The sequence below is a fragment of the Acanthochromis polyacanthus genome, chromosome 5 (assembly GCF_021347895.1).
Source record: "Acanthochromis polyacanthus isolate Apoly-LR-REF ecotype Palm Island chromosome 5, KAUST_Apoly_ChrSc, whole genome shotgun sequence".
NCBI lineage: Eukaryota > Metazoa > Chordata > Actinopteri > Pomacentridae > Acanthochromis > Acanthochromis polyacanthus.
In genome coordinates, this window is record NC_067117.1 from 23,244,655 (window position 1) to 23,387,662 (window position 143,008).

Consider the following 143,008-nt stretch of genomic DNA (forward strand, 5'->3'; position numbering starts at 1 on the left):
TTCTCCTCTTGTCTAAACCCATTATTTGGTACTGTGATACTATAGTTTTTCCTGCTTGTGATAAATAAAGTTAATCATATTTCTTCTCATTTTCATTCCCGTGGTTGCACTGTTGTTTTTTCATTGCTGCCGTTCCTTTGAAAACTGTAAATTCATCTTGGACTGTCATGTAATGTATTTCAGGGTAGAATGTTTTGACTTTCTTTGATGTCAAACATGCCATCGTAAAATGTCAGTCAGTCTTGAAACCACGTCTCAAAATGTGCTCTCTGAGATCCCTAAAAATTTTGCCAGAACAATTTTTTGCAAAAAAGCAGCAAATTCAATTATAAGAAGGAGCAGTTTGACGTTCACAAACATGGATAAGTTGATGTCATCATAGCTTGGTGCAGCTGGTGCGACCTACAGTATCTTTGTGTCCTCCTGCATGTCCTTTACCTCCAATCCCAGTTCTTCCCTGATGAACGATAAAGCAAAAAACCATATGTTCTGCATTTGTTATCGGAGGTTATCAGGGCCTTACAACAGTATCTACTAGAACCTCATCAAGGTCAGACTGCGGTTCATCCAAAAACCCTTCAGCCTCACAACTGCATTTCAGATGGGACTCTGTTGTCTTGGAGTCAGCACGGGACACACAGTCATAACATTTGGGTTGGAGTCTTCCAACAGACATAATTCAGCACAGCTTTAAAAGCAAAAGCTGATAATATTCAAAATTACTGCTGTCATCATACTTGAGAGAGTGAGTACTCTGGCTCGAGGCCAGCCGGCTCGCTGCTCTATATTTGGTCATTTCTCTTGGCTTTCAATGACTTCACCGTTGCAGTTTCAGTCCAGGCACATGTGTTGTTTCAGTCTCATTTTCAGTAAACTCTGTGATCACCTTGCCTTTGCGTTCCACAGGCCTTTCACTGGGAACACAAAGAGAGAGAGGGGCATTAGTCCACGAGAAAAGCCCAGCTTTGGCTTCTTAAAGAAAGCAGAGGTTTAGCTCTTTCACTTCCACTGCATTGTTATGCTAAGGCCCAGCTTGGGAATAAGAGTGAACCATTAGCATCTGAAGAAGAGCCAACATCTGAGGGAAACATGTCTTTAAGGCCCCAAAGAAAAGAATCCATGCTGTCTCTCCTTCTCATTTTCTCATTCTCCAACTCACTCACTTGTTCCTCAACTCAACTCTCATTCCTCGCCTTTCGAAGGCCCATTCTCCTTTCTTTCAGTTTCTCCTGCTGGCTCTTTTGGCGCGAAGAGGGATAAGAGATGTGCATGTGTGTATGTGGGTGGGTGGAAAGGGGGATTAAGAACTGAAATGCTTCATTAAACAATGGCTATAGCTCTTCATAGATAATATATATCTATATCAGTCAGGTACATCAATTAAAGGCCAGAATCCATGACTTCAGAAGAGGAAGATATCCGCATATCCACTGAAGTATTGCAAATGTGGTATATTCCGTTTTATATGAATATCAAAGGTTTTGATTGAATATCCCAGCACAATACTGAATGATGATACAAAACTTAAGTACTGGGTAAAAATGTACAATAACTTAGACTACATAAAATAAACCTTTTTTTAACTTAATGGGGAAACATCTGATAAAGTAGCAACAACAAATCTGTCAGTCCTCCAGTTGTTACCAAAAAATTCTGATAGGCGAGCCTTCAAAATGACTTTTTCATTTTATTAAATGTGTAAGTACGTCTGTTTTTCCTAAAACATTGGTAAACATTTTAGTATCTGTCACGTAAATGCGTGGCAGTTGCCATTTGTTCTAATTATTATTCACTATGAATGGTCACAGAGAATGAGGAAGGACAGAGTATAGTTGACAATAGTTCCAGTTAATTAACCCAAACCCCAGAAAGTGTAAATGTAAAATGTAAAGAAGGTCACTGATTTAGTTTTCACCCCCCGTTAAAGTCAGGGTTTAGTAGATGGATGCAAGTACAGCATTGATCCTGTGTGGATTGGTGTCAAATCAACCTTTCACATCTGGATGCTGCAGTTTTCACTCCAGAACATTCAACTTCTCCTCCTCCCCATACTTTTCTGCTGAGAAGCATCCCATATAATGATGCTGCCACCACCATGCTTCACAGTTGGGCTACTGTGTGATATGTGTAGTGTTTTACATCTAACAAACAGTGCACTTTTCAGAGGGAATGTATCTTTCAGGCCGTGAATTTTGGAAAAACATAACCAACAATGCTTTTTTTAAAGCTCTGAAAATGTTACGAGTTCTTTGATGTATTGCCTCTCATGAGAAAGTAGTTCTGAGTAAATTTTGGGAGGAACGTTTAATTCCAGAGTTATCTGACCAGCTGAGGTTGAATCTGTCTGTCCATCTATCCATCCATCCATCCATCAAAGATTTTGTTTATTTTATATCATAGTTGATACGAGATCAGCAGGTTCACTGTTGCAGATGATACGGCGTATCAGATCAGTCTTTCCCTATAATGCTAATTTATCGGCATCTTTGGACTAATTGTAACTCTTTTACATCAGTATTAACAGTTCTAATCTGCTATACATTTTGCTCAATTCAGTGAATGTCGTTTTACACTCTGCTAGCTGTTTTGTGTGCATTATGAAAAAAAAATACAGTGATCGTAAGCTGTCCTGGCTCAATATACGTTAAGCAGATGCCCTTTTCAGACATTTGATACATGACATTGCTGCCCCATCAGTCTGTTTTAGTGACGACATTCTGTCATTCAGTCGTGGGTCACTTTTACCTTCATGTTTCTCAAAGCTTTACATAGACAAAACCTGCCAAAGTGATGGAGAGAGCTATGATATACAAGTGATATTTGTCTTTCATGTGAGATTTTACAGGACATCAATGAGGGTCTGTATATATCAGACTGTATATAAAGATGGACGTAGCATCTGGCTCCAAAAATGAAGCCCACCCGGAAGTGTCAAAAACTTGCAATATCACGCCGTCTGCTAGGGTTGGCTCCAAAAAGCTTTTTCTCCATAGACCCCAATTCATCACCGGAAAAAATAAAATTTGATAGACTGATTTTCTACAGCTCAGGATTTTTTTCCCGTTAGTTTTCATGGTCAAAATGAGAGATCAGGTGGCCGATATTAAAATAAATCAATACTGAATTTTAAATAAATCGTTAAAGTTGGTGGAGCCAGGGGGCGTGGCTATACTTGATTGACAGTCCCATTGACTGGTCCTGCCCCTCGTTGCTCTCCAGTCCAGCGTGTTTGATGACACTTTTTACGTCACTGGCTCCAAAAAATCCAAAATGGCGACCAGGAAGTAGCAAAATCTGGGCTTCATTTTCTCAGCGTTGAAACCAACGGGTGACGTCACGGTTAGTTCACGCCTGGTATATATACACTGCTCAAAAAAATTAAAGGAACACTTTGAAAACACACCATATTTTAATGCGGGGAAAAAAACAAACTGGATATTTACATTGATATGGACTGGTTAATGTGTTAGGAATGAAAAGATGCCACATCGTTTGATGGAAATGAAAATTATCAACCCCCAGGAGGGCTAAATTCAAGACATTCCAATATCAAAGTGAAAAACTGATGTGGCAGACTGGTCCATTTTCGGAAATTCGTTGGCAGCAACTCAAAACGGTACTCAGTAGTTTGTATGACCTCCATATGCTTGTATGCAGCCTGACAATATCGAGACAAGCTCCGAATGAGACGATGGATGGTGTCCTGGGGTATCTCCTCCCAGATCTGAACCAGGGCATCGCTAAGCTCCTGGACAGTCTGAGGAGCAACCTGGTGGTGTCGGACGGAACAAAACATAATGTTCCAAAGGTGTTCTGTTGGATTTAGGTCAGGTGAGTATTGGGGCCAGTCAATGCTGTCAATTCCTTCATCCTCCAGGAAGTGCCTGCATCCTCTTGCCACATGAGGCCAGGCATTGTCGTGCACAACAAGGACTCCACAACCATTGCACCAGTGTAGGGTCTGACAATGGATCCAAGGATTTTATCCTGATACCTAATGGCAGTCAGAGTGCCGTTTTCTAGCCTGTAGAGGTCTGTACGTCCCTCCATGGATATGCCTCCTCAGACCATCACTGACTCACCACCAAACCAGTCATGCTAAACCATGTTACAGGCAGCATAACGTTCTCCATGGCTTCTCCAGACCTTTCCATGTCTGTGACATGCGCTCACGCTGAACCTGCTCTCATCTGTGAAAACTAAAGGGCACCATTGGCAGACCTACCAATTCCTGTGTTCTATGGCAAATGCTAATCAAGCTCCACGGTGTCAGGCAGTGAGCACAGGACCCACTAGAGGACATTGGACCCTCAGACCCAAGTCTGTTTCTGATTGTTTGATCAGAGACATTCACACCAGTGGCCTGCTAGAGGCCATTTTGTAGGGCTCTGGCAGTGCTCATCCTGGTCCTCCATGCACAAAGGAGCAGATAGCTGTCCTGCTGATGGGTTGAGGACCTTCTGCAGCCCTGTCCAGCTCTCCTCGAGTAACTGCTTGACTCCTGGAACCTCCTCCATGCGCTTGAGAATGTGCTGGGCAACACAGCAAACCTTCTGGTAATGGCACACATTGATGTGCCATCCTAGAGGAGCTTGACTGCCTCTTCAGCTTCTGTAGGGTCCAGGTATCGCCTCATGCTACCAGAAGTGACAGTGACCCTAGCCAAATGCAAAACTATTGAAAAACAGTCAGAAAACACAAGAAGGGAATAAAATGTCAGTGGCCTTCATGTGTAAAACCAATCCTTTTTTGAGGGGTGTCTCATTGTTACCCCTCTAGTGCACCCGTTGTTAATTTCATGAACACCAAAGCAGCTGAAGCTGACTAAAAACCCCCTCTTTTACTTACTTGACCAGATCAGTATCACACATGTTTCACTGATTTGATGCAATACTTAGATTAAAAAGTGTTCCTTTAATTTTTTGAGCAGTGTATATTGCATAATATTCACCTAGAAAAAAACACTAAACCTAAACTAATAGCAGCTGTTTAAATATCTGACAGTCTATTTTTTGTTATTTCCTAAACTGTTAATGTGGGAGGATAATCTAACTACTACTTTACAATCAATAAAATAAAAATACGCTGTGATAAAGCTCAGGACTCAGCCTGAGGACAGCTGCTATGTAATGACTAACCTGCAGCTGATAACTGAGTCTGTGTGACATCTCACATATCTGATGTGAAGAAAAGTTCACAGTGTGACTGACTGTTAGAGTCTGACTGATCCTGTCTGCATACCAGGAACTCTTTAACTAAATGTAGCCTGATTAATGTTACTGCTGCTGTTTCACAGGTTTAAATGCACAATACTTTCTCTTTGAAGAACCATATAGATTCTGGTATTTACAAAAAAACTCTGAGGAAGAATGCCTATAAACAGCTGAAAGCAACAAACTAAACTTAAGCTCTTTTTATCATTTTGTTATAACCCAGATTATATTCATTGTTGCTCAGTCTCATTAACTGGACCTGTTAGTTTCTGTATAATTGTAGTTACATTTTCTTTTTAAAGACATTTCCGTTTGCATTAGATATGAAATTGTAGAGCCAAGTGAATGAGAAATGTGCTTTGTGGTTTTATTTTAACAGACGAAGTTTGTCTTTTGTGCTCTCTGTGATGTTTTTGGATAAATATTGATGCTAAAATGTGGGAAAGGTCCTTCCAAAGTCCCAACTCAAAGTTAATCGCTTGGCAGAAATCAATAAATCTTTACACATGCTAACTATCTAAATGTGCCAAGTAGCTACATATGAACAACTATTCTCCAGAATCTTAAACTTAATCTTCTTCTCTGTTAATTAATAAGTACTTTGTCTGTTCAGTAAATTAATAAATGAAATCAAAGGGGAATTTCACGGCACAATAATGTAGTTTTATCAGCCTCTTTATTGAAAAATCCAGTGAGATCTACTTCACTGATGCCTCAGCGGGAGAGTTGTTTATCCCGTCTATATGAGGCCCAGCACTGGAGTGTATTACCATCCAACGACATCAAAGCTTTGACAAAATCAAGCCTTGCAGAAGCCCAAGTCTCACGTGAGCGCAGCCTAATCTGTGCGGAACAATCATGTTACCTGGATAATTGAACATGGTATCATTATGGCTCCCAAGTGTGAAAGCGGCTTTGCTTCCCCCACCGCTACGAGCTCTGGTTTGTTGTAAACAGCAGTCCCAGCTTTGGCGGTGTTGCTCCTGCAGAGCTGGAGCCGGTCAGGGGGGCAGCTGTGGGATGAATCACAGCCCCAACGCACACACGTCATCCTGGGTGGGATCCCACAGACGCTCCCCTGGGTCACAACTGGACATTGAATTCAAGACACAGAGAGAGAAAGATATTGTTAAAAAAAAAAAAAAAAAAAAAAAACATACACTGCAGGCAAAAAGGCAGGAACTGAAACCTAGAAATGCTGAGTCACTCAAGTTTCGCAGGCTGACAGTTGTGCTCCCAGCAGGCTGTTGACACCAGCAGTGGTAAGCTGAGTGATAACAACAACACCATCAGGAGCAGCAGCAGCACTGTGCAGCCTACTGTATCATAAACATATGACTCTGACAGGGCTGTCTGGTCAAGCCCTTCGAGCTGACTGACGCCTCGGTGAAATGTGGAGAAGAATGAGTAAGTCATGCACCTGCCTCTCTGTCAGGACAACACTGACAGAAGGGAAGGGGGGTGAGAGGGCTGCGTGGAAAAAAAGGAATTTCCAAGTACAGGGAAGATGTTGTGAAATCATATTGCGCATGTGGTCGGCACAGCTGCAGAGGGAGTGAATCGCTCCATGTGTAACAGCATGAATCACCAGTAGAGTTCCTCAGAAGTCAGATCACACTTTCGGCTCTCTCTCTCTCTCTCTCACTCACACACACACATCTCCCTCCCTGAATGTTTTTCTCCCCTCTGTTTTCCATACCTCGCCTTCTATATCACAGGTGCAGGCGGTGAAGTAAGCTGACTAGATTGGCCACATGTACTATATAAGATCAGTGTCCAGCCCCACACATGTGCACACGTACAGACCTACACAAACACACACACACCTCGGTGATCACAATGAACAATGCCAGAGCCATCCAAAGCCTCTTCATCAGCATGAGATCATGTGACACATATAACACACATTGCTCACACACTTCCTCCTGCTGCACCATAACGCAGGTGGCCGACTGCAGCAGCCGGAGCAGCATTCCTGCTCTGTCGTTAAGTGACATCTCCTCTGTAGAAGAGTCCTCATCCTCATCCAGGAAAATCAGATGACTCACAAGGTTATTTACTTCAGATGGTTCTGACTGGGGTTTTTTTTTTGGTCCCTGCTAACTTAGCTGGAATGCTGTACACCTACACCATGTTACTGGAAGGAAATATCAGTATAAGCATTTTGGCTGCTACAGCTCACTAAAGCTAAAAGCAACACTGTCGACCACTTCCAAACCGTCTTGACATTGCTGACTAGTGAAGATTCAAAAAATGGAGCTGTGCTGAGCTTGCACCATCAACTTTTATATAATTCTCATCTGTCAGAGTAAAGACTGCTTCACAAAAATCTAATAATTTGTTTTGAGACATGAGTCAGTGGCAGAACTATTTCTGTAGTTCAATATCACAAAAACACCAATTTGTGTCATTAGGGTTTACAATCTTCACAGCAGACACTGCCCATAAACTCTCTGTTCAGATGAGTATAAAACCTCCAAAGAATCCTTTTACACAAGAGCAAAAAATGACAGTAGCCTCACCAACAGGAACAGAGGGAAAACCTGCAATCCAGGGCAACTAGACATGCAACAGATGATAGCTAGTCAAACAGAACACGCCAACATGGTAATTTTTCAGTATGGGAGATTAAAAATGATAAAATTATGGACAGATTGTAAGCATAAGTGAAGAATACAGTCTGAATATACCCTCCCAGACTTAAACAAGCTCAAAGGTTCACATTTCCATTCGCTTTTTGATGCTTTTAATGATAGTAAAATTTCTGCATTTTCCATTTATTTTTTAAATCTAACTTATAACTTGTGATCCTGCCTTGCTGTGTTTGAGTATCTAATATTTTTTTTGTGATTTTACGAACTGATTTTTCAAGTCTTTACACACACATTGGTTAGTCCGGGTTATTTTAAACGTACTATATGACTAAACTGGATTTGATTTCATTTGATTTTGAAAGCTCCTTATGAATAAAATAATGTGCAGTCCCGATTGAAACACATCAGGGGTGAATATCGTGCACAGTGCAGGAAAATTGTTAGAGCAAATGGATGTCAAATACCTACTGGGAGTGGCTTGAGCCATGCAACCAGCAACTTACCAACCATAGCAATACCCAGTTTCCCTGTCAGTAATCCCTTCTTCACTCAGCCTGTAGAACCACATTTCACAAAGATGCATGGATGAATTTCATTGTGCCAGTTTCTGCTGTGATCGGCCCTTAACCCCTTGACGCCTTTTGTCGCGAATTTGCATCGTACCACTTTCATTCAGACTGCAGCCGAGATAGCGTATCCATTCCCCCAATGCTGGTTTGTTCATATTCAATACGGAGCTCGGAACCTTTCACAAGCACCGGTTTCTCGTAGGACGGGTCGGAGTGGGATGTAATTATTCTCTGTTATTATGATATATCTGCTCTGTGTATTAGACAAATTAACAATCTCAACTTATTTTAGCATCAGCTAGAAAACAAACACATTTTTTTGTATTTAATCGTAAATTAAATTCAGGCATCAAGGGGTTTATAGTAATCGTTCAGAGGGGAATTCACTGTTTAGACTTCTCAGCAAGGAATGGGATGATGGGAGGAGAGTAGCTGATTATCAGCATCCTCAAGCCGCTAACATCTTTATCTGTCAAAGATCTGGCCGATGATGCTAAATTGACAGGTTTAGAATGTGTTTTTAATGCTAATTCAGAGGCTAAATCCGCCCAGAGTCGGGCTAGTGTAGTGCCCCACGCGGCAGTAGTGTCCCTAAAGACTGCCCAGTGCTACTCTGTGTGGTCCACCCCCACCCCCTAGAAGATTGCTGAGGGCTCTGGGCCTCTGCCTCCCTCTTCTCCTTGTCTTCCCTTGATATCAGGAGTGCTGGAATGGAGGAGCAGCACTGGAAGGGAGAGGGGGGCTGCTGGGTCTCCCTAGTTGCCAAGCGAACACCATATGGGCAGCTCACTGGTGTTACTGGGGGCCCGGGGCAGTTCCCAGAATTCACATGATAATGAAGCCCGGGGCCATTCAGAGTGCTGGCCTAAAGCTGGGGCTAAGAGCTTTTGATAGCCCCCAGCAGCCTGTAGGCCTGCCCACCCCAGGCCCAGCCAGCTTTCCTGCCAGGCACAAACCACCTGTTTGATTTTCCCAGGGCCCTGCCACAGCAGAGGGAGAGAAGAGAAAGAGGGAGCCGGGAGGAGGAGGGGAGGGCCAGCAAAGGAATGTCTCCCTCTTATTTTGTCACTGAGTGTGTACTTCCCATTCACTTCCTCTTTATAATCCCTCCAGCCCTCCCCTCACGTGCACACACACACACACACATACAGAGAGAAGTGTGCACGCTAACACATGCACATGAGTATAACCTAGATGCACATATGCACACACCCCTGCTGACCCGCACACAGGCTCTTTCCCCTTTTGTTGAACGCCCCGAAACAATCCCAGGGAGAAGAATGAAGTTAAAAAGTAGGGCACCTTCTGCTGCATCAAAGTTTCACACAGGCAGATTCCTGGAAGAGGGCCCTGGGTGAGAAGCAGGGCGCTTGTCTTAGCGGTACGTGGGAACCAGAGGAGGGTCTTCAGTGGGCAGCTGAGGGGAGACTGGCAGTAGATGGACCCGACAGAACCAGGGGAGGGGGGGTGGATATGACGGCGATGCACACTGGGGTGCATGAAAGGACACCCGAGCATGAGAGGAGGGAGCAGGGAAAGGGAACGTAGCTTGTGGCACTTGCGGGGGGTCGATATATGTTTACAAGAAGGGCGCATTCCTTTATCGTGAGAATGGCTGGTCGATGCACAGCAATAACGCCGGGACAGACAGGGCAGATGGTCTCTGGCCGTCTTCAGGAAAACAATGGTTCAGTCCAACAGTCAGAAGCTGAATAAATAATTTTTGGTCAGTTTAATTTGGCTACGGGGCTTCGAAATGGCATTTGCATACAAAATTCAGACCGAATGCATGCTCTCTTGCCTGACGAGATTCTGTGGTGGAATATTTCCCGTTGTGTAATCAGGTGATGTGATCACAGTAGCAAAACACAGGTGTGCAGGTGTGACGCTGTGTACTCTGCGGCCACTTCTAGTTCCCGGTGTGAAGGTGGGGCAGCGTTCCTACAGTTTAACCTGAAATGCTGCCTTGCTGGGGGCTAAACACCTGCGCTGCACTCACTGAGAAAAAGGAGGGCGGGTGGGACCGGGGTGGTGGAGGAGGTGGTGGGGTCTCTGGTTACTGTAGTCCCCTGGCTGAGCTGTTTCTTTATGCACATTATTCAGGTCAGGTGTACGAGGGACATCTGCATAGAAAACATTACAATAACCCCACACCGAGGCTCCGCTGTGACAAGAACACACACACCTACACCTGTTGCACCTGCGCTGCCGTCTGTGGAGCGCATGAAAAGACGGCCAGATTCCCACACCCAAGGAAATTAACTTCCTCTTGCTGTTGCGCCCTCTATACAGCGTGGATAAATAGAAACAACAAACAAGAGGGGAAACTTGAGCGGGCTCAGATCACAGCTGAGCCAGCAGAGAGTGTTAAGGTGGGACTTTAGTGTCAAGAGCATCAGGAGAAAGAAACAAAAACTCCCCGAGGCCCAAATAACTTGATTATACCCGCTCCACAATCAAAACAAAAGTGGCAGGCCCAATCTGTTCACTGTCAATGGCGGCTCTCATTTGTCAAGCCCATCCAAGAGGTTGGTTCTCAGGCGACTCGCACAATGCCCAGTGACAAACAGGAGGGCTCTCCTTTTAGCCCTGCCTGCCACCGGGAAGCCCATCTGAAGTATTAATCTTTTGGTGGAAGAGTGGAGGAGAGGGCTCAGCCTGGCCCAGCCATTGTCCCCAGCCCTGGGCCCTCTGAATGGGGCTTTGTCAGCTCCCCAGCTGCCACTGTCCATGCTCCATCTTTGGGCTTTGGCTCCCATGTCCCCTGGCCGTGCTGACTGGACGCCTCTGTGCAGCTGTGGGGATGTGCGGGTTTGTGTGTGTGTGAATGTGTGTGTGTGGGATGCAGAGGGAGGTCAGGTGACAGGCCATTTGTCTCACAACACACAGAGACACACACAAATATGTGGCTTAACTTAGGGTCTTACTTGTCATTTCAAAGTGCCGCATTTAGTTGCCATGGATTCTCGGACACAACAGAACGAGTTCCCGTCTCTGGAGCAGCTTCTTAATAAATCACCACCAAGGAAATAACATCTTGGTCATATTTAGAAATCCACAATAAACTACCACCTTTTTTGGCTCTCTTACATTATAGAAGGAATACTTCCGGGCAAATTTGCTGGTGATACTTCATCATGTTTGTTGATTAGTTGTTGACAATTTAATTACTCTGCTAAATACATAAATTAAAAAATATACACACAGCATGCATTTATCCATAATTCCCCCTTCCAGTTTGAAGTGTAAATTAGGAAACAGTGGACAGAGCGAGGACAGAAGCAGCTATTTATTGTTCTTCATCTCTCCCCTGCAGCAGGGGGCAGCTGGCCAGCAGCAATCAGGCCTGTCCCCCATAGCCATCCTCTGGCTACCAGCTGGGAACAGCTGGTCTCCCCTTCTGCTACCAGTGGACCTGAGCCCTGCTGGAAGTCCTGGAAAGGAGAGGACCTTATAGGATCTGACAAACAGGCAATATTCCCCCATAGACAGGTTCCGCTAATGAAGAGGCCCCATTAGGCCACATTTACAGTTTCTATAGAGGTGCATCTATTGTTTGGTCCAAGAAGGGAGCTATAGCCTTGGGGCTCTTTAGGACAATGGAGCACCTCGACAGGTTGAGCTGCCAGTTTTACCACAGCCCTATCACCTAGTCGGTGTTAACTGACCACTTGTGTGATGTCAGTGGCAAACTGTTGCTATACCTAAAGAAGCAGAGGGAGGGGTGAGGTGGGAAAACGGTGAAATAGTTGCTGGTGGTGCTGGGGGTGATGACCACCGGATGGAAAGGGGCTCTGGCGTTATTAGATTTGCAACAAGCCGTAACACTGTCTCCTATTGTGTATCCCTCCACCCCTGCCCTCCCCCAAGCCCCTAACCGTAGAGAAGACTGCCAGTCCCTCCTGAACACCCCGAACACACACACACGCACACACATGCGCACACACACGCACAGACACTCCCAGCTAAAGCTCTCTCTCCAGGCAATTGCCACTGGAGTGGAAAGTATTCCAGAGCACAATGCCTATGCTCTCAATGGGTGCTTTAGCATGCCACCAGTGCGCTGTCACCAGCAGATGGGGAGCTAATTAGAAGCTATTAAAGGGCTTTGATAGTGTGTGTGGGAACCAGGCGGAGGGAGATGGCCACAGGGGTGTAAAGGAGGGGTGAGCTTTGGGTCCGGTGAATGCACACACACATACACATGAACACAAGACAGCGAGATACAGAGAGACCAAGCTGTCCCCGCGGCTCCTCCAGGGCCAAGGACGCAGAGCCGTGGACACCTGTGGGGCTTCAAGGATGTCTGTGAGGTTCCGCTGCACACCAACTTTCAGATGGAGATAGTGTTCCTGTAACCTGCCCCTGGCTCCCAGGGAAGGGCACCGTCTGCCCACCAGTCTAGGAAAAACACCCCAGCAGGCGGCGAGGCTCCAGCCGGTCTGCACTGCTGATGACACATCTCTGAACCAGAACTCCCACAGGAAGCGAGGCCTAACCGCCGCTCCTCAGTCATTACCGAGGCTGGGCTGCCCAGGGAGGTGGCAGGGCCACGCCGGGGCAGCACAGGCGGAAACATGTACAACACACACCCACAGAAGGTGTGACACAAACTCTTGCACTCAGCGCAAGCTTCCTCCTCCTGTTCCTGATGCAACCAGTCAATCATCAGTCTACCAAGGACAGATGTGACATTGTGGTTGTGGTAACAGTTTTTGTATCTGACACCACACTCACCCCTCCCAGTCCCATATGAGCCTCTCCACACACCTGCACACAGGTGTGATCATTATCAAGCAAACAGGAAGAGCCTGACTGGGAACTGGAAACTAATCCCACAGCTGTGAGGAGATGGTCTGTGTGTGTGTGTGTGTGTGTGTGTGTGTGTGTGTGTGTGTGTGTGTGTGTGTGTGTGTGTGTGTGTGTGTGTGTGTGTGTGTGTGTGTGTGTGTGTGTGTGTGTGTGTGTGTGTAAGTAAAAATTGTTGAAAACTTGCATGTGGTGCTCTCCGCTCATAATCAAATTCCTCTGTTTTTTTTCAACAGTGTATCTCAATAATCACACTGAAGTAAAATCCTCTGTCTAAGAAACCGTTTATTCTCATCCGCCATGATTGTACTTTGGTCACTTTCATGTTTCGGGAAGTAGTATGGGCTTGACTTATTGTCCTCGCTGCAATAATAACAGCAGCAAAAGTGTCAAAGCACTAGTGGAATGTTCTGTTTCCTCTGAGTGAATTCCTGCACCAGCTTTTCCCCTGTGTGACTTCCTGTAGTGTGCTTTTGTAGATCCATTTGCTGTTGCGATAAAGAGGGCGTATTAACTAATACGCTTCCCCCTCCACCAAATGGAAGAATTTATGCTGAAAAGCGCTACTGGGAAACTGTTTGTGTGCTGGAGTAAATATAGCCAGGAGACACAATGTCCCAGAAAAAAAAGGAAAAGGATAAGTGTTGCTTTTCTGTCGTTTGATAGATGCATGATGTTGCGACAGCGCTGACACAAATAGTCACAGATTTAAAAGTGATAATCAGCTCACATATAAAGAGTCCGCTGGGAAATGAATTGTGTCAGCGACGAAGGAGGGAAGGGGAGCTGAGAGAGGGCACTGCCATTCTGTCAGTTAAAATCAGGAGCTAATATGTTTCACTTTTCTTTCCCCTCCTCTGCCTCTTCCCTCTGTCTTCTCTCTCCCCTTGCCTTGATGTGCTGTAAACAGGCTAAAAAGGGCCCAGCTGTGTGGAGTTATTGTTGGTGTCAGTAGGAAGTGCTGATAGCTTTTGCAGCTGAACAAAAGCTGGATGAGGGGAGTGGAGGGGCGCTCCAGACACTGTGGCTCCAGCCTAGATTCTCTCCCACAATCCCTGCACCGCACTCCCATTGTTCTGCCCACCCGGCCTTCCCTCCGCCCTGTCAGCTGCGACCTAGGACAGAGGGGGAAAATAAAGAAAAGGGGAAAAAAAGAAAGTTAAAAAAAAAAGTTTTTACAAGCTACTGCAACAGCTAGAAGAAACAGCCGGTGGTAGTTAATTTTGTTACAGCAATACTGACGTTATCTCTGGTACGGTACAACATCTGTGCAGATATAAGCAGCAACTCTTTAAATAGCACTAAAATGTGAAGAGAACAAACTGTTTAGCATAGTAACTTTAAAACTATGCAAAAAAGTTGATGTAGAAGTGTGGATAAGTGGGTGCAATGATGTAAATATTACTGCAAAGAAAATGTTGCTATGGCAGAAATATGCATTTACATACAATAATATAGTGTAAAAATAAAATTATTACAAACATCATAGGTGGTAATATACAGGAATTATACACTCAACAAAAATATAAACGCAGCTTTTGTTTTTGCTCCCATTTTTTATGAGATGGACTCAAAGATCTAAAACTTTTTCCACATGTACACAATATCACCATTTCTCTCAAATATTGTTCACAAATCTGTCTAAATCTGTGATAGTGAGCACTTCTCCTTTGCTGAGATAATCCATCCCACCTCACAGGTGTGCCATATCAAGATGCTGATTAGACACCGTGATTAGTGCACAGGTGTGCCTTAGACTGCCCACAATAAAAGGTCACTCTGAAAGGTGCAGTTTTGTTTTATTGGGGGGTCCACTCCTCTTCAATGGCTGTGCGAAGTTGCTGGATATTGGTGGGAACTGGTGCACGCTGTCGTATACACCGATCCAGAGCATCTCAAACATGCTCAATGGGTGACATGTCCGGTGAGTATGCTGGCCATGCAAGAACTGGGACGTTTTCAGCTTCCAAGAATTGTGTACAGATCCTTGCAACATGGGGCCGTGCTTTATCCTGCTACAACATGAGGTGATGTTCTTGGATGTATGGCACAACAATGGGCCTCAGGATCTCGTCACGGTATCTTTGTGCATTCCCTCAAATCTTGCCACATCTGTGGCATTGTGCTGTGTGATAAAACTGCACCTTTCAGAGTGGCCTTTTATTGTGGGCAGTCTAAGGCACACCTGTGCACTAATCATGGTGTCTAATCAGCATCTTGATATTGTACACCTGTGACATTGGATGGATTATCTCAGCAAAGGAGAAGTGCTCACTGTCACAGATTTAGATTTGTGAACAATATTTGAGAGAAATGGTGATATTGTGCATGTGGAAAAAGTTTTAGATCTTTGAGTCCATCTCATAAAAAATGAGAGCAAAAACAAAAGTGTTGCGTTTATGTTTTTGTTGAGTGTGTATAGAATTGGACACTAACTTTGCATTTAAATATATCATGAGTTCAATTATTTATCCAGCTTTACTCCTATTTATTTTTTTCCCCTGTACAACACTGGAGCTGCATTTAAAATGTTTTCTTATAGATTAAAAAAATCAGCAGTCAGCTGCAAAATACTGCTTACACATTAATAATGATAATCCTGTACGCTTGTTGATCACCTTATTAGTTACACCTGTGGGCTCCAATACAATCCAACACAGCAGCTCGGCCACACCTTAATCTTTCTAGTGTTTTATCCACTCCATCAACATACCTAAATGTAATATAATGCACTCCAGTACACCACCATCCCCTACTATGAAGTCAGTAATAAAGAAAGTAAAATCACTTCTTTGATGACTAAAATACAGAAGGTTCATGAATGTAGATTTTATAGCAGAGCTGTTGTATTGGATTACATTAGAGATCTCAGGTGTACCTAATAAAGTGGCCTGTCAGTGTGTATATAGCAATACAATACTGACAGGGCCTTTGTTTTGCTTAATAAATGAAATTATTTCATTAGCACTACTGTTTTTACTTTAACCTGGGATCTGATGTGTTGCAAAATTCTGAACTGTAGTTCTAAAATATGAGTTTCCAAAAATGTTTAATCTTTTTGGTTCTTCTTGTAAATGTATATCTTTGTAGGGTTTAACTTACTTGACTTGATATTATGATTTATGATTAATTAAGCAATCAGAATATAAAAGTTTCCTAGCTTTTTTTTATTTTTTTGGGATTCACAACTGTAAATGAAATTAACCTACAACCTCTGCAATTAAAGTTATTTCTAACATCCAAGTTCATTATTTCAATTGTTCCAGTAGCTTCCTCACTTTTTACAATGTTTTTTTTTTTATATATGGCATGTACTTAATTACCATCAAAAAAGTTTTTTTTTTTTTGAAATAGTTTTTGCTGATGTAGTGGCTTTTTAAAGAAACTGATTCAAGTTGTTGGCAGTTAACTTGATTTATTCTGAAATACAGCTGATCTTTAAATCTCAAACAACAAATGTGGGTTTAAATTACAACCAATATTTAGTTTGATGCAATCACCAGTATTCTATTATATTATGTCAGTCCATCAAAATGTTTGCAACTTCAAAGATTGGTCTTAAACCAATAAGCTGGAGTTATCTGCAGCCATGCATTTAATGAAGTGGTGGGAATAGGTCCTCTGAATAACTTTTTTTTTCTTCAGTAGAAACTCAATTCCTGCAAAAATGGAATGAAATGAATGTTTTCAGAAGAGCTTTTATAGCAACCACAGGGACGGAGAGCAGTGAAAGTGGGCCGTTTGAAGGAATGCAACAGTGATTTTTGCCTTAAAATGCGGTAACAACATAATGAGGCGCCTCCCCTCCTTTGTTGCTCCGCTGTTAACCGGCTGACAGCGTTTGCTCTGCAGGTGCGCTGGGCGGTAATCTCATCCCGCTGCTTTAAGGTGATAAATGAACGACAAAGCTCCGGAGCCGGTTTGTTCTCAGGGCTCCGCGCGCCACGCAGGTGAATGGAGCGGCGCGCAGTGCGAAGCTCTCTTGTTTGACGTCTCCATGGAGACCGCCCGAGCGGCGCCAGGCTGACAGGCGTCAAGGCTCCGATGAATGGGTGACGTCACCGCGCTGGCGCCTGCCAGTCTGCTCGGGCTTGTTTGGACAATCTGGGGGGAAGATTCAGAACAGAGCGATGCGATCTGAGTGTGCACACAAGGCTGAGCACACACTGCAGAAACATGTGAAGGAATCCGTGAAGCTGCTGCTACTCACACTGGGCTCCCTTCAGCACATACAGCCAGCAAAAAGAAACTCTGTGCCTCGAGAAAAAAGTGCAATTTTGTGCGCATAAAGAGAGCTTTGATTGTAGAAAAGGTTTCAGATTGTGTCCAAGGAGCAGCGGTTTGGGGAAGGACTGCAGCAGTAGTCATGTTCTTCAACTAATGATCGAATAAACTCTTTAGCATTCCTCACAGTTCACATATACTAAACAAACTTCATCACATTTAACTAATTACAGCTTAAAAAAAAAGTGTTTTCCCAGAATTGTTTGGCCCTTCGGTGTAATTCATTCTCTAACTTTACTGTACCATTGTCATCAACATCTGCAGTGCCATCAACAATTGTGAAAGGCAAATCTAGGACACTGTGGTAGCCTAATTATCATTAACCATTCATCCTATTCATCCTCTCCCATCCCACACACATTCTCACAGTACATACCCAAGCATTCACCACCCCTTGACTGTCCCCAGGCAATCTACACCTGCAGAGTCCCCAAGCCATGGACAGCTGGATTCCCACATATTACCCATAAAAGACACACATTTGTTTCCATTTGTAACGCCATCCCTCAAACAGATTGTAAATCCCGATAAGCAGCCGTACGCGCTCATTGGCTAAGAGGAAGGTTTTGAACCGCCTCATCAATACAAACGACTCATTCCCATTGGTCCAACGCCTTCAAACGGGACAACTCCGACACGCCCCCGCCTTCTTCTGCATTATAAAGCCGAGGAGGTTTGCCCATGTGGATGTTGCAAACTGTCAACATTGCATTGCCAACATCTCTAAGAGGAGGAGAAGCCTCATTCCTGAACTACTCATCTTTTTTTTTTGGAAGCTACACCTACTACACGAAACAACATGAAGGTTGTCGGATCTACCTGCGCCCTGAAGAGCAAGGTCGGCGGCGAGGACGTGGTGCGGTGCCTGTCTGACCAGAGCCTGACCATCTCGAAGTGCAAGATCCCGCTGCTGGACGAGCAGATGAGCGTCTTTCTACAGGACATGAACAGCTGCTACAGCAAGCTGAAGGAGCTGGTTCCCACTCTGCCCACCAACAAGAAGGCCAGCAAAGTGGAGATCTTGCAGCACGTCATCGACTACATCTGGGACCTGCAGGTCGAGCTGGACGAGCCGGAGAAAAGCCGCCAGCACTCCGTCGGCAGCGTCCCCCGCACACCGCTGACCACATTGAACGCAGAGATCGCCAGCATCACAGTGGAGGTAAATATCTTGTCACACATACTGCAGAACGAATTTGATAATATTTCAGTCTCATACAGAGGTAATTGCACCCCTGTAAGAGCTGATTTTGAACGCCCGTAGTTTTACGCACGAGTTGGAATGTATCAGCTTCGTGCCCATGGAACGCAAATGTACTAATCAATCCATTTTTCTCTCTCCCTGCAGAATGGATGCTCAGATGACAGGATTATGTGCCGTTAAGAGCTCCTGGAGCATCGCCCCATCACCCCACAGCGAGCACCGCGAAGAACGAACAAGGCTACTTGATGTGATCACATCAATAAATACAACCTTGAACTGTGTAGGGACGTTTCAAACTCCCAAAGCTAGAAAAATACCGTTGTGTGGACATCCTCCAGCAGCGAGGGTCTCTGTCACTCAGGCCTCTCGATTCATCAGAGGGCCCTGAGCTGAGAAGATGACTGGTGGTGTCCAGATTAAAGACTGGGTTAGCCGGGGGACCAAGACAAGTTCAGTGCAACCAGCATCGCTTGTTGCTTGTAGAGTTTCTAAAGAAAGCTTACGTTTCTGTTACGCTCTTTGTATCTTGTGTAAACCATATAGAGAATTCAACATTTTGTAAAAAAAAAAAGAAGCTAATTTCTCAGATTCCTGAGCGACAAACTGTATTGTATATTACAATGCCACAGTATGTGAAGATATTGTTTTCTTACAATGTGCATTATTGGTGTTTTTATTAAAACAAGACAATTATTTTTGAACAAGAATCCTTCTGTGTCACTGTGTCTATGTGTGTGTGTGTGGGGGGGGGGGGCAAAGATATAAAGTAGTGTCACATCATGAACCTGGGGGGCTTCAGGATAGATCTCTGCTGGAACTGTGAGAGAACATTATGGGCTGTTAGAGCCTTATTAGCACTGTGATTAATATGGATCTGAAAAGCTTATCTTGTAGCTTAGTGCCAGGGGAGTGTAAACTGGTTGTCACTAAAACGTGCTACTCTTACAAGAAGCTGTTAAGTCATTCAGCTAACATAAAACCAAAGCTGGTGGTAAACATAATGGCGCATAGCCAGTTAAATCTGTAATTTGCCTCTCTATGGCTCATTAACGTATCACATTACAGGAGGAAGTCTCACTTTAAAGATCTTGACAAATTCAGAGTTGGAAATAAAGTTTAAAATAAAATCAGTGTTTACAAATGTATTTTATTCTAGAAGATCGAATATTCTACGTTTATCTGACAAACCCACGGGCAAACATGAGGTTATTTGTGTTCTATGAGGAAATAAAGTTTTTTTTCACTTCATAAAACATTTAAAAATGACGTTTCAATATGTTCTCGTGTAAATCAGCGACTTTTTTCCTCTGTCTTTTGCCGGCACTACAGGGGTTAAAATGGCTTTGGCGAGGCGATTCGTTATAAGATTTATTCTGTCTCCCTGGTGCAATGTTTTTCCCATTTCCCTGCGGTGCGATGCGCACAGCTGCAGCCCCGGCGTGGCCAGTGTGTGATTGTGTTTGTGTGATAGCTTTGTGCCAAGGGCAGGGGAGGGCGGCGGGGCCCAGACTGAGCGGCGCCTCGGCACACCTGGGGAAGTTCAGGTTAAATAGCTTCACATTCCTCAACACACAGCTGATTGAAACATTAACAAACAGTAATCCACGGGCCAGGCCGCAGATGGGCCGGGAACCACGCCAGCTCTGAGAGAGTTGCTCTCGGGTAGAGATTCCCACAGTACGGTCGTATGCCATAAGTTTGCTATTAATATATACACTTAAAAAAACAACAGAGTATATATTTATATATAAAGAGATTTAAACTCCTGGAGCTGTTGGAGAAGTGTCCATAAAACAGAAATAATACATATAAAATTCCTTTGCGTTTTATTTTTTATACTGTTGAATCATGTTTGTAATTTTCTCTTTACATAGCCAATTATCTATATATCAGATAAAGAATGCCTCTTATATAATATTGTAGAGGCACAGAGAGAATAAAGAGCAGTGAGTTGTGGTCTCCATAGCGAGTCTGTCCTCAATAATTTATTACCATTAAATCCAATCAGGGGCGAATCGTGGATCTTATAATTACTTCAATCTTAATTATTAATATTATTTTAATCCCCGAGTCTATAAATCAAACCTCATGTCACCTCCTTTAACTCCCTGTGGTGCCTGGCGCCCCCTTGTGAGTACAAAATGAAATTACAGTCAGTATTTTTTCTCTGTGCGGTGAAAGAGTGAGCCTGTGGAGCTATTAGGGACTGTAGCGCCCCCTTCTGGTAGAAATATGTATATTCATTCATACAGAGAAGTGACTTTTTAGGTACTTGTACTTTACTTGAGCATGTATTTTTTTTTACTTCTGACTGGCTCAAGACAGTTTTCAAAGCTACAAAACACATGATCATTCATTTAAAATGTGCATCAATATTCAGAATTAAAATAATCAGCGGCGCTTATAAAGGTCAGAAAATGTCAAAACATGCTTAAAAACAAATGCTTCACACATGCAAAACCATCAGTAATAATCATGTGTTGCTTATTTTAAATTTGGCTTTTATGTTTTGTATCTTTTTTTAACTTTTGGTGTTGGCATAGCTTTTATTCTATTCACATTTTACAGCTTTGATATAATCAATTTGCGTAGTATTTCATACTCATGTTTTTGTTTTATTTTATTGCCATTTATTTAATCTTTCAACAGCTTAACTAGTCATCGAAATGTTTTGTCTTGTTCCATTTCTACCATCTAATGTTTTGTCAGTTGCTTGTAAAACACTTTGCACTGCATTGATTTTGTTTGAAAAGTCACATACGAATAAAGTTTGATTGAACGATTCCACTACAATTACTAGTTGCTTTCCACATTTTGAAGGCCGCACTTTCTTTTATTCCATCCAACCATAAAAGTCGGTAACCCCGAAAATGAGCTAAAATTAGCCACTTTAGCTTAAGTTGAAACCCTTTTGTCACTCATACTGCACAAAGAAAACACATAATTTCTCATTTCAAACAACACACTCATGGTTCATTTAGCGTTTGTTGAAGTACTTTAGTTCTACGTTTAGTTAACTTTTAAACTGTGTCAATCTTTTCTTTGTTTTACCGGTTCTGAGGCATCCAGGTTTCTTCTGCTGTGTCCTCTGGCAGGATTTGGGCAAAAGATGAAAACAGGTGAGCAGCAGGCTTTTATACCAGAACTGTCAATCAGGTTATACCAAGTGGCTGTCATTTCAAGGGGGGCAGGGTTTGTTTGATTTAAGTAATTTATTATTCATTGAGTGTGCCAGGTATTTGGACATATTTTAGCTTTGTGTAATGTTGATCTTTTTGAATAAGTTGGCAAATTGTGCTGCTTTGGGGTCTTTGTAGTTCGTTTAGGTGCTGGTGTTGTATGTCTCCCCTATTATATTCATTTGGTCCGATCAGGAAGTATATAGGGCCCATTTGTTTTTTTTGTTGGTTTTTTAGCATTTAAAAAAAAAAAAATGAAACAAAGCATAGGGCCCATTTGTTGATCGAGTGAGTGCTGATTTGTTGTAATTTTTTTTAAAATGTTTTTGTTATAGTCTTAGTAAACTTCTGTTCATTTGGACCCAAAATATAATATTTGCTTTTGTAATTTTGACATTTTTGGGTGAAATAAAAGCCTCCTCACACATTTTTCAGTTTAAGACCTAAGCAAGTTTATATTCTGTGTACATATATAGAAATATACCTGTTTATATCAGTAAAAACATTTTTTTTCATACAGAACTAAATTGAAAGCCTGACAAACTGTGTATGAAAACTGACCACAATCTCATAATAGAAACAAAAATAGATACATTATATTTTCTTGTTGTTTAGTATATATACTGTAATAGATGTACTAAATAATGTAAATATGTCCCTATAATTAGATTCAAGTATTGAAACTAACAGAAGTCGTAATTGTTCTGTAATTTCACATCAGTTTGTTGAAGGAGGCATATCTTGTATAAAAACAGAACGTTTCAGAGCAAGATGTTGAATAATTGTGTTTTCATCAGTGCATAATCTCTATAAGCATTGATAATCAGTCAAAATGCAGTTTTTAATCATCTCTATCTGTTTTTTGTATAAATGTATAAAATACACATGATCTAGTGTAAAATTGGATCTAGAAGCTGTATTTTATATCTGGCAAATTTACAATAGTTTAGGTGGTTATGTTCATTATTTTACTTTTTTTTATAACTGAGAACCAGAATTTAGATTTTTTGATAGTTTTGTTTAAAGTTTACCATGATCTGCATGGTCATGGAATAAAGTTTCTGTGATTCAAAGGAATATTTTCATGCAGAAGTGCTTTATTTATTATACCTAAAGTACATTTTGCTCAATCAGGATTTAGAATGGAGGACAGTTACTAGCAATGGAGTGTTTCTACTATTTTTTTTTTTTTTTTGCCCTTTTAGTACTTCCTCCACCACTGTGCCTCAGTTTATTACGTCTCTTCTCAGGTATTTATGAGTTCAGGTCATAATGTCCTTTAAACAGGCAGGAGCAGCAGATTAGATATTGTCCATTCTGACGTGACTAAGCAGACTAGTTGTCTCCATAATGGTCTGCAATCTAAATCTGACCTTCTCCCAATTACAAGATATTCCCAAAGATCAGAGAGAATCCTCAGAACTGCTGCCCTGTTGGTGTCACTTCTCCTGACGTCAGTAAACCTCACTCACAACTTTAGTCCTCTGAGTCTCCAGTGCATCTCTCTATGTCCACTTACTGAATGTCTCGATCTTGCTGAACTTTATCTACTTCCTGTGAGAGGCAGTTTAACCTGCAGTAGAGGGATGTATTCTAAAACATCATAACTTTATAGCATCACTGTATGAAAACTGTCATCTGACAAGTAACACATAACTAAACATTTTACAATATATCGTGAAACAGAGGTTGAAAACGTGGAAAAACTCCAAGTTTAGGCTGATTTTAGGTTTGTAGTTACATACTGTATTTAGTTACATCCAACAACTGCTAAGTTTGCATAGTTTTAATAAATAAAATAGCCTGGATGCATCTTCCATCTGCCTGTCTGTGAATTCAGTGGATCACACTGTATGAGCTAAATAATGACCTCAAATTTTAAACTCTTTCCAAGTATTCTACCTTATAACACAGTGTAATATTGAAAATCAAAGACAGGCAGATTTTCTTCTGTTAGAATATTAGAAAAGTGATTCATTCCTCCATTAGTTTCAGTCAATAACCTGACAGCAGAAGCCTTCATCTGTGTCGTTTGATCAAACTAATTACTTTGTCGCTGCAGTATATCAGCTGATATTTACTGTTGCCAAACTGGAAACTCCACAAATTTCAAAGAGGCATCACTGCTCATAATGAGAGTCAGAAGATAATCAGAGGCCCAGAGTCAAGACTGTTTAAATAGAAATTTGTATTTACATAAATTTTAACATCAACAGAAAAAATCTGTAATATACATCCTGTAAAATGACAGCTTATCTTACCTCCAAACAAAAAACAGAAACAAACCAAATGATCTCTTGCCTCTTTTGCACTTCATTCAAACTCTACAAAGTTCCTTTTTCCTGAAGTAACAAAATCTGGACATAAAATTAAGTTGTTTTCCTGAAAAATAGATGAGATATTGATATGTCTTAAAGTGGATTTCATTCCATTGGTATTTCTCCATCACAGCGAGACATGCTTTCTTTTCCGAGTGTAAAAAACGTTCTGCTGTGGGGTTGAGAGTTTCCAGTCCTTTTCACACTGCGCCGATAGCTTCCCACTGTTCAACAAACCATCCCATGTCGATAACCATCCTACGCTTTTACAGATGTGCACGTGTACCCATTTACCATCAGAATAATATAACACATATCATAAAAAATGTTCACCAGAAACCTCAGAAACTATACACAGATGTGGAAAAATATCTTTGGATTGCGCATGTTGAAAAGGTAGATTCAGCGAGTTGATAACAGTCAAAAGAACATGATGAGAATGGAGATACACTTGACAGACAGAGCCGGCGGGAGAACACTGCGAGAACCAGGCTTCTTGGTGAACTGAGGAATCTGTGGTTCCGCCTTCACCGCACTGCAGACAAACCCCACACAGCTCGCCTCACGCCGAACCCGACAAAATCATTTCATTTATGTGGTCGGCGTCTCGACGTCCTGAAAGAACAAACGTTCCCCGGCGTCCAATAAAACGTCCGATGGCGTCACATTGAACACACCAGATGCTCATCACAAGTAAAAAGTGCCTTGCTAAAACATGAAATACATAACTTTTTGGAAAATTAAAACGCATTCAGAAAAAGACAAACAAGGGGAACGGACACCCAGACGCGCCTGCAATATTTGCGAAAAGCATAAAAAACAGTTAATCAACCAAATCAGTATTGACCTATGGGACACAAAAATACAACCAGGTCTCATACTTTGTGCAAGAATGGGCCTTTAAAAAGCATGTTTGATATATTTTGTAGAATATTTACAATTCATATTCACAAAGGACATGAGACATCTAATACTGCAGTACCATTAGCTTGCTTTTAACAGGGATTATGATGCTCAGTTATAGTCTAAAGCATAGAGGCGAGAGTTATTGCTCCGATCTGCATAACATAGTAAACTGTGTGCTTATAGCTTCCACTGACTTTTAAGAATGAGGCGCATCCAAGGGATAAAAATAGGAAAAAAAAGAAGAAGAAGAAGAAGAAACCCATTGTTGTGAAGGCATTGAATCTCTAGTAAGGCTGTAATGATGAAGAAATATTGCATCAATCTTTTTTTCCGCACAGAAGCCTCCAGGTAAAGTGCAGCCACAGCCAGTTGTACCATAGTCCTGTTCTGCATCCTGGCTGTGACGCTGAATACTGCCCGACAGCTTCAGGTCAGTCACCTGAACACATAGAAAAACACACACACACACACAGCTATTTTATGTATGTGTGTGTGTTTGTGCAAGGCTTAAGCAAGGTGTGAAACCTCGCACAAATTAGTCCTCCACTTTCTCCAGGGTGAACAGTGTGTTGTGCTGAGTCTTCTGTGTCACATTTTATGCTGGGCAACTCCTACAGTGTGTGTGTGTGTGTGTGTGTGTGTGTGTGTGTGTGTGTGTGTGTGTGTGTGTGTGTGTGTGTGTGTGTGTGTGTGTGTGTGTATCCAGCTTGATCTGCCACAGCTGAAAGGGTCCAGATTCAGCCACAGATCCTCAGCAATATTTCTGCAGAGATGGAAGAAAAAACAGAAGTTTTCAAAACAGAATCTGCCATAAAATGTGAAATATTGTTCCTCAGTTGTTCAAAACACCGGGTAAACCTCATTAAAGTCGACTGAATTCCTTCGGACTGGCTACCTGATCAGGTCCCATTGGTATTCTGCCCATTCCCATAGGGTTCATGCCCATTTGGCCCTGCATCTGTCCTTGCATTTGGGCCATCTGTCCTGCTCCAGCCCCACTGACCGGCCCTGGTCCACCCATGGAGTTGTTCATCATCATAGGTCCAAACTGGCCCTGGTTGCCCTGCTGGGAGAACTGTTGCTGGGGGTATGAGCTGGAAAAGCACAGGGATAAGCCTCTATGAGTGTGGTGCTAACATGTATTTAAACTGCAACCTACACTTGAATAACTCAATAATGCTTTTCTCCACAAAGCGTGATGCTACGTACTTGTTTCGAGCCATGCCACCCTGCGGCCAGCCCTTCATCTCTCCAGACGGGTACATGTGCCCTCCCTGTGGGTTTCCTTGCATCCCTGGCATCATGGTGTTCTGTGGAGGACCTCCCATTCGTCCTGGAATCATATTTCCTGGTGGACTGCTACCTGGAGCCATGAACGATGGGTCCCCCTGCTGGTTCATCCCTGCAAGCACAACAACAGCAACGAGAGAACAGTCACGAGAGTGAAACTTGAACATCCATGAGGAGATGATACAGTTGGCTCCGTGTCCTGCAACTCACCATAGTTACCTCCATAGTTGAAGCCCTGCTGTCCAGGCTGGTTCATGGGGGGGCCTCCCATGGGGCTGTCCATACCTCCTGGTGCTGTGACGTTAGGAGGAGGACTGAAGCCTCCTGCTGCCCCCTGACTCTGACCGCCCTGTTGCTGCATCAGCATCATCATGCGCTGCCTCCTCATCTGCATGGTCATCATCTCCCTGTTGCGCTGAGCCATCATCTGAACATTTGGGAAACCAGGCTGCAGATAAACATAACACTTCATGTTAATTAGGGACATGAAGATTGGGGTGCCTTTTTATAGAAGTGGCAAGTAAATGCACCTTAAATCATGTGTTAAGTGCTGACTACATACCTGACCGCTCATGCCTGCAGGCTGCATGCCCGGCTGCATGCCTGGACGCATGGCAGGGTTTCCCCCAGGGGCATTTTCCATCTTAATGCCTTGTCGTGTCTGGTTCATAAACTGTCAGATGAGAAAAGATAATGACAGGCCTTTGTCATATTCATAACTAAAACACCCAAGAAGACGCACACATAAGAAACAAGTTGGCCTACTGTATTTTACTATTGCAACATGGAGGTACACCTTCAGGGTGAATACTATCTGTGCGTGTCTGTGTGATCACCTGCTGTCCCTGTAGTCTCTGCTGTAGTTGCAGTCGAAGAGGTTTGGTTGCAGTCATCATGCGAGGTCTCGTCATGTTTGGCCGGGGGTTCCCTATACCCCCCATACCTGCCATCCCTGGGAAGCCCCCTGTCTGGCCCATCTGATTCATCATGGGGTTGAAACCTCCAGGAGACTGGCCTTGCATTGTGTTGCCGCCATAACCGGGCTGCATGCCCATAGAAGGGGGTCCTGGGGGGCCCGGGTAGCCCTGGCCATACATGGGTTTTTGGTCCATGCCTATAGAGGAGTCCGGCCCTGGGAAAGGCTCTGATGGAGGGCCCTGGCCCTGATCCTGGCTCTGCTGGTGGCCTTCAGGTCCCTGCGGCTGGTGCACAAAGACGTTGGGTGTTTAATTAAGCTACAAACTGTGTACAACAGCACATCAAACACCAAAATCAACAGCATGAGAAGCACAAGCATCAAATCAGGCAGAAGAAGCAGCTACAAAACTTTGAAAACTAATATTTTTACCTCATCCAGTCTAAAATTTGTAAGGTAGCCTTACTATGTTTAAGCACTGTAAAAAGACATATAGTGTGAATTTGTGCTATATAAAGAAAATTGAAATGAACTGAATCAATAACATTGACTATGAGCACATGAACAGTCTAATGGCTACAACACTGGTAATTGCAGATATAAGAGTGTCTAACATAACACATCTTATACCTGGCGTACTATTTCAGGGATGCCGAGAGCTCGATCTATTTCCTGCAGAGCTATGACATCAGCAGTGTTGAGCAGAGAGTCCAGCTGGTCCAGAAGTGCCCGTTCATCACTTGGGCCCTCGCTGTTGGTTAGAGGCCCCAGTAGCTCATCCAGGGGGTGTGCAAACTGCTCTCTAAAACAATAAATGACACACGACTTGTTAAGTCACCTCAAAAAAGGACGGCTGCAATCACAGACTGTTCAAATCAGATTATGAACTTAGCTTGAGATCTATCAAGTCAGAAGTGATCTGCAAAGACACGGCTAAAACTGGTGCCATGGGTTTACCTGTTTGTGTTACTCTGCTGTCGGTCCATTCCCATGGCAGAGTCTGGCCAGGAGGGGGACTGAGGCGGGGGTCCATGTCCACCAAATGGACTCATTCCTAGATTGGCTTCATTGGGACCTACAGAGGTGAGAGCGGGTGATGTATGTTGAAATACAAAGGATTTCTTATTTCAATTTAGATATTTACATCACAGAGTAAGTTGAATAATGGAACACGCATTCATACTATACAGCAGAGACAGTGACATACCTATATCCATGAGTTGCTGCTGCAGCATTGACCTGGTGTTTCCAGGTGCACTGTTGGAGCGATTGATCATGGGTCCTCCCACTGGCCCAGAGCGAATCATGCCGGGGTTTCCTGGTCCAGCTACAGGGCTGCTGCCAGACCTCGGCATCCCCCACTCCCCTGGCCCTGCCATGGGAGGGCGCTGATGAATACCCATACCTCTGACCATACCTCCTGAAACACACAAAAACCATAGACAGCCTCATCAATAAGCTTAGTAATACAGTGAGATCAGTGCCCTAAAATCCTGTAAAATGTTTTTTTAAAGTAGTATTGAAAAACAAACATTTCCATGCTGCCTATTCTGTGGAACTTCTGAAAACGTGGCAAACTTGAGAATAAGAAGCAAGTGTTTAAGTTACTTGTTGGATTGGCCCGGGGTGGACACACACCCATGCCTCCATGAAAGCCATTGGGCATAGGTCCAGGTCGAAGAGGAGCATCAATCATCTCTTGTTTGACCAGTGTGGGACAGGGGACATTTCTTCTTGTAGCCAGCCCACCTCCTACTGCTCCCTCTCCGCCCATGGGCTTAGCATCCATGGACAAAGCTCTCTGATAGGCACCACGCTGAGCTGGAAGCACCGGACCTCTCTCCCCATCTGAAGCACACATAACAGCTGGTTTAAGCTACCTTTACACACTCAGAATTGATGACTGCCAGTGACTGAAGAGGACACACAGTGTTAGAAGACGTTCTAAATATACTTTACAATTGACCTGACTGACTCACCATGTAAACTGTCAGAAATAGCTCCCTGTTTGTTTCCCACTTCCTTTCCAGCTCTGGAGTCTGGTTCAGGGTAGAAGCCAGAGTTGTTCCTTGGGACACCCAGAATGGTCTCCAGGGTTTCCGTCTGAACCATCAAAAAACAAGAACGATCAAAAACAATGTCTGACCGGCCATTTTAACCACCACCTATGACTAAATGCATGTAAAAAAGATGTTGAGGATAAGTTCTACCTCATCAGATGGCTCCAGCTTGACCTTGCTGTCCATGCAGTGGGGGTTTGAGCTGGTGACTCCTGGACCCTGAGCTCCTCTCCCATCCAAATCCTCCAGCTTTGGCTTCATGTCACCAACGTCTTTAGAGTCGTCTTTATTGAGGAGGTACTGAAGGAGGGCGCGTGCTTTCTCCTTCTTGGTACTGTTCTGCTCCTGCTTTGATTCTGATCCCCTAACCCCTCCAGCGGCTGCAGGCCCTGGCTCTGGTGCCCCTGAGTCCAAGCTGCTCTTCCCTGTGGCCTCAGCTGTGATGCGAGCCACTTCATCAGGAGTGTTCCCATTCTGCAAGAGCTTGTGGAGGATTTTGTGCTTCTCCTGCAGAGACTGACTTTGTAAATGTCCTGTGCCACCAGAGGAGGAGACAGAGCCATGGTTCCCGCTTGTGGAGGAGGAGACCCCAGTTGAGGAGGAGGGACTGGTGACCCCAGCTGTTCCATCCTTAGCCTCAGGCGTGGAGCTCGGCCCAGAGCTCGGCGGGTGATTGGCCGGCACCAGCTCATCTGTAGGGGAGGTGAGTAGCTGCAGAAGCTTCTTGTGGTACTTACTGTCAGGAACCCGTCGGCTGGATTCTCCTCCACCCAGACCTGCCTCTCTGCTGGCCTGGCTGTCTGGTTTGTCAGGAGGACCCTCACTGGTAGGGGTGTGTGGAGGCTGCTGAGACGGCTGCTCTCCACCAGCCCCCAGTGAGCTGCCGGGGCTCTTGGAGTCACAGTAGGCTGGGGGGCCTGGTTTACAGGGTCCTCCTGCAGCTTGATTGGTAGAGTTGATGCTTGGGGAGCTGTCAGGCTTGTGAGGAGGAGGAGGAGAGGTGAGCGGGGAGGGCATTGGGTTGCCCACTCCCTCACTGATGGCTTGGAGGGCATTCAACGAGCTGCTGGAGAAGCTGGTTCCTCCTCCTCCAGAGCTGCCAGCATTCGTGGAGCTCAGGGGGGAGTTCATACCTGCAGAGGACACAAACAGAGGCCATCCATGAATATCAGAAAACATTTGGTTTAATTATTACCATGTTGAATCTTGCTAATGGTTCTCAAGAGTTAAAAAATAAACATTTGGCTCGTACCTCCGGGAGAGAAGGGGCTGGCACTCGTCTTGGGACTTCCTCGGACTCTGGGTGAACCCATGACATTGTGTGGAGGACCGTTGATCCCTGGACTGGCCTGAGGAGGGCTGGTCATTCCCATACCGTATCCTCCACCTCCAGGTCCACCTCCGCTTCCGTGGAACTGACCCATCTGCTGATGCTGGTGCTGCTGCTGATGCATGCTGTGATGTCCCACCTGATTCATCTGGTTCATGGATCCCATTTGGTTCATTGAGTTCATCTGGTGCATGGAATTCATTTGATTCATCTGATTCATTTGACCCATGTTGTTCATCTGGTGCATGGAATTCATCTGATTCATCTGATGCATGGGATTCATTTGATTAATCTGGTTCATGGGATTTATGCGGTTTCCCCCGGTGTACGGAGGCCCTCCTCTTTGTTGCATGTTGCCCTGTTCAGCCATGCCGTAGCCCCTGTTCATGCCCATGCCACCTCCTGGGCCCATGTTCATTTGCTGGTTGGGGTTGTTCACACCCATATTTTGAGGCCTCATGCCACCACCCTGATTCCCACGATAACCATTGTGCTCCCTACACAAACATACAGAGAGCAATTATTGAAAACAGAACAGAAGTTAACCTCTAAAATGTAGTTTCTTCGAGTTTGGTGAAATCATATTCTTCGGTACATGTAATTGTTGGAGCATTTGTACCTTTGCAGCAAGTGTGTGGACAGGAAAGAGTGTGGTTCATTTGTGTTAGGATTCCTGCAGAGGTCACTCCTCGTCTGTGCTGTGACTGGGGTTCCATCAGCGAGCGAGAAGCGGTAGAGTGGCGTCTCTGCGTGACCGTTATGGAAAGCTGAAGCAGAAAACAGGAGAATTTAAGCATACCAAAAATACCTAACAATAAATAACTTAAACACACGATCAATAATAAAAAAAACACCTAATAAATCATCTGCCATAGGTTAAGGCAGAAACACAAGGTTTTTTTTCCACCAAACACAAAGTCACAATACCATGCTAAATGAAAACTGCAATACGAATGTGTTTAGTTTCTTATTTTACTATTTCCCCTTTTTGCAAGCTGATATAAATGCGTTATGTTTTAAGATACTAGTTTGTTACTAACACAGAAAGTTTTGACTGTTAGATCCCCTAGATGGTATGAAGGCGCTGAGCTACATACCATCTTGATAGTGACGTTTGAAGGACCAGGGTTGACCTTCACTGCGATTGAGGAACATCTGCATGCAGCGCCTCACCAGGTCCTCATAGCCTGGACGCATCGTGGTGTGAAGAGAGCTCTGCTGTTCAATTTCAATCAGTTTGCCTAAAACAGAAGATGCATAATTAGTATTGCACAAAGGATGAAGACTTGTGGTGGCAAAAGAAAAACCATAACCTTTAGGTGCTGTGTATGTTCCTGCATTAGTGTATTAAAACATCTCTTGAAAGGACACATTGCTATTTTAGTACAAGTGACCAGGTTATAAGTGAGGAAATTAAATTATAGTGTATACTTTTAACAGGGACAAAGACACAGCATCAACAAATGCCACCTAACACAGACATTTGCCAAACAAAAACCTTTTCAAATGTCATGTCACATGTGTATATGCACATGCTTGATTGCCTTTGGCAAATTTCATATCTTGTGAAAAGATGACAAAAACAACCCTGCATTATGATTTCCTGCTGATGACTCGTCACTGTAGACCCTGTTTGTGCATCAATGCTGCACAGTGCAACCACCAGTCCTGTGTCAGCTAAGCTTTCTTGCAGCTCCTTCGCATTCATAAAGAGGTCTGCTGCCTTCCTTCCGATCAGACGTTCACTTTATCTGAAAGTTTTCACGGTCTTCCAGAGCTTCTACGGTTGTTTTTCATGACATTTCTTAGTGACAATTTGGACAGTACAAATTTCACTACCAAGCCCTTCGATATCCTTTCACAGACAATTAGCTGAATTCTCATATCTTGGGTTGCTCTGAGGATCCTACGGCTGCTGAATCTTACCACAAGGTTTTAAGTGTCAGAGAAGTTATCAAGTTCTGAAGAGTAAATGACTGCACTTAAATGTGCATCAGTTATGAGGCTCATTCCAGTTTTGGTTGTCTGATTATTCATATCCCAATATGCATGATAAACACTAGTCCAACTTACTGGCACTCTTGTAAATGTCAGTCTGTTAGCCAACATTGCATTGCACATTTAGCTTATAAACATCAATGTCAACAGTGGGAGACAGTAAATAGTAAACATGTCCTCCACTGTGACCAGTTTTAGGCTGCACTGTCACCACCTACAACAAGGGAATGAGGGATAAAGATACTCAGCCACGCCTAGTGGGACAGGGTTGTACCGATAGAATTCAGTGGAGGCAAAATTTCTGCAGGAGTTGAGCATCCTTTTACCAGCTGGAAGACACAGCTGAACCGTTTATAAGACCAAAGGAAACAACAATACAAGCACCAGTTCTGTTACGGATGAGAGTGGCCTCAGTGTTGCACAACCTGGGCTGATGTGGAGAATATTGCAGGGTTGCTAACCAGTTTGAGATTGATTCACAGAAGCAGTCAAAAAATCTGTGTGCATGTTCTGTTGCAGTATGCTGGATAAAACTATGACTTCATAAAAGTCAAAAGCCAGGAGGAAGCGATCCAGTCAGAAACTATGATAAGATGTATACATGCAACTGTACTGTGCTTTCCTTTGGAGTACACCGGCTGGCACAGGTGAGTTTCTCAAAACTGTGACAAGCGCTTTGGGATCTCTGATATCAGGATATATTGTTTCCATTTGCAAACACAAAAACAGCATACTTAAGTCTATGTAAATGCATCCCATTAAGTATAAAAGTATAAGTTGAAATCTGTCCATAATTTCGAACATGGCAAAACTGCTGTTTATTTTTTATGTACATGACAGAATAAAAGAAATCACAAATGAAGGATTAAGCTCATTTTTAATAGCGGTGTGCTGCAGGGGTTCTATGCACTTCTTTTCAATTTAAAAATGGACAAAATAGAAAATTTGCTACTGAAGATTTTATACAGCTGTACACAAAATGAATACACCTTGGAAACTGATCTTGCCTTCTAAATGCACCACAGTGGACACTTACCGGACAGCTCATGGCGGGTGCTGAACCTCTCTGTCCTCTCTACTGCAGTGATGCGTCGTGCCACACAGATCATACATGACTGCAAATCTGAGTAAAGAGACAGTGCAATGTTAAGCTCTTATTTGACTACAATGGAAGAGAAACTGGACAAGCGCTTTGCGAATACGACAATTTTTGCAAAATTTAAGCAAAAATATATTCAGCAATAAGCATAGAAGAAGGAATATCCGTACACTACATAGGGTTACATAAGTAATGAAATGAATCCAGTTTTGTGGCACAAATGCTCGTTAAATCATATCTTCCTGAATATGAATGGATATTTATGAAATGTTATTTTACATCAGTCCCTTAATCTGAGAGCTACAACAACAAAAAGCTATTCAAAGTTCTTTAAATGACTTTTACCATCTCCCTCCTCCATCATGGCCCGAGGCTGGGTGAGGGCAAAACACTGCATGGTCTCATAGCGCTGGCCTCCGGGCCGCTCTTCTGACAACCCGTGACTCTGACCATGAACAAAGTTCACCAGCATACGACAGTTGAAGGTGTGACTTTTCTGACCAGGTGCCTCTCCACTCCATGATGCTCCATTGGCCGCTGTGAAGAATAAATAAATTCAGGTGAACCAGTGACCATGATTAAGCTAGTAAGTAGTGACTTGAATGTGTTTGTACCAGCAAAGGCAAACGCTCTCGTCTCACCATTGGACTTGGGGAGATTTTTGTGGAACTCCTCTCTGTCCTCGTCGTGGATGATGTTGTAAACACTGGTGTTGATCAGCTCCTCCTGCTTGTACTGCAGGTACTGCGTCACATTGTCTGACACAAATACAATGCTGCCCTCGCGGTTAACCACAAAGAGAAAACCATCCAAGGCCTAGGAACAGCAGGGGCACAAAACCAGAGCGTTAAATGTGACTTACCAACGCAGATAATGTTATTATTTGGTTACACGGGCAATTTTGTCCTTCTAGACACCAGCTGAGATGTTTTCATCAACAACATGAGAGCAGTGACAATGAGGCACCACTCCAGCATATGGAAGGGCAGCTAATTGGTCTTTTGTCCACCCCAAGCATCCTGAAGCTGACCTGTAAGAGCAGCGGCCCCAGATGGTCCTTGTCAATGACCCCTTGACCAGTGGAGGACACATCCGCCTTTTGAACATCGTCATCGCTGCAAGAGCTCTTTCCTGAGGACAGATGAAACACATGGCACTGCTGATTAAAAGAAGCATACTTTTACAGTTTTGCACCTGAGTTTTTGTGCATAATCTGTGTGTTTGCAGGCACAGCATAATAGGTCAGTTTTATGTATTTCCCTGCTATAATTTCAAGTCAGTCATCTCTGATTTACACATTCTCTGAAAAAAAATGCATACCTTTACTGGCCACCTGATGGCAGCACAAGTCATGGATGCATGGTTAGCATGCCTTTCTATTTTTAAAATCAGCATGTGTCTGAGGCTTTGTTAGATACCACTCTATATAGCAGGGTCATTCGTGGCGCGACACACTAAGCGTGATGAGAAACAGTGTAACAGTGGATTTAATGGCATTTCAAAGAACAGAAGCCACACAACCAAACACAGATGAGAATGAAGTCACTGACATTAAAAAGTACACACCCAAGAGACTGACTGCAAACAGAAAAGATGTGTAAGCAGGGGGTGGGAAAAGGTGTGCTAAGTAGACAACAGACAGAAAAGAAAAGACAACAGAGAGGCCCTCCATCATTCTCATCCTGTAACTATGGTAACCTGCCTGCACAACGCCAGGACCCGCAGTAGCCAGCTGTGACCCTCTGGGTAGATTCCAATATGATTGCCCTCTTTCCTCCTTAGCCACTTATCCTCACAGATCTAATCTCAACTGAGCTAAAAACAGGTGGAGGAAAATATCCTTCTTTGCGTATTTAATCAAGTCAAATCTGCAAAATGATTGGAAAATGGCCGACGGATACAGCGACTCTCTATAAGGTCTGATTTCTGAGTCTCCGGTGTCATTAGTCTCCCAGGGAGAAGCAGGGTTTGGCACTAACAGATACACACTGTCACTGACAGCCTTGAGCCATGACCACCAAGGATTGGTCTCAATTACTGGTGTTCATTTACCCCCAGCAATACAAACAGCCAAACTGGCTGTTGGTCTGAAGCGGCCTGGCCATGAACCAAACACACCACTTCATCACTGGCATCATCTGTCCTACAGCAGGGTACTTGATGAGACTAACTTTATCCACTGTTTACTCCCCAAACACAAAAAGAAAGACAGGAGAAAAAAGGCATTCAACTTTGTCATGACTCTCTGCTTGTGACCAGGAGTGTGTATGGGTGCAAACTGTACAGAGGTGGTACCTTGCTCTTTGATTTGTCTGATCTGCCTCACGGTCTCCTTCAGGATGGCACATTTGTCAGGCTTGACGTTAAAGCTGTCAATGTTCGAAAGGTTGGCAGAGATCAGCTCAGCCAGCTCCTCAATGTACTTGCTCTCCTGTTCCCTCCGACGCTTGTCACACCTGCCGGGGCGCCAAGGGGATTAGACATGTTGCCATGACAACCTCACCTCCACATGCCCCATCCGTCTGCAGGCCATACGGCCGTATAGGGCTGAGATGCTTCAGATATTTTGTTAGCAGCAGACACACTTTTGAACTAGAGATGTATACATAAGCCAGCATACTGACCTCATGCACTTGCTGACACACAGTTTGATATTCACAGTAAAAACAACCACAGACACAGCAGACCGGTTTATGAAATACATGTAACAGAAGTTAAAGCACTCACCCTAAGCCTGGTGTGTCACAGGTGGACAGTTTACGTTTGCGGTCGGAGCACAGTGGCTCCAATGAGTTGTCTCCTACGCCACTCATCTTCAGCGCATATCAGCACCTAAAGGTAAACACCCACACAACATGTATGCACACAAAAACAGTTAGTGCGATTCAAACAGAGAGACTGAACTTAAAGGGTTGATCTACATGCCCATATATGTGTGTGGTGTAATCTAATCAGAAGATAAGAGTGGACTGGTAAATGCTATGAGCTGTGTTTTTTTGTTAAGCCCACTCAAATGAACGGCTCTAAATGAAGTGACTTCCAGGGGAACAGTAGATTGTACATTACTACAGATTTATAAGGGCAGACTGTCCAGTTAGTAAAGCAGCCTTGGTTTTTGCTCTGTGTTTGATGGGAGTGAAATCTCATCTGTTCCACTGCGAGGAGCGACTGATGATGATGTAGTGATTTGGAGCCTCAGGGGAGATGGGTCATTCTGCGTTCAGCCAGCCTGCCCGCTAGAACGATACCACTCTGCTAGCAGCAGCAGCACACATACACACTGCGTATACAAAGCGTTTGCTGTACGCTTGCACGCTTGGGCATGTCGCGGCACAGTCTGTAAGAGAGGATTGCTGGTAGCTACTGTCCCAGCAAGGCACATATGAACCAGTCTGCTTCTTTGTTAACTGCCTGCGACTGCACATGTAAAGAATCCACACTACTCAGGCGTGTGGAGCCTTGAAACAATCCAGGCGAGGCTCCAGTGTATTCCAGTGACTAGCAAGAATTATCGCTCTTCCGCATTCTCTTGACTGTGCAGTCTACTAGGCTACATCCGTTCTTTCTTCCAATAGGTTTTAACTTCTGTTTCCCCCTACCATCCTCAGACAACCCTTCCCTTCTCTCCCTCCCTCTCTGGGAGTAGCAGTAGTGAGCTGGGGACCCTGCCCTTGTTTTCTTGCTCTGCCATTGCCCTGTGTCTGACCCCTCAGAGTTCACATTAGAGGAAACCCCTATGGCCAGCTTCTAAGGTCATTGCTCTTTCCTATTCCCACCCAGAGATGCACACAGAGCTGTAGCATGTGGCTGTATAACCACATTGTTCTACTACAACTCTATCCTGGACTTTGCGTCTGCATTTGTGAATGTGTACACATAAGCGCAGAGTGAGCTCATTCCAGAGAGGAAAAGTGTAGAACGGATGGGAGCCATTATGCAACTCCTGCTCCACAACTGCAGGCTAGGACATGCAGCCCAGTCACCCAGCACCACCACTACTACTACTGCTACTACCACTAGAAGAGCACAAGGTCTTTGACATGTACTCTGTGCCATAAATCTGCATCACATGCTTCTTGTCTGTCTACCTTTCAGCACCCCTCTCTAAATCTGCCCGTCGTGCTCCGGCTGTGACTCTCGCTGCCCTCCCTTCTCTTATTCTTCCTTCCTTCCTGGTTTCTGTCCTAAGGCTCACCTCTGCAGCAGTGGAGAAAGATGACATCAGCTTTCAGTCAGCCTCACATCCTGAGACGGACAAACAGCAGAGCTGCAGGCTGCTTAGAGCCTTTCTGAGAACAGGGAATGCATAGCAGCGTAGAACTAGAGGGAAGTCGCGCTAAAACACAGAGTAAATGTAAGGAAATCAACAGCTCTGTTTCCACGGGAGTTTGACAGTTGCAACTCAAAATTTACTGTGGTTTAAATATTCATATGTTTCATTAGGACACTTATGGTGACATTTTACACTTGCTAAAAGTTTCACATGACTGAGACACCCCAGGAGTAGACAACACCTCTAGAGCAGTGAGAGATTGTGAGCAGCAGCCCATCAAAACCACAGATGAGTCTCAACAGGCCTGACAGTATTCCCTTGACCAGAATCAGCTTCATGTGACAATGTGAAACTTGCTCAGGAACAAGACGAAATGTGTCACTAACCATCAGGTACACAGACCGCAGCTGCTAAAGTGAGAAATAGAACGTCTCCTAGTTCAAAATAAAATGGTCTGAATATTTAATGGATTTTCCACCTAGGTTGAGTACAAACAAGTGTCTGTGTGCGTGTTTGTTTTTTACATTTACCACATGCTCACCTTGGCCAGTACAAGCCCCAGTCAAACTCCATTCAGGGTTCTAGTGTCACTTCAGTGTCTCCACATCTCCTGTAAACAGAAACGAAAAATGAGGTCACTGACTGTTTCCGTGTCTGAATGTCTCAACATGACAACATTAAGGCATTCCTCTGCTTGCTAAGAAAATAGCATGGACTCTTTATGTTTTTCTTTCGTAGAAATTCATGGGAAAACTGACTTCTAAAATTGCACAGGAAGTCACAGCAGATAGCATCCTGTTTGCGTCCTCCCCTCAGCCAGTTCCACTGCGTCATCACTTCCCTTTCCTGGAAATGTGGCCACTCATCCACCCTATTTTACATATTCTGTTTATCACTCTGCTTTGCTGTCATCTATTTCTAACACACACCTTGTGTAAGTGCTGCTGGTCATTCAGTCCAGAGCATAGCTAACTGAGCATTAAGAGAACAACACAATGTGCAAATGATTCTAACAAAAGGTCAGAAATTCCTGCAGAACTCATCGAAGTGATTGTTGAAATTGAAAGACTAATTTTGGTAACCAAGAAGCTACTTAGCATGCATCTTTCTTTCCTGGCATTTCATTTTCATAAAGATGTGCTCTGTCAAAGCTTTACTAAGTTTTGATACTTCTGAATCACAATTCAGAAGTACAGACGTCCCTCTGCTGTTGGTGTTTTGTGTTTTCTCATCAGAGTAACTGTATAAGCTTTCATCAGTATGACTGAAAGAATCCCTCTTGGGCTTGCCATCAACATTTATCTCCTTTTAATAATACAATACTGCCTTGTTTGCCAATTTTTCTAGCTACAAATGCATATCAGGGGACCTGTCCACAGGGTCCTAACTCAAATACTGAGAGTGCCCAGTGTTTAGTGTTTGGGTACAAACTACTCCAAAAACCACTGACCTTTAGCACCATCATCCTACTGTCACAGATAAGCCTGTCAGATGTTCTTTCAGTCATGAAATCTAAAAATAATCACACACCGAACACAAATTTGTCATAATACAGCTATAGGTAAGTGTTTTACTTAAACATTAAGTGAAAAAAACTTTTGAACTACTGTCGTTCTCTAAGGTTATGCTGAACAGAAACTACAGGTTTCTTAAAAATAATATGAAAAAATATTTTAAAAAAATACAACACAGCAATTTAAGCCTCTTTATTTATAAGTCTAACTCCAAATCATGTGTCACACACACAGGCAGTGTGAGTTGTGAGCCTGCTACTCTCCCCAGTGTGAGTGTGATCCTCCACCACAGACCACTGATCACATCAGCCCTAAACGCAGAGCTGCAACTGAGCTAATGCTGCAGCTGAATAATTTAAACACAGAGAAAGAGAGAAAAGCGTTCCCTTTTCCTCTTTCTGTCTACTGTCCAAACATGGCCTAATAATTCAGAAGCAAATGTTAGTAACACCATTACAGCATATTAGTGGGAATCAACCTGTCAAAGTTTTTTCCCCCACTTTGTTTGCAGTTTTACATCTTATCTTCTCAACTCTTATCACTTATTCCTATTTATTTTAGATATGTTTCTCTTTTTAAAGTTTGCCTGTCCCTTTGTTTACTGAAACAGATAAAAGCACAGAAGCATGAGTAGCCTCTGAAAGACAGATGCAACTCAGACCAGGAGATATAAGCATGAGAATATGAACCACAGGAGGTGGAGGAGGAGTCAAAGCAGACAGAGCAGAATGAAGAGAGGAAGAGGAGGGTTGATGGAGGGGGAGGGGAAGAGCTCGATCGTATTGGGTATAATTCAGATTTTTATATGGTTATCCAAGCTGATTGCTTCCTTTGATTCAGTTTATTAACTATAATATTGTCTATTGCAATATAAAAGCCCTATAAGTCTGACTTAATGTCAGACATTCACAAGAAATGTTATAGTTAGCTAAGCTCTGTCAAATTCAACTGTACAGAGGTCAAGAAGATACTGAAAGATGGCGCGCTTTTAGATATGGCTCCGAATATGAATCATAATTTTACTCAGATTTAGTGAACTCATGTGATCACAAAATTACTTATACAAATGGTTGCCTTGATACAAAGCCTGTCACCTTCACTCAAGGTCCAACTTACAAATTTCTACATCCAGGGCTCCAGACTGCGCATTTTGCGACCAAAATTTGAGCAAGTGCGAGTAAATTTTTCATCCACTCGCGCATGTGCGACCAGTAAATTTGCCGATTCTTTTTTTTTTATTTATTTAATTACTATTGAGTATTTTTTGTGGCTTACAAACTTCAGCCCAGTAAACAGTAATGCCCAAATGCCCTGGTTTACTAACCGACATTAAGTCCGAAAGAAGAAGAAAGGAGACGAACGCCAAAGAAGAAGAAGGCAGGGTGAGAACAGGGCGAAGCTCCTGATGTTTCACAAAGCCTTCATTGACGTTCAGCCTTATTTTGAACACAAATTCACCTTCCTGTCCTTCCCTCCTTCCTTGTCCCCATTCCAGCTGCTTATAAGTTTAGACACATCCTTTGCTAGACAGCAACAGCATGGAACCGTTTTCTTTCGTCTTTTGGTGAATTTTCGGACTTTTCAGCGTCTTCGTCATGTCAAAAAACCTCTTCTTAGATAAACACTTCCTGTGCTGCTGAATTGGTCACAAAATAAAAGCCCGTTGCATTAAAAATACGTCTTCAAAATAAAAGCCTGAAGGGAACGGTTATTTTAACACTAGCAAAACAAAGGCTTGCCAAAATTGATGAACTGATCAACAGACCTTTATAAGAGTAATTTACAGGTGATTCAGTATAAATACATAACGTGCACATGCATAACGCATGCCTGTACTCAGCACAAGGTCATTTTTTATTACAGATTTCAGCCGTCTGAAATGATACATCAACTCAGCAGCCTTGGTGGAGTACTGCACTCTGAGTGCTTTTCTTGTTATGTTGTGTCAACTGCTGCACAGTAAAATGTGAATTGAAAACATAGTTTCTGCATTTATTGTGCAAGTATTTATCAGTAATACAGTGAAAATGAGAGGAAATGTGAATATTTACGTTTCAAGTCAATTTTGGTGTGCGCCCCTAAATTTTCTGCTTGTGCTCCTAAAATTTTAAGTTAGGGGCCACTGTGCTCCTAGGAAAGAAACGGTAGTCTGGAGCCCTGACATCCATTGCCCACTGAATGGTTTCAGATAAATACACATGTGGATGGACACGTAACTATGGCTAAATTTAAAATACTTCTGTTCACTTTAAGTATGTACTACTGCTGCCCTTACAAAGTACACAATGTTTCACGAAACATTCATACAACTGGAACATACTATTTCATCCTAACAATACTCCCTAAAACTTTGACTGTCGCAGTCTGTAATGTAAAATGACCTGTCTTCTGTCTGTCCGATGTCGGAGGCTCAAGCTTGTTTGTACTCGCGCAAGATTTCATGACATAGTGGCAATACTAGACAGAGGATTCCCAGAAAGGCAAAATGTTAGTGGATGTAGGAGGAAATCCTGGTATTTTTGCTTTCTACATATTGGGACACACTCAGCCTTCTTACTGCATACTTTATAGTACGGTAGAATGGATATTGGGATGCATCCCGTTACATGGCTGGCTGTAGCGGTGTCAACATTTAGGCACTCCCTGGCCTGAAATCCAAACTACCTGTGCACATATACTAACTCAATACTTAGACATGAGCTGCTGTCTGGAGGCATGCCATGTGTAAGGTATTTACTGTCAGATCTCACACATCATAAATAAATAAACCATCAACCACAATTCAGTTTTTAATTCAACAATTGTTTGGAAACCACAATCACTGTACAAATTATTTAACATACATGGACAAAGAGCACTCTGAGCATAGGTGCATTTAGGAACATTTTTTAATCTTAATAAATTCAGAAAGGATATCAAAAAGAGTACAGGTAACTGTCATTAACGATAAGCAATGCATGCATCAATATTTGATGATGGTGAATAGTTTTGTTTGTCAGAAAGGACAGTAAGAATGTAGACACAGACACACTATCATACAAACCTCTTTGACTGAGTAGGAGTTTGCTTCCTCATATCTTCTAAACTACCCACTAACAATCCACTCCCAAACCACTTGCGTAGACTACAACAAGTATTTAAAGGTCAACCTGATTATTTACAAGGATACCAGCCTTGCGTGCCTCAAAGTTCTCCTATCAAGCATGACTTCTCGTATGAGCAGCTCCAAATATGCAGTCGATCCGTCTGCTGGCTTCTGTGTCATCATCTTTCACAAAGGTCTCATTTAAATCATTTCAGCAACTTCTGCACTCTCAATGGTTGACTGGAAAGTACCACAAACACGTAAGGCAGCTAATTTTAGGAATATAAATTAGCTGCCTAGTTATGTTAACAGGGTTCTGCGGCTAAGTTTGAAGAGTGTGCTGCTCAGTGGATGGTAAAATAGAAAATACAAAAACAAGAAATTGTTTGATTATATTCAATGTCAGTAATTTCCTTTTTGATGCCCCATTTCTAATAAACAGTTGAATTTAGCCACTAACTGCAAATTTTATCACAGAAAATAGCTTTAATGGTAGAACAAAAATGAAAAATACAAATAAATACAAATTAAATAAGGATAAATAAAGTAGGGGATGTGGGCAAGGGCGATGTGAAGCTCAGTCGGAGGTGAATTTGGGCATTCTGAGAGACGTGTACAGAAGCCACAGGGAAAGTGGCAGAAGGTGAAATGCTGAGACCTCCTGACCTAAAAGGTGGAAAGGAAGAACCAACCAACCAACCCCTCTGCTGTGTGCCACCGGAAGAGACACTGCGAAAGATTCTCTGATGCTCATTTGCTCACGACAACCTTCTTTTGTTGTCGTTTCATTTGTCGATTGTGTAATTGAACAACACACCTTCTGCATGCTACTCGTACCACACAACACTAATAAATGAGGCTGTGAGGAGCCAGGGAGGAGCAGGTTTTAGGTTTGTTCATGCCATTCTGGAACTTTACATTATGTGCTTCAATTAAAGTTTACATCTACTACATTTAAGTGAAACAACTAATCATTCTTTTGAACAATTTTCTCGTTGTTACCGATGAAGTGCGTATCACTGGTACATGTTGCTATTGTTACTAAGCCTAGTGGATGGCTGTGCTGACTGTGGGGTCTTTCTGAAATCTAACTGAAATGACTCTTTGGTCTTAAAATACAACTCCCGTGCTAAATTTAACATATTTAAAGGACCTATGTGTGCAAACACAGACATGCTGTTTTTGCTGTGAGCCAGTCAAACTTGTAGATCTCTACAAACATGCTTATTATTTTACAGATTTAATGTAGACTATGTTGGTCTGGTAAACTTTGTACAGAATGTCATGGCATGTTTCTACACTCTGCCATATCAAATCATTTCAGTTAGTATTTGAAAAAAGGATGGTTTTGATGTACAGTCATTTGGCTAAAGGCCAGAGCAGCAGCAGTGTCAGTCAGTCAGGACCAGAATAGTGAGGACATTCCTGCTCAGCCTGAAATAAAGCCTGCAATCTGAGCTCCCTGAGACAAAGAGTGGTAGGCCTAACAATAAACACTGGCCCACCCAAAACAAAGATCAGACAAGCTGGAGCACACACAGACACAATTATAGATCCAGAAAAACACATCCAAGATTTGTGAGAACTCCAAGAAGGGTGTCTAAAATAAAAAACAACAATATTGTAATCAGTATTTTATCAATTAATTTCAAGTCATGGCCTTTCTGGAATACTGGAAACATTTAGCATCGCTCAAACACACACAGACATCACAGAGGCAAAGTAATAAAGTAACAAAAGGTGTCCACTAGAGTCTGGGACATCAAGTGCAAAAAGGAAACAAAAGGACAGAATGACTTCCTGTTTTTCTTCAAAGAACTTCTCCACCTCCTGTCGAACATAAAAAACAGCCATATACTGAGTTTAAGTGCAACTAGAGCATCTACCAACCCCAGTCTCAACATCGTCTCTAAGATAAATTCAATTTTTAAGCCAGTTCTTCCTCACAGCCGAAGTCACACAAGAAACAAAATAAACAAAAAATAATACCAAATAAATAATACAGTCATAGTACAGTTCATAGTATACCACTTGGATAATTTCATGTCCCTTTTAAGGGCAAACCTCGTGTTGTACATGGGATTTTAAAGTATTTATGCACTGATATTTTGCTTATCTGCCATTTACACACAAAGTTAACTTAGTGGCCAGGCAAATGGGCTGCAACTTAAAGTGTCCTGATGTGTGAAAGGCAAATGAATGAGAACTAAGGCATTTACTTAAATACTGCCTATAACAAAGAGTACTTAACGAGCAGTATCCTGTGGAGCTCATTAACAACACTGGTCTAAATTCTCCTATGCAACTAAGGCTACATCCACACTAATATGTTTTTCTTTTAAAATGTATACCTTTTGCTACTCCAGCCTCCACACTACTCTGTCATTTTTGGAGATTTAAAACAGAGAATTTTCAAAATGCTGCTGAGCCTGTTATATTTTGAAAACTCTGGGACTGCGATTTAGTCTGGATGGGCAGAACTCAAAACTTTTAGAAATGCAGACACCAACGTTAGCTTCCTGATTGGGCTTCTTCAGTCATGACGTTCCCTTCCATGATTCTTCAAGCCCCATCACATGACAACTCCCAATCTATGTTTCCCACCACATTGATCGCCTTATACTTGTAAGAGTTCTGCCTTGTCGTCGATCCAAGCAAAGAAATCTCTGGTTTAACTTTTTGTAATCAATGTTTATTCCTTCTGGTATTTTTTTACACTTAAGCAAGCAACCCTCTGACTTCTGTAATCATGTGATATGCTAGCCTAGCCACGCTAGACCCAGGTCTGAAGACGCAAGTGTCTAGGAACTCTCGACAGGGAGGGAGGCGGGCTAAAAGGTTGTCTTTCAAAACACTCTGCAGCAACTGGGTAGGTATACAACCAATCAGCGCATCGAATAGGCCGACGTAGTTCCTAGAGCGCCGGAAATCAGAGGATGCGGGAGTTCGGTGAAGCCTTATTTATACAGTCAATGGGTGAAGCTCAAGTATATTACAGACATGTTAACAGAAAGATTATTCAGAGTCGGTGCTAATGGAGCTCAACGACTGTTGTCGTTTTTGTTGTCGACCCTGTCAGAGAATTAAATTTGTTGCCGTGGGTTGTCTAGCGCGGCTAGGCTAGTTGTTTCTGTCAGAATCGTCGTCCCTCTGTCGTCACTCAGTTACGCCCGCCTTCTGACTCTACACTTCATGGTGATTCGTCGGCCAGTTTTAGGAGCATCCAACCTCGAGGCTTACCGAGGGTAACTAGACCGACCCTGGCAGAGAATTAAATTCGTTTCCGTGGGTTGTCTAGCGTGGCTAGGCTAGTGATATGCAGTTTCAAGCATGCTATTATGAACAGAGATTATTTCTAAAACAGCACTAGAACTTTGCTTTTGTTTTTAAAATTTGTTTTAAGATGAAAATATATTAGTGCGGATGTAGCCTAACTCCTAAGATCGTAGAGAGAAACAAAGCTATGACTAGATGATTAGTTCAGGGAATGAGTTTAGTGAAAGGTCATTTGAAAATTGCCCCCCTTTGTGTTTTGAAAACAGTGAGCTGCTATGATTGATATGCTAGTTTAGAGGTGGATGATTTGGACAAAAACACACGTGGCAATCTTTTAAGGTACGATCCATGATCTGAATGACGAATCTCGTCACACATTAAGTTGAATCCTGTGATCACATGACTAGTAGTGCATACGGTTACCAGGATTTAAAGCCTAATCCACTAGCCCAGACTCACCCCATCTTGTGCTTCTCTACCTGCAGGATGGCCAAGTCGCTGTTGTGGCAGTTCTTGGTGTCATTTAGCTGCCTCTTCTCTAGTCCTCTAGACGGACTCCAACTCCACTATCTTGGACAAAAGTTGGCAATGATCGTCTGCAATCTCATCATGGGTGGACTTTATTCAATCCTGTGCTTGCACTAGGGAAAATTTGTCTCTAGCCACTGTGGCTAAAGTGCTAGAATTTTGTTTAGCCACATTTAGCCACACTTTTTCAGTATCTGTACTGTGGCGCACGAAGTTGTGGACAAAAGACAAGACAGTTGAGGACAAAATCTTGGGTTTTGGGAAATACTGATACAATATATTTTTCACCCTTTTCTGACAGTTTATAGAACAAATAATTGATAACTCAATTGAGAAAGTAATGGACAGATTCAAAAACAATGAAATTACCAATTAATTGCCAGCCAAATAGCAGCTGAAGGCCCAAATAGCAATAATACAGGAAGAAAAAAACACATGGGTTAACAAGTTGGGATGCACAAGGACCAGGGGATTGGGATGAGGGAAGTGTATGTGCACGTGTGTGTGTGTGTGTGTGTGTGTGTGTGTGTGTGTGTGTGTGTGTGTGTGTGTGTGTAGCAAAGGGGGAGGGGTGTTGGTGGAAATGGCGTAAGCCAGGTGCAGCGAGTGAGAGCGGTATTCCCAATCCTTTTTTCTGATTGGCTGAGACGAGACACGTGACGGTGTGCATCTATTAATGATCGGAAGCGTTCGGGTCGTTCCGGTTATACTCGGTAGCACTCTTCAGTAAAGTAGACGCGGTTTGTTATTTTCTTTGATTATCGCTCTGCAAATTACGAAAAAGTTGTAAGTTAACCCTTTTTTCACATTTATTAGGCAAAATTAGCTTCGCCACCGTGGCTAAACATGCTAAAAATGGCTTCGCCATCCTGAGGAAGGCTTCGCCTATGGCGAAGTGGCGAATGGCTAGCGCAAGCACAGCAATCCTTGCTGTGGGGCAAATAAACCAGTTCTCACTTTGGCCCTTCAGTTCACCAAAGATCTCCCAGAGAGCAGGACGACTCTAGTTGCCATCTGCACTTAGACATTCGAGATGGAGACTTGCTGCGGGACACGAGACTCACTAGAAAAGCAGATTGATGACACTGAGGTTAACCCCAACAGTCACATGCAGGTGGGAAACACGAGACAGGATGACCAGGAGTAGCTTATTAGCACCGACTAATTTTTTTAAAACAAAAATACTTACATACAGCACCCCTTAATGACACAGTCTGTACGATGCTTCTGAAAAACTGATCATGTGCCAACTTAAGATTGTCCGCAATATAACATAATCAGATTGCCCACGCTTAAGAAACATGTTAATCATGTACCAAATGGACGTCTGGTGACCAAAAACTGAAAAAAGGAAACAACTGTAGGTAAAATGCAACTTCCAAAACAACCATTAAAAACAAGGACTTCTTCCATAAAAGTTCCATTAGTGGATGAAAGCATCAATCTAAATAAAAAGCTCTAAAAACTAGGACAGGTGAAAGTCAATACTGTCTGCAAAATATATAAATATACTGATGAAGGGGAAAAGACACACGAGTGCTCAATGATGCTTTGTGCAACAACAATTAAGTCAGGTTTTTAAAAGAAAGTTTTACATTCTGAATAAAAAGTCATAACAGACGCATGTGGATTTACAATCGACAAAACAGCAGGGAAAAACAAGAGAATTGAGGATGGCACTGCTGCTCTTGCTTCATATAATTTAGAACCAGATTTAACTCTGTTTAGTAGCTATCTATCATCTCGACAGTTTGGGGATTCCCCCTTAATTATAAGCGAAGATAACTTCCAAATGCACCCTTGTTATTGCTGAATATTGCTTTGTTGCCGTTTTCTTGCCAACATTACACATGATTTCAATGAAACATGGCCTAATGGGACTGAGCTGGAGCCAAAGGATGGCAAAACCAAGAGCGCTGCCACACAATGACATTTAGTAATGGGGACGAAGAGGACACATGTGAAGCATATGCGTACAAGTGCGGATTCTGAAAAAGTGAAGCTGTAAATTGTTAAGGAAAAGCCTCCATTTAGTTGGAGAGGCAGCTGTGAAATTCCAGAAAGGCTTAAAAACCCAACTGAAAACAGGCTCTGCCCTTTATTTGTCTGTAGTGTGGCTGGTAATGAATCAAGACATTTCGGTCTATTCCTCTGTATATGTTTAATGTGAAAGTTTGAACCAGGTCAGACTGCCAACAATGAAAACAAAACAGTCAAAATCATTTTATTTCTGTTTAACCAAATTCATTCATTCAGTTTTGTTAAGTCTCAACAAGCAAGACTGATTTAGGAGTTAATATTCACACAAGAAACAGTTCACAGCATAAAAATAAAGCACACCTTTCAAAGCTGCGGTAGTGACGCAAATGTGAGAGCGGAGGACGGGGAGGTGGGGCTGGAAAAGCAGACAGAAACGCGTCCTCACTTCAACTAACAGCAGTTTTGTGGAGCCTTTCAGAAACATGTCCATCAGTGAGAAAATGAACCTTTATGGAAACCAAATCCAAGTTCAATTTTAATCACCACTCAGAGAATAAAATGTGGGTATACCACACAATAAAAAAAGCTATGTTATATACATCTGAACAGCCAAATGTGTAGTCAGATACATATTTTGCAGATGAAAAATAAACGTGGAGAAAACCTGCAAAACAACAAACAGTTGACATCAATTGCATTGGGAATTTCCTCATAAAGGAAATTCATATGTACTTTATGTTCATAGATGAATGTGGTGAAGATGGGGTAGTTTAAAGCGGAGGGGAAAACTACCTTCATAGGACTGCTTGTTTTCTCTAGAAAAAACATCCCCCACCCTTGTCCAACGCACACAAGAGCTTAGACAGGCTGTGTGTGCATCTCCTCATTTTTCTCACACAAACTGCAACGTATAGAAAAACCAGGGAAAATAAATGAAGGTGAAAACAAAGAGATGGCAGATTCCACTGTGTGTGTGTGTGTGTGTGTGTGTGTGTGTGTGTGTGTGTGTGTGTGTGTGTGTGTGTGTGTGTGTGTGTGTGTGTGTGTGTGTGTGTGTGTGTGTGTGTGTGTGTGTGTGCGTCACACATGCATCTCCCACAACTATCCATCATTAATACGGACAAAGAATAGAAAGGAACAGGATAGAACCCACGCAGGCACAGATTCAACCAGCTAACTCATTGCATAGCGCCACTGTAATTCTGTAGCTCAAATAATCCCTTCATTTACTATAAGCTTGACATGCTGGTGCGTATAGGGAGGTGATAAGCGCGAGGACACGGCATTGTCCAGAGAGGACCACAGTGACCAAACGAAATGCGGTCGGCTGTGATCACACACGGCTAATATTATGGAAATTAGTTCATTAATCAATAGCTAAACAGCCTTTTATCTGGGGAGCCAGAACACCAGGGCCTGATCAGCCTCCTAGCTGGCCAGTCTGATAACACACACATCTTCACTAGCAACTGATGCAGATGCAGAGAGCATCTAAACCCTATGTAGCCACAAATAATTTAGTGTGAAAATATGCTAACCACTGTAATTACATTTGCCAATATATTTTTTAAATGACCTGATGTTGACATAAAATACTTCGTTTTTAACTTTGCTGTTCAGAAGCCGTGTGTGTTTTTGTGCACACGTTTCAACTGAGCCACTGACGATTTTCTCTTTTCCCTCCCTACCTCCCTCCCGTTCTTGTGTCTTTTCTCTCCTCCCTCTCTGCTCTCCCTCCCCCTTCCTCTTCTCCCCACCGTCCCTGTTGGATTGGTGGAGTAAACACAGGAAGAGAGCGGGCTCTGTTCCACCACGCCAGAGCTGAGCCTGGGCGTTCCTGCAGCGCTCCTGCGTCGGGGTCAAAAGTTTACTGTGGTTTTCATTTCACCTTTCCTCAGCCAATCACAGCGCCACACTGCAGCGCCTGAACTCTGACCCCTGCAAAGAATTCCACTCAAAAGATGGTCTGACGCCAGTTTCACAACTTCAGCCCCTCCCATCTCCCATTTTCCCCCCTTACTACTCCTTTTCCTTTCTCTCAACTGGCCAGTTTCATGTGTTGACAGAGCCTAGGTGAAAAAGACTCCAGAAGTGAGGTACAAGGGGAAACAGAGAGCAGGAGCAGAAGAAACTACCAATCCCTGCTTTATCCGAATTCTCTAAAAAACACAATTTCCCCAAAAACCTAAGAATCGCATGGGGATCATTTTACAGTCTGATCTGTAAATAGGAACATTTAAGTCTGCTCTATTTCAATCCCAGGGAGGAGCCCCCCCCCCCCCCCCCCCAACAGATGTATGGATTATAAAAATACATAACATAACGCTAATCCCCAGGTGCTCATTAAGGTCTGCCACTCGACTTTTTCTTTTTTCATCTACGATGCTTAACACAATGTCAAAAGTGTATTTAAATTACTTATGAAGACAGGCTGGACACAGTGGTCAGAAAGACTAATTGTTAAAAGACAGACAAAGAAAACAAGTAGGGAAAGAAACAAGGAGCTGTGCTGGGTTTGTACCATTACACCAGGGAATCTGTTTAGGAATCAAGTCAAAGCTGCTCAGTCTGACTACACACACACACACACACACACACACACACACACACACACACACACACACACACACACACACACACACACACACACACACACACACACACACACACACACACACACACACACACACACACACACACACACACACACACACACACACACACACACACACACACACACACACACACACACACACACACACACACACACACACACACACACACACACACACACACACACACACACACACACACACATAATCCGACTGTGGGTTTGTTTTTGTCTTGGTGACACTGCACTCTGTCCCATCTGCTGAGTGATTAAGCCTGCACTGCTAATCAAGTCCTTTGCACTGTAAGGGAGCAAGCAAAGGACAACACTGGCTGATCGACCGGACACATACCGGTCTGCGCTTCATTCTGCTCCACAGAAAATAAAAACACTCAATATTCCTGCAGACCCACATACTGCTTTAAGGGAAACCAAATTTGTTAGATACTCCAGTTTGGTTTTTGCCATGTTTTCATGAAAGATGGAAGTTCTCCTGTAGCGGTGCAAAGACCAAAGGTTTTGCTACAGACTGAGTTTGTTCAAATTAGAATGGAGGATCCCTCAATGCCATAAAATGTTCCTTTAAAAAGCTTTGCATCTACCGTCTGTCTTTAAATGTTTATTTTTGGTAAAGCAACAAAACCTTCTGCCAGAAGAAGAATAAAGCATTGCTGCTACTGTTTTCACCTAACGTTCACCATGACACATTGGCAGGTAGCAGAAAGAGTACTAATGAGTATTAAATTGATATACTTCAGTGGTAATGACAGGACTTCAGCTTTTTGTGTGTGTTTAGTGTGAAACTTGGATTGAAGTGTTCACAGTCGTTCTGACAAGTCCCATTGTAGGGGACAACTGAGAAGCAGGTTCCTGAAATATTTTTTTTAGAATGTCTTTGTACAATAAAAGGAACAGATTGCAAAAGAGATTCAATAGATTCAATTCTTAGAATTTTCAATGATTTTTACACAGAATTTAGGGCAACTTGCATGGTATGTGTACTGAAAAATGAGCATGGAACCTCATAGTTCTAGTTTATTTTCGATTAAGAAATGCTTAAAAAAATGCACAGCTGTTAAGACCCTATTAATGCTCCTTAATACCAAACTCATTAGTTGCTTCAAATAATGTGCAGCTTCAATGCAATTTTAAGGGTGGCCACATGAAACATGGAAGGATTTAAACAGCACCGACTATTAGAGTGGTGTTAATTGAATGAGGACCTTTACTTCTCCTATTTTTGTCATACAGATTTACTTGTTCCAATGTAGCATTGGCAACCAGAATAGCATATATATGCACATATATATGCAAAACATGTAACAGGCCAAATGGAAACATGGTGCTTACTTGCCAATGTAGAACCTTCATGATGCAAAACACTAACTAGGATTAATGCACAATTTCTAGGAGTGTTGTTTGGTATTTAAAAGAAGATTTCACCGTAGAGCTTGATATGATGTGGCAACGCCAGGAGTCAAGTGTTAGCTCTGCTATTCTGAGGACAACAGTAAGCTCCAGAGCAGCAACCTTTTGATTAGAGTGTTGCCTTAACGACAAGCCACATAAACAGCGGTGACGTCACCAGGCAGAGAGAGAACCAGTAATGGTAAAAGCAACATTTTCCACTTTATCCAAAAAGGAACAGGGAAAAAAAAAAAAATCGGCCCAATTAAGAAGCAAGTGTAATAAATTATCTGACATACGCTGTGCCGGTGTTGACATGCTGTAGTAAGTCTGGAGCCTTTAACATGGCGTAGAAGTCTGTCATTCATGACTTGACTTTGGTTTGAACTTCAGCTTGAGCTGCAATAAAGTAAAAATCACAGTGGAAAAAAATACAGTGTCGAGCACAGTGCTGTAGGCAAATCGACTACTCACTCTTTTCAACCTGTTCTCATCTCCTTAAAGAAGGAAGATTTAAAATTTCAGATGAACTAGGAGACAGTGCCTCTTCAGTTGGTGCTTGCATGGTCACATATCTTCTTACAACTTGCGACTGCAGCGCCATGCCAGCCACAGCTGCTTCTCAATCCAGACAGACCCAGAAACCACACCCCACTGCCACATAAGTTCAACATCAAACCGTTTCATTTTGGGGATGTACCGAGAAAGGGGAACACAATGTAAACAAAAAAGAACCAACAAATTGACACCACTGAATTATGAGGAGTGGAGGACCGAGACCAGTAAAAGAAAACTTTGTGAAATTTGGGACAAACAAGTTGCGCACTTTGCAGCAGTCCAGGCAAAAGCCCCTTGTTGTTTGTTTGCATTTGATAAAGGCAGAGTATTCATGGGACAAGATATTTGCAGGCTGAGTTTGGATGGAGATTGTCCATGTAGCAGTTGAAAAGTTCATTCACAAATGACAGTATCTCTTTTTCTCTTCACCAGCTTCTCTTTCTCCTTCTCTTCATGCTGAATAACAGACAGAGAGAGCATCTGGTAGCAGTTATCTCACAAACCAAACTTTTTTTCACCCTTGCTGTCTCTCCCCAAAGCATTTTATAAAAGGAGGCCCTAAACAAAACACAAACAAGGTCTTGCTAACATTTTACAATAGTAACAAAACTAGGCCAGGGTTCTACCCTCCCACTGGCTTGTTCAGGTGAACCCATTTTACGAGCATTCTTCAGCTGGGGAAGCGAAAGTTAAAGGGGGAGTTGAAGTTAAAGAGGAAGGGCAAAGAGGGGAGGGGGACAAAGCTCTTGGCACTCCCTTCCCTAATAAACTCTTGCCTTCATCCAATCAATGAGGACTATAGAGAGAGAAATGTTCCAAATCCTTGCTGGATATAAACTAGAATTGGGTGCAATGATTGCTTCAGGCTGCCCGTTTGGCTTTTAGAAGTGTGCGTGGCTCACATATGGTTGGCTAGTCTAACACTTGGGTTTTACCTCAGAGTTGAAGAAGTGAGGGGACCACGGGGATGAATGAGATGTGACTTCAAACAGAGTTAGAGTGCAAACTGCACCACTTGACTTTGGTCTCAGTGAGCTGGCAGTCTGTCTTCTCTGGTTTATCTGGTTTCAGCAGCTCTCGTTTCATACTCTCACTTGTTTGGTCAAAGTACCGTAAGTGCAATTATCTTAGCAGTGGAAACATGACTGTCTTGTTGAGCAGAGGCTTCTATATTTAGCTCTCCAGAGGTAGGCAGAAAAAGCAAACCTACCTGTTGAGTTACCCCACACCAACACACCAGTGTGCAGTATGTGCACTTTCAACAATCACAGATCATTGTCACTGAATGTAGTGACCTTGAAATGAGCGGACTAAACAGGATGTTTTGCACAGCTTGAGATGACCACAGGAAATTTTCTTAAACCTGGTTGTAAAACAGCCTTGGATGTCAAGTCAAAGTGAAGACTAACTAGGATGGAGTTAAATTTTAGAAAATCAAATACTTTTGAACATTTTCACAGTACAGGTAATTTCTATCAAAGAAATAATATTAATTGATGATTTGAATATGCACAATTTCCCTTAATTACAAGTCCTGGATGTAATTTATCAGTTACAGAGAGAAATTGTTTTCCTCGACTAACCCTGCACTCCATGTACCGCTGTCTAACAAAAAGGTACTAAGACCGAGGAGTCATATTTCAATTAGGGGAAACAATCAGACGGTCCTTACAGCTCTGTGTCATCAAGAGTACTCTCAGATCCAGTGCTCATCCACACAGTTGTTAATCTTAAATTGAACATATGCCACATGACTGATTGGCAGTTACTCGAAACTAAACATATTATCTCTGTGTCTCAGTCTCACTTAAAGCACACAGACTGATGAAACACTCAAAGAATGCCATCTATTCAGACATCACTGACACAAAAATGCTGCTTGACAAAGACAGATTAGACAGTCATCCAAGAGTGGTGCCCAAAAGTGGCAAGCTCTTTCCTTATTTTCTCTCTTTTGTCTGATACCATTCTGTATTTAGGAGTCAGTGAATACATAGAAAAAAATATTTACCTAATTCCATAAAAATGAAGACCATAAAGCACAGTTAAATATAAATGTTTTGTGCGATTTTCGAAATTTTAAACAAAAAGCTGCAGTTTCACAGATGCTTACACAGTAGGGTGGAGAACCTGCCTGTTCCTTAGATTTGTTTACCAAGTCTGTTTGGAAACTGTCTCACAAAACATGCATTTTATATGTTCTTTTATATTATTCATAAGATACTAAAACACTATTATCTAACTATCAGTGATGCCGCAAAATGTATGTTTGTTTAATGAAACCACAGAATCTGCCGCCACACAGAGACTTCTCTCAGACCCATGAGAAAAAGTGATAAGTTAATGAATTATTGAGAGCACAGGGGCCAGCAGACAAAGAGTGAAAGCCATGCATCGCAGTCACTTCTGCACCCCATCTGCAGTCAAAGAATCCCCCCAAAGATTGATTCATTGTTAACACAGCCTGACACCCTGTGTGAGGGAGAAAGAAAGTGGTAGATAAAGGGCTAGAGAATGGGGGACAGGGGGCTCCATTTGCCAAGAATATGAGCAGAAGCAGTTCATCGGACAGGTTCCCACAGTGGTCATTCTATCACTTACAAAAATACCACATACGTGGGCTTGAGTAATGGCATTCTATCAGACTCAAAATAAAGACAAGTCAGCTCATCTGACGGGTAAAGGCTGCCAGCGACACCATTCACTCCCGGCTAAATACCACTTCATGCACGCATTACTGAGCTATCACAGCCTATTCAATGCATGGAATCATATAAGCAGAAAAACTCATCAGTAAGCAACAACCTAGTAGTGAGGCAACGCTGCACCTAGACGATTTTAGAGACGCTTGTTTGAAAATAAGCATTGAGATGTAAATGCCAGCAAGTATCAGCAGGGATGGCCCCAGGCGAAGAGAGCGGCAGCACACCTAGACCTCAACCGTTCCAGTGGAATGACTAACCCTACCACCTCATTGTTTGACTACACATGAGCACGCTCTCCAAGAATGTCCTCCTACAACCTCAAAAACTGAGTGCTCAGCATACACCTTGTCAAGCAGGGAGAAAGCAAACCAGGACTCTACCTGAACCCTGGAGTGTTTATCTTCCTCTGCAGAGAAACACATCCAGCTGCCTCTGCCAGTCTGTCGTCTGTCTCGCACACACAAATACGCACCATCTAATGATTTATCAACAGTGAAAACCTACATTTAATCATGATGTGATGGGGCATTATAATCATGGATACGTAGTCTCACTACAGCCAAGCAAATAAATAGCAGATGCTGTGGATCCTCCAGAGCAGTAAGGCTCAGCCCGTCAGTTCAAGTTTGGTAGTCAGCAGTGAGGGTCAAATAATGTGAGCTACTGGCAAATACAAGATCCTCACCCGCAGCTGGTTAACAACATTATTTCAAAAACACAAATAATGTAAAACGTCCTTTCTGAAAAACAGTATTTTGCTTTTTTCTCTAAGTAAGCTTAATTACTTTGTTGTTACTAGTTAAATGGTGTTCAATTTTGTGTATCACATTATAAAGGAGAGAAAACACTGTAATTATGTGTGTTTACCACATGGTGGAGGCTGGACAACTGTAACAAATGACCCACAAACATTTTGTTTGGATTTCCTTACACAGGTCAGCTACTACGGTATAATTAATGTTAGCTGTGAACAGCGACGGTTCCAGCAGCTGAACTGAAACTAAATAAAAGCTATTCACCTGTGTGGTGGACAATAAACACGACCTGCAAAGTTAACACGAACGATTTGAAACACAAACGAGTTCACTCAGGAGCAGTGTTGAGTCTTAACAGCTAGCCCATTGCACCCAGCGAATCAGAGGCTATGTCTCGTAAACTTTGTAGCTAACGGATAATGGAAACGCCAAGAAACACGAAAAGAAATTGCCATCGCCGAGCCAAGAATGAGGTAAATTAGCATCTCATTTACAGTTCAGGAGCCAACAATATCATAACAAACATTCTGCAACAAATAGACAGCGGTAAGGTGGTTCGTTGTATCACGGTAGCTCAAAAAACACACACAGGCTGCTCGAAAGCGAAGCAACACCAACTGCCTCTGTGACAAATGCGCGTGTTCAAACACAAACTAGTATCAGTGTTTAAAACTTGGGTGTAAAAGATTGGCAAAATAATAGCTGAGAACTCACCGGCTTCGACGCTTTCATTGAGTACAGCAGTTTCTTTTACGCCTCTACAAACTCTCCGCCATCTTCGGCAAGACCGTGTTTGTTTAAATGGGAAACACTCCCAGAGCGGAGGGAGCCAGCTTGTAGCAGGGCCACGGGACTTCTGGGTAATGGAGTTGTGTGACCTCAGCGAGACGCATCAAACTGCCGGGCACGTTGGTGAAAATGAACTACACGTACACCAGCACCCCGAGGTGATATGAGCAGCAGTCACCGATATTATTAGGGGGAGAGATTTAAATTTTTATTTATAGGCTGGCAGAAAAGCAACCTTATACAAACAACCTATCATATCCATCGAGTATTACATTATTTTCAGCATAAAAAATAAATAAGTAAATAAAATTAAAATCAATAAATAATTAATTAAAAATACACAAAATTAAAAACCTCAAAATCTAAAACATTTAAATTGAATTATTTAAGGTAATTTTGTTGCTTCTAATGGGACATATTGTGTCTGTGAAATATTAAACTGTCATTACAATTTACAGGATTGCATGAAATGTTTAATGTAACCAAACTAAACATGATTTAGTAAACCGTACTGTTAAAGCATTGCACATTTAAGCCTTTTAGCACCTTACAATACAAACTGCCTACTAGTTACTTACATGCAAACATGTGCAGCATGATAACTCCACATCTTCTTGGTCCATTTTCAGTCATATTAGTTGGAGCGATTGTGGAGCCACTATGGCCCCCAAAAAGCCACAGATGATGGTAGAAACTGTCTCCATGGTGATCTCTCAAGCACATCAGTTTTGAAGTGAGGAGGATGTAAGGGCCAACGATGGAGGGAGAGCTGCATGATGAAGGTGAGGGGAGTGAACACGAAGCAGTATTAAATAGGTAATGAGCTCCTCACTTGCTCTTTCCTGTCTGAACATAATTCTCTCTTAACTTAAAGGTGGCAAAAAGGAAAGGGTATGTGTACAACTTTCTGACAGCTTATATGGTTGAGACATAGTTGCTAAGTGGCAGTGAAGTTTGTTACAACTGCTGCAGCATTTTGGCTTAGGCTGCAAATCCACAATTTTCAATTAAACTTTTCTATTGCTTGAAGGACTAAAAGAAGTGCCATTATTCACAACATTGATGCAAAACATGATTGTGTGATCTGTGTAGGTTGTTGGTGAGAGGACATTTTAGGATTCAAGACATGATGAACCAACAGTAAAAAGTGTGTTTTTATTATGTGTGTTTTTGGTCTGTTTGTAGGTCTGTCTTGGTGAGGGAGCCTTAAATACATTCCATGGAGACCCAGAGAGGGGCCCAGTGGCCCTCTGTTTGTGCCCCTTCCCCCACTAAACATGGCAAACTGGCCTCCCCCCTTAGTGAGTATGAGACACTTTATCCCCTTCCCCCTCCTCACTTTGAAAGGACAGGAGATAACAGTTTGAAAGGACAGGAGATGGCCCCATAATCATTAATGTATTCAGTTTGGTTTACCTGCAAACAGCTAGCAGCATGCCTTTCTTTGCCCCAAACCCATTCCCATCCCCCAACTTCTCAACACTGAGTAGATGCAATAAGGCACAAAAACAAGCCCTCTTGCATTCATTGTCAACTACAACACCAACTACAACTTCTAACAATTTTTGACATTTAATTTTCAAATTGCTTTTAAAATTCCATACGTGTAGACATATAAAAAATGCAAATTTCACAATACTGTGTTTTCACAAATGTTTTAAACAGAGTTAAGGTTAAGCAAAGCACAATGAATGTCATGTCACTTGCGAGTCTAGCTTAATTATTCTTAGTTTTTAAAAAATAAATAAACAAATTGCAATATAATAAATAGAAAAGTTGCTGATAACCCAAAATCTGTTCATGTGCTGTTTTGTAAACTCTACTCTGTAAGATGAACCTAGTGAGGTTGCTAAAACACAGAAATATAGACACATAATTAGATAATTAATCAATTAATTTTCAACAGTAGTATGCAATCAATGCCAGTGGTTGTGAAATTAGATAGAAAGAAAAAACATTTCTCTTTTAAAATGCTCCAAGTGGCTATTATAATCTCATCATAAACTTTAAATCAGTGTCTCTTTCCCTGTTTTTTATTTATTCATTTATTTGCTAATTTATTTTATAGTCTCAGAAAATCTTTGCGGCTGATTAGAGAAAGACATCTACACCTGTAAAAAAGTGGGTGAAGCCAAACTTTAGCCATTTTCAGAGGAAGTTTAGATAAATACCAAGGCTTCATGAAAAACAAACAGCAATACGGATGACTGAGGAAACAGCGCAGCGACAGGAAGATTTACTTTACTCGTAGAGTTGATGTACTGAGAGGAAAAAAAATTGTGAAAAGTCTCCTTCAACCCACCACTGCAGCCCAGCAGCTGGACACAGCAGTGAAAGTCTAGTTCGGGCGCCATCCTGGGGCCTGCGGGGCTCATTACATCATCGGCACGGCACTTTGAGGTCACAGGTCACCGTCTAAAGTCTGGACACCAAACGGTAGTGTAGAAAAATACAAATCTAAAAAGAACATAGGTACGTTTTTACTATGTTGTCACCAAACTGATCATTTTTTTTATCGTTTAAAAGTATTTTGACAACGTCGTTGGTTGATTTTTACCGCGCTTAAAGTGTCTTAGAAAGCTATTGCTAATTAGTTATCCTAATATTACCTTAAGCTAGCGTTGTAGCTTATTATTGGTATCTTCATTTTAATAGCGTAAAATGCAACTTTCCTAAATATGTGGGAAATGCGTCCGTATTGTTTGTAATTACTTTAAATTAATGTTCCTGGTTTATTTTGTGTCATGTCCATACTCTAACCGTTGTATCCTGATGCTTTCATTAGGTATGAGTTTTGAAACTAGCAGTGTGGCTAATTTAGCTTAATTTGAAATCTTCTTCAGTGAAGGCATTGTACCTTCAGGCTCCCAGGTCTGTCCAGAATCACAGTGTGTCTGCTAGTTGGTGCTGTATTTCTATATAATCTAGTTTTAGTACTGTTATGTGTTGTCATATGTGGCAAGATTGTCCCACTGGAATCAAGTGGCATACAAAAACCAAAAGCCATAATTGAATTTCAGGAATCTTGTTATGTTCTTGTACTATACAGGCTGTATCGAACTGAAGCCACTTATGGTACAAAAACTGTATTTTCATTGTTACTGTGCTACCCAATGCTGTATTTTGATAATAACTTTAATGATCAGAGAGGTTAAGGGTGACCACGATCCCCTCTGACCCCCTTTAAGGCGCTTCTCTTTTCCATGGAGTATCATTTATATTAGATAAGTTTATTGCACCCTAGTTGACAAGCTTTTGGTGCTATCTCAGCTAACAATGGTAAAGCTGTACCTTTACTATCTCCCCATGTGCACTATGTGAAATGTGCACCTAATGGTGATAAATTACATCCACAGAGCATCATAGAAAATGAGGCACAGTTGTGTCCTACAACTTAGTTTTGCCCCAAGCGCTTCTATCTGACCATGTCCAGGAACTCATAACTAGATGAAGATTCCTCTGTGTCCATAATATGTCACATTTTTAGCATGTTGTCTCAGTGAGTTCATACATGATGACTTCATTAATGAATATCTCATCTCATTATATTCCACCTTGCATCATACGCTCACACATGGCATGTATGTGCAAATCTCTTGGGCTTTCACTATAAAGATTTCCAATTGGGATTTATTATTTTTATTATTATTGTTTTTTTGTATTTGTTATATAAATATGTTTAAGAACTTCTGGCCTCCCAAGTAGTATGCTGTGATAAAGTTTCCCCACAAGAGGTCAGTGTGGTCTTTCTTCCTGTAGAAGAGGAGGCCACAGTCAACTGAATAATGCAGGCTGGTGTCTCTCAGCAGTCAAGTCTTATCTATTACAAAAACACCATAAGCTGATTGTTTTCTGTTTTTGAAACCACTAACTGCATCAAACATAGAATAGAGAATAGAGAAACAATAACCTGTTTTCCACCTAAAACATTCCAACCCAGTTTATCTTTGGACATAATGCTCTTTGCTATGCCCTGAATTTAAAAAAGAAGAATTTATATCTGCTCTAAGTGATGCATAGCCTGTTCTCCAGCTGAATGTTTAGTAAATGGATTAACTGTTCACTAATTTACCAGATACAGTTTTGTATTGATAGTCAGGTCTGAGCCTACAGGTACTTGAACCTTCGATATACAGCACATGGCACAATATATTCTATAGATGTTATTTCTATAGATTTGGAGAGATGTGAAACCGATCAGCGGCGAGTTTCCTTACAGGTAATGTCAACCAATCTGAGAAAATATAATTTGCTTTGTTCGTTTTCAGTTTGCAGTCTATTCAATACATTTACATCGGACTTTACATAAAATAAAATTTTATAAATATGAAGGTTGAATAGACCCTTTGTGATTGGTTCTGCTTCTTAGATAATCAGAATATATTTCTTTCATTATGAAGAGACACATAGGGAGACATATAGACAAATGCACATTGCATATGTCACAAAAGTCGCATATTGTTTATGATTCTGTGACATATATAAGAAATACCTTTTCTGTTAGTCAAAATGAGGCAAACCTTTTCTTTATTAGGTCATTTTCAGCAAGTGCTAACGATATAAATAAAACTTACATTAATGGAAATCATGATGGATTAACTGCTTTCAGTGTAATACAAAGTACTACATTTTCTTGAGTGTTTGAAAATCTTGTTGAATTCTGCCTCATGGTTGAGTTTGTTTCTTAGTGTGAAACCATATGCAGTGACACTAGTTCAAAGGCCAGTGTCATGTGAGTCACATGACTGTAATTTAGTCTGCATTTTTAGCATTGTTGTAAAACCTTCATGGGTCAAACAGAGTACATTTCGTTTTGTGCTTGGTTTTCCTTTGGTTTTATTGACATAGCAGTTTCTTTCTCTTTCCCACGATGGTTAGTTTAACTTTTGGGTGGGAACTTGTAAGACAAATTCCTTCTTAGAAATACACAGGCCTGTTCTTTATGCATATAACCGATGGCTACCCTTCACAGCTGCACCAAAGATCTCTTCTATATTGAGTTTAAGAAACAACAGCTGTATGGAGTCTTCTTGTGGTTAATATGTGTGTAGTGGCTGCTTATTTTGCTCTGGGCCTAGCTCTTCTTGCTCCGAGTACTGCATTTCAGCTTGCCTGTGCTGAACAAAAGACAAGCAGGCAGGAAATGCACTAGCCAATCAGCAGCCGCCTTACATTTTGTCAGCATGTGTGGCCAGTCTCAGTGTGCCTTTTATGAGAACAGTGGAGTCGGACAGCTTGGAGAGCCGTGGCTGTGCTCTGAGCAGGGTGAGGGCTGACAGGGCTGTCCTCCATGTTTTAATAAGCATTGACATATCACACAGAGTTTTTAACCATGCATCCACAGAGGTAAGCTTTATTTTCATTTTTCACATATACTAATTTGTTGATAAGGCACCAGCCACTGTGTATGATCTGTGCCTGAGTAATAATACAGGTTTGTCTGACAGACTGGGGGAGGGGGAAGAGTATTTGTCACCTCACAGTATAAGAGTGGAGCTGGGAAGGACAGCATAGCATGTTATAGTACAACAGACAGGCAGCCTCTGCTAGCTGGGTGGCACTGTGGATATGTACAATAGGGGCCACAGGTCAAGTGCAAGGTCATTGTATGTTTGTGGTACACTGACTGAGGAAACCTTCTTTCTATTGTAAAGTTCAAAAGAGGACTGAGTTTTTGTGGCTGTCCCAGGCCTTTGCTGTCATGTTGACAGGCCTGGTTAGGGACCTGGCAGGATGGAAGACAGAGGGATCAGTGCAGAGGGGAGTCCCCAGAGGAACTAACAGATGGTAAACTGACAGCACAACAAGTTTAATCTAGGCCTCAAACTGGAATCAGAGCAAGGCGGCCGGGCATTGTTGTTAATTGTTTACCAGGCAAACATAGCAATGATGAACAGACTCTAAATGATCTAACTGCCTGAGAATGATGCCCTTTTTAATTGGGGAATTAAATAAAACATGCCTTTAAAGGGCCCAGTCCTGTAAGCTGTTCAGCAGTTTTCTAAAATACCTATTTGTTAGCAGTATGTTGGTGCAGCTTATTTATCACAGGGTTGGAGGAACTGCCTGTGCCTACTGGTGTGCACTGCCTCCCAGTGTTGTTCTCTGCTGCCGAGTGTCAGCCATTTTAGAGAGCTTCCCCTTTCTGTCCCTCTGCTCCAAGCACACTGGGTATTTGTATGTAAGAGAGAAGGAAAGAAGAAGGGAAGGACTTCCTCTGAAAAGGCTCTGCATAGAAATCTCATCTCATCCAGAGAGGCTTGAAAACCTGATTGAAGTCGACCAGGTTGGACTGAATTCTATTTATATATAATGATTTTGGATATGATTTTCTGTGTGCATGTATCATATCATTTAAAAATATATAGTTAATGACTGTATCCATTTCTGCCAGTTTATCAATATTGTTATTTATTCTTTTGAGATGTTTCAGGCAGAATATATAAAATGCATTTTTTTATTGTTAGTGGGCAATACCTGACTATTTGAGACTATTTTAGATATAACCAGGGGAACTATGGCCTGATGGTACACACATTGTTGCTTGACCAGGGTTCAGGAGCAGTCTGCATTGACTGGAACAGCAAATCCAGCACTCACTGCTTTGTGAATGGTGCCTGGTAATGTGTTTAATCCCCTCATTCCACTACGGTGTGAGGATTGGTGCAGACACACTTAAATCTGCATTACTCCTACACACTACACACACACACACACACACACACACAGAGCCTATTTACTGTAGTTTGTCTTTCAAGGTCCCATCCAGGCATTTTTAAATATAGTTAAAATATTCTGCTTTGAATGATGGCTTGGGTCTGATACGGATTTTCCATAGAATTCTTGAATTTTTTTTCCTTGATCGAAACATTCCTAATCTCTGTATTTGTAGTTTTGTTCTGTATGTGTTGCCTCTTTCCACAGAGAAAGCTCATTCTTGTTGTGTTTTGAGTTTACAGATAACGGCTGCAGGTACACGCCTTCTACTCAGATTGAAGGTGATAGCAGAATCAGAGTTTGTATTCTAGTGCTAAATTCTTACACACATCATTCTGCACAGTGAAGGTGAAAAATCCAAAACAGCAACACTTACCAAAACACACAGAGTGGAGTGAGACTTAATAGCATCCACCAGATAACCTCCTTAAATGACATTTTGGCCTGGATGCGTTTCTGTTTTGAAGGACAGTTCATGCTATACTGTCTGTACCGCTGTGTTTTCAACTGAGTGCGTTGTAGGAATACATGCATCTAAAGTTCATTCTGATGAAAGATGCATGATATATTTGTTCACAAAAATATATTTAGCCTTGCACTGACAGAATGCGTCATATATCTCCAATAAATACTGTCACTGATTTGACAGTATGTGCTGAAGAAGCATGAGAAAAAGAGGGAGGGAGCAGGTTTTGCCTTCCGTGCCGTCTGGGAGGCCTGTGGCATTTTCAGACCCATCTTTGTGTCCACTATTAGGGCCCATGCAGCTTATCAGCATGCTGGGGCACATAATAAGCTGCATGTGGTCCTGTACAGCAGATTTGACTGGTGCCGTGTGAATGTGCTGTGTGTGTGCAGTGCGCACAGTGGTCAGAGAGAGAGAGAGAGAGAGAGAGAGAGAGAGAGAGAGTCTTCAAAATGGACGGCATACACATACACTGGCTGACAGCACAGCGAGGGAGGGAATCTGATCCTCTCCCTGTCAAGCCTGTAGGGCTACATCTTACATGTCTGTTAAAAGGCACACAGCCGGTGTATGTTTGTATGGGTTTTAAGGAAGTGAGGGACATGATTTTCAGGAGGTTTTTAGTGACAGTGAGGATCAGTCCTCTGCATTGCAGCACTGTGGTTGAGGAGAGCGGGGAGAAGAGAGCCTGTGTGGCACACCGAGCTGAGCACCCAATCAGGCACCTCCGTGTGGTACACGAGCCAATCGGCAGCTTGCAGCCGAGGTTAAAGATTGACAATTGCAGGAGAGAGCAGCAGGGAGAGAAGGCCTTCTGGGAAACCTGGACCCATCTTATCCCTCATCCCCCCGTCCTCAATAATTGATAGAGATTAAAAAATAGGCTGAAGAATCTGTATGTGAGTAAGGAAAAAGGTATGCTGTTAATTTCCTACATTGAGGCATGATTGTTATGGCAGTGGTGGGTGTGGAAAGGCATGTATCAGTGGGTTACAGTAGACTGTAGTGGATGTTCTGTGGTCTGTAATTTAAAAAATGTGTGTTTGTCAGGATGGGCAGCATTGATTTTCCTCTTGTCCTTGTCTCTATCTTTCCCTTTGTGTGTTGTTGCTGTATTTCCTGTCCTGTTCAGAGCAGGATGTTGCTGGGTTAACTGTCTGAGGCTGTTCAGACAGGTTAAATGAGGAGGCCAGTAAAGCCATCGCACTGCACTGTTGTTTGTGTCTGCAGATGTGCAGTGTCTGTGTCTGTCATTTCATCTTTCTGTAGTGGTAAAGGAGAATAGAAGGTGTGGGGGTTGGTGAACAGCATAATCGAAATGGAAGCAGTGTTTTGTTTGAAAACAGTACATGCAAATGGTGCTTTCCTCAGGTGTACGTGAAGTGAGAATTGTCAAAAGTGAAGTCATCTTAACAGTGAGGCCACTGCATCTGCTGTGGCGTCAGAGAAAATGGTAGCAACAATAGAATCGACAACAGTTTGCGCTTGCAAACCAAGGTGAATCATGTTAGACACACTAAGAAAACCTGTTGGGCAGATTTTGAATCAAAGGTGGTTGACAGAACATTGGGGCTTTCATTTCAATGTTTTTCCCAACAGATAAGGGGGCAGAGATTGTGCAGTTCAATATAATAATCTGTCTGTCAGTAGTTTAGTTAACAGTGAATATTGCTTTTTGTTTGGTCTGTTGACATGCTTTTCACTTGTTGGATATCAGAAGGTTCTGCTGTTGTGTGTTTTCTTGTTTACTATTTATAGACCTGTAGGCCAGTGGTGAAAGGTACTATTTATAATTGAAGAATAAACTAAACACTGAGCTGCCACTGCTCCAGTATTGGCTTGTTTTTGTTTTACTTGAGTAAAGATGTACACATGTTGTCTTTAAGCCGTTGATGTACGGTTTGTTTGTTTGTTATCATTTCTATGTTATCTGTAATTTCTGTCATGTTGGTGTTGATGGTTACAAAGCTGTTTTTGTTAAACAGCATGTCCGGTACCATATCATAGACAGTGTGTTTGGTAATAGACTTTTGTCAGACCAGTGCCAATGCCTCATTTGTTTTTATGCTGTGTAATCCCACATTAGTTAATGTAATAATAATTGTTTTGGTGTGTCTAATGAAGTAAAGAAACCTCTGGCATAGCAAAGCAGATGTTTTTGTCAACAGTGAACAGTGTTGGTGAAATATTTTTGTTTATTGTGTTCTGTGCAGTGATTCACAGTGTTTCAGTATTTTAATACCTTCTGGACCAAAGGATATATTTCATGACTGAGTGTTTGGTAAAGGTGCATAACCAGTTACTGACACTATTGCACTTAATATTTAATGTCAAGCCTTCGAGCCAAATGTTTTTTGCAAAGCACTTTGCTACAAATATTGGCTTTTAGATGCGTTTCAGTGTGAATTTTTACTGAAGATTTATAACGCTTCAGTTCTAAACTGATCAATACAGCTCTAACTAGAATTGTATTAGTGGGAGAGGTAGCCTGTTGGCCAAATTTACCGTTCTTGTCTTGAATAACTTAATTGTAGCAGGATACAGGGGATGTGTTTAGGAGGAACTTCTCCAATGAAATCTTAACTTTGAAAATCTGAATTTGAAATTTGCAAACCACGAACACAGATTCCAGCTGCAAGAGTATTTGGATTTTCATGAGTCAATTTTTTGAAATACACTTGTCTGTTGAAGGGAGTTTAGCCAGCTAGGCTAGTAAACCAGTGCAGTGATCATCTTGCGTTGACGTAATGTCCTCTAAATACTGTAGTGTCTTGTCCTTAATAACATTTTGTAACCTAATGGTTATAGCATAAATAATATATATGACTAACATTCAGCTGTAGGTTACATCTGACTGACAAATCTTTGACAATGCTTTCTTTGTGTGTTAGTGCGGCAGAGGAAGAAGTAAAAACAGAAAAACAAGCTGTAACAGAAGAAATGGAGATCTCAACACGGTCCAAAGGTAAGAACATACTGTACAAGGTTGTTTTTAGATAGGCTCGCAAAACTCTGTTTCACCGCCTACAGTATATTTCTACTTGTGATATGTACAGTGACTTTGTTTTGGTTGGTTTGATTTAGTACTATGTATTAGATATACTGTTACAGAAATAATCCTGTTTACTTGCTTCACTCAGTGGTGTGAGGGCAAGAAAACTTTGGTGTGTCATTTCTGGTGTTTTTCACTCTGTAAGACAGCCATCAGTGTAACCTTACTGATTTGTCTAATCTTTGACTTTATCGCCCAGTGTCAGACACGGGATCAACAGAGCGGATGGCCCAAAAACGAAAGATGCCCAGTCCTTCACATTCATCCAATGGCCACTCTTCTGCTGAAACGTCACCATGTCCAATGAAAAAGAAGAAAAAACCAGGTGCTGTTAGCAGCAGCAAAGACCAGGTATCAATCAGCTCAAAGCCTACGATTCAAACCTGAACAAAGGTTTGCCAAAATTAGGAGTTTAAACCTGCCGCTACTCAGATAAAATAATAATTTTTCTATCGTGAAATCAATGGAAAATATTTTTCTACATGATAAAATTAAGCATTTTTACAAACGTTTTAAACAACCCCTGTGTTTATACAATTAAGAAAATACACACTAAGCCTTTAATTGTCTTAATTAAAAGATCGGTTCCCCCATATCACACATAACATGTTTTGTTTCTGACCCCAGTGGCCACACTAATGTTGATAGTTGTCAAAGGTTAAAGATGAATAGAACATCTCTCAGCTCTTTCATACAATTCTGTCACAGTGGACATACAAAATCTAAAAATCTTCTATTGCACAGAGATTACTGTGGTGCTTGTAATTTCAGCACATATCAAATAACCTTCACATAACACAACGCAGCATCACACACAACTATAATTGTAAGTGCATGGATACCTATTACATTGGTACAGGTGCCAGCATAATAGAGCTAGAGCTCGTACACATTGGCATGTGTTGGATATCATGAACAATTTATTTGACGCCATAAATATTATAAAAACATATTTTTCTGTAGAGAATAGTTGGTGGATTGTGATCATCAGTCCATGATCTGTCAGTATTTTAAGGTCTCTATTTATTTGTGGTTGGTTCAGCAGCATGACCACTTTTTTTTAGTAGCAACCGCCTTTTTCACATTTCACAAATATTCACACCTGGGATCTGCCCAGTGTAGCTACAGTCAGAACTGATGGCCACATAGCAACTCTGCTGAAACTGTTTCAAATAACTACATTTTGTGTCCTGTAAAAAGTGAATTTTGTGTATGTAGACTGTAGTTTTTTTCTTAAATTGCCCCTTTTGCCGTCAGCTTTCACCAGTGCTCTACAGTCTGTTCGATGAGATGGAAATGATGTTGTGTTGTGTCCTGCTTTATATTATTGCTAAGCTGGCATCAGTGGTTTGATAAGTTCCTTTGTACTACTGAGGCAGAGGTTTTTCTCACAATGTTTGGAGACTGAATGGATCGCTGCAGTACAGTTGTTGCTAAAACTCTTTCCCCTGTGATAAGCGTTGTTTAGTTCAATCTGTTTGATTCATGATTCCATTAGAGGTTAAATATTGTGATAGTACTGCAGTATATCAGTAGTTACTGTGTGATATTTGTTAGTCATGTAGTCAGGATCTAAGAAATAGCATGTTATGCACTACAACCTATCACCTACCCTGTTTTTTACAGTACTATGTTTAGGACTGTTTGTCAGATTAATGTGGATAACAGCCATCTAATAATCATTCCTATTTTTACTTAGCATTGACCTTTTGCTGTTTACTACTTGAGTACTGAGTTATGGTAAAATGCAGTCTTTCCATGTGTAATTTTAACAAACACTTTTAAACTTGCCAGTATTTTAGTGAAATTCTGCGCCATTTGAAAAGAAATATGTGATTACTTGTGGCTTATGATTTAGCTTGCATTGTTTAGGTGCATGCTTTGCTTGCTTTGTGCCTAATGCAGATCACAAATGCATATTAGAGAAATTATATTGCTATAATCATTCACTTGGCATATTGTATGTAACCTAATATCTTATTAATAGTTTCTCGAAAAATGTTTTAGATTTTTCCCAGTTAATCGAGGCTGTCTGCACTGTTTATCATTCTGCACATCGGTGATAGTTATGTTATAAAACACAGACTGCAATCAGAGAACTGAGCAAGTAACATGACTTCGAATAAATATCATAATGCTATGTTTTTGATGTACTACACACAATGGATGTTTCAAAATATGATGTTGACTCTTAAATCTCAGTGGAACACACGGAGCTCAGGCCAGTCTGTGTTTTGGACAGCAACTGTAGTGTGCTTTTTGTTGATGCTTTGCATGTCTGCTTGGCTTTTCTAATCTCTGGCCTGATTTTGACGTTCCCCAACTTTGTGTTTCTTTTGCCTGCATTCCAGTCAGAACTAAGACATGGTCCCTTTTACTATGTGAAGCAGCCAGCACTCACCACAGACCCTGTTGATGTTGTACCGCAGGACGGCAGGAATGACTTCTACTGCTGGCTGTGCCACCGCGAGGGCCAGGTGCTCTGCTGTGAGCTCTGCCCCAGGGTGTACCACGCTAAGTGTCTCAAACTACCAGCCGAGCCCGAGGGCGACTGGTTCTGTCCGGAGTGTGAGGTACTCACCCAGGAATGTGAATGTTACATTAGCACTGTATATCGTATTTAAAGCCTTTAGTCAAAACCTATGGTAACATTTGTTTAGTTATGCAGAGCCTATCAGTAAGTATGGACATAGAAGACAAACACGTGTTGAGCCTTCGTATGTTCTGTGCAGTAATGGGATATAAACAAAGTGCCCATTTCCTTTTGATGTCTTTTAGAAAATAACAGTTGCCGAGTGTATAGAGACTCAGAGCAAAGCCATGATGATGCTAACTATAGACCAGCTGTCTTACCTACTAAAGTTTGCCCTGCAGAAGATGAAACAACCAGGTGTAAGTATTCTGTGATCTCTGTTTTTGCAAGAAATTCATGCTACCAAATTGATTACTTTGTGTTGGCACAGATAACCTTTCAAAGTTGGGGTATTCTGTTTATTCTCATTTTATTTCTGTTCTAATTGTACGTTCTGATATCTGTATATCACTTACATATTGGCATGCGTCTTTGCTGGCCGGTCCTGATTTCTAGATAGCTTATGCAAACATTGTTTTTCCATCAGTTGTGCCAGATGTAAAGATCTGCACCTTGAAGTACAACCTGTTCACATATCAGTCCAGCATGATAGAATATTGATTTGCATGTGCAAATAATTTCTAACAACAGAACTAACAATCATAGGCTTTGTATAATATTGGGCCTGTCATGGCTGGAAACCATGAACGTAAACATGCTAGCTGGTGGTGAGGATACAGCTGCCCCTCTCACTCTCTTTCAGGATCATCCCCGCTTGTCATCTCGCTCCCCCCATGCAGCTTCCACGCAGAGAAAGACTTTTAATTGGGTAATCAATTACACCACTAACAAGACCCCGTCATGATTTCTTCCTCCTCTGGTTTTCCTCCTTTTGTTTGAAGCGGCTTTTAGAATTTTAGTGATAGCATGGTGGTAGCATGTTGGTGTGCGGTAGAGGGGACGATTGTGTAGTTAGTTCAGCCTTAGAGATTGTTTACCTTCACTCTCTTCTGTGTTAACTCAATTTTATAGACTGAACCCTTCCAGAAGCCTGTGTCTCTTGAACAGCATCCTGATTATGCAGAGTACATTTTCCATCCTATGGATCTTTGCACACTTGAGAAGGTAAAATGCAAAGTTGTTATTTATTTGACACACTAAGTGCAGCAGAGTTGAATAGTTTCACTGTTGAGCATCTTTTCTTTTTTCACCACAGAATATCAAAAGAAAATGTATGGCTGCACAGAGGCCTTTTTAGCAGATGCAAAGTGGATTTTGCACAACTGTATTATATACAATGGAGGTATGTTGCGTATTGTGGGAACCATATTAAAGAATAGTCTCGTAAGGCTGTTTATATATTTTGTGACAGATACAGTATATTCAAAATCAAATATAAGATATTTAGGGTTAATATCAATGTTAACTTACACAGAAGATTGTAATTTATGTCGTTATTTATTTAAGACTGCAAAAGACAATTAACAATAATGTTAAGTTATAAAAGTTATTGTAATACAGTTTATATACTGTTAAAATGAGTTGAGCCTGTATCTAAGTAGTCTTATATAAATGTATGTTCATATTTCAGGCAATCACAAACTCACAGCTACAGCTAAAGTGATAGTAAAAATCTGTGAACATGAGGTAAGTGCCTAGTTTTGATTAGAAAACCTTTTGTTTAAGGTTCAGGAGAAACAATACTTGACATGGCTTAAACTTATTTGATATGTCTTTTGATTGTTTTTTCCCAGATGAATGAGATTGAAGTTTGTCCTGAGTGTTATCTATCTGCTTGCCAAAAGAGAGACAACTGGTTCTGCGAGCCTTGTGTAAGCTAGCTGAGTTACCTCAAGTGTCTGTTGATGATGCCATCTGATTGTTTTCACATTCAAGCATAGATCACTAGAATACAACTCCGTAGTTCCAGTGTTTTACTGTATGTCTGCAGAGTAACCCGCACCCTCTAGTGTGGGCCAAACTGAAAGGATTTCCATTCTGGCCTGCTAAAGCTCTGCGGGACAAAGATGGACAGGTGGACGCTCGCTTCTTTGGTCAGCATGATAGGTATCAGCCTTCTGTGCTTTCATTACTTGACCTTGGAGGCACATTTCAGGCTTTGTGTGAATACTGGACACATTATCTTGTCAATCTTTGTCTTTCAGGGCTTGGGTTCCTTTAAACAACTGCTACCTCATGTCCAAAGAGATCCCATTTTCTGTGAAGAAGACCAAAAGCATCTTCAACAGTGCCATGCAAGAGATGGAGGTCTATGTGGAGAACATGAGAAAGAAGTTTGGCGTGTTTAATTATGCCCCCTTTAGGACACCCTACACTCCTGACAATAACTTCCAGATGCTGCTTGATCCCTCCAACCCTTCCTCAACGCCCGTCAAACCTGAGAAACAAGAGAAGATCAAGTTGAGCTTTGATATGACGGCATCACCCAAGATCCCATTGACCAGGGCCATACTGCCTGGGGCTGGGGTAGGGGGGAGTACAGCGGGGCGGCGACTCCCTCTCACTGACATGCCTCGCTCCCCCATGAGCACCAACTCCTCTGCCCATACAGGTTCAGATGGGGAACAGGAAACCGGAGACAGGTCACAGACAAAAGCAGCAAACAGCCAATACAGTACAGGAGAAGAGTCCATGGACTGCACAGGTATTTAGCCTGGCACATTTTAGTGTTTCTGTAACAGTTTGAGCCCACCTGTAGCTTTTGGGTATAGAAACCATTTATAGCTGCAGGCAACTGTAAGGCTAAGCTGGTGTTATACAGATAATGGACAACATAGATGCAGATGTAATAATGTAAAATAAGTCTTTAGAGGTGAAAATAGATGGTAACTACTTTATAACTATAAACACTTAAAATGTATTAATAATGTACAATATAACTGATTTGGGTGTACAATGTGTTTGATTTCTTTTTCATTTAAAATACTGGGAAGTGAACTTAAAGTGAACTATTACTACTGTGTCTCATTAAAGGAGAGTTCCTTTACCAGTAATTATTTCTGTCTACAGCCTCACCTGCCCATTCTCGACCTGGCCCTGCAGGAAGTTCCTTGGACAGCCCTAAACCATTCCACTCTCAAGCTCCTGGCATCCCTAAACAGGAGAAGACACCACAAACGGGAAGCATTCTGAACCTTAATCTAGGTAAATCTTTTGTAAATAATAATATAAAAATTGTAAAATGCATGAATGTGTTTAATAATGTCCCTTACCTGTGAGTAAATACATTTCTAGTTTCTGAACTAATCTTTCTGTCCTCATTGTAATCCTTTCAGATCGGAGTAAAGCAGAGATGGACTTAAAGGAGCTAAGTGAAACGGTTCAACAGAAACAAGGAGCCACACCAGTCCTCACCTCCCCAAAAAGACAAATCAAAAGTCGTTTCCAGCTGAACCTCGACAAAACCATTGAGAGTTGCAAGGCACAATTAGGTTAGTGTAGATACCATAAAAAGCCATTGTAGTAACTTCCAAAGAATTTCTATGTGTTGATGTATCGTGATATTAGTGCCATCACTGAAATGTTGCTTGATGAAGCACATTGTGGGGATGTGCCTTTTATATCGTGTGTTTTCTGTTCTGTAAGTTTGAGTCAACCTGAACCGCTACTTTGTAACTAAATTCTATAACATATTGAATTGACTGCCCCTTTCCTTGTTTTGCAGGCATTGATGAGATCTCTGTGGATGCGTATAAAGGTGTGGAACACAGTGACTCAGAAGATTCTGATAAATCTGACTCCAGTGACAGTGAGTACGCAAGTGATGAGGAGCAAAAGACCAAGGATGGCCAAGACACAGCACCCACTGAGGAGCCCCAGAAGGAGTCTTCCAAACCTAAGGTTAAAGACCAACCTTCCCCAAGCTTAGAAGGGGAGAGCAAAGCTGATGTGCTTGTAGCATCAGAATCTGCAGCAGGTGATACAAGTGCAACAGTGTCTGATGCTCCAACTAAAGAGAAAATAAACACTGATTTGGAAAAAGAGAGCTCAGAAAAGTCTAAAGCAGCTCCAGAATCACCTCTTCCCAGAGACAAGGTGAAACAAGACACAAAGCAGACTGTGCCAGTGGAGGACTCTGACTCAGAGAGGGAGCTGGTTATTGACCTTGGAGAGGAGCAGGGTGGCAAGGACAGGAAGAGGAGCAGAAAAGACAACAGCACTATTAAAGAGTCGACAGCTGGTAAACCTGAAGGTGAGTTGAAATTTTATGACGCTGATTATAATATTGTTTTTAAAAATGTTTAATGTAAAAACATCAGCAACAGGGAAAACTGAAAAATTATGCATTTGATTTTTCTTGTAGGTAAGGCTTTGAACACGTCGACACTCCCATCTCAAAACAGCACGGCCCCTTCCACACCCTCCAGTGTTTCCACGCAGTCGCCAATGGCCATTCCCGTCACCATGGTCTCCTTCACTGCTCCCTCTCCTGCCACCATTAGCCTTACATCCGTGTCCAGCGCCACCGCAACACCCCCTTCTTCCTCTTCAACCTCCACCACGCCAGCTCTGAAGAAACAGCGCCCTCTGCTGCCCAGAGAGACGGTGCCGGTGGTACAGAGAGCTGTGGTGTGGAATCCCACTGCCAAGTTTCAGACCTCCTCTCAGAAGTGGCACTTGCAGAAGGTGCAGCGTCAGCAACAAAACCAGCAACCTGTGGCAAGCACACAGGTGCAGGCATCATCTCCCAGACAAGGCCAGGCTCAAGTGCTGACCCAGACACAAGCAGCTGGAAATGGCTCGACTGCAGTGTCCTCATCTTCATCGCAGCAGTCTTCACAGAGCACACGGTATCAGACCAGGCAGTCTGTTAAAGGTAAATAACATAAATTTGTTTACAGACCTGGCGTAGTGGTTAGCACTTTCGCCTTGCAGCAAGAAGAACCCCGGTTCAAATCCCGGCCTGGGCCTGGGATCTTTCTGCATGGAGTTTGCATGTTCTCCCTGTGCATGCGTGGGTTTTCTCTGGGTACTGCGGCTTCCTCCCACAGTCCAAGAATATGCTGAGGTTAATTGATAACTCTAAATTGCCCGTAAGTGTGAATGTGAGTGTGATTGTTTGTCTGTATATGTAGCCCTGCCAGACTGGTGACCTGTCCAGGGTGTCCCCTGCCTTCGCCCGAGTCAGCTGAGATAGGCTCCAGCCCCCCCCGGACCCTAGTGAGGATAAAGCAGTGTATAGAGAATGGATGGATGGATGTTTACAGACCTTCACAGTGTCAAAGTGTGACTTTAAAGTGAATGTATATACCGTATATCACAATTCTTTCATGTAGAAGAGATTTGAGATTTTATTATGTAAATGTGTCTATTTATAGTTTATGCCAAACTACTAAGCATTTGGAATATTGCAGTATAACTTCTACAGTAACAAATGTGTTTGTCAACAGTATTGCTGCTGATTATTCATATATTTTATTTTAGCTGTACAGCTAAAAGACAGTCCACTCAGCACTTCCACATCAGCTGTCACCCTGGTGTCCAGTAGCCCAGCTTCTGTTGCCATGATGGCAGCATCCAGTCTGGGCACAGCAGCTACATCTTCACCAGTAGCAACAGACCTGTACATCCCCACTGCCTCAGCAGATGTCGCTGCAGACATTGCCAAATACACAAATAAAGTTAGTAACTATAAGTTTTCATTTACATTTGCTTCGTAAAGTGCCAAATCCATTAGACTTTCCTATGACTGATCATTTGCTGGTAAGCACTGTTAGCAATGTATTTAATCTCTCCAGGGGGAAACAATTTCAATTTCTAATACACTGAGATAGATCAGTTCTTGACAGCTTTACAATGACAGATTTTTGACAGCTGTATGAAAGGGACCTTGAAGATGACAAGACAAAAAACAAAATTGTGCTGGTAGTAAAACTGGTGAATATTTTTTTTTTATCCTTGCATGACACATTATAACAAATGGCCTTCTTTTTGTCAGATAATGGATGCAATCAAAGGTACGATGACTGAACTCTACAATGATCTTTCAAAGAGTACCTCAGGGAATACAATAGCAGAGGTAGGTGTTTACATGTGGCTGTGTACATGTGTAGAGACTGAATACTTTTCAGATCTTAACAGACATTGATGAATTTGACAAATGTCAGCTCTTTTTGTCTCTTGTTTATGCTAACGTACTCATGTGTTTTTCCTACAGATAAGACGACTGAGAATTGAAATAGAAAAATTACAGTGGTTGCATCAGCAAGAGTTGTCGGAAATGAAGCACAATCTTGGTGAGACCTTCGTCACTTAGCTATTAATCAGTCCATTCCTTAAACTGTGTAAAGCTGCGCATCCATATTTTGCTTTTGTCAGGCAAAGAAGTGCTTGGACAGTGTCTGGGAGCGACTTATCCCAGCTCTTTATCAAAAAGACTTTCTGTGTTGTTTCTGTGACACCAGTAACTTGGCAATTGATCACCACTTCAATCGCTGTTGAGTGAAAAGGAGCAACAGTGGCTACATTTATATGCCATCAATATTCGGGTTAAGGTCAATATTCCGGTTTCTGAAACATTTGGAATAACCCGTTTACATGCCTAAACAGACAGAGTTACTCCTGTTGTGTGACGCTGTGTGGCGCTGTGGTTCCGCGTGTGGGTTTCGCCATGTCTGTTTACCTCTCCTTGTGTATTTCTGGTGGGTCGTGCGCCAGACGCGGCATACAAGTAGTTGCCGTACTCAAAAAAACAAGATTCCTTTCGGATGAAACATGTGCAGAAACTAATGTTTCTTTCTATGGGGATATTTCGATGCACGTTTATATGACAAGATATTCGGATTAGAAAAGGAGTAACCCAGGGGTCTTATTCGGGTTTTTAAAAAACGGAATATGAACACAAAGGGTTTTTGACTGCATATAAACGTAGTCAGTGACGACACCAGTGGCTGATTGAAAAATTAAGAGATTTTCAACTGGAAAGATTTAGTAAAGGCGGAGCTCTCTGGAAAAAAAAATGCTGGATCCAGTGCTCATATGTTGCCTAATTGGTAACAATTGACAACTGTTGATGACACTCAGAAAAGAAACACTATGTGGACACACCTTATAGGTTGTACTTATGTTGTTCAATCTAGAGCTGACAATGGCAGAGATGAGGCAAAGCCTGGAGCAGGAGAGAGAGAGGTTGGTGACTGAAGTGAAGAAACAGACGGAGCTGGAGAAGCAGCAGGCAGTAGATGAGACAAAGAAGAAACAGTGGTGTGCTAACTGCAGAAAAGAGGCCATCTTCTACTGCTGCTGGAACACCAGCTACTGTGATTACCCCTGTCAGCAAGCTCACTGGCCAGAACACATGAAGTCCTGCACTCAGTCAGGTAACAGCGTGTGCCAGCATCAACATTTTGGCAACATTTATTAAAACAAAAGTTACTGGTTTATTTCTTCTAGCAATGCTTACCCCATGTCTGAAAGTCTCAAGTCCTTTGCTTGCCTTTATAATCGTCATTCACGTTACTGCTGATGGTTTCATAGATGTAACTTTTTTTTTTTTTTTTACTTTTTTCCAATCTGTAGCCACAGCCCCACAGCAAGAAGCTGAGGCTGAGCCAACACCAGACCCCCCAAACAAAAGTTTAGGGCAGACTAACAGTGGCCCAAACTCTATCAGAGACTCTCCAGCGTCTGCACCACCAGACAAAGACTGTGACGTGGAGAAGAGCACTGACAATGTTGCTGTCACTTTGTCATAACCAAGCTTACAATACTTGAAAATGTAAATGTATAGATTGTTTTTATTTACTACAAGGATATGTCTACGTTCAAATTCTGTTCAAGAGCCTGTTCCAGATTAATATTTCAAAGTATTTTTATTTATATTTTTTGTTTGCCTTTCAGGGCTTACATACTGCTCCCAGTGCACAGTGGTGTGAAACAATACTGACAGCAGATAGAGTAACCACTAGAGGAGTGGCAGTTAGATAAACAGATTGTTGGTTCATGCAGACAGCTGTCAGTATAAAGATCTTAAGAGCATGCTTGAGTGTCACAAAGTCACAAAATATACAAATAGTGTAAAGGACAACAGTTAAACAGTTTACGATTGCAAAAAGTGTAAACCATGTTTATGGATCACCTCAGTTGTAGATTAGAGGACTGCTGACAGAAATGTCTGTAAATTACTTATTTTGTATTCTGTGTTAATTTATTTGTTATTTTAATGTTGCCTGCTGTATACTGCAAAGAAAATAACAATACACACATTTTAAGCAAGCTGTTTCTATGCTTAAACTGGGGTTTATACAGTTGCCAAGCAGTCTGCAGTCTATTCAGATAGTTACATCTGTAGTTTGAGCAAGTGAATAAGTTGAGAAATTAATATCTGAAAGTCTATCTATAACATAGGCTGAAAGAATTGTCACTCGCAAACAGGACCATCTTAAATTTTACGTTTTTGTTTACTAAAGGTGTCAGGAACTTGCACGTCTTGGTTTGGTTTTGGTATATGTAAATTTTAAACTATAACATACTATTCTAAAATTTAACAGCACCGGTGCAATTTAACATTTCAGGAATTCTATACATCAGGTCCTGAAGAGGAAGTTTGTTAGGGCATCAAATACATCAAATACATATATGCAGTTCTGTGCTGACAAACAGAATAAAGGATTTTTGACAAATGTCAGCTCATAATCGCAAGCTCTTTCTGTCTGCAAACAGAGACAGTCTGTAACAAACATGAAGTATGTTCCATGCTGAACCTGGCATATTAAAAGTCTTAAAAGTTTCTCATTTTGATTTCCAACAAAATAAAAAGTTGCAGATGGTTCTGTATTGCTGGACTTTGCCAAGCCAGAACAAACCTTGCACTGTTCAGTGAACGGGCTCAGTTCTCCTCCTGGCCAACGGGGGCGCTGCAAACTCAGCGCGTGTTGTATAAACCGTCAGCCATCTGCCGCAGTCAGTTAGCTCCAACGGGAATGGAAAATGGAGGACTGACCGAAGACAGAGTGAGGGCATATCATCGGTATTCCAAGTGTTTAGGTGGGTAGAATTCAGCCATTTGATACTTTAGTTTCGAAGCGATTGATTTTTGCTGGATTCGTTCGTATCTCAGTGTTTGTACCGCTGCTGGGGTTGTTATTGTAGCGCAGTTGTCGAAGGCAAGGTTGAACATGATGCGCCTGACGCTAGCTGCGACGTTTACTTGTGTGCAGCTACGCTAATAAATTCGACTCCGGTCGTTCACAGTTGTTTAATTTAGCCTTTGCTCCAAAATAAATGACTCTCGTGGTTTGTGTTTTTGTTGTAGTGGGTTTGTGTTTGAATATTTGGAAGTTTCTAACCGCTTTCAGGTTTGCCGTTAGCTTACACATGCTCGTGGTGGCTAACACCGTTAGCTCGGTTAACTGGCTACAAGTGCACGGTGTGCAACACGCAGTTAGTCGTTGTAGACAGAAACGGCGAGAAAGGAAAAAATAACAGCAAACAGAGATGTTTAACGCAATTCAGCAAGTTTTCCGCTCAGTAATTCAACAGAGCTTGTGCCGCTCCGTTTAATATGCGCTAGCTAACTGTAAGTAGTTAAGTGATTTGGCGGAATGTTGATTTGCAGCTATCATCGGCGTTGTCTAGCGTGCAGGGAGTATAGTCTGCTATCGTAATATGCTGCCTGGTCTCTCTAATTCAGTCCTGCTTGTGTTATGAATTTTGTTTGCAAGTCGTGTTTGAAAATGCACAAGCTATTATGTTATATTGTTCGTAACGGTGAATTAAGGTTATATGCGCACCCAGGCCCTGTGGAGCCTCTGTCCTGGCATGTCGAGCAGCAACTGCCGAACCTCAATACGCGTTTTATAATCCCTGCTAACATGTCATACTACATATTTTTGCACTGTTAGGCAGTTCATTTCATGTGCATAAATACGCAATATGATGTTAAATTTAATGTTCGTCACGGGCCCCTCCCACCTTCGTGGCAACAGTTGTCCCCCCATTCACGTGGCACGGTGTCGTGACCACGGGCGCACCATTGGAGGAATCCTGTTACTCGGAGTCTTTGGGTGGATATTTCCCCCAGTGTTGCCGGTGCGGTGTGCAAGGCTTTCTCATGCCTCAAATTAAAAAAAAGAATCAATTACAGAATATAAATTTACTTGGTGTGTAGGTGTTTACAAATGAATTTAACAGTTAACATGATTTATATTTTTCCTAAAGTTTGCGATTTGCAATCAAATCATTATAATTTGCAAGCGGTTACCTCTTGTGTCTTGCTGAAACATCAACCAGCTGTTATACGGTCTTAATTCTGTAACTGGCTCATTCATCCAGTTGCAGGTGCTTCGAAAAACGCTGCAAAATAATTTTTAAGCACGAGGTTTGAATTTTGCTTGAGTAGTTCGGGAATTGATGAATATCACACGTATTACAAGTAGATAAGCATGATTTGCTATTTATATAATCTGCATTAGTGGATGCTGTTGTTTCATCTCAGCCCTCCTCTGAAACATGGAGTACTTTGATCCTAACTGGTATTTTTCTTTCTCTGGCAGATCTTTTAACCTTGTACCAAGACTGAAGCTTACTGATGTGAAGCCTTTGTTTTGTTTGAAGACGCACTGCTGACCTTCAGGTACAGATAATGGCTTTTTTTTTTTTTTGCATTAGGTGGCCTCAAATGAAATACTAACAAGGCTGGCTATGAAGAGTCATAAGTGAAGTATAGCTTCTTTAATTCTTTATTGCAAAAAAATGCCACTATCATGAACAACACAGACTGTTTCTGAATTATGTTTCATAAATTTGTGTTTAGCCTTATGAATTACTGACATTAGCTGACTGTCAAACAAGTTATTCTGATTTTCATCCCTATGTTGTACCTAAAGCTGCCAAGTCCTCCTAAGAAAGGGGACAGGCTACATTCAGGGTCTATCATCATTATTTTACATGGAAAACAATGTTTTGAATTTTTTTTTTGTATTTTTATAAGCAGAAAATGATGTGTAATCAACTATACAGGTTCAGGCCTTAAAAATCCAGACACACCAGACGATTTTACAGGCAGATGGTTAACCAGAATGGAAAAGAGCAAAGTGCAGTGCTTTCTAAGGAAATGTGCACTGTTGAAAAACAAAGTATACATATTTTAATACTTTTTGTTCTGCTCTTAGACGACCACAATGCAATTTGAAAGTTGTTGTTTTTTTATTTAAAACATGTGGCATAAATAAACTAAATATTTAGTATGGCATGGCAGGACGAGACATCTATATGCCCTCAAGCTCATGGTACTCTTGGTTCTCGACACACACACACACACACACACACACACATACATGCTCTTTATTTGTTTTATTAACCTACATTTTGGCTATATTTAGTTGATCATAATGCACTTACTATTAAATATATTAATATATTCTGCAGGTCATCAGTTGTGGTGCTAGTCTTTGTTTTCAAGACATCTGTGCTTCTCTCAATATTGCATCTATCATTTTCGGCAGCTGTAGTGAGGTTGTTAAACTCTGGTCAGTGATGGTATTGGTATCTATTCAAAAATGATGTCATGGCATACCTTCAGAATAACTGGCATTAAAGATGAATAAATACTATATTGTGCAAATAAACTATCCATCTTTTATTTGTAAGGGTATTTTGGAGTGTTAATGTAATAGAAACAAGTCTAAGATACGTGTAAGTCATGAAGCAATCCTAGCACTATCTAAACTCTGGTACCGATCAATATTTGTCATATTATGAACTGAAAAGAGTGACTCATAGTCGGTCTCTTGTTCTTTTCTCTTAACTGTAGACTTTCAGTTTGAAAGTAGTGACTCCATCATCTATGGAGGAGAATGTGGTCCCTGCGCTCTCTCTAGCTCCTGAGCCAGAGCAGAGCCAGGACCGCATGGATAGCTACTCTCAAGGTACCTTGAAAGTGCTTTTATCCGTTTATAATGTTATAGTAAAGCAGTTGTGGTGTTAGGTTCTGTGATCTATTGTGATCTATTGAGTGTTTTTTTTTTAAAATTTATTTTAAATTTGGAATTTGGGTATAATTGAAGGGGTAAGTAAGGGTCATGTTCAAGTCAAGCAATCATTTTCTAGGGTTTTTCCTGGCTCAGAATGGGCCTTTTGCGGGATGCTCATGCACAACACTAAGCATGATCAGTCCATGTAGAGTAAAAGCACTGAGTCAGTGTGACCGTATTTGACAAATCTCTGCTTTTCCCTCTTATTTCTGAACATTTAACAAGCAAATTGTAAATTAGAAAGACGGTGAAACACTGACTCTTTTTTTTTTTTTAGTGCTAATTGGAACATTTGTCAAAAATCCCTCTGTGTAGGAAAAACCCTGATTTCAAATTAGTCTTGATTCACTAAACAATGAGTAATTTCATGGCATCATTGTTACGTTACAACCTGGTGATTGCATGTCATGATTGTTTTTTCACAGGCTTGGGAGAAGGGGATAGTGAACAGAAGGAACAGGTTCAAACAGGAGAAGACAATGTGGCCAAAGAGTTGCTAGAGGAGCCAGAAAAATCTAAGGCCAGCAGTGAGGTAAAGAAGACTTGGGGTTTCCGTCGGTCCACTGTTGCAAAAAGAGAGATGCCAGTGGAGGCAGCAACCGACAGCCCTGAAAACCGCTGTCCTGTGCGGCGCAGTGGAAGACAGCCCAAGCGAACTGACAAACTAGAGGAATTCCTCTTGACTACTAAGAGAGGGTCAAGAAAGAGTGCCCCTCCCAGTCTGGAAAGTGGAGACCCTCCTTCCCAAACTCCAACAGATGCAGAGACTGCTTCAGAGGCCAGCTTTGATGGTAATGCTGACTCCAAGGTTGGGGAGGAGAAAGCAGAGTCCCCAGAGAGGAGGACAAGAAGTGGTGTAAGGAAGCAGGCTCAAAGGAAAGCTGGAGGTGGCAGACAGACCAGAGGAGGTGGCGGACTGACGGTCAAAGATGAGGGAAGCTCTGAGAATGAGGAAGACTGTAGAGATGCTGTCAAAAAAGATCAGTCACAGGATAACAATGTGGAGAAAACAGATGAAAAGAGTACTCCCACCTTTGAAGACATAGGGAGCAATAATGCAGTGCAGACTCAGCAGGTTTCTGAGAAGATAGAGGTGGTGGAGGAGAAGAATGAACATGGAGATGACAATGACAATGTCAAAATGGAAAATGAGGATGATGACGGTGCAGACAAGCCAGCAGCAATGCTGGCAAAACGTGGACCAATAAGAACTTACATAAATAAAAAAAGAGCTGTCAATAAGAACACTATGCCTGTTAAGGCCCTTGCCTCTGTTTCTGCCAACAAGAACACCACTCCTGTTAAGAAAGAAATAAAGCTTAGATCTACCCAAAGTGCTGGAAAGATAAGCAAGCCCCAGACACAGGAAGACGATGATGACAATGACTCTTGTACATCTTCTTCATCGTCATCCTCATCATCAGTTGAGTCTGACGATGATGGCGGCTATGACCCCAACGCACTTTACTGCATCTGTCGACAGAAACACAACAAAAGGTATGTTTTATTATGATGGCCATCGTGTATTACACTTGATAGTAGCTCATTATCAATTTAAAAGCTTCAGTTGACATGGTGCAGGAATATTGTAATTTGTTCTCCGCATTAAACATGGTGTATATGATTAGGTTGTACCTGAGTCAGATTTACGTCTGTCAAATTAGATCTAGCCAACTTAAAAAAAAAACGTCGTCCTGTAGCGACACTTTGTAGCTGAATACTACAACTTAATCTTGCCTGCATTCCCTACAGTGGCTGTGGCTATGTACTAGTAGTAGTAACATAACTACTTTTATACATCAGAGTTGCTCACTTCCGTCCGACAAACACAGGTTACCCAGAAAGCTATCCGCCTTAAAAGGAAAGTCTCCAACTGTAAAGAATTTAAACAAACACTCAACACCTAACAATCTGTGTTAAATCAGGAATCTTTGACTTCAGCTTCCAAGTGTTGACTTTCAGCCTTAATATCTACGCTTGTTTGTTGCTCCTTGTTCTCACATTTGCGGCCACTTCTACCGTTGGATTCCAGTTTGTCTTGTAGTACACAAATCTGAATGTATGAGGAAAGCCAGACAATTTTTGGTGACCATTATCTGTCATAATATCTTGTACTCACTAGATTTATGATCTGCTGTGACCGCTGTGAGGAGTGGTTCCACGGGGACTGTGTGGGTATCACTGAGGCTCGTGGGCGTCTGATGGAGAGAAATGGGGAAGACTACATTTGCCCCAACTGCACTGCAAAGAAAAACCAGGTGGTCAGGCCTGCCACATCTGTCCTCTCTGCAAGCGTAGAGGTCGGGAGGTCCAAAATGGACGTTTCTTCTCCAGTAAATGTGAGCTCTGATACAGCTGCTGAGAGAACCAACACCAGTCTGTCAGCTGTTCAGGGTGTGTCAGGGACTCCATCCACTGCTGCTGGAACTGAAGAGAAAGGAGTGGAGGACCTGGGCATAAAAGGCAGGATAGAGAAAGCTACTCATCCAACTGGAAAAAAGAAGATAAAGATCTTTCAGCCGGTAGGTCCTTGCAATTGATATCAACTTATGTTTCCAGCGATTAAATCTTTGTTGAAGTTGGCAGATGTATTGTTTTTTTCTAAAAAAGAACAACAGTTAATGATTTGATCCCTATTTTATGCTATAAACCAGTACCACAACAGTGGTTGTTTTTTGATTCTGCATGGGTTGTCACCTTATTTTTTTAACAGTGCAGATTGTGACTCAATAAGTAAAAGCTAGTGACTACATCTGCTCTATTCTTTACATTATATTGTGCAATATAAGCTCCATGTGGACAAATTCATTATTAAAGGTGTGGTCAAGGCATCCAACAGCACCCTTAAACTGAAGACGTGTTGTACACATCTTTACATATTACCATTGCTATCAATAAAACGAGTGGAGAATTCTGTATGAAATGCAAAATTCTCACATTATTATGCTAAGCTGAATGACATTACCCATCTCTAGCTGTTAATTTTATTTTGTACTGACTTGAAGCAGGCATTACAGCAGCCAGCTGAACCAAAAGCTGACCAGAAGGCCACATCAACTGTAGAAAAGAAGGCAGCGCCCACAGCAGAGCAGAAAGCAACACCAGACACAGAGCAGAAAGTTGCATCAAACGTGGAGGTGAAAACAACTCCAACAGGGGAACTGACGGAGGGCAAGACCATGCCGAAAGCTGAGGACGACTCTTCTCTTCCAAAATGTATTGGTCCTGGTTGTGACAATAATGCTCAGCCAGACTCTGTGTACTGTGGAAACGACTGTATCCTGAGACATGCTGCTGCTGCCATGAAGTCTATCACTGATGAGCCCCAGCAGAAGGACAAGGCCAACGCTCAGAAAAACAAGTCCACACCAAAGGTAACTCGGACTACCTGAAACGGTGGCCTTTGCCTCTCCTCAAAGCAGAGATGTTGTTGCCTTTGACCTAATGAGATAAGTTGGACAGAGAAGCACTGTTATTAAACCTCTGAAACCAAAGAGAAGTACTTTCTTAGACGTTGTATACAACTGCCAATCTGCCATACTCGTAGAATTTAGACATATGATTGTATATTGTGACCACATTTGACAAGGTATTTAAGTGCCTTTTCTTTGCTGAATGTTTTTTCTTGTTGGCTCAAGTTCTGTGTGACTTTTGAAGACAAGTCCTTTACTCTCACGTCTCTGAAATGAACTGTCCTCAGTGTTGTTGCAGTCACATTTAGGATTTGGGGTGGGGAAAAAATCCACTTTAGTATTTTACTCGGCTTTTTAATGTTACATGAAGGAAAGTCTTGGCTTGATTAAAATGAATTGAGCAAGTTTTGATGTTACTTGGAAGTGGAATTTCTGATGAAATGGTAACTGGCAGACGCTATGTTTGGACTTGCTGTTAAACTGCTGGTCAGAATAAGCAAGTTTAGCGGCTTGGCAACTTTACTTCAGTCTTATCGGCTGTTTTGAAGAATGAAACTGGCACTGGTTTGTTGGAAAAATTGAAAGTAGCACAAACTTTCACAGAGCTGGCCCAACAGCGTGAAGTTGGTGCAAAGGCTGGATTGTCGAGTGCTGGAATTTGCTGAAAGCAATCGACAGACATCCTCTATTCGTCGTCAGAAAGCTGTGATGGAAGAGGGTTTTCTGTGGTATCAGACCTTCTGACACAGTTTGGAGAGAGCATATAATCCTGCTTAATTCCTCCCCACTGGATCGTCACTCTGACAAATGAACTGCATGTAAATTTAACAGACTAGTATTTAAGTGTGGAGCAAGAATTTCTCAGCTTTACATGTTAATTATTAGGGGTGTAACGAGATCTCGCGAGATTAAATTGTGACGATATTTCTCGTTTAAGTGAAAAGCTGTTTCGCGGGCACAGGGCAGAAGCCCATAGATATCTATGCAGAAGTCTATCAGACTGTGAGCTATGTAAGCATCTATATTTGACCTATGGGGGCAGTAATGCGCCTTTGCTGTGTTTAGTCTGCCAAAAACTGACAAAAAGAAGGAAAAGGAATACAGCAGCAGCAATAGCCAGAATGACGTCGACGTCTGAAATCACCATTGAAGATGCCCCCGCCACATTTAAGTAGTTTGTGTGGCAGCATTTTGGGTACCCAGTGGAGATAATAAACGGCAACAGAGTGACAGACAAGACACGGACAGTATGTAAGCAGTGTAAGAAAATAATGCCATACACCGCAGCTAACACGAGCGCTGTGCTAAGACACGTACAGAACTACCACAGCTCGCTAAAATCACCTGCACCTGTGATGAAAGCAGCTAAAGGCCCGACAACACTGATGCCTTTGCACCTAAACTTCCAGACTCAAGCGCCAGGGCCATGTCCAGTTATATATTTTGTCATTTTAGTTTTCTTAAAGTAATGTGAAAATATTGTCTTGTTCTCATGAACCCAGTATCGTGTATCGTCACACCCCTATTAATTATTATTAAATGTGAGCCCAGTAAGGCTACTGTTTCCCAGTCCCAGTGAATATGTTGTGAATTTGTCTAGAAATTATTACAGATGAAACACTATAGGACGATGGCTAGTGGTAAACATGCTTTCTTGTCTGTCTTTTAAACTTTAAAAAAAAAAAAAGTTAATACTTTTTTTACACAATATATCTTGGTTACAGACAGTGGAGTGTGCATTTGAGCTACTTGCATTTGTGATATCTTGTTTGTTTTTGTGTTATTAGTGATGGCACAGTGGGGAAAATGTCAAGTAAATCCTTAAACACTGTAGAACAGGTTATATAATAACTGAACAGTGTTCTTGCTTTTAATGTTTAATTCTGTGGTTGCATTCTATATTACTAGCGGAATATGTGCATTTTTGCCTCTGCAACAACAGAAATTCCCCATAGCAGACAGTTGTAGTCCTAATATGCTGTCAGAAGTTTCTCATTATGAGCTCCTGTCATCTCATTGATTGAAGAATTCAAATTAACTTTTGTGATATTAAACCTTGAAGGGCTGACAGAGTAGGCATAGAATGATGCACACTAAAGTGACATAACTTGCATTGAATACTCTGTGATTTGCAATGTTCAGGGGATCAGTCTTCATTGAGTTTAAACCTGTAGAGCTACTGCTTGAAGAAAACCTGGCAGTGTGGAACATGGTGCCTGATATCAGTGGAACATCAGTGCCTGATACTAATTTTATGGCTCACAAGCCTAGAGCAGTAAAATAGATCTGACAAAAACGGTTCAATACACAGTGGATATTCAGAGAAATATGTCAAGTTTAAAGAAACTTAGATTCTACAAACAGAGCCATGCAAGAGCCTGGGAAATGCAGAAGAGCCCTTAATTTGCTTAGAATTAACCACACACTAAAGCTGTAAGGAGACTGTTATTGATTTGTGTTGTTTCTCTTACCAGGGGCAGGTTTCCCTGACATTTGGCAGTAGTTCTTTAGAAGGAATTGATTTTAAACGCAGCACGGCAAAACGTTTCTGTGTTGTAATGTTAGTAAAACCGAGCGCACTCAGCTCCTAAAATATCTGAATGTGTGTTTCTTCTCATCTACCCAGAAGAGTGGTGCGAGTGGGAAGAAAGGGCAGAAGACGAACCAGGGGGGCTCTGACAGCGAGGAAGACCGTTCCAATCCAGATGAGGACGACGAAGATGAGCATGCTGAGGAACACCCGCCCCCACCGGCCACTGCATCCTGGTCCAGCGACCATAATTACATTGCAGTAACACCAGAAAAGACTACACCCATATCACCAACAGTGTTAAACAAAAAGTGTATGTATCTCTTTGAAGGTCTTGAGCTGTTGTTGAAACCACATTGTTGTTTTTCCGTTATAAATGTGGTTGCTGTCATGCTAACATTCATTTAGAAATGATCCATACATTCGGGAAAGAACATGAACTCATCTGTGCACCACACTTTGAAGGGTTTTGTGATTTTTAATAATGTACAGATTTTGTTACTCAATGAAATGTTGGCTGCTGTGAAACAGGTAAGTGCCATTTGTTGGTTTTGGTAAGTATTCAGTGATTCAGAAAATCTTTATTTTGAAGGGGGCATTCCACAGATTTCACACATCATTTCTGTCAAAATTTTTTGCGCTGGAGGAGCTGACAAATGAACCCTGATGTTTTCAACAGCGTTATCTTTGCTTTGAATTGGACATTTTAAATTCTTAACTATGAGTTTGTGTTGTTCATTCAAGTTGAAGGTTTCTAAGATGTAGACTTCACAACAAATTCTGCAAATATTTTACAGGAAATGCAGTATTTCTGGATTGGGTTCAATAATATGGAGTAGATCTGGATACCTCTACTGCATTCATTCGAATCCCTCATTTATTGGTACAGCTCATACTGCGTTTTTTGGAAGTGCACTACTGAATCGGTGGAGTACCCCTTTTAAATACCTTAAACTTAATTGCAGGTTGTATGAACAGATACGAAGGAACATATGGTAGAAATCAAAAGGTGGCGTATTTGTAAATGAAAAGCCATAAGCAGGGATGTGTGGACATGGGTGGATTGAGCTTGTGGTGTGTGTGTATATGAGTTAGATTTCAGTGTACCTGCTTTGTTTGCCTCTCCATTTCCTGGGTTCATCACCTCAGCTGTTGGTCTCAAAAAGGTCCTTCCTTCTGTTTCTCCACCAGGTAGGTGTCCCTCATGTTGATGTTAAGCTGTGAAGAGCTTATATCAGCTATTCAGCACAAACCTTTTTCTGCCCTCGGTTTTGTGGGTAACAGGCTGCTTTTTCAAAGTTTTTGATTCATATTGAATATGATGCATCCCTGCTCGTGGGAAACTGGCTTTAAAATAAAAGGTGATAAACAGATTTTTGGATGCCTCGATTGATTATGTGAGCAGTGTTGGCTTGCTGTAGGATACCCTGACCAGTTAAGCTCAAACAAGCTTGTACAACTGTTTAATCTACACACATTTTGGAGATGTGATACTCAAGAGCCTTGGTTGGTGAACTGCTGGATAAGAAAGCTTCTGCCATGAAGACCAGACCGCCTGGAGAGACCCAGTGATGTTCAGGAAGGACACAGCAGAAGATGAGAGCTGAAGACCTGGCAGAGCTAGAAGAGAGAACATCAACATTTTTCACACAATTTGCATTTGAGAAGTGATACATATTAAGGGAACACATGAAATGTGGACCTTTTCATTATCGGATCTTCTTTTATAAAAGGCTCATTGAAGGAACTCTGACAGTATTATCTGATAGACAGGATTGCAAGTTAATGTAGATGAGTATGGCCACTGATGGTTGTATTGTCCACAGGAGGACATTATAGCTCATGGATTTGGTCATTTGTAGCTCTTACATTGCTGGGTGATACTGTGGCAGATGTGAAAGCTTATCTTTAGAAAATGGTTGACTTTGATTGCTTTGGTTCTCAATACTGTTCTGCACACAATTATTGTGTTCATACATTCAGAGTGTGTGTGTGTGTGTGTGTATAATGTGTCCAGTGGGGTTAATGCTCATGCAGCTTCAACATGATAGCCATGGTGCTATAGAATCTACAGGTGACCATGTGAAGAAAAAGTTCTGAGTTCAAGGTTCGAATAGGGACACATACTACTGTATTTCTATGAATGCTGAAGCCTTGGACACCTGCATTATGGATGGGTTTCTTCTTAGTTTAAGTGCCTGAACCATGAACAAGGCTTTCACCTACTTGCTTTTGAGAACATCCAGTTATTAACTGATGATAGTTTGTAGTTTATCTTGTGATTTGGACACATTTTCACATTTATGACTTTAGATTTATTAGATTATTGTCTTCATTATTTACAAATTATTTTTCTATTCTGTCCAAACAGTATTGTCTATGTTTTAGTAAGCAGTGACACAGAGGGCATAACATTAAAGCCAGTGGACAGCTGGTTTAGACAGCTTGCCTCATGTTCAAGTGAGATGGTCTATATTTACAGTTTGTCTGAATCAGATTCTGATATTTGTAGTTCTTTTTTTTCCAGCAACTGCTTCTAGTAGGTTAACTGTTGAAGTTTGCACAAAGTTGCTTGAGCTCGTGCTGCTATTCATTCCTTATTTCCTGGTGGCTATATGGATATAGTTGCTCAACCTATCTTTTGAGGAAGTACTCATTAGCCCCTCTTGAGGAGCATCACCCCCAAACAATAGTTTGGAAAACTTTTTCCTTTTTAAAGGTCCTGCATGAACAGCACTATGTATCTGCTGTCACTGCAACAAATAAAGAGGGACTATTCTCCGTTGTCAGCTTTGTGTTTCTTTTTTAATTATTTTTGTTGTGTGTACACATAATTGACTGCCCCATGACTTGATATTTTTAAGAATTTGTTCTCTGTTTTCACATTTTGTGATTTGGGTTTGTCAGCGCTTATGTTCCTATTGTAGTGCTTTATATTCACTCAGCATTGTAGACACTGTGATAGTTGTGAAGTGAGAACTGGAATTATCTGTAATTTAGCAAAATACTGCATATTGCGGCTACTGATTTTGTAATAGATGACATATTTTAAAATACTGGATCTTGTTCTTGGTTTCCAGCCCCTCCCAAAGAGGAGAAGCAGAGTGAGAAGAAGAAGGAAGCAGCTCCAGTACCTGAGAAAGCTGCCTCAGCCTCTGCAACACCAAGCAAAGCAAACAAGAAGTCCAGCCCAGCAACTAAAGCAACCAAGGCTTCCTCAAAGGGCAAGAAGCCTCCTGTTCAAGCTGTCGGCACAAGGTCGTCCAAGAGAATTGTGACACCCCCAGCTAAAACTGCGGCAAAGTCAAAGAAGCCAGGCCCACCGTCCAGTCGTACCCAGTCTCAATTCCCACCGGGTCCTATCCATGTCACAGGTGCACTGAGAGTCACCAAGTCCAACTTCACCATTCCTAAGAAGCAGCCACAACAAAAGGACACAAGTTCCCACAGTCAGTCCTCATCCTCTAGAGTCCCATCATCTCCAGTTTCATCAGGGCCTTCAAGTCACTCTTCATCCTCCAGACCTCCACATCCAGCAGCTTCAGCACCGCCTGTTTCCCCCATGCCGCCTCCACCCAACAACCAGATGAGGCAGAATATTCGCCGCTCACTGACAGACATCCTCTATAAGAGGTGAGTGTTCTACAAAGCCCAGTTTGTGATATCTTTGTTGTTTCTAAACTATGGAAATTCTTGGCTAATTAGAGAGAGAATTTTTCGTTGTGTTCCTTGTCACCAGGGTGAGTGATAGTGATGATCTGAAAATGACAGAAAGTGAAGTGGGACGACTGGCAGTTGGCATTGAAAAGGAGATGTTCAACCTCTGCCTTAGCACTGACAGCAAGTACAAGAACAAATACAGGTCCCTCATGTTCAACTTGAAAGATCCTAAAAACAAAGTGAGTCAACATTAACATGCATAAACTTAGATTTTCAGACAACTTCATATATTGTGTTTACCAAGTTGTGAGTGTTACTGCCTCCAGTCTGAAAAACTGCCCCTCATGTTGAGATGTCTGGTATGTCTGTCTGTCTTAGGGCTTGTTCTACAGGGTCATAGGTGGTGAGGTGACTCCTTTCCGTCTGGTGAGACTAAGTGCTGAAGAGTTGCTTTCCAAAGAAATATCTGAATGGAGAAAACCTGACACTTCTGAGGTAAATCTCCTTTTTTAACTAAACAGCATGCTCATATGGCTTCTTTTTAGGATTTGCTATATAAAGAATAGAGTATATTTTAATTAAGTTAGTTGCTTTAATTTGCACCTGTTTTTTTGTTCTGCAGGCTCAGTCTCAAAGTGCAAGAGGCCATTCAGGACAGTCCAAACGGGGCAACAGGCATGACTCTGCCTCCCATAGCATGGACATAGAGGATGCTCCACCAACATCTGATGCAGATGTATGTATCTCTGTCTCCGGCTCATCTTCTCACATGGCTTCTGCTGCAGTAAGTGGTGGCAAGCTGCTTTTCTGTAACTTTCACACTTTCTTTTCACCTTGCATGAGGTTCTTGGAGCACCATCTGTTACAACTAAAAGTAAATACATGCCAACTTTCCTGCACTATACTGTTTTTCACTTTCTTTCTCAAGCTTTACCTGCCATCACAGTAATTAAAAATTGTGGTTTCATGAGTGGTTATCATATGTTCCATTTCATCAAAGCTTGATATACTTTTTTTGTGTTTTCAGGAACAAGAGGACTCTGGCTCAACTCCTTCAGCTCAGTCCTCTGCTGTTGAGGGGAACAGTAGCAACAACATGCCAGACATTTTCAGTAATATGCTCAAAGACACTACTTCTGAACACAAGACTCATTTGTTTGACCTCAACTGTAAAATATGCACAGGTAAATAAGAGGCTGCTATTGGGCGTTACAGGAATATTCTGCTAGCGGATAAACCTAATTTGTTATGCAATGTATTTCACTATTCAGGTTTTTTCTTTTTGCCCTATAGGACAGAAGACCGAGGATGAGCCTGCAGCTAAAAAAGCCAGACTCGCCAAGAAGCCTGAAACCAAGTCCCCCAGACAAGAGTCATTTTCATCTAGGTCAGGGGATGTCTCTCCTGTCAACCAACCACAGGTTCCTGCGGCCCACCACCACCAAGATCCTTTATCACATCAGCACCAGGGCCTTTCATCCTACCATTCCAACATGGAGGCAGCTGTTCCAGAATCACAGCCACAGCTCTATCAGGAGGACATGATGGCATCTCCCGCCCAGGCCACTGTCCCCATCACCCCCACCATCTCTTCTGTCAGCATCACCCGCAGAGACCCACGTATGGCCAGACATAGCTCTGGGGTGACTGTCACCCACCCTACTCCAGATAAACCCACCAGCAATCCAGCAGAACTGCTCCCAGCTCCTGTTACAGCTCAAGTTGAGGCTGGGCCTAAGGCACCGCTACCGATGCCCCCGGCTCCGCTGCCCTCAGTGGCTGCGCCCAAACCATCAAAAACAAGGTGCTCATTCTTATTCTGCTTCCTCACATTACCTAATACCAAGAATCTCCCTAAAATTCCGTATTGTTTCCGTCTTGTTATTTGCTTATTACCAATATCTGTTATATTTGGTTTTGTTTATTATGAGTTTTGCAGAAAGGGTAATGCTGAAGTAGAACATGAAGGCACACTGCTGTTCTATTCTTTATGGAAAGATCTGCTCGTCTTAACTCCTGTACAGGTTTTTAAACTAAGATTTAACATTTCTAAATGAAAAATGATTCGGTTTTTGCAGTGCATCGGAGCCTCCTCTTGAGGGAGAAACTGCCATCTTTCTCCATGGTCAGGAAAAGATTTGGAAAGGATTTATCAACATGCAGTCAGTTGCTAAGTTTGTGACCAAGGCTTACCTGGTCTCAGGATCCTTTGAATACCTGAAAGAGGTAATTTTGACTGAACATAAATATTTTTGTTATTATTTTTTGTTAATATGAATGAAAGTTGCAGTTTTAGGTTAATGCTGTAGGTTAATACACGAAAAGCATCAGTTATAATTTTGTTAATGTCGTACAGGATTTGCCAGATACCATTCATGTCGGAGGCCGGATATCTCCAAGCACGGTGTGGGACTATGTCGGGAAGCTGAAAACCTCGCTCTCCAAGGTTTGTTTTTACAAAGAATACCTTGCAGAAAAGCTGGATTTTAATTTAAATGCCTTGCGTTACTGATATATAGATATATATAAATGTTTGCTCTTTTTACTTATTTACAGGAATTGTGTCTGATCCGTTTCCATCCAGCCACAGAGGAAGAGGAGGTGGCATATGTCTCTCTATTCTCTTACTTTAGCAGCAGAAAACGTTTTGGTGTAGTGGCTAACAACAATCGCCGCATCAAAGACCTCTATCTCATCCCACTGGGCTCAAAGGACCCATTACCCTCCAAACTTTTACCGTTTGATGGGCCAGGTAAGCATTTAGAGGGGTACACAAATGGAACATTGTGGTTTCTTGTGTGTAATTTTCAATTTGTCAATACATTCCTGTTAAAATGTTTTGCTGTGGTGAGTATGCTTGATGTAGATTTTGCTCAGGTTGAAATGAGTTTGTTTAATTACTGAGGTTGTACTGTAGGGGGCACTCACACTCCTTTGAAAATGCCTCTGTGCATGTAACAGCCACTGTGTTCTCTGCTATGTATCTGGCTTTGTATCACACATTTCTAATAAAGAAAGTTTGCATCGCAGGTTGGTGCCATTTCAGGCCAGTCTCAGCCTGTTGTTTCTTAAGACTTGGCTCAATTTAAGCATCAATGAATTCATTGATTAGTACAATTATCAGTATATTCTTTGAGGTAAGTTGTCAGTCACTATATACTAAGCTACTGTCCATATAGTAACATGCTGCACCACTGGAATAAACTTAAAATGTTGCCAAACATGTATTTCCAACTGTAGAATTAGCAATTGAAATAGACTTTGCAACTGGAGTTTGACGGTACCACATGAACTATGCAGCTGTGGAAACAAGAAAAAGCTGTGTATGTCAAGGAGCCTCAAATATCAGTTGAAGACACTTTTGTTTATTGTGTCTTAGACATTATTTGATGTTGACTTTTTTTTCTGTAGTAAGTGACTTCTGAAAAATGCAATTACACATCATCAGATATTTATACACATAGATTGGTGATAAACCCAAATCAAATTTCTATAGGAAAATGTGTGTACTTGATTATAGGGATTTTATTAGATGTAGTCAGTGTTGGTTATATTTGGTGGTGCAGCTACACATTCCTTTAATAACCAGCACAAATGTCAGCAGGGTTAACCACCGCTGACTTTTTCCAAAAATGTAGACAAGGAAACTGGCAGCACAATTGACTTTTTATTGTTGTATGAAAGGATAGTTTTGAGAGAACTTTTGTTCAGTATATGATTAAAGTTTTTGTAGGACGTTCTTTATGTCTGAACCATAGGAAGTGTTTTTCAAAGCTCTCATTTCACCTGAAACCTTTTGTTTTTAGACATTTTATCAAACTTAACTGTCATCTCTCTCATGAAATTTTATTTGAAAAGGTTTTCCAATCTTCCTTTGTTTTTTTTTATGTCTCAGGTCTTGAACCGGCTCGTCCCAACCTCCTCCTGGGGCTGCTGATCTGCCAGAAGGACAGAAAGCGTGCTGGTGCTGCATTAGAAACTGAGGAGAAACGGTCCAAGATTCAAACCAAAGATGCAGATGAAACTGGCCTCCCAAAACCACCTGCCTCAGTCAGAGCAGAAAGAAGCACAAGGCAGAGTCTTGAAATTCCCTTCAGCACGACTCCTCCAGGGTCACCTCCACTTGGCGGCTCCTCTGATACTACCAGCAACACTGTGACCGCCTCCTCTGTCTTTTCTCTATTATCCTCAGTTAAAGCTCCAGCTACTACTGGCAAGGACTCCCCCTCCTCATCTAGCTCTGTTGCTTCCACTGCTGCTGCCACTCCTCTTCAGACCATTCTCAAAACTCTTTTTGGAAAGGCAAAGCATGACTCAGAAGCTTCCAACTCTCCATCTGATCAATGTGGAGAACTCTCTGCTCCAACTGCTACAATGCTAGACCCAATTGTGCGGCAGTTTGCCCAAAGTTCTAAAGACAAACCGGTAGAGGAGGATGAAGATGACCGACCATATGATCCAGAAGAAGAGTATGACCCTAGTAGGGGCTATAATATACCTAAGAAGCCTGTTGAGGTAGTAAGCAAACCTGAGCTGTCAAGGCAGCCTGAGGAGGTAGCTAGTGAAGCTGATGATGTTGCATATGACCCAGAAGACGACTCCATTTTTGAAGAGGTCAAAACTTTAGTGCCAGGTCAAACAAAGGCTGCTGCTGAATGTGTAACTGATTCACAAAAGATCCTGGAGAGCCTTAAACAGATTGGGGATCAGGCTTTGCCGAAACAGGGAGAACAGCAAACTGCATCCACGCCTAGTGCCTCATTGACACTCCCAAACACGCTCCTATCCCAACCTACTAAATCCCTTTTGGCCAATTGTCAACTACTACAACTTGGCAAAAAGGTTGAAGAACTGGTGAAGTCTTCATCAGTTGCTCCTTTGATCAACCAGAAGAGAGATCCCAGACAGAGCAGGGATCCTCGGCAGGCTGCAGGCAGCAAGAAACCTTCTGATGAACCAGAGGACAAAGAGGAGGCAGCTGCTGAGTTGACTGATCCTATTCCTCCATCACAGCCTGTGGAGCAAGAGCCACAGCTGCCTAATACAGCTGAACTTGTAGACTCGTCACAAGGCCCAGAGACATCAGAGCTTGAAGAGGAGCTGAAAAGTGAGACGCTGCTCTTCACAGAGTCTGACAAGACCGAAGTGTCAATTCCCTTGTTAGGAGAGGAGGTGGAACCTGATATGGAGGTCAACTACATGGATGAGAAAGAAGTGAAAAGTGAGGAAGATGAGCCAATTGAGGCTGAGACAGAGCTGGACAAGTACAGTATTTGGCCAAATGCTGCCAGTATTTTGAAAGCTGGTGAGGACTCTGAATATGATGAGAACAGTCAAGATGCACCAACTACAAGCTACTACAGCAAATCTGTAAACACATCCACAATAGCTTCCACAATCCCTGTACTCACTCAGAGCGCAGCAATAGTTGACTCTCAGTCACATCACATGCCACATCCCATGTCTACATCAGGTTTCGATGGTGAATACAGACCGCCTGCTGACATTCCCCCGCAGTCCAACTTCCCCCCTCCTCATTCCATACAGGGACAAAACCTGTTGATAAGGCCTCCGCCTATACTACCACCTATGCAGGGTCTTCCTCCGATGTCAGGTCCTCCTCCAATACAGGGGCCCCCTCCACCCATGCATGTTCCTCCCCCTGTACACGGTCCTCCCCCAATACAAGGTGACAATACTCAGCAGTACGGCCCACCTCCATCTTCATACCCTCCATATCAGAACCAGTGGCCAGGTACACAGCCACCACAGCAGCAGCAGCCACCTCCTGGACCACCACCTCAAAATATCATGCCACCCAGAGGACCACCACCACCATTCCCTCCACTGGCCCAGAGAGGGCCTCCTCCCCAAATGTTTGACCCCTCCATTCCCCCTCAGCACATTGGGCAACAAGGCCCCCCTCCAGGGCTTCCCCCACCACATACTTTTGATGGACAGAACAGCTTACCCCCACCAAGATTCACTGGTCCTCCTCCACCTTTTAATTTCCCTGCAAGTAGAGGTCCTCCTCCTCCACCTTTCACAACACCACCACCTGGTCACTTTGATAACAGGCTTCCTCCTCCAGCCATCTTTGCAGGATCCAGGGGTCCCCCTCCATCTCAGTATGGTGACCACGGAGCTCAACCTCCAATGGCAGACCAACCTCGAGGACATGCAGAACAGTATAACAAAGACACTGCTAATAACTCCTTCAAGTTAAATGTGGACCAGAATCCAAACACTTTCCATATGTTTAAAGACAATCAGGGCCCTCCACCAGGTACCGCCTTCCGGGCACCTCCACTCAACCAATATGAGGACAGAAGAGGCCCACCGCCCAGTGTTGAGATGAGTGGACAGATCTTCAGTCCTCATAGCCAGTATGGGTCCTCCAGACCACCATCCTCACCACCACATCGAGGATCTTTTGATGAGCTCCGAGGTCCTCCACCTCAGGAGAACAGACCTCATCCTTCACAGCCTTTTGGAGGATCAGAGCGGTACCGCTTCGACAGGCACTCGGACGAGGCTCGACCTATCCGCCACAGTGGGCCACTGCTGCCGACTCCTCCAGAGGCCCCTCTAGGTCCTCCTAGTCGCATTGGAGCCCACAGCCCAGAACTACACAGGGATGACCACTGGCGCCGCCTTTCTCCTGAATTGAGGAGGAGGGTCAGCACCACCCATGAGGACTCAGAACCTCGTGGCGGGGATCGTTTCAGCCGCTTTGAAGGAGGACACAGAGAACTCGTTCCTGGTTCATTGCAGCCCTCTGACGAGCGACAGCGGGAGCTGTCTGAGGACCGCCGTAGAGAACGAGAGAGGGATGTCACTCATGCTGGCAGGCCCTCATGGGACAGGGGGCAGGGAAAAAGGTGGAGCCGAGAGCGAGACTGGGACAGAGTCAAAGAAAGGGACCGAGATCAGGAGCGTAGCCGAGAAAGAGATCACAGCAGAGGGAAGGAGGTCGACAGACACAGGGAAGCAGAAGGAGACCGACACAAGGATCAAGACACAGACAAAAGGAGAGACCGAGACAGGGAAAGAGACAGAGACAGAACTAGAGACTCTGACCGGAGGGACTCTGACCGGAGGGACTACGACCGTGACAGGGGGAGAAACCGTGACAGAGAGCGAGAACGTGAGCGAGACAAGAAGCGAGACAGATCCAGAAGCAGAGACCGGGACCGGGACCGGGATCGAGATCGAGGGAAAGACCGGGGCAGGGACAGGGATAGAGACCGAGACAGGGATAGAGACCGAGACAGGGATAGAGACCGAGACAGGGATAGAGACCGAGACCGGGACAGGGACAGGGAACGAGTTAAGGAGAGAGATCGAGACAAAGACAGAGACCGTCGGGAAAAAAGCAGAAGCAGAGAAAAGAAAGATGACAAAAAGGACAGCAAACGCGATTCCACCAAGGAGAGTGCTAAAACTGCAGAAAATGACAAGAAGGTTTCCTAGTCTCTGTTTTATGGACTTCACAGCACGGTTTAAGACTCTTGCTTTTTGTCATCACTGTACATGTAGATGAGCAGTATTTCGTTAAATTTTCATAGTTGTGTTCCTATGAGGAAAAAAATGATGTTTGTATTCTCCTTGTCACTTAAAGATTTCTAAATTTGTTTTATTACATGTAAAAAGCAAAAAAACTGAAGCCCATCTAAGTTGCTTGTGTACAAGACGTATTATGTAGGCTACTGATTCCTATTAGATGTACCTTTCTGTTGTCAAAGCAGTTTTTTAAGAAAACAATGTAACTGATTAACACACCATTTGCAATATGTAAATATAAAAGTTTTGTGTATATACTGATGTTTTTAATCATACTTTTCTAAGTAGAGAAAATAAGCCATATATCTGAGATGGATAATGTGCAGGTTTCTGAAACACTGAGACACAAATGTGTGTTTATATGTTCAGCAGCTTTGAACTAAAAGGCTTCAACTATCTACAGTATACACCCTCTAAATGGTCGATTATGAAATGTCCTGATTTCGTTTCAGCTCAACCAATTAAATGTGTTTGATGGAATTTGCTTGTTTCAGCTGTTGTAAATATATATTATACTTTCGTGAATTAATAATAATTTTTGATCAAAAAGTATGCACACATTAACTAATGCACAAGTGGTTGTTGTAAAGAGTTACATGGCAGTGTTTCAGTGTGCTTTAAGCTCGTGCCATACTAAACATCCAAGATATTTAGCACGTTTTGTCATCGTAGCTTGTACCTTAATTGTTGTTCATACCCACATTGTTCAAGTACAGATGAGGTCTCTGCAGAAACCAAATTATTTTCAGAAATGTGAGTAAAATGAAATGAAATATTCTCTGACCCAGTGAGTCCATCAGACAAAATTCAGAAAATATGGCATCATTTGACTTCTGTTTAGTTTACTTTCGTTCTGGATGGCTCTATGATCACGATTATGTTATTTGATCACATAGTGGCAAATGAGCTGAGGTAGTTTGGAGCCCCCTTGTGGAGACCTGCCTCCCACGTTGGAAAAACCTGCAGCTTAATGCATTTAGCCTTTCAGATGTTACAGAATGTGCAGAAAGAAAGTCAGATAAAGGCAAGATAAGCAGAAATGTTTTAGGAAAACTACTAAATCTCCTTTTAATTTCATAAAACAAACCAACACACGTCTGCATGACGGTGCTTTTTCAAAGATGCCATAAACTTTTTTGTGGGTATTGAGAATTTGACACAACTCCCAAAAGCACAAATCTAACGGTAGAAATTATTTTTTCTTCTGGGATGATCAAGTTGTGAACACAAAACAGTCAGAATAGAACAACCGCTTGATATTTGCCTCCAATATGCATGAAAGTAACTCTGAGGCTGATGCACAAAAAAGCGATGACTTTTCTGAGTCTTTTTACAAGTTCAACTCAATAACCATAAATTAGCGCTCAGTTTAGATTAAAGTAAATACATGATTTTCACCAGAGATACTGATTATAATAAATATATAGTAGTCATTTATAGTAGAGTATCTTTGACGCTGGATTAAATTTATATTACTTGTTACATGAATTGTGTTTTCCTCTGCATTGTACAAAGACACTCATTGAGGCAACTTTTCTATCAGTCTTAGATTATGGTGATATTTATCCATGTTCTTTACCACTCTGCATCAGAATTTATTACAAGTAACAGTTGTAACACATCACTGGGAGCTGTATGCTGAGACTGGAAAGCACTCCTGTCTTTTTCACACCATGTGATTGCAGCCTTTTTAATAATCAAACATATGCAAATGATTGGATTATGCTGCAGATGCCAGCTGCTTTCACAGAGCTTCAAAAATCCAATTTTACTCAGAGCACACCTGAAACCTGGAATAACCTGCAGAACAATCTGAAGCATGACTCATTTTTGTCCTTAGGGTGATTTCAATTTTAAACTTTTTTAATTTTATGTCCTGCTGTTCTTGTTTTAGTAGATTTGTTTTTGGTTCTAAATCATTCTTAGTGAACTTATTTTATGTATTTAATATATATATATATATATATATATATATATATATATACACGTTTCATCGCCTATCCAAGTTTATACGTCTTTTATTAAGTTTCTTACTCAAGTATGCTGCAAATGAGGCCTGCATAATGCAGTGTACTTCCAGTTTAAATCAAGGTTGAATAATAGGAATAAGTGCAAGAGTGACAAATCTAGGATATAAGACAACAGAATGCAAACATTCGAAATAAAACAGGAAAGATTTTCAAGTTTAATAAGTTGTTGATGAGCAGTTCTTACAGTTCTTCATGTCATACATATCCACACCAAAAATTAGCCCTTTAAGTGAAACCGATTGAGTTCAGAACACTGTACATCTGCATTTTTCTTTGTACACAGTAAGGATGAAACAAAAATTAAAGGCAGGACACTGAATATGACAGTAAACAAAGGTGTGTAAGGAATTGTGCTTATGTGAGAAAAGTAGACACTAGTGTAGAAATAACCATACCAAATGTCATGCACTGATAAATTATATCAGTGTTAATTTGGCAGGCTTGCATTAGCATTTGATCAGGCGTTACACATGTTGGGCTTCACTGCGGACACTCAGAAACTCCACAGATGGAGCATCTTTTTTATCACTCATTTGCCTTGGTGACTTGGACCAAAGCTTCTGAATTTTCTTTGGGCACCACACGAACTCGTCTTTACAGTCATAGTTCAAAAAGGCGAACTTGATGAGGTTCCTGCGCTGCCTCTTATCAAGGACGGCAAACAGGAAGTAGTTGAGGACGCTGTCTTTAACATGTGGAAGTTCTCCATTGACCAGAGTCTCCTCCAGGAAGAAGCGAACCAGAGGGGCCTGGTAGTGACGGTATCCCAGAGTTCCCAGGCACTTGAGGATGCGGGTGATGCGCAGGTTGTTGTGTGTGTGACTGTCGACCGACAAGAAAATAAAGAAAAAGTAAATGTAGGAACCTAAATGCATTTAAGTTGATGTTTAACAATGAAAATGCAATGACTTAAGTTTGTGGTACAACAAGGGTAATTTACACTGATATAAGATGAGTTAATAAAGTATTTACAGTTGGGTAGAAAGATAACTGTATTTCTTGCACTTGAGGTGTATGGATGATTTAAAAATAATTTCAGTCATTACTCCGCCAAGGAAGTCGGTGCAGTTATGTGATGATCGGTGAAGGTGAAGCCGTCTGTCCGTGCACAACATTACTCAAAAACAGACTAACGGATTTGGATTTTCAGGGAAGGTCAGAAATGACACAAGGACCACCTCATTAAATTTGGCAGTGATACGGCTTATAGTCTGTTAAGGTTTTCCCATTGCGAGATAGCAGTACTGTCACTGTAACTGTGACAAGAAGTGAACACTGTCAGCTGCCTGACGACGATCACATGATTGCGATCTGACTACAAATCAACCACTGTGGACTTATCTGTTGGAAATGATACGAAGAACAATTGATTAAATTGTGGGGGTGTTTCCACGTCCCATCAATTCCTGCCGCTTGCTACATATTTAGGTCACGCAATTCGGTATCCGTACATAAAGTACACATGCACAACACACGCCTGTGTCAGCGCTAGGCCATTTATTTATTCAAGATTTCATCCGTCGGAAATGATACATCAACTGAGCAGCTTTGGCGGAGGACTGCGCTCTTGAAGTGCTTTTCTTGTATAATTCTGTAATAACTGGAAATAGGTAACGCATCCCAGTAACAGTGCTTTAACTGAATCAGGAGCGTAGGGGTGGTGGCTTGTGGGCGGTTATTCATTGAGAGTGGAGCCACACAGCCACACACCTCGGTTTCTTACATTTTTTTGGACAAATTTGAAAAATGAGAATAATTTTTGTACACAGTATTTTTCCAAGTAAACAGTTCAACTTATCAAGTGGTCCTGTGGATTGCAAAGGGAGGAATTTACACAAATACATATTTACATAGAGTTTACTTGGAGACTAGTTGTTTGGAATAATAATTTCTTATAATTCAGAGATCGTTTACCTGTCCAGGTTGTGGAATCTGTCACTCCAGTTCCAGGCTCGTTTGACTTCTCCTGTTTTCGCATCACACAACTCAATGCCATAGAAGTCCAACATGAGCTTGTATGACTTCAGCAGGTTTTCCTTTGCCGTGCTGCTTTTGAGAAATTCCTGAGGAGAATACAGAACTGCTGTAAGAATCTGCAAAGCACTTTCTCGAGAAATAATAACAAGTTAATGTTTACATTAATTTCTTCCTTCGTCAGTGGAGTGGCCTCAAAGTTCATCCCTGGTTCTTGCAGCGGGAACAACCTGAGAGAGAAAAACGCTATTATAAACCGGACCTGAACACATTTTTTCATGACATTTGGGATTACAGATTAACTTACCATTGAATGTAGGTGTGCACATACTCCAGTGTGTCATATTCTCCATGCCACTCATTGTGGAAATCCTTTATGTGCACACCTGATAACAAATGTAAGTTAGTACAAGTAAAAATCAGTTTGAGTTAAGAAGATAGAGCTGTTCTCTTGTAAACTATTACTACTCCTTAGGCCTCTACAGGTATTCTAAAGATGTGAAAGATGTGATCAGACCCAAGCTCATTACAACAAACTTGTACTGAAGGCTGACAACCACTCATCCATTTGTTTAAGGACTTACAAGTCAAAACACAAGTCTCTAAAGCACATTAACACTGCAGTGACAAAACAGATTAGAGTAATTCACATCCACAGACTGCATGCACAGTGGCTGTAACAGACCTACCGTCCGGTAAAGTGCGTGTCTGTCCAATGTAGAAGTTCAGATTAGGCTTGTCGTCCTACACAAGAGATGAGAATTTTACTTAGAAACTTTTTTTTAAATTCAATAATCACAGTTAAATGTGTGTGTACATACAGATGCTTGCTGTTTCCAGTGTTGGATCTTGGTTTGGTTCTGTAGGGAAATAAAACACAACAACATTAGCATGGCTTATGCTGAAACATGACCAGTATCTGTGTGTTTACATGTCAGCGTGTAACTTACAGGGTAGTTGTGTCTGTAGTTCTGCATGTCTCTTGCTGCATTTTCAAATCTGCTGAACTTGTACTGGAGCATGGAAGAAATAAATAATAAATCAAGACTGATTTTGCAAAATTGCCCACGAGACTAATATTAAGAGGCACAGCTACAGCTTCAAAACAGGAAACGATCCCTGTGCAGTAAAATGAAACCCTCAGATTGTGAATTATCTTCTGATTTACTCACATATCTGGAGGCTGCTGGACGCCTGCTGTTCCTGAATGAGCTTTCCTGGTCCTGCTCGGTCTCCCAGGTTGAATCATATCCACAGTACAACTCATCCGTGGGCTCAACTCGGTACTCTTTGCTGTCAAACTCTTCCTCCTCGTCTTCCTCCTCATACTTCAGCCGCTTGTAGCGAAAAGGCTCCGAGTCGAAGCTTGCGGCCCTTTTTCCTGAAGCAGCCTCATGTTGACCCTCACACTCGAACTCCACCACCGATTCGGGAAAAGTCGGGGCTTCCTTTTCTTCGTTTACTTCAGGTCTTTCATTCTTTCTCCAGGGTAAGGCGAAAAGTCGAAGCAAAGGGAAGAATATCATAGTGACTAAGCGCCATAAAGTAGTCAATCTGCGCAACATGCACTCCAACATAGAGAGCGGGTTGGGGCCTGACCAGACCATAGTCCATCCACCGAGATACCCACACAGTCCGAGAGGAACCACTCAGCTCTGGTTAGTCTATTTCACTTTCACTTTCTCTCAACTTCTCTTTACACAGAAGCGAAACTTTGTGGACGAGCGACGCCCACAAATGCAAAAACAGGTTCACAAACTTTAGCTAAGAAAAAAACCCACCTTAATCAAATTGCAAAAATACTCTGTTACAAGCCAAAGTCTTTGATTTAAATTTAGTAGGTCCATATAATATAATATAATATAATATAATATAATATAATATAATATAATATAATATAATATAAACCAGGGGAAGACGCCTCCAACCTAAAATGTACATTGTCTTTTCAAAAATTCAATGTAGAAACTTGTTATTTATGCAAAAGATTAATTTTGATTGTACATTAAGATAAGATAAGATAAGATAAGATAAGATAAGATAAGATAAGATAAGATAAGATAATCCTTTATTTATCCCCAGAGGGGAAATTCGGGTATTGCAGCAGCACAGGGCAAGTACAAGGATACAAGGGTAGTAGCATGCATTGGGTTCAAGAATTACACATAGTTTTAGGACAAACCAAGGGTGACGTATAGTAAACAAAACAAAAAGAGGAAACAATAAACTGACCAGTAGCAGCAAACAGTATGAGGTATTCACCATGTTGAAAAAGTGTCATCCAGGACAACTGAGTTATGCAGTGCATTGAAGTAAAGTGACAGTGATATTAAAGTGACAGTGTGAAAGGTAACAAGAGTTAAATACAGTAATCAACAGGAGTTATGTACAGTAATTACAGGGGGGGTCAGTGCAGTGTTGTACTGTGGCCTCCACTGCTGTTTAAGAGTCTGATGGCGGTGGGCACAAAGGAGCACCTGAAGCGCTCAGTTCTGCTTCTGAGAGGAATGATGCACTGGCTGAACGAGCTGCCCATGTCCCACAGCTCCTCGTGGAGAGGGTGAGAGGGGTTGTCCAGGATTGCCCTGATTTTGTCCATGATCCCCCTCTCTGCCACGGTCTCCAGATTGTCCAATTGAAGACCCACAACAGAACGGGCCTTCTTCACCAGTTTGTTAAGCCTGTTGACCTCACCAAACAAGAAAAGCATTCAGAGAGCGCGGTATTCCGGCAAAGCTGCTCAGTCGTTGTATGATTTCCGAGGGATGACATCTTTTTAAAAATTGTGGTCGATTTGTAGTAGGATCGCAATCAGATTATTGTCATCAGGCAGCTGGGAGTGTTCACTTGTTGTCATGTTACAGTGAGGCTGTGCCGCTATCTTGCAATGATACAGAAATCTTGAATAAATCCGTGGATCCAGACTATAAGCCGCATCACTGCCGAAATCCAATCAGTTTCCCTGAAAATTTTATTGAAATCTGTTTGTCTGTTTTTGAGTAACGTTGCTAACAGACAGACAGACAGACAGACAGACAAACTCCACCGCAATTTTCAATTTTTCTTTTAAACATTCCATTATTGCAAGTTAATTTACAGCTGAGGGGTCTACAGGGCAAATTTCTCAACAAAAATGTATTATCATTGATATTTTAAAAAAATAATGTCCTATAACAGGGATGTTTAGCAAACTGTAGCAAAAAGTTTAAGCTAGCTAGGTAATGCGACAGCAGGCTAATATGACAGTGTATCATTAGCATAGCATAAAGTCAGCTCGTAGCCTTGTTGTGTGCAGTGGGGATGTTTAATTTTACTTTACTGAAAGACTAAACAGCTAGCCTAATGTGTGCTTTATCTACCAATAAAACAGAATAAATAAATGTAAACAATATATAATATTTGATATAGCGTAATTGCTGTATTATTTTCCCTATTTTGTCTCTAAAATCAAGTCCTAATCCTCCTTACTGGTGGGTTTTGGATAATTCAGATTTTTTTTTTTTTTTTGTATCATGGGTATCCACAGTTCCCTGGGGACATCCAGTGTTTCTTCACATGTTCTGTGTGCAAAATCTTAAGTTGTAAAGTGACTAGTAACTAAAGCTGCTAGTTAAGGAAAAAATACAGTTATTAATTCTGTTATTTTCCACTTTTCCTTCATGTCAGGAAAATAACTACAAATTGTCTTGACAGCAGTCAGTCAAATCTCTGCCTTAGTAAAGTACTTAACTGATTGTACCTAGTCACATTCCCCCAATAGTTACAGAGCTGTCAGGGTTTCATAATATTTAATGTGATTTTTGTTAAACCTGTTACACATTAATACAGCAGCAGCAGTCATGTATATGCAGATAGCACCGTTTATGTAATAACACATTTCTGTTGAAGATAATGAAGCCAATCAGCACAAAGATGATGTGAAAAATACGAGCAGCCATGGCCACAGCTTCTGTCATTGTACAAATTCTCTTAACGTTTCACACATTTTACTTAAAATATTTATTGTATGTAATTATGGCATTTTAATGAAACTAAACTGTACAGTTAATGTATATACTTCTAGATTCATTCAATGAATCATCCATATAGCCTAAATGCTTCATCAAACCCCTTTCTTCAACCTAGAAATGAGCTTTTTCCCCAATCACAACAGAAGGAATTTAACAACATAGAAAGCAATTTTATTAAAGAAAGCCAGTTCGAGTTATTTTCAGATTAATTTTCTTTCTTTCTTTCAATACAGTTTGCTACATTTGATTTCTTAAGTATAGGAAATAAACACACAGAGTAGAAACTGGCCTAGTAGCAAAAATTAAGCAGATGTTTGATTTAACTCTGAGATCTTGAACAGAAAATGACACAATGACTATAATCTCACAACACGACTGTAGTAAACAACAATTTACTGTCATTTGAGAAAAAAAATAGAAAAAAACTGTACTCTTTATAGTCATCTTTACACCAGGTGTCTCAACCAGAACTCCTTTCTGAATATGACGTAGAGCAGGAGTGTCAAACATAAGGATGTGGGCCAAAACCAGCCCGCCAGAGGGCCCAATCCGGTCCGTGGGATGACTTTGCAAAGTGTAAAAATTTCAAAGGAGGAAATGAATACTTGCTGTGAAAACATTTACAGACACTGAAAATTGTGCGATATAATGTGAGTCAGCAGCTTCAGTATGAATGAATTTGGTTTGGTTGAACTCTATTGTTGATGTACAGCCACAACTTTTATGTATTTTTATGGATACATTTTAAACATTTACAAGACAGGAGGATAACTTAACCTTATTCCTTAATAGTTCACACTTTAGTTTGTGTGGTGTGGTGTGTCAGGATTACTACACAGATGTGGAAATGAATGGGAATTTAAAATCATCTCTAGATCTTGACAAGTTATAAAATACTATATTGTTCAGTTCCAGATACCTGTAACTAAATGTGTTGTTACTTTGTAGACACACTGTGATCTGTAAATTGTAATCGACACATGATAAGCTGAAGCATAAGATTACTGTAATTTCACTTATTTTGCTTCAGAAATTACAGGTTGCTCATAATGTTTTGTACAAAGATAGCTCATTAAATGTGAACATTGACAGAATGTACTTTTTTGCACTAAAACAAAGGGAAACATTTAGAGTTGTCATTATTTATAGGTAATTATGTTATGATTTCACTGGTCCGGCCCACTTGAGATCAAATTGGGCTAAATGTGGAACTTAAAATGAGTTTGACACCTCTGACGTAGAGGAGCTGAACACCACATCTGTGCCCTTTTGGCTAATAAGGCTCAAAGGACTGTTCACATTAGCTGTGAAGTTCAGACCTGTTTCCTTCTGTCACACTGATGACCTGTCAACAAAGACACATTTACCTGCTACTTCCTGTAATACTTCTACTCATTTATGCTTATTAAACATCCAAAACAGGTAGCTTTTTTTTTATTTTCGACAATCCTGACTGTCTGTGCTATATGATCATCATAACCACTGTCCTCATCTCCACTGCTGCCACCGGCTCTTATCAGTGTAAAGATAGCATTATGTTTGCAGTATATTTCCCCACCTCATTTTCTACGGGAATGGCACTCGGACCGATGAGTGTGTCGACTCCAGTCAGTGAACATCCTGCTCTTAATGTCTTCCTGTGGAAGATAAAGAGATGCATGAACTGTCCTGTAGAGCACAGAGATATGAGATCAGATAATGCAGGACCATTACTTCACTGATAGAGTTGTTAAACTGCAGGATCCTTTACCTGAAAGTCACCTGTTGTTCACAGTGATCGCTCCCTGCTCTGATGATTTGATGTCTATTTATGACTGTATAAAATAGTTTTGTGCTTTATTTGGTTGTGAAATTTACAAAAGGAATTGATCTTAAATAACACTGATATAGGCACTGTGTGTACTCGTATATTGTTCTCTGGCGAGGTTATTATCTCTCAGGGACTCCTTTCACAAGTAGATAATTGCTCTTACTGCCTGTGCGAAAATCAAGGCTTGTCTGAATGCTACACTGTTAACATCTGCTCAGCAATAGATTCATTTGTGCTTACTAAAGCAGGCTAAGGCCCTCCACTGTCTCTGGAAGATAAAAACACAGCGTACAGATAGCCATATGTTCTGTCGGGAATGAAGGCAATAAATGTGGATTTTAATGACAGATCTCAGGCTCTTTATGGCCTACTTTAGTGCATGAATAGTTTCCACAAATTGGAATGCCCTCCTGAAATAGATGGGAACTTCGCACAGAATACGAAGCTGAAATAACTTGCAGCATGGAGCTATACAGCAGCGAGACTATTTTCTGGTTGCACTGCCGTGAACCCAATTAGCATGACAGTGAGCAAAAACCCAGCAGATGCCACAGGAAAACCTCAGCAAGGCTCCACCATTGAGGCCCCTGTGCTGTTGCACTGGTACATAACACAAATCATCTCCGCTGTCTCTCACTGGGTCTCTGCGTTGGACTTAGTTAATGACGACAGCTCAGTGGTGGATCACTCAGCGACTAAGTGTGCTTGATAAAGGTCAGCGCTGCCACCAGCTAATGCTTCATCGCTCAGAGTAATACTTTAGCCGAGCCGAGTGTGAATACTCTGCACATGAACGCTTCACAGGGCAAAATAATCAGGGGAGTAGAGTCTGGAAAGGCCAGCTGTTTATCTGCTGTGCGTCTGAGACAGCCACACCACACACAAACACTCTGACAGTTGTGTCTCCCAAACCTCTCCAAACACAGGGTCAGTCGCTAACAGCCTGAAGACTCAGTCTAAGGATGGCTGCAGCTTGAACACTTCACAAAATGGGGGTGATATTTAAAAAATGGAACGTGTTTTTTCTTTTTATTCCACAACCTTGTGAATTTACAGGGGGAAAAAATGCACTTAACGGGAAGCTAAAATGCTTTTGCCTGTATCGTGGCTGCAATTATGTATAATTTTACTCCCCCACTTATTTTTGTAAAGATAAGCTCTGCAGGAATTCAGATGCATCATTTGTCCAACACAGAATATTGGATATCAATATCCCCTTTTTATGAATGTTTTATAAATGTATGCGTTGGAAAAGTGTGTTACACTTTTTATCTACACTATAAAGAAAGAAACAAACAAAATAAAATAACACAAAAAATGTATGTTCTAGGAAATGGGATGCCAAGAAATGCTGTAGAATAGATGAAAAATAACCATCTAAGAAAAATACAGTAATTTTCCTGTTTAAAAATACAGTTTCTAGCTTTAATTTTATGTGATCATGTATAGATTCTTCAACATTGCAATTGAGAAAACCTTTATAGTTATATAGGATCTGACGTTTTATTTAAATTGTTACAATTTTTTCTGATTGTTGACATTTACAATATTAAACTTAAATGTGACAGTGCCGTCTATTAAATAAAAAGGACATTTTTGTGAAATTGTTAGATTATTATTTCATTGTCTTCTGAGAACAGCAAAATCCTAGCCTAGCCGCGCTAGACAACCCACGGCAACGAATATAATTCTCTGCCAGGGTGGGTCTAGTTACCCTCCATAAGGCTCGAGGTTGGATGCTCCTAAAACTGGCCGGACGAATCACCATGAAGTGTAGAGTCAGAAGGCGGGCGTAACGAAGTGACGACAGAGGCGTGACGATTCTGACAGAAACAACCGGCGCACAATAAACAGTTATCATTCGACTCGGCTTTGGCCACAGCCCTTAAAGATTTGAAGCTAAAATTCAACTTGAAAGATAAACAAAGGACGGCACTGAAGTGTTTCATTGAGAAGAAAGACGTATTTGGACTTATGCCGACGGGATATGGCAAATCCTTAATATACCAGTTGGCTCCGCTGGTTGGGAAGCTAATGGGACTTAGCCACAATCCGGCGCGCTCTAGGAACTACGTCAGCCTATTTGTTGCGCTGATTGGTTGTATACCTACCCAATTGCTGCAGAGTGATTTAATAGACAACCTTTAACCTGCCTCCCCCCCTGTCGAGCATTCCCAGAATCTTATGTCTTAAGAGCTGGGTCAGAGTTTTGGCAGCATCCAGCCTCGAGCCTTAAGGAGGGTAACTAGACCCACCCTGGCAGAGAATTAAATGCATTGACGTGGGTTGTCTAGTGCGGCTAGGCTAGTAATGATGTGTTACATGACATTTAAAAGTACTCTTTAGAATACTCTTTAAAAATGTTTTGGACAATAATTTTAGAATTTGATGAGTTTTTTTTTCCATCTACAAAAATGTATGTATTATGAATTTACTGTAAGAGTCTTCAAAATTCAATTAAAAAAACATTTATGGTTCCTAAAATAATCACAGATTTTAATGCTATTTTACATTAGACATAGGATGTAAATCCACACTCTTGTACTGTAATTTAATTTATTTGGTAATGCATTTCAAAAATCTGAAAAAAAAATTGTGAAAAAAAAAATTCTGTAAAGCTGACAGATGTTTTATGATGTATTTCCAGTAGTTTAAAAATATGTGATATGATATCCTTAAATATTTTTTAGAATTCTCTTTTGAAAATGTAAAAGAAATGTACAATTTATGGATACTAAGAAATCACAGTTTTTAATGTCATTTTACATTAGACATGATACATGAATTTACACTGTAGTTTTGTAATTCTATTTATATGTTCATATATATGTATATTTTATTATTATTATATTTAATTCTTTAAATCCAGACTCTGCCAGCATAGAAATATTGTTTGAAATTGAACTGCTGGACACAAAAGGTCTTCTCCTTGACTGAGGCTCATCTTTGTGCAGCATCACAGTGAAGGAACACTAAGTGGAGGAGTCTTTAATGAAGTGATCCTGCAGACAGAATGAGGGCAGGTGTGAGTGAGTGCACCTGTGAACCTTCACGTATTCTCTGTAGGTTGAGTAAACAGAGTCATGTGAGCATCTTTAAGTAGGCTAGACAAACATCCTGTGGAAAGTCGAGGTGCTGCCAGCCTGTCAGCTCAAGTAACTTCTATACGTTTGGTTCCTTTTGGCCTGATGACACGTGAAAACCACAGGCTACAGTTTAAGACCATTTACACCTGCAGTGTAATCCAAGAGCACCTGAACACACCATGAGAGCAGCCCGTGAATGATCCTCTGTGCTCCATCCCTCCACCCCTCGTTGAGGATGAAGGTGCAGAACATCAGGACCGTCTCTCTCATCCTCTCCATCGTCTTCTACCTGTTCATAGGAGCCGCCGTGTTCGACGCGCTCGAGTCGGAAAGTGAGAGCTCCAGGAAGAAGGCGCTGGAGCAGAAGCTGAACGAGCTGAAGAAGAAGTACGGCTTCAGCGAGGATGATTACCGGGAGATAGAGAGAGTTATCCTGCAGTCGGAGCCGCACCGAGCCGGGAGGCAGTGGAAGTTTGCCGGATCTTTTTATTTCGCCATCACTGTGATCACCACGATAGGCAAGTAGACTGAGAGCCAATTTAAATGAATTCGGCTTAGAAATATAAACTCCTGCCTTAAAAGTGTGACTTAACTACACTTTGGTTCATTAATTACTTCAAAATCATTTTATTAATTGCATAAGTGTCAAACTGGCTGAGTGAAATTAACTGAACTTAATAAAAACAAGATCAATACACTGAAAATATTAAGTTGAATCAACCAGACACAGACTGGATTTTCTTTGACATTCTTTCAGTTTAATGAGTTTTTTTCTTTATTCATCATCAAGAACTTACAGTCTGGGCTGTCACAATCTATAAATGCAAGTTATATAAATATTTGTGTGTTTATATATATTTCTTTCAGTAATTTTATCTATTTAATTAAAATGAAACATCTGTGAAATTCTGATAAATGTCAACAAAATTAATTTTTTCCCAAAATATAATATTTATGGTTATTCAAATGTTGCAGATTTAAATGTTATTTTAAATTCCACATAAGAGGTAAACTCACTGTCTATTTTTTAATGTTTAATACCTTATTATGAAAAGAAATAACCGTAGTTTAACATATATTAAAGACAGCAAGTTTTAACTGTGTCTGTTTTCTCGAGCAACTAAAAGTCTTTTTTTTCTGCAGCTTGTTTGTTGGTTAGCTTTCCAGTCTCACTTTCACCATTTTCTTAAAGCTGGATAAAGTTTATGTTCTCTATTTTCTGTCCATTTAGCTCTGTTTTTCATAAACCCTTGAGAACTAAAATCTTTCTCTTTAGCTGCAAGATGGTTGACTTTTTTTCCATTTAGTGTTGTGCAAGTGATGAACAGGGGTATTATCAAAGCCCATGCTTTGGTTGTCACTTGCCATATCAAGATGTTGTTTAGACACCATGATTAGTGCACAGGTGTGCCTTAGACTGCCCACAATAAAAGGCCACTCTGAAAGGTGCAGTTTTGGGTGGCATGTCCGGTGAGTATGCTGGCCATACAAGAACTGGGACGTTTTCAGCTTCCAAGAATTGTGTACAGATCCTTGCAACATGGGGCCGTGCATTATCCTGCTGCAACATGAGGGGATGTTCTTGGATGTATGGCACAACAATGGGCCTCAGGATCTCGTCACGGTTTCTCTGTGCATTCAAAATGCCACCAATAAAATGCACCTGTGTTCTTCATCCATAACAGATGCCTGCCCATACCATAACCCCACCACCACCATGGGCCACTCCATCCACAACATTGACATCAGACAACCGCTCACCCACACGACGCCACACACGCTGTCTGACATCTGCCCTAAACCGGGATTCATCCGTGAAGAGAACACCTCTCCAACATGCCAGACGCCATCCAATGTGAGCATTTGCCCACTCAAGTCCATTACAACTTGAGTGGGCAAATGTCGAGACCCCGATGAGGACGACGAGCATGCAGATGAGCTTCCCTGAGACGGTTTCTGACAGTTTGTGCACAAATTCTTTGGTTATGCAAACCCATTGTTTCAGCAGCTGTCCGAGTGGCTGGTCTCAGACCATCTTGGAGGTGAACATGCTGGATGTGGAGGTCCTGGGCTGGTGTGGTTACACGTGGTCTGCGGTTGTGAGGCTGGTTGGATATACTGCCAAATTCTCTGAAACGCCTTTGGAGACGGCTTATGGTAGAGAAATGAACATTCAATACACCAGCAACAGCTCTGGTTGACATTCCTGCTGTCAGCATGCCAATTGCACGCTCCCTCAAATCTTGCCACATCTGTGGCATTGTGCTGTGTGATTAAAACTGCACCTTTCAGAGTGGCCTTTTATTGTGGGCAGTCTAAGGCACACCTGTGCACTAATCATGGTGTCTGATCAGCATCTTGATATGGCACACCTGTGAGGTGGGATGGATTATCTCAGCAAAGGAGAAGTGCTCACTATCACAGATTTAGACAGATTTGTGAACAATATTTGACAGAAATGGTGATATTATGTATGTGGAAAAAGTTTTAGATCTTTGAGTTCATCTCAAAAAATGAAAGCAAAAACAAAAGTGTTGCGTTTATATTTTTGTTGAGTGTGTAAAAGCAATAAATTAGACACTACTCGTATCTCAAAAATATAGCAAGTAATGCCTTACTTGCACATTTATTCCTTACAGGAGGTAATCCATTACACTACTTATTATACTACTTTACCCAGATAGCAAACTATGGGTGAATCAATGTTGAATCTATGTTGAGACCTAACGTCGAAATTATACAGAAAGTGCAAGGTTGATAAAATGTTGAGTCAACGTTTGCTTACATAGATTACTAGTCCCTACTATTAGATTATATTGCAAACATAGATTCAACATTAATTAAACATTGACCTGTCAAACATTTTAATTAAACCAAAATACAATGTAGATTCAATGGCATCTTTTAAACACAAACTTCAATGTTGACAAAATGTTGTTGAATCAACGTTGATCCAACCATCAGTCTTCAACCGTTACCACAATTCAACCTTCTTAACCCTAATTCAACATTGATTTAACATCTTTTGCTATCTGGGTAAAGTGTGATTTATGGTTGAAAAGCAAACGTTGACTCAACATTTTATCAACCTTGCACTTTCTGTATAATTTCGACGTTAGGTCTCAACATAGATTCAACATTGATTCACCCATAGTTTGCTATCTGGGTAGTCATGTAGTTGCCACTTAATATATATTGTCAAACATTTAAAAAAAAGCCTACATATCAGCACTAGTCTCAGTTCTACACATGATCTTTTCTGTATGCTTTTTGGCAGCCATAATGTTACGCAAAGTTGATGAAAACCTCTCCAAAAGCCTCAAAATGAAAGAAGACACTGTTAGTGATTAGTAGCTATAATGTGAGTTTTGAGTTAAGGAAAAATAATGCATTGCATCACAGCTTTACACACAAATTAAATCCAATTACAGTACACAAGAGCTGAGTAAACTGCAGAGTCAGATGATGATTCTAGGAACACAAACAATGATTAGTGCAACTTTGATTATATTAGCAGCTAAATAAGGACTGATTTAAATAGTGTCTTGTAATTGGACCTTTACTGAGTGATATGTGACGATTGCTGGCTTGCAGTTTCTAAAGCAGTTGTTTATTTTGATGACTGTGAATCTTTACAGACTAAAACTGTCGTACTTGATGTTATGTTACCTGCAATATACTGTGACTTTGTAGGTTATGGCCACGCTGTTCCATGCACTGATGCTGGCAAAGCCTTCTGTATGTTTTATGCAGTCGTGGGCATCCCTCTGACACTGGTCATGTTCCAGAGCCTGGGCGAGAGGATCAACACTCTGGTCCGATATCTCCTGCGTAAAGCCAAGCAGGGCCTGGGCTTCCGGGAGACGGAGGTGTCCATGGGGAACATGGTCCTCGTGGGTCTGCTGTCCTGCGCGAGCACCCTGTGTATTGGAGCTGCATCCTTCTCCCATTTCGAGGACTGGACTTTCTTCAACGCCTGCTACTACTGCTTCATCACTCTCACCACCATCGGCTTTGGAGACTTTGTAGCCCTGCAGAAGAAAGATGCCCTCCAGAAGCGACCCCCCTATGTGGCCTTTAGCTTCCTGTACATTTTAGTCGGGCTGACAGTCGTTGGAGCTTTTCTGAACCTGGTGGTGTTGAGGTTTATTGCTGTGAACTCAGATCAGCCTGAGGCGGGGGCAGAAGAGGAAGGATCGCAGCCTAAAGACACGCAGGAGGACGGGAAGGCGCTGGATGCAGGAGCAGAAAGTCCTGAGTCTGAACGTAAAGACAGCGAAGGCGGACACAGCAGCCGGTGTAACCTTTCCCTTCCCATGGAGGGCGGCACCAGCTGCACCAGCCTCCTCCCTTTTCCTGCAGAGGAGCACAGACTGGTGACATCCGAGCGCTCTGAGCTGCCTGAACCCAGCAGAGTCAGTGCCTTGCTCTGCTGCATGTGCTGCGGCCTGGACGTTTACGACAGCACCTCGGAGTCTCAACGTGACCCGACAAGCGGCCACAACAACCCGGTGTTTTACAACTCCATCTCCTACAGGGTGGACCAGGCCTCCTGCAGCTCCTGCACAGCGTCCTCACCGGCCTCCCCCAGCAGCGTGACTCTCTGTCTGGGCAAGAACAACCATCACACCAGGCGGAAGTCGTTCTGATGATGTAATTTTGCCTTTGTTTGGGGCTCCTTTTTTTTTTTTTTTTTTTTCCAACACATTGCCTCACAGTTTCCTATATGTAGCACTACAGTAACTTGTACTATCAGATAAAATATAGCATATTTTAAAATTCTTATACAGTTTCTAATGTACTTTTTTACTTTGAAAATTACTGCTAAACTAAAAAATAAATATAAGTTAGTGTGTGATCAGCCAGCAGCCACAAATATTACATGTGCCTGAGAAAGGAGGAGTAGTCTGAAAGAATATTTTAGCTGCCAGACTTTCTGCAGCGCCGTCACCTGTGACCTTCAGTTATTTCCAGTCAGTAATCATCGCTGCTTTCTATTAGGAACGTTCTCTCTGTCGCTCTGGCTGGTTCCCTAGGTAACGTTTTCATCCTCGTTGCTCAGTGTTGCGGAAACTGGAGACGGACACGTACAGTACAGCGAGCGGTGATTGTTTGAAGGCAGCATCCAGTCAAAACTGTGATTTACACACCGCGTCATCTGTGATAAATGAGTGTGTCAACAGAGAATGGAAAATGAGCAACGGCACCAAAATGGTGGCAAATTAGAAATGTCCCCAAATGAGTGTTTAATTGCCCTCTGAGATGAGTGGTTGAATCACCCGCCTTTGCAAATTAGGCCTCTAAATTCAAACCACGGAGACAGAGGGAAAATGTCTTTCATACCATTTTTTACACATCTGGAATAAAAAATATGTTTGATGTTAAACTACATAAGGCCTTAAGTTAACAGTCATCTGCCTGAGAAAACCATTATTTAATGTCTGTTACTTAGAAGAGACTTCCCACAGTCTAAAATTTAACCCTGTTATTCAAACTGGAGGCTGGAAAAGATGAGCATCTATCAGGAAGTGAAGGTTAAACAAAATGATGGTGTTGATTCATTCTTAGTAGCAGAATGTAAATAAAAACATTTATTCAAATACTGTGCAAGCACAAGTTTGAGGTACTTGAGCTTGATTTGAGTTTATCTTTTGCTCCTCTAAATTTTGAAAGCATAGTGTTCTATTTACCACAATGCATTTTTTTAAAATTAATTATCAGTAACTTTGCAGATTCTTCTAACACTGATTGTAGTAAAATTCGGCTCTGGTGTTTTTGCTGTTTAATCCATTCTAGGGACTTAATTAAAATCAGGAAAACTCAGCGTCTCTTGCTTCAATTTTGACCATTCTGCTTTTAATCTGTCTCCCGTGAGTTCCCCAGCATTGTATAAGCACAGTACTAAAATGTGATTTCAACAAGAAACATGATGAAAAAGGAGGGTATTGTTTCGTAGCGGGATATCTAATCTGTAAAGCAAGTCCTAACATGTAGTCCAGTCGTCTCCATTTGCAGCCTCACATTCATCTTTCCTTCTTCATCTTCTCTTACCCAGTGTCTTTCTCATGACACTCTGATTTCAATCGCAAGACTCATGTTCATTTGTATTCTAGCAAATCATCAACCAATTTACAACTGGCATTTGCTGTTGCACTTTGAAAAAAACTGCTCATTAACCAAAGTAGCCTCAGTAATGATGGCCAACATCTGCCCTGTTAAATACCGCTGAGATAAGACGCTGAAGCTGCAGGTAAGCTGCTAAATAGCTGATTTTTGAGAAGTGGCTTCTTTTTAAATTACAATTTTTATATCCCATCCTTTTAATATTTATTAATCTGTGCTTGGCCTGTACTCTGACCTCCCTGTGGAAGGTCAGCTTGAAGATCACTCAAGTTTTGCATTACATTATATCATTAACAGGAGCCCCCAGTATTGGCAGTGAGTTGCATTTCATTTCTTCTAGTTCCTGTTACTCACACTAGGGAGCAGCATCGATCTACAGAAAACACAAGTTGGTTTCTGCCAGAGCTGCAACACGGGCGGTTTAGTTTTCTGAAATCCTTACAGAGTATATTTTAGTGATATAGTGATATTTTTGATTTACAGAGCATAATGTCAATAATGTAAATGCAGTGCATATACTTATTCTGTGCATGGGCTAAACCTTTAAGGGAGACAACGCAGTCTTTGCTCTTACGTGCTGTCAGCGTTATGTATGGAATTAAAGCATGACAGTAAAAGAATGAGTTTCTCCTGATAGCATGAACTGTGACACAGATTACTTCTATGGGAAAAGATGCTCTGCTACTTGATAAGTGAGCTTTTCAGTCAAGTGTATGGACGTATAGGCTATCAGCTCCCAGTGTTATCAGCACTGATTTAGAAAGACATTTGTGAAGCGGCAGAAAAGAGAGGTCTGAACAATGAGCACTGTGGCATAAAGATCACTATTTCATGAGTGATGAAAGCTGCTGTCTAATTTGCATAATTACTCCATTAATATTGCAGATGGTGTTTCACTTTATTCTGTTGTGATGCCTCAGATGCCTTCTCGTGTCTGTGGCTGCTACTGTTCCAACACTCTGGACCCAGAAGTACTGAAAACTATCTACACAGACCACTGATCAAATAGCACCGAAGAGGCAAATGGTGGTATAAAATGAGTTGGACATGCACGATGAGTAGCTTTACTCTGAAACAAAGACTTATCTATGAACATTTTCTGCTCTTATGCTCTCATGCATGACAGTGAAGAAGAGTGACACCCCAGTTTGAGTTTTATTTTGTCATGGCTCTGTGTGTGGCAATCCATTGAGCAGTTTTTATGACAATGCTACCAAAGACAATGTTGCATTTTATGTGCATGTAATGGATTTTACAGGTCGTGAGCTGCAGGTGGTGGTAGTGATCTTTTTTCAAGTAGCAGGTTTTCTAAATGCAGACGACCTCAGGTGAGTCCGCTTTTCCCTGCACACCTCACTTCTGCTCACATTAAGAAAATCCAATTCTGTGGGAATCCAATTCATTTATGTATTATGGTTTGTTTTTCATGATGACTGTTCACACTGATTCCTCAATAAACTCAGCTCCGTAGGAGAGAAAATGACTGCAAATCTATAAACTCGTAAACTGATGTGTTTGCATGCAGAAAGCAATGCAAAAGCTCATTTCAAAACAATACAAGCCTACAATAACTTTCCATTAACTTCCCCATCTATTGATCACAAAGTTGAATGCACACGTTTGTCCATTGCAGCACTGCAGTGGTTCAGGCCCTGGAGAGTGGGTGAATAATTCATTGTATTGTCAGATATTTCGTTTTGTGAACACACTCTGTCATTACTGTTGCATGCTGAGGGGTCTTTCATGTGCAGTTGTATGGTAGGGGATACAAGATTAGATCGGAAACCAGCCGTCGGTTCAGGCAGAGTGCAACTCGACTTTTTCAAAAGGGTAAATAGCTTTAATATGGCAGAAAATATAGGCTGGGGGTTCATAATAGAAGCTGCATACAAATAAAGTATTTATGAATACCAGTAACCTAAACCAATAGCTGCTGCCATGTTTTGATTATGGAGAAATGTATTTGTCTGTGTATACTGTATTCACAGTCTTTCAAGAGGAGCTGGGAGATTATGAGTTATTTTCTTGGATGCATGTCAAAATGCAAAATGCATTCTCTGTGGCTCACGGCGAACACAATGGAAGATTAAGGAAGTAAAAACAAGTGTCATATTTATTCTGATTAATTAAATAAGTCGAAATTGGGATTCAGTGGGAGGGCATTGAGAAAACAGACATTAATAGAAGTTCATTGGTGGGGTAATTGCTCATTAGTTTTAATTTCCAGCCAATTTGCTGCGTGTGTCGAACGGGGTGAAAAGGCTGTTTTTACTCAGTGGTTGTCTCCTCCAATCAGACACCATGTTTGACACACTGTGCCTCTTTGACATTTTGTGCCAAAGAGATCACACTGCTTGATTAATTGCAGTTTGAATTAAGCCTTAAAGGAGAGTCTGAGTCACCCTTAAATCAATGGGGATACAATTCTGCAATAATGACATCCAAATTTGATGACAGTCATCACAAATTGGTCATTAAGTTCTACAGAGTGAGCTGGCAAAGTGAGACTACTATTTGGCCAATAAAAAAGGTGCTTAGTACCATTCTCAGTTTTTGCTCGTAATACTCATGTCATGTTGGAGCTAAAGGGCCCATATGGCCACACTGGTGACTTTTCTTTGTCAAACAAGATACCGAAAACATTCCCCCCTGTGACTCATTTCACAGATATGTTTTGTATGTGCTGTGTATCGTATTGTGAGTGAGATGCTCTGCTTTTGCCATTCAAGTGGCCTGGATCGAGAGATGGCAACGTCTGTCAGTACTCCACTCCAGCCTGGATTTAAATATCTGAGCAATTAGTGAATTCATCAAATTTTGTAGGGAATTTCTTGGTTCCCAGAGGAGAAAACCTACCAACTTCAGCAACCCTTCCTGACTTCCAGGATGACACTTTTTTTGCTAGGTGTTCAAATGGATTATCTAGAAATTTAGTACAAAATTTATGGTCTTCAAAGGATGACGACCGCTGACAAAGATGATTGCTAACCTCTAGCTCTTTGACCAGCCATGAAATTGACAACTATTGAACTGGTTGCTGTGAATTTGCCTTATATTTGCCCCAAATACATTTTAATGACACTGTAGTAGGTGATTCTAGTCCAGTACTCTTTTTGTTACAGTCCACCAGCTGTCTGTTCTGTGTGTACGAAAAATAGTAATCTGGTGGTTGTACACAGTCCTGGTTCTGTAAATAGGAAACAAAGTGACTCAAACTCACTCACCCTACATTTTTTTTCCAACCCAATGCAGTCTCTACTAAATAAAGTTTCTATACAACTAAACTGCATCCTCAATCACATTTTGAGGGAAACTTATTTCCTGTGGGAATGTTTTTTTTTAAAGCATCACAATTATGTTTCTAATCAACATATCTTTGCCATTTATTTTAGTGCTTTACTGTTGCTCCTGTTCAGCCAAAATATATCAGATGGGACAGGACTCGTCAACATTGTAACTGAGAAAATGAAGAGGAAGGCAAACTTCAACTGAAACCATGACATTTTCACAAACCCTTACCAGATAGTTTTATCTTAACCAGGCTTCTGACATGTAGTTTTGCTTGTTAAAGTGTCCACCAAAGTCTAGTCTTGCTTAGTTAGCCCATTCTGTAGTACGTAATCGTCCGACTGCACCTCATTATCATTTTCCTATAGGGGGGACAAATAATCTGGCTTGTTTGCATTTCTTCAAACCAATCTTAGCTATCTGTAAAAATGTTCCCTCAAAATAGGAATTGCTGCTGTGGAACATATTCATGCAGTGAGAGATGAGCTCTGTCATTAAACCAGATGATGCATGGAAAAAAACTAGCAAGGCTGCCTTACTGCATGATCCAAATCCCCTGCAAAACCTCAAACTTTCAGCGTGATAGGTTGCTAGCCTGGAGGGTGTTTTTGTGTCCTGTAGTGAAGGGAATTTAGAAAATGATAACACATAGATAGCAGAAGGAGAAGAGAAAGCCAGTTGACAGGAACGACCAATGGCAGGCATATACCCCCAGTCTGCATTCAGTGAGTCAGACTATCAAAAGTGGGACATTTTCTGAAATCTAACCACATAGTAAACCTAAACAGCAAACAACCAAGAACCGCAAGTAAACAACAAGTGAAGACAAAGCTTAAGTCTTAGACTAATGGTCCCTCTCTGAATGGGAACCCTGGTCTCCTGGATGAAGGCATGCTTCAAACCCTATCTTCTACTTTGTCACATGTTGGAAAATGTCCCTTAAAATGTAATAAAGAATGCAGCTTTGTTGTGTAGGAGGCATGCTGCCCAGAGGATGTTGTGCACATTTGTATTTTATTACTTAAAAGGATGAATTAATTCTAGCATATGCTTCTCTTATAAATATGTAAACCAATGAAATATGAACAATCGTTTTCCAGAATCACCAACTCCACCTTTCACTTTCTGTCTTGTGACGTCTCAAGACTTGTATTTGTTGACATGATCAAATACCTACTAAGCAAATATCATTCCTATGAGTCTAGTGTCTTTGTTCTACTTACCAAATGGTAGCACACTAACAGAATAAACTATGACGATGAAGACGGTAAATTGTACCATCTAAGCGGCCGTGTGTTAGCTTCTGTACATAGTGGCCTCCCAGAACTTCTGGCGTGGGAATCAACTCTTTTGTATCTCATGTAACAGGAAATTTGTGGTAGATGCTAAATCTAAACAAGGCACGGCAGCACGAATAACACAGCGCTAAAAAGAGAGTTGCTTTTCCGGCAAATCACTCCCATTGAATCAGTAGTCTTTTGTTTGAAGAAGAGGGTGTAAAATTATCGAGGTTGGCTGTTATCCATCTCCCCCTCAGTTGTACCATTTAACAAGACAACAGCTTCTCTCAACACATGGCTTCCTGTCTAAACAGAGGCCTGGAGATAGAGCGAGAGATGGGAGAAAGAGGGAGAGAGTAATAGGTGGCAAAGTGAAGCTCTTATTCTCCTTGGACGATGTATTTGTGGCCGTGAAGCCAGGCTGTGACCAGCGGCAGATTAATGTCTGTGTGAAAGCATCTTCATTGGGTCTGAGTGCTCTCCTGTTAGAAGACAGGTTATAAAAAGTGAAGTTGTAAGAATTGAATTCAAAAGCTCATCATGAAAGTAGTGGTACACAAGAGTCTCGGCAACGTAGATTGGACACAGATGTTGTGAGGCGAGGACATAAGTCTGTTTTACACAATCAGTGGCTCCTGTTGGTCAGGTCACGCTTATCTCTTGTCCAGCAGTGACACATTTTTCTCATTATGTGCAGCTCCACATAGAACTGGCATAAATGTGCTTCCTCCTGCAAGTAAGACTGATTCAGAAGTTGCTGTCGGAGCAGTATTTGAATGAGTGAGATAAGGCAGCAAAGAGAAAAGCAACACAATGGCCCCTCAGTGCCGTTAGATAACAAATGTATCCTTTTTTTTTTATTTTTAGCCATGCTGTGGAGGGAAGAAAGGAAAAGAGGACCCTCATAAAGAATAGTTCCCACTGGAGATATGAAGCCCAATTTATTCATAGTTCTTTTGCCCAGCAGAGTAAAAGATTGACAACAGAGTGATTTGCCACATCTGTTAATCTTCTTAAATGAGCAAGCAGTCAGATCTTTGCTACGGCCCCTGCATTAAATAATTTACTATACTGCACTTCAGTTTTATTCCATTTTTGTCTCTTTTTTTTCCTCCCTGTCAACTGGGAGAAGCCCAAATCATTGCGACTGTATCATGAGGCACTGCTGCATTTTCCTTCACACAGAGCCATACTCATTATAAAGCAGCCTTCTGGAAATGTGTGGAAAAAAACAGATAGGATAAAAAGGAACATTTATTTTGCCATTTAAGCCATGGTCCACATGGTGACATAAAAGTGACACATTTAACGGTGATAGCTCTTCCAGTATGTGCATATGTTCCCCTATTAAACCTTAATGAGCCTCGCAGCCAATTAAAGTAATCATCTTTCCTGAGGAGCCGTTCATTGTCCACCATAAGCAGACATTTCACCTGCTCTGGCAGTATGAGTGATGACCGCAGCAGCGTCGGAGAAAATTCTAGTCTGGTGAAATGGTTCCTTTTGAACAATCACTGCTGTTTATCTCAACACCATTTCCTGCCTCCGACGCTCTCATTTTTTTCATTCTCAGATATAATGATTTTAATATTCCATTGACTGTGTCTTTGCTGGTCTGCTGAGCAGGAAGCAGACGTTTCCATCAGCAGAGCTGCACATGGCATTCATCATCAAAGGTCTGCCCAGGAAACAGACAGCTTTATGCTCATCTGCATCTGCTTGGTATGCCAACTGGGTGAACATCCACATCATCCTACCCACACTGTTATTTCTGATTAGCATATAATGCATCAATTACTTCACTTTCACTAAACAGAAAAGCTACCACAAGTTTTGTTTCCAAGGCAACTATGAAGAGTGCTGGCGGCAGGAGTAAATGAGTTTGGCAGTGAAAGTTGTATTGTGATGGCAAGAGCCAAATATGGGGCAACAATTGTTGTCCGTCACAGCTGATCCCAACATATGGAATGTGATAAGGGAGTGTATAAGAGGACTGAGCGGTTTAACTAAACAAAAACAGGTAGACAGACACACACAAACACAGACAGGGTGGTACTTCTCCACTGATTATGGTGAAAATGAAATATGTTCTCACTGAACGTTGAAAACTCAGACACACAATCACACCTATGACTGTCTGAGGTACCATCTTGACATTTCCACATTTAAAAATGTCACTGAGTTTCTTGCATTACATCATCTCACTTCAACAGTTTTACAGGGTGTGATTTGGGGGCTGTCTATTGCAACTGTTTTCATGCACAATAAGGTCTTGCTGTGTATAATTTCGATATAGGAATACTTCCTATATGCTATATTGTACCAGTTACACACTTGTCTAATTACAGTAATAACTCTGGAAAGCAAACTCTCCCTCTTTCAAGCCACACATTGTTAAAAATATAATTTCGTGGGTCATTCACATTTGGCTTATACATTATAGAACGGAAGTGAGAAGTGAGTTCTGTGTAATATCACTTCAGTATCAAATTAATTGTTTTGTATCACATCTCAGTAACTGTACAGCTTACACTCATGATACTGAAAATAGCAAAGAAGATTTAGGAAGCACATCTTTCATTACTTATATTTGCAGCATTGGATGATCACACTCCAACTTGTGTGCTTCACTGTCAGGATTATGCATTCACTGTGGTAATTCTGGGCAGGTTTATGACACACATGTTGGACTTCATCTGAGTCAAACAAATTTACCCTGCTCTCTTCTGAATGTGTTTTTTCAACATTTACCAGGCTTCTTTTGATGCATTTTAACAAAATTGAGTATCACAATTTAGTGCCAAAGACCGAGCAAAGGTTTTTTTCATGGGTGCCGTCTATAGGGGTCGACACTATGTACCATTCTTTATACAGTCTGAGCTGCCACAAATACTCTGATTTACACTGATCACCCCTATGTCATGTCTGAAGCACTTGCCCATCTGCTTTCAGGGCTAAATTGTGCAAGGAGCATAATTTTAGGACAACTACTGCAGCTCTGATTAGTGGTACTATAGTTTCTTCTATATCACCTGCTCACTCCTTGTGATGGATGGAGGGGGGGGGGGGGGGGGGGGGGGCAGTGTTTCAGTGACTTGTATTTTTTTATCTCCATTGAGTGTTTGAATTACCAGGTTTGGGTTAAGTTATGGCTACCGTTGTTGACGAATTTGTTGAAGCTACATTCCATGAAGCTTTAGAATTACTTATGAAGGCACAGTTGCTCAAATTAGCACAACAGTATGCAATTGATGTGGATGTCAGACGCACAAAGCCCACGATCAAAAGCATTCTGAAAGCAAACCTCCAAGAGAAAGGAGTTCTGGGAACGGCGGAAGGTAAGAGTGATATTTCTTCACCTGATTTAACCTTTGAACAACAAAAGGAATTGTTAGAACATGAACAAAAGTTGGAGAGAATGAAAGCGGAAGAAATGAAATTTGAAGTTGAGCAACAGAAATTGGGGCTGATTAAAGCAGGGGCTCTGCCTACTGATACTGGTGTGTAACACCTACTCATTTTGATGTTACAAAAAGTTTAAGGTTGATGCTTCAATTTGATGAAAGATGTTGATACATTTTTTGTACTGTTTGAACGTGTGGTTGCCAGGTTGGCCTGATGAAGAACGAACATTATTGTTAGTGTGTTTTTACAGGAAAAGCACAAGAGGTTTATTCTTCTATGCCAGCAAAAGCTACATAAAGATTGGAATTCAGTTTTATGGGGTTTTTGAACATGCACATAATACATGCACAATACACAACAGGCAGGAAACGGGTGTTAAAGAAAAAGGTGTTTTTATTAAATCAGCATCAAGCTAAAACGCAACTGAAAACCGGACTGTGGTGACAAAGCAAAAACAACTGAACTAAGGGAAGGTACTCACAAATGGGGCAACTAATAACTGTGGGTGAAAACAGACTGAGGTCCATCCAAGTAACTGAGTCCAAAGGGTAAATCCATAAGGAGAAAACGCTGAGAAGTCCAAAATCGATGCAGTCCAAAGGGGTAGGGAAAGCAGGGGAGCGGAGACAGAGACGACACGTATGTCCAACAATGAGCCAGCAAAGACTGAGGGAAAGGGCAGGCCTTAAATAGCAGAGGAGGGAACCAGGTGAAAGGAATTGAGCTGATTACAGCAGCTGACAGGGTGCAGCAGACAGGGGGAGCCAGAGGAACAAGACAACTAGGGAGGAAAAATGGGGAAAAGGACAAAAGGGCAGAAACTGGGGCAGGATCCTAACAAGAAGCTGTTTCTTCGTCTTGTAGTTCTAGTCCGGATGCTGTGCAACTTTGGTTGACATGAAGGTTGACATGTTTGTGTGCAGGGTGGGTGAAGTCCTTCAGGATGGAGGTGGCCCTCCTCCTGCATCTGTTGTTGTAAATGTCAGTGGTGGTGGGTAGGCTGCCTCCTACAGTCCTCTGAGCCGCTTTCACCACCCTCTGCAGAGCCTTCCTGTCAGGCTATCCAGATCACATGGCCACTTACGTCACTGAATGTAAGGTTACCACTCTGGGTGAAGCAGCAATATTAGCTGATGAGTATTTATTAACTCACAAGAGTGTCTTTGGGGAGCGCTCTCATTGGGACAAACCTCATTCTAATAGGGATGAAAGTCAGAGACAGGGTGGGCTTCCAAGAGTGGAACCACAATTTCCCAGTCAAGGGGGGTCTGATGTGTCATTACTGTCACCAAAAGGGTCACTGGAGAAGAAATTGTCCTGTGCTGCCTGGGAAAGGCAAATTGGTGCAGGTTAAATCCACTGTAGTGGCACCAGTATGTAAAAATGTGCCTTCAGACTTAATTGAACCCTTTGAGGTTACAGGTCAATCAAAGAGCATCCCTGAGATTGATTCATGCCATCAGATCTTCATCTCTGATGGAGTTGTAAGATTAAGGGATGGAAACCAGCAAACCTCAGTCAAAATTCTGAGGGATTCAGGAGCCATGTACTCTTTCATAAGGGCAGCTGTTTTGCCTTTTACTCCAGTCAGACACCGGGGGCTGTGTGCCAAGTAGAGGTTTGGTGCTCAAAACGCTTTATGTTCCGGTGCATAAAATGTTTTTATCATGTGGTTTCTTCCAGAAAGAGGTGGAGATTGCTGTTTGGGAAGAACTTCCGGTCTGGGGAGTTGCTATCATCTTAGGTAATGATCTGGTACCTGATGGTCGTATGTGGCCCGATGATAAGACCTTTATGTGCATCTCAAAATCCCGCCTTGGTACAGATTGAGCAGCAACAGCTACCATGTCATCCTGTAGCAGCGCTTCTAGGAGACGTTGAAACTCCTGTATCCATGCAGACTGATCTCTCATGTTCTTTAGATCCTGTAAAGGTCACTGTTCTATGTTATGTGGGGCACAGGAGCCAGATGAGGGGGAAGAAGTTTCGTCTACTGTGCTGTAACTCGTGCGATGGCAGCAGCATTGTCCTATGGTGGTATATCTAAGAAATTAAGCAAAATCTGTTCCTTTACTGTGCCAAAAGATCTTTGTGTTTCTCGTGCAGATCTGGGGCCTGTTTCACGAAGCAGGTTTATTGAAAACTCTGAGTTTGTAACCCAGAAATGAGGGAAACTCAGTTTTCCGTTTCACGAAGCGAGGTAACTCAACCCTGAGACAGAGGGGTAACTCTAGCCTGTTTCACAAAGAGGGGTAACTTAAACTCTCGGTCAGTTACCGCAGTAACAGACTTTATGAATTGAACCTGGTCGCCAGCAGATATATCTGAGAAAACCTCGAGTTTCTCTCAGTCTCTGCTCACTTTCAGCCACACACGCTGTTTGATTTCCTCATTCAGTCAGTCAGCTAGCGAGTTTTGGCGTTGAATAGTTCTGCCGTGTGTTAAAATGGCATGTCCTTTTATTAATGATCCAGTAGACGAAGGAGCAGCATTACTGTGCACAGAATTGAATCTTTGTCGGGAGATTGTTTTCAGACCGCGCATAGATGTTTTGGCAGTTATCTTTTTGAACGATACCGCTTCACCTCTGAATCGATAACCCATATCCACCACCTAATCCGTCCTTACATTCGAAGCATTACCAACCGCAGTCGCGCTCTAACATCCCAGCAGATGCTGTGTGTTGCGCTGTGGTTCTTTGTGAATGGGAGTTTTTTTTATACATCGGAGATGCAGAGCACTACAGTAAGGCCACTGTTTGCAGGGCGGTCAGAAAAGTGTGCCTGGCCCTGAAACAACTTCTACCGATGTTTGTCGTTTTCCCTGGGCACAAACCTATGAGAGCCATCAAGGAGGAGTTTCACAGGATTGCAGGTGAATGATGTAGAGATCTGTTAAATTCATTTTAAATCATATTCTGTTAATGATATTGTGCTGCAAATTCAGACTGGGATTAGTCTATTTAATTTGGTTTTAGAATTTCCCAGTGTGATTGGATGCATTGATGGCACCCATATCCCCATCACAGCTCCATCGCAGAATGAAGGAGACTATGTGAATAGGAAGTCTATTCACAGCATAAATGTGCAGGTAGGCTACAGGTAGACTGACTAGTTTCTAAATGTTAAAGACTGCATCATAGTTAAACATGTCATTCTCTGCACTGTCCAGATCATATGTGATGCTGCATACATCATTTCTAATGTGGAGACCAAGTGGTCTGGGTCTGTTCATGACTCCAGGATTTATGGAGAGTCTAACCTGAGCAACAGACTGCAGCGTGGTCAGCAGCCTAAAGATTTTCACAATATAATTCACTTGTCTCCCTCCTTTAATATACTCTGATGTATCCACTATACATTACAGGAGAGTTTGATGGCCTTCTGCTGGGTGACACCAGCAGAAGGCAACCCAGCACCACCATGACAACCCAAGCTGACGACCCCATACCCTGACCCTGAACCAGGCCCCCAACAGAACTTCAACCGGACTCACTGCAGGACCAGAACCTGGGTGGAGATGACCATAGGCCTGCTGAAAGCCCGTTTTGCTGAGAGGGCCTGTGATATTAGCGGCATGTGTTGTTCTTCATAATATTGCCACTATTAGAGGAGAGCAACACCCTGCCGTACAATATGAAGACCCAGATGATGACCCCATCCACCTGCCAGCTCTGCAAGACGGCAGAGCAGTCAGGGACAACATATGCAATCACCACTTTGGAGTTTAAGCCACGATCATCACCATCACCACAGGAAGTAAACACATGATACACATTTCATTTGGTCTTCTTTATTTCCTACAAATAAAATATCTAGTTTATTTCATGTGCCAGTAGTTAACATAATTCACCTGTGACCATGCGCCGACCTCTAACTTGTGCTCCAGTAGTTCAATTTCCAGATCTGCCTTCTTAATCTGGCAGTCCAAGTACTGCATTTCTTTATGTTTTTTGTATTTTTCTCAGTAAGTGGATTTTGTATATTTGTTTTACTGATAACTGGGAATACATAGAGGAGATTAAATTATACAGTTGCACATGAATTCCATGGAATGAACCTCTGGTGTTTACTGAACATCCATCTTACTGTGTCAATCTGTGCAGTGGATGTTGAGGGACCATCCTGCTGCTGTCCAGCAGTGCTCTGTTAAAAAGGATGAGACTGTGCAATACCTCAATGTAGGCTTAATGTCACACTATATTCCACCAGAATGTAAAGAAATGTGAATGGGAAGAGAACTATCAGTAACATACCTCTGTATGTCTTTCTGGCTCAACCTCTGTAAAGGCAGCAGACATGGTTTCATCCTAGATGAGTGATATGTTTCAGTATACTGAAATTATCCTTTGGCACAATCTTTGGAGTATTCCCTACTTACAGTTACAAGGTCTGTTGTGGCATGAAGAGGCTCCACCAGGCAGATAGCACCATCAGAATCTGTTGGGCCAAATGAAAAAGAAGATGCAAGAGCAAAATATTTGTATGAATATGCTTTAAATATACATACACACAGGCATATTACATTTTATGAAAGCACTTGTGTCTTGGGGTGTGGTCTCAGAAGATGAGCTCCCTCCAGGGATTCCCTGAGCCACTGGCCTTCCAAAATTCTGGCTTAGGGCCAACTCCTCTGCCTCTGTTAGAGGTGGCGGTGCAGGGCCACCACCCATTTTACAGGCATCTGCTCTCGTTCTGTTGGCTGAGCAGAAGTCTGTGTTAGCTTAAATAGGCTTAATTATTTAACAGAACATCATATGGATGCAGACATTTAGGCTGTGTGTGGATAAAACAACTGCACAGTCAAACAGGCTACTTTACAATGTAAAACATAATCAAAAAGAATTTCCTCCATGAGATAATGCCGAGGTCTTACCTCTTTGAACAATGTTTTTGTATTTCATCTTCAGCTGCGGCCCCGTGCGCTTCTCCCCCGCGGGATTGCACCTAAATTAAATAACTTAACAGTTTACCCTGTAATATTATTGTGATTTCAAAGGACTACATTTAAACTTACGCATTGACCTGGGCAGCAATGTTCTCCACGCCGTCTCCCTCTTTTGCAGCTGCAGCGGTGTTGCACTTCTTTCGAAAAACGTGTTCGGAGTCGTCATATGAGCGCGTTAAAATATCCAGTTCAAGTGGCGTAAAAAAATCGCTCTCCGCTTCCCCGTTGCCATAGTGACTCGTCGAATCGGGGCTCCACTAATACTGTCTTTTCAGCGTTGCGGTGCACGTGCTTAACTCCGAGTGAAACTACTCCGAGTGTGAAATCAGCCGTTGTGAAACCGAAAACTCAGAGTTTTCTATCTCTGAGTAGATCAACTCAGAGTTGAGGATTAAACTCAGTTTCTTGAACCTGCTTCGTGAAGCAGGCCCCTGGTGCAGGAACAGAAAGGATTCATCCTTGAAAGATCTACATGCATTGGTGGGGCCATCCAGTCAGGTGGGAAATATGAGACAAGGTTATGTACTACAGGATGACCTTCTGTTAAGGATTTGGACTCCTCATGGGGATGAGATCAGTGGAGATCGCATTCTGCAAGTGGTACTGCCTCAGAAATTTACAAAGTCAGTGATTCGGACAGTACATAATATTGCAGGTCATATGGGGGTAAAAAAAGATTACAATTACAATTGTGTCGCAACATTTTTTTCTGGCCTCATGTAAACATGATGTTGCTGGCGACATAAAGACATGTCAGTAAACCAAATCAGTCTGTGGTGAAGGCTATCAGTGAGTTCATGTCTGTGTAAATGGTTGTATTTATATAGTGCTTTTATCCAAAGTGCTTCACAAGATATGTCACATTCACACACTGATGGCGGAAGCTGCCATGCAAGGCGCTAACCATGACCCATCAGGAGCAATTAGGGGTTCAGTGTCTTGCTCAGGGACACCTCGACATGAACGCGATGGGCCCAGGGATTGAACCAGTAACCTTCCAGTTACAAGACGGCCACTCTACTCACTGAGCCATGTGTTTGGCATTCCAAGAGTAATACAAACGGGCCAAGGGTTGAATGTTTTCTGAGGTCCTTTCGCAACTCAACGTGAAGCATAATGTCTTTGCCCTATCATCCATAAAAGCAAGGGGCACTTGAATGTTTCCATCAGCATTTGAAGTCATTGCTGCGCACTTATTGTATTGAGTTAAAGGCTGATTGGCAAGAGGGGTTGCCATGGCTTTTGTTGGCAGCCAGAGAAGTAGTGCAAGAGAGTACAGGGTTCAGCCCCAATGAAGTTGTCTTTGCTCTGCTTAAAGTGTGGGGTCCATTATCTGTAATTCGAGATCAGTGGCTCAATTCTGATCCACCAAAAAACCTGATCTCCTATGTAAATGGGTTTACAATACAGTAGCTTCATGAGGCAGGGGAGCTGGCCAAACAAAACTTGAAGATGGCTCAGAAAAAAATGAAAACGCTGTACGACCGAAAAGTGGAGCGGCGCGAATTTTGTGCAGGTGGCCAGGTTTCAGTTTTACAGCTGCTAATTAATTCTCCATTCCAGGCTAAATTTTTTGGTCCCTGTAATGTAGTTCAATGAGTTTCAGAGCAAAATTACATGGTTGAGATGCCAAATAAGAAGAAATCTGTCAAAGCATGTCACGTTAATTCTCTGAAACCTTACTTTGCCTGTGGTGACACTCGTTTCAGATAGACCTGTTTTGGTGGCTGGGACTGGTCCAGAGGAGATGTACGACAAGGTGGTGTTACAATCCCAGCTTAAAAATTCTGAATCTTTGGCCAAGTTAGACTCACTAATGGAGCAACTTGAGACCAAATGAAAACAACTAATTGAGATAATCCAAGTATATCCAAGTTTGTTTTCAGATACCCCTACATGCACCAACTTAATAGAGCATGATGTTGATGTGGGGGATGCTAAGCCCATCAATCAAAGGTTTTATCGGGAAAAGCAGCAGATAACCTACTGGATGCAGAAGTAGATTATGATTGAAAATGGCCTTGCTATTCCTTTCACCTCCAGCTGGTCGTCTCCTGGTACAAAAGCCTGATTCTACATTTAGACCGTGCCCTGACTGTAGAAAGGTCAATGCAATAATGCAGCCTAATTCTTTCCCTCTTCTCCGTATAGATGACTGTATAGACCTCGTGGGGTCTGCCAAGTATATGAGCAAGTTTGACCTTCTTAAAGGCTACTGGCAGGTTCTAGTCTCAGCCAGAGCCTGAGAAATTTGTTAATTTGTGACCTCATCAGACCAGATGTTGGATTCATATACAGTTATGCCATTTGGGCTGCGCAATGCTCCTGCAACCTTTCAGAGGTTAATGAACAAAGTAGTGAGGGGACTTGAGGGTTGTGCAGTTTATTTAGATGACGTTGTCGTATTTAGTGATGCATGGGAAGATCATTTAGTGCGTGTAAAAGCCTTGTTTGACCGACTTCTTTGGGCAAAGCTGACCGTCAATCTGGCAAAATGTGAATTTGCCAAGGCCACTGTGACTTACCTGGGCAGGGTGGTTGGACAAGGTCCGGGCTGTACAAGAATTTCCTGTTCCAACCACAAAACGGGAATTGTTGCATTTCCTATGAATGGCTGGATATTATAGTACGTTTCTTCCTAATTTTGCTTCAGTGTGTTCTCCTTTGACTGGTTTATTGAAGGATGATGTTAAATATGTCTGGTCTCCCATCTGTCAACAGGCGTTTACCCAGGTGAAGGAGCTGTTGTCCTCAGCTCCTCGGTTGGATCGTTCCTTCACGCTGCAGGTGGATGCCAGTGATGTAGGGGCTGGCGTGGTATTGTTGCAGGCTGATGAAAAGGGCGTTGAGAAACCTGTTTGCTTCTTCTCGAAGAAATTCAAAGGGTACCAACACATTACTGAGTCATAGAGAAAGAAGCATTGGCTTTGATTTTTAGCGCTGCAGCATTTATGTTGGGTCAGGTTCCAAGCTGGTGGTTTATACTGATCATAATCCATTAGTTTTTTTTGAAGTATTACAGAATCCCAACCAAAGACTGATGCGGTGGCCATTAGTCTTGCAACCATATCATCTAGATGTCGTCACATTAAAGCTCGTGTCCGGAGTTTGAATCGCAGCGTCTCCCAAAACACTGTTGGTCCCTCCCTCTGATTTTGCCCCTTTATTTGTGCACACGCAGTACCTGAGAAGAGTGCCCGGAGTGCTGCAGCATCTTGCCTGTTTTGCTGTTTTCCCCTCTTCTACATTTAGTACATTTAGTAAATAATAAAGGAATTACGTTAGAATGCTGTATTGAGTCTAACTTGTCCTAATACCAAAATAACATGAATCTGCTCGGACGAACGAGTAAAGTTTCAATATGTGATTACACTCGTGTATCCCTCTCGATGACGTTGTTTATCAAACTTAGTGCATTTACGCGTGTATATGTGTTACATTGTTTATTTATTTCTATCTAGAGTTCAGAATTGCATGACTCCTCTGACGAAGAGTATGTTCCAGACGCCCCAACATCTTCCTACAGAGGTCGGGCATCTAAACGAAGCCGTCAGGCGGGCTATGGAGGCCGTGGTCGGGGAGCGACAGGAGCACCCGGAGCACCCGGAGCCAAAAAACGTCCTGCAGTCTCTTGGCCTGACAAGCCGTGGGATTGGTAACTTTTCTGGAAGTTGCTGATCCCTGATGCTCTCTCCTCCACAAGCAAAACAAATGTGCGCGCGGTTGCGTAGTGCGTAGCTCGCCCACCTCTGCATGGGCTTTCTTGCTGTGCGCGCAACCGTTGATTGACAGCATGACAAAGATGAAGCTCGAACTTGATTGGTCGGCAGCGACCGGCGCGTTTTGGAATAACATGGGGGTCTATGAGAGGAAGGCGGAGCTCAGGAATAAATTTTCATATCGTTATACTAACTTTATATTATAGTATCGAACTAGACTAACACATTTAAGCTTTGTTAAACAATGATACATAAATTGAAAACAAATGGAAACTCCGGACACGAGCTTTAAGGGCAGAGACAACAAGGTGGCAGATGCGTTGTCTCGTGCACCTGTACTGTAAACCAAAGTCGGCTTTTATGTTCTTCTCCTATCTTGTTTGCAGCTCGTGGTCTCGTTCCTGTGTTCTCTTAAAGGTGCTTCTTCTGGATCCAAAGTTGCTGGGTCATAGGAATGTGGAGCAGTGGTGAGGTAACTGGGTGGGGGAGAGAATCCGTGATGTTATAAATTTTTTTGGATAGTCTGCAGTTTGTAAGAATGGAGTATCTTTAAAGTGTAGATAGTTTAATAGTTCATGACCAAATAGAGGATGGATTAGTCTAATTTTTTTGTTTTTGTTTTTGTCTTACAGAGTCAGAGGTGGTACTTCTGTGTTACACGGGGGGGTGATGGATGGAGGAGGTTCCTCCAAGCCCTGGTGCTGCAGAAAATCATCAGGCAGGATTGCTCGCACCTGGAAGGAAGTGGGTGTGGCTGCTGGGCTGGGTTTGCAAAGTGCTGCTCAGGGCAGTCAGTCTGTCTCTGGCTTCCCACCTGGCTGGATCTCCCACACCTGGTGTTAGTTTGGGTTTTTTCCTTTGGTTAGAGAAGTATGTTTGGTTCTTTTGTTTAGAGGAATATGTTTGGTTTTTCTATGGTTTAGTGGATTATGTTTGATCAATTCTTAATTCTTTTGCTATATTCATTTGTGTGGTTAAATAAATTACTTTATATTCTATTCAGCATAGTCTCCACATGTTGTGTTCTTTGCCTCAGAATGTAACACTGCTGCAACTGTGCTTGGACTTATTTTTAGTTGGCCACTGATCTTCCTGTACCCTTTATCCATCCTTGTGAAGCATCACAGTCCAAATTTTCTGGCATTTCTTGTCTATGTGAAACCATGATGCAGACAGACAGACAGACATTGGGTTCTGGTGTTCACAGGTCTGTTTATAACAATGTTCATGCAATAAGGCTGATTAGAAATCACAGGTATGCTCACTTTTGTTGCACTGAATTTCTGCTTTAGGGCTTGTATTTTTAAGTCTTTCTAAAACAACTGTTTCTGGTTATTCATAGGAAAATACTCTACTTGTCAATTTAGAAACAATGTCATTATTGAGTCGTAATGCAGTTTGAAATTTACATTGAAATGATTTTGCGTGGGCTGTACTCCTGTTGTCTACTGTATGTAATACAGTGCATACTAGATCTATACGAGCAGATATAAAAGTAACCTAATATTAATGGTAAGTCTTTCACACACTATCCAGCTTTTGTTGTTGCCTTGATAGCAGCAGGCATAGAGTACACAGATAAAGATAGCAGAAAAGAGTAGTGTGCATATGATGCACTACAAAAGGAAAAAAGTCAGACTTCATCAAAATTAGAAAAAGCTTTTCAGAATATTTGTTAAAGTGATTACCAAGCAATCTTGAGAAAGAAAGCTGCGCAGTAAAACTGTTTCTTGTGTCTTCAGAAACTGTACAGCAATTTAAAAAGCACTAGTGCTTTTATTATTGCTAAAATCCATATCTAAAATATTTGTAAACTGAATTGTCGCTTTGACAAAATTGAGTCTGAATTGTTTGTAGGAGATTGCCAATATGGGACTATATTTGGTTTCTGATCTGATGCTGGTGGAAATCAGTTTAATGGGTGAATAATGAGACATCTTTTTGTTTCCGACTTGTTTCATATGTGCTTCCTTTGATTCTCTGCAGCGTTCTGTCTCTGGGGGAACACAGGGGCGGCTATTCGTACAAATAATTCAAGTGCCTGCAGTGTCACTCTATTCATTCTATTCCTTACACTTCCCTCCTTTATGAGATATCTTCATTGTGTCTGTTTGGCGAGGGCAATACCTGATGACAGCAACAGTAGTTCACTCTATACAGTTTCCCAACACTGTCCTTGAGCGAGACAGTGAATTTCTGTGAGCTCCATAGGTGCTGCTTTTGGTATGACAAATGGAGGAAAAACAAAACTTGTGATCTAGTTCTGTTGTTTTTTTGCTTATGACTGCATCCTATTTAAAACGCATGATTTTCTGAGAGAATCTTAAAACCTTATGCACACGTTAAGAGATATTTCAGCCCTTTTAGCAGCAGATACTTTGGATGGATGCTCAGCTGGCGTAATGAAATGATTCTTGGTTGGATATGATGATCCGGTTTCCTTTTCTGCAGCACCACCAGTCCATTACTGTTCTTATACATATGCGTTCATGACAAATTCTACATTTTTAACCTGAATCTTGGTATTATTCCAAGCCCAGCTGATAGAGAAGTTCCAAAATGTCTGTACATGTGGAAGTTAATTTGTTAGAAGTTGGCGCTTCTTGAGACTTCTTGCTCAGTTCTGGTGGTAATAGGAGCAGGCTGACAGCCGTGTTTTTGCTGTGTTTTGCCGAGAAATGCAGAATTCATTTCTTCATGGTAATATCTGAAAGTTGTAGCATTCATTATGAAGCTCTTTGACCCTTGATGCTATGTCTACACTGTTGCATTGCCACACAGGAATTTGCTCCAGCAGCTAACTGATGGTTGCATGTACACCAGTGTGTAGCCTGATGCAGTGCAAAAATAAAAGGTGAAATATTTCAGTCTGTGGATAATTGAATTAAAAGAGACACTTGTTTGGAGATGCATGCATATACTATGGATTTTTGTCTTTTTAAGCTTGATGGTGGTTACTTTGCCTTACCTTGAACATGCATTAAAATGTCAAAATAATTTAGGAGCACAATTTATGAATTCAGCTGGATAAATTGTACATAATTTACACGGACACCACCAAATCTTTGTGTGATTGTTAGCAAATTGCTGTCATCGTTATTACCTCTAGAAGTTCTCACCATGCAGTCTCCCGCTTCCCTCACCCAACCTCACCTGCCCTCCTGTTCCCCACTCAGCTCCTCTGCCTTCACTTCCCTCATAACTCAGTTCATACACCTCCAGCTCTCCACCATTCAGTTTCCAGATCATGCCTGCTCTTTGCACCTTTGTTTTTTCCACTACTCTGTTTTGCTCCTCATTTATTTTTTTGTAACTTTTGTTGAACCTTGTGTTCTGCCCGGTGTCTGTTCTTTGTATTTTGTACTCTTGTATCAGTTTTTAGTCAGTAAAGCTCACCTTTTTTTTAAACGGTCTCCTGTCGTCAGCATTTGTGTCTTTTCGGATCTGAGCTCGTTCATCTTGTCCAACACTTTCACAATTTGATGTGTAACTGACACGCTGCATCCTCCAGAGGGCATTTAGTGGAGCTCTAGGTCTGAAATTGTCTCATAACATTTGCATATGTGCCAGTAAAACACAATATACCTGAAATAATAAGGGCTTTAAGGGGAGTTCTGTATCCAGAGATCCTAATCTACAGTTTAAACTATGATTTTGAGACATTTATTTTGATTTATATTCCTAATGTGCATCTCAGATTTTGTCTGCAGTTGTATTACCTCAAAAAATGACACACGCCAAACCAGTGGTATTCTAAGTGGGTTCTACTTGGTTTATTGGAGGCTAGAATTAAACAGTAATGTGTTGAGTGAGTGGTGTTTTCTTGTCATGTAATACAATCTGCAGAAGGACAGTTAGCTGGGGCTTGTGACAACAGACTCAATTGTAAGTTCTTAAATATATAAAAAAAGATGAAATAACTCGAGGTCTTGTCAGGTTAGAGATGCAATATAAAAGAAGCTCATTATGGAGTGGAAACAATATGGCTTCAGAGTCTTCTTTCTGGTAAAATCTTGGTCTTTGGGATGTAGGGCTCAACATTTTCAAGAAATTTTGAAGCCTTACTCTTGGCCGAACCATTTGAATTAAGCCAATAGGGAAAGAATTTTGTGTTCACTGTCATGTTATAAATTTGCTGTGACTCTTGCTTTTGTCTTTGAGAGACAGATGAGGGACTCTTTCCAATGTAATGGAATAAATTCACAAGTGACAGTGTGTGTCATTCTTTAAGGTTGTAAGAATCATGCCAGTTTTTCCACAATGGGGCCACAGTGAATTTTTGCCTCAGTGCTGTCGTGGGATTTTCCGGTGATATTTTGTTCTTTATCAAAAGTGTCCGGGTGCCCATGTAACAGTGTGCATGTGATATATAATTCCACTTGCTGGAATCTGCTTCTGTTTGCTGTTTTTGGCTCACTGGTGCCCTCTCTGGAGCTGTGGTGTGCAGCTGGTGTTGGGGGGCACGCTGTCAGTTCCAGAGAGACGTCAATGAGGTAGGTCAGAGAGCACAGCACGGGATCACAAATTGTTTCTTTCGTACTATTATTTTGTTTGTTGTTTGAGTATTTGCTAAATATGATCATCCGGATGTCGAGTGGAGAGTGTTTGCATATGTTTTATGTGTTCTCTTATGTGTTTGGACATGGGACACTCGGTGAGCTAGCAAGGTAGCGACCATTAGCTTAATGAACATGTACCGTGCTTGAGACGACTGACCTGCTGACCAGTGGTTCCTTTGTTTTACCAGGTACATATTCTGGTTCAGTAATTTGTTGTATTGCATGATGTGTGGTATAATTGGTATAGAACGCTGTCAGTTCCAGAGAGACGTCAATGAGTGTACCGTGTTTGAGATGACTGACCTGCTGACCAGTGATTCCTTTGTTTTACCAGCATTAAACGGCACAGAGCAGACGATATTGGCCTTTTTGACTCCTTTATTAAAAATACACAACGCAGAGTCGAGGGGTTTGGACCAGCCAGTGACGGAGTGTTGCTGTGCATGGTTACACCCAGGTAGCTCAACAGGTTGAGCAGGTGACTCAAATTGGGGCTATAGTCGGGGGGGAATCTAGGGATTGACCAAATGGGGGTTTTCAGGGCTGATGCAGATTACTGAAGAAACACTGATAGCTGATATATTTATTAAATGTAAAGTTTAAACAACATGCAGTAGCACAGAACTTGTCATTCAGAACTAGGCTTCCTCATTACGAAGACAACTGTAAGTGAATATGTAAAACAGGAATGATTAAATTAGGACACTCCTCTGTTTATGTGGAATCAACTACGATTGATCAGTTTGTCTCCTGCGGTTAGATCTACTGCGTCTCTATTTTCTTAATCTTTCACTGTTCTATCACTTTTATTGTTCACTAAGGCTCATAGCTTAAAGTATCATTAATTATTCTTTTCCAGATTATGTTTTAGGGTAATTCGTCACTGCCTTCTAACTTAGCCCCTAGCTGTTAGCATAGCCTTAGCCACTGTGAGAGGAGCTAATTTTTTGATGTAAGCAAGGGCGGACTTACCATTAGGCAAACGCAGGCAATTGCTTGGGGCCCCGAGATTTTTCCAGGGACCCCCAAACGTCTAATAAAAATGATTAATAAACGTGTCTTCGATTTGAAGTAATTATTGTTTTATCTTAATTTGCGCTCTTAAAAACACACAAAAGTGGTTGATCTATCACTATCATGATTGCGTCCCCCCCCCCGCCTTTCTCACGCAATGGACTATACCATGTTACTGCGCACGTGCAGGCTTGTTTCAGGAAGACGGCAGCAAAACAAACTTGTTAGCGCGGTTTGAGAGGTGAGTGGTGAGTAAGGTGAAGCGGAGTTATCCCAGTGGAGCAGAGAAGGCGAGAGGAAAACCAACAGTTTTTCTCAAAACTACCAAAGGTATCAACCTTTTTCAGGGTGATCCCGAATGCAGGAGGACAACAGAAAGAGCCAGACGCTGCTATCAGTGGCAGCGCTGCTGTCAGTGTCAGCCCAGCAGGAGATGAAGTGGAGAGTGACGCAAGGGACGCTTTTCACGAAGATGTGAGTATTATATCGGTCGAGATGGTAAACTATATTAAATGTTAATGAATGCTCTTATCAACTACAGTAAAAGTATTGAGATGATTCAATTAGATAATTATTCCCTCAAATTCACACTTTTTAGTTGATTCAAAATCTTTGTTTAGTGATAAATATTATATATGATATATGAAAACGGTTATGAAACTCGAAACTAGGGAGAGAAGAAAACATTACAAAGACAAAAGGGAGTCAAAGAAAAGAGAAAAGGGAGAAAGAAAGACAAAAGGTAAATTTGATAAAATGATACTGTTAAAATTTTTGTTCTCATAATTGACCTTGTTATCTTTTGTGGTGTCTTCTTTTTTAGTAACACAACATACAATGAAATCTAGGCTGAACCTGCTGCTGCTGCCACACTGAAGACGTGTTGAGGTGAGAATAAAACTTTTGTCAGTGTAGTACGAGGATGTCGAGGGCCCCAGTGACTGGGTTTGCCTTAGGCCCCCAAATGACTAAATACGCCCCTGGGTTTAAGGCAACAACTTGTGCTTCTCATTCACTTTTTATTGTCTCTGCTCGAGAGAGAGACCACAGAGTGACAACAGAGAGATAGAGAGGAGGCTGCATCAGTCTTCAAGTAGTGTATTTAATTGATCGATATCGAAAATCAGAAAAATGATAAATATCGGCCACTGTAATAGGCCAGATCAGTAACTGGTTAAACCCTAGGGGGAAACCCAGAGAGAACCTGCACAGGAGCATAGAAAACATGCAAACTCTGCACAGACAAGTCCCAAACTAGCATATTCGAACCTTTTTGGTGTGAGGAGACAGCTTCATACAGCTTTCTAAATATTCATTTCAGCTGCATTTTCTGTAAACATTTCAGCAATAATTCAAAACAGCAAGACAGATGAAAAGATTGTGATTTATGAGTAAAACAAGTAAATCAGACAGCCTAATCGATAGATATGGCATGACATATGAACTGCAAAACCCACCACTTGTTCTGTTGCATGATGCCTCGGCTGAGTGACTCACTGTCTGTGCACGCCTCCCACTGGAGCATCAATCTTGTATCTTAAGTCTCTTGTTTTCTGTCTAGCAGAGAAGCATGAGGCATCTGAATTAAAGATGGGGCTAAGACACACCATCTCTCATCGTACTTAAACAGCTTTGCCACCTGCAGAGATTCTCTAACGCGTTCGCTCTCTCTAACGAGAATATGGACGAACACACAGACGCTAGCAGGGAGTTCAGGCAGTCTCAGCCAAGGATGCTGACTTTGTGTTTTTGCATTTCCAGGGAACTGATTTGAATTTAACACTCAAACATGTAGTCTGGTGAAGAAGGTCAGAGTCAGAATGAGGTCTGAGGTCTTCATCACGATGGTGAGTGTGAACATGTGAGGGGAAAACAATAAACAGACTTTGACGGTAATGGGAAAATTCCTTTACTAAAATAGTTGATTTTACTTTGTTTTTAACTGGTATTCAAACCCGTTGTTTTCAGGCTGTTTACTAGCTGAAAGTTGTTAAGTTGTAAATCATTTCACACTTAGAAACAAGAATTTCCTGACACAAGAAGCTGACCATGTATCTGTGAACAGGCTTTTCTACTAATGTCACTCAGTGTAATTTGCTTCATATTTCTGTAACGCAGTGATCTAATAAGAGCCCAACATGTGGGTGACATGCGCATCCACTAATGTTCCACATCTCTATTGCTTAGCAGTATGTCTGGATGAGTTTAGAAACACATTTCGTGCTGAGGCTTCTGTGAATGACGGCAAGTAATGTGGGATATTACAAGGAACATTACAGGTAGTTTATGTGTGACGGCTATTAAGTGCTTCCAGCACTAATGTGACACCAGCAGAAGCCTAGCACACTTTACAGTCACTACACTGGACAGAGAGATAATTCAGACAGAGATCAAGGAAAAATGAAACTGAATCTTGATGCCAAAGCTTCATAACCAGCCTCCTTTGTTACTGCTTTAAACTTGGGACCAAAACATTTTGTGATTCTCACACATGGCGCTGTCTTGTATTTAATCAATGAAACTATTAGTGAGACAGAAAATGTGCCC

General features: G+C 41.7%; 6 protein-coding genes and 4 long non-coding RNA genes across 17 annotated transcripts; 6 read left to right on the plus strand and 4 right to left on the minus strand.

The window, feature by feature from the left end:
* Window positions 1-3,387: 3,387 nt before the first annotated feature.
* Window positions 3,388-7,524, minus strand: LOC127534073 (uncharacterized). Its single transcript, XR_007942023.1, has 3 exons — window positions 6,403-7,524; window positions 6,079-6,302; window positions 3,388-4,674 (listed from the first exon to the last, which is right to left on the minus strand). It is a non-coding gene; the product is annotated as an uncharacterized LOC127534073 (long non-coding RNA).
* A 5,921-nt stretch (window positions 7,525-13,445) lies between these two features.
* On the minus strand, window positions 13,446-18,107 carry LOC127534148 (uncharacterized). The gene is made up of 2 exons (XR_007942154.1): window positions 17,846-18,107; window positions 13,446-14,300 (listed from the first exon to the last, which is right to left on the minus strand). It is a non-coding gene; the product is annotated as an uncharacterized LOC127534148 (long non-coding RNA).
* Window positions 18,108-18,145: 38 nt separating this feature from the next.
* id1 (inhibitor of DNA binding 1, HLH protein) lies at window positions 18,146-19,380 on the plus strand. Its single transcript, XM_022199909.2, has 2 exons — window positions 18,146-18,631; window positions 18,818-19,380. The coding sequence occupies exons 1-2, from the start codon at window positions 18,269-18,271 to the stop codon at window positions 18,851-18,853; spliced, it is 399 nt and encodes a 132-aa protein (XP_022055601.2). The 5' UTR covers window positions 18,146-18,268; the 3' UTR covers window positions 18,854-19,380.
* Window positions 19,381-24,022: 4,642 nt separating this feature from the next.
* ncoa3 (nuclear receptor coactivator 3) lies at window positions 24,023-57,315 on the minus strand. Of its 3 annotated transcripts, XM_051948422.1 has the most exons (24): window positions 57,176-57,246; window positions 39,493-39,554; window positions 38,584-38,652; window positions 36,497-36,601; window positions 36,065-36,225; window positions 34,800-34,900; window positions 34,411-34,585; window positions 34,115-34,306; window positions 33,707-33,793; window positions 31,770-31,913; window positions 31,292-31,439; window positions 30,595-31,169; window positions 29,493-30,475; window positions 29,262-29,385; window positions 28,891-29,130; window positions 28,490-28,702; window positions 28,240-28,357; window positions 27,913-28,084; window positions 27,203-27,568; window positions 26,929-27,039; window positions 26,577-26,814; window positions 26,286-26,478; window positions 25,972-26,170; window positions 24,023-25,839 (listed from the first exon to the last, which is right to left on the minus strand). In XM_051948422.1, the coding sequence occupies exons 4-24, from the start codon at window positions 36,580-36,582 to the stop codon at window positions 25,828-25,830; spliced, it is 4,638 nt and encodes a 1,545-aa protein (XP_051804382.1). In that variant the 5' UTR covers window positions 36,583-36,601; window positions 38,584-38,652; window positions 39,493-39,554; window positions 57,176-57,246; the 3' UTR covers window positions 24,023-25,827. The 3 variants fall into 3 exon arrangements, with proteins under 3 accessions (XP_051804382.1, XP_022055609.1, XP_022055608.1); XM_022199917.2 differs by lacking the exon at window positions 39,493-39,554 and having other exon boundaries at window positions 26,586-26,814; window positions 57,176-57,315; XM_022199916.2 differs by lacking the exon at window positions 39,493-39,554 and having other exon boundaries at window positions 57,176-57,315.
* Window positions 56,799-58,545, plus strand: LOC127534086 (uncharacterized). Its single transcript, XR_007942046.1, has 3 exons — window positions 56,799-56,934; window positions 57,880-58,032; window positions 58,436-58,545. It is a non-coding gene; the product is annotated as an uncharacterized LOC127534086 (long non-coding RNA).
* A 3,929-nt stretch (window positions 58,546-62,474) lies between these two features.
* zmynd8 (zinc finger, MYND-type containing 8) lies at window positions 62,475-78,292 on the plus strand. Its single transcript, XM_051948841.1, has 20 exons — window positions 62,475-62,596; window positions 67,325-67,398; window positions 67,685-67,836; window positions 69,915-70,058; window positions 70,264-70,377; window positions 71,090-71,194; window positions 71,285-71,360; window positions 71,649-71,704; window positions 71,812-71,889; window positions 72,009-72,124; window positions 72,223-72,722; window positions 73,088-73,222; window positions 73,354-73,509; window positions 73,743-74,270; window positions 74,382-74,894; window positions 75,503-75,699; window positions 76,017-76,097; window positions 76,236-76,314; window positions 77,158-77,397; window positions 77,597-78,292. The coding sequence occupies exons 1-20, from the start codon at window positions 62,583-62,585 to the stop codon at window positions 77,770-77,772; spliced, it is 3,534 nt and encodes a 1,177-aa protein (XP_051804801.1). The 5' UTR covers window positions 62,475-62,582; the 3' UTR covers window positions 77,773-78,292.
* A 117-nt stretch (window positions 78,293-78,409) lies between these two features.
* On the plus strand, window positions 78,410-99,696 carry LOC110955074 (death-inducer obliterator 1). Of its 6 annotated transcripts, none has more exons than XM_051948838.1 (17): window positions 78,410-79,063; window positions 80,572-80,651; window positions 81,831-81,945; window positions 82,476-83,547; window positions 84,173-84,572; window positions 85,056-85,424; window positions 88,090-88,306; window positions 91,074-91,626; window positions 91,733-91,892; window positions 92,032-92,148; window positions 92,276-92,527; window positions 92,681-92,837; window positions 92,947-93,457; window positions 93,732-93,879; window positions 94,010-94,099; window positions 94,210-94,405; window positions 95,549-99,696. In XM_051948838.1, exons 3-17 carry the CDS (start codon window positions 81,864-81,866, stop codon window positions 99,124-99,126), a joined length of 7,902 nt encoding a protein of 2,633 aa, XP_051804798.1. In that variant the 5' UTR covers window positions 78,410-79,063; window positions 80,572-80,651; window positions 81,831-81,863; the 3' UTR covers window positions 99,127-99,696. The 6 variants fall into 6 exon arrangements, with proteins under 6 accessions (XP_051804798.1, XP_022055602.1, XP_022055604.1 ...); XM_022199910.2 differs by having other exon boundaries at window positions 92,276-92,437; XM_022199912.2 differs by having other exon boundaries at window positions 92,276-92,389.
* A 1,682-nt stretch (window positions 99,697-101,378) lies between these two features.
* LOC110955070 (opioid growth factor receptor-like) lies at window positions 101,379-104,892 on the minus strand. Its single transcript, XM_022199907.2, has 8 exons — window positions 104,393-104,892; window positions 104,171-104,233; window positions 104,042-104,080; window positions 103,910-103,964; window positions 103,528-103,606; window positions 103,384-103,450; window positions 103,161-103,309; window positions 101,379-102,068 (listed from the first exon to the last, which is right to left on the minus strand). Exons 1-8 carry the CDS (start codon window positions 104,825-104,827, stop codon window positions 101,711-101,713), a joined length of 1,245 nt encoding a protein of 414 aa, XP_022055599.1. The 5' UTR covers window positions 104,828-104,892; the 3' UTR covers window positions 101,379-101,710.
* Window positions 104,893-112,361: 7,469 nt separating this feature from the next.
* Window positions 112,362-116,788, plus strand: LOC110955080 (potassium channel subfamily K member 15-like). Its single transcript, XM_022199932.2, has 2 exons — window positions 112,362-112,644; window positions 115,820-116,788. Exons 1-2 carry the CDS (start codon window positions 112,362-112,364, stop codon window positions 116,773-116,775), a joined length of 1,239 nt encoding a protein of 412 aa, XP_022055624.2. The 3' UTR covers window positions 116,776-116,788.
* A 15,277-nt stretch (window positions 116,789-132,065) lies between these two features.
* On the plus strand, window positions 132,066-135,853 carry LOC127534213 (uncharacterized). Its single transcript, XR_007942245.1, has 3 exons — window positions 132,066-134,054; window positions 135,275-135,360; window positions 135,521-135,853. It is a non-coding gene; the product is annotated as an uncharacterized LOC127534213 (long non-coding RNA).
* Window positions 135,854-143,008: the final 7,155 nt, after the last annotated feature.

Coding starts and splice junctions, on each gene's coding strand:
- zmynd8 (XM_051948841.1), top strand. Junction 71,890..72,008: donor ACTGGTTCTGCGAGCCTTGT/GTAAGCTAGCTG, acceptor GTATGTCTGCAG/AGTAACCCGCACCCTCTAGT. Junction 77,398..77,596: donor GAAGTCCTGCACTCAGTCAG/GTAACAGCGTGT, acceptor TCCAATCTGTAG/CCACAGCCCCACAGCAAGAA.
- ncoa3 (XM_022199916.2), bottom strand. CDS start 36,582: ATGAGTGGCGTAGGAGACAACTCATTGGAGCCACTGTGCTCCGACCGC. Junction 36,226..36,496: donor TGTGACACACCAGGCTTAGG/GTGAGTGCTTTA, acceptor GCGCCCCGGCAG/GTGTGACAAGCGTCGGAGGG. Junction 29,386..29,492: donor AGCTGGAGCCATCTGATGAG/GTAGAACTTATC, acceptor TTGATGGTTCAG/ACGGAAACCCTGGAGACCAT.
- LOC110955080 (XM_022199932.2), top strand. CDS start 112,362: ATGAAGGTGCAGAACATCAGGACCGTCTCTCTCATCCTCTCCATCGTC. Junction 112,645..115,819: donor CACTGTGATCACCACGATAG/GCAAGTAGACTG, acceptor GTGACTTTGTAG/GTTATGGCCACGCTGTTCCA.
- LOC110955074 (XM_051948838.1), top strand. CDS start 81,864: ATGGAGGAGAATGTGGTCCCTGCGCTCTCTCTAGCTCCTGAGCCAGAG. Junction 85,425..88,089: donor AAAACAAGTCCACACCAAAG/GTAACTCGGACT, acceptor TCATCTACCCAG/AAGAGTGGTGCGAGTGGGAA. Junction 88,307..91,073: donor AACAGTGTTAAACAAAAAGT/GTATGTATCTCT, acceptor CTTGGTTTCCAG/CCCCTCCCAAAGAGGAGAAG.
- LOC110955070 (XM_022199907.2), bottom strand. CDS start 104,827: ATGGTCTGGTCAGGCCCCAACCCGCTCTCTATGTTGGAGTGCATGTTG. Junction 103,451..103,527: donor GTGCACACCTACATTCAATG/GTAAGTTAATCT, acceptor TTTCTCTCTCAG/GTTGTTCCCGCTGCAAGAAC. Junction 103,310..103,383: donor TGACGAAGGAAGAAATTAAT/GTAAACATTAAC, acceptor TATTCTCCTCAG/GAATTTCTCAAAAGCAGCAC.
- id1 (XM_022199909.2), top strand. CDS start 18,269: ATGAAGGTTGTCGGATCTACCTGCGCCCTGAAGAGCAAGGTCGGCGGC. Junction 18,632..18,817: donor TCGCCAGCATCACAGTGGAG/GTAAATATCTTG, acceptor CTCTCCCTGCAG/AATGGATGCTCAGATGACAG.